We start from the raw sequence: 144,179 nt of genomic DNA, 5'->3' as shown, positions 1-144,179 counted from the left end.
GTGTTAATCACATAGCGATGTGAACTACATTATTGACACTAGTATACCCTTTGGGTGTTGGTCACATGACGATGTGAACTATTGGTGTTAAATCATATGGCGATGTGAATTAGATTATTGACTCTACTGCAAGTGGGAGACTGAAGGAAATATGCCCTAGAGGCAATAGTAAAGTTGTTATATTATATTTCCTTATTTCATGATAAATGTTTATTATTCATGCTAGAATTGTATTAACTGGAAACTTGATACATGTGTGGATACATAGAAAAAATACGGTGTCCCTAGTAAGCCTCTACTTGACTAGCTCGTTAATCAAAGATGGTTAAGTTTCCTAACCATAGACATGTGTTCTCATTTGATAAACAATATCACATCATTAGGAGAATGATGTGATGGACAAGACCCATCCGTTAGCTTAGCATAATGATTGTTCAGTTTTATTGTTATTGCTTTCTTCATGTCAAATACATATTCCTCCGACTATGAGATTATGCAACTCCCGGATACCGGAGGAATGCCTTGTGTGCTATGAAACATCACAACGTAAATGGGTGATTATAAGGATGCTCTACAGGTATCTCCGAAGGTGTTTGTTGGGTTGGCATAGATTGAGATTAGGATTTGTCACTCCGAGTATCGAAGAGGTATCTCTGGGCCCTCTCGGTAATGCACATCATAAGAAGTGTTGCAAGCAAAGTGACTAATGAGTTAGTTGTAGGATGATGCATTATAGAATGAGTAAAGAGACTTGCCGGTAACGAGATTGAACTAGGTATGAAGATACCGACGATCGAATCTCGGGCAAATAACATACCGATGACAAAGGAATACTGTATGTTGTCATAATGGTTCGACCGATAAAGATCTTCGTAGAATATTTGGGAGCCAATATGAGCATCCAGGTTCCGCTATTGGTTATTGACTGGAGAGGTGTCTCGATCATGTCTACATAGTTCTCGAACCCGTAGGGTCCGCACGCTTAACGTCTGATGACGATTTTGTATTATATGAGTTATATGATTTGGTGACCGAATGTTATCCAGAGTCCCGTATGAGATCATGGACATTACAAGGAGTCTCGGAATGGTCGAGAGGTAAAGACTGATATATAGGACGATACTATTCAGACATTGGAAGTGTTCCAGGGGTAACGGGTACGTATCGGGTCACCGGAAAGGGGTTCCGGACACCCTCGTCAAAGATATGGGCCTAATGGGCCAAGAGGGGAAATGCAGCATCCAGCATGGGCTGCTGCGCCCCCATATAGGCCGAACCTGGAGGCGAAGGAAAGAGAAGAAGAGATAAAGGAAGGGGAAGGATTCAGCGTCCCCCTTCCTTCCCTCCTCCCTCCTCCTTCCTTCCCCCTCCGGTAATTATGGTAAGGGGGGGGGGGCGAATAGGACGAGGGCCCCAAGTAGGACTCCTCCTACTTGGGCGCCTCCTTGGCTGCTTCTTCTCCCTCCCACCTATATATATGAAGGGGGGAGGCGCCTAGAACACACACACCAATGATTGTTAGCCGTGTGCGGCGCCCCCTTCCACAGTTTACGCCTCCGGTCATATTCACGTAGTGCTTAGGCGAAACCCTACGCGGATAACTTCACCATCGCTGTCACCGTGCCATCGTGTTGACGGAACTCTTCTACTTCCTTGACATTCTGCTAGATCAAGAGTTCGAGAGATGTCATCGAGTTGAACGTGTGCAGAACTCGGAGGTGCCGTACGTTCGGTACTTGATCGGTCGAAATGAGAAGAAGTTCGACTACATCAACCGCGTTGGCAAACGCTTCCGCTTTCGGTTTACGAGGATACGCGGTCACACTCTCCCCCTCTCATTGCTATGCATCTCCTAGATAGATCTTGCGTGAGCGTAGGATTTTTTTTGAAATTGCATGCTACGTTCCCCAACAACGCGGACACCGAAGATGTAACTCGACCGGCGCTCCGCTTTCAATGAAGGAGGCAGTGAGAGGTCGCATCCGCTCTGAGCCATCTTCAATGTTGAGTGCCGCGCTCTACAGTGGCATGAGTATGGGCAGGTGGCGCCAAACGGGAGCGCGAGCGGGAGGAGAAGGGGTTTTTGGTGGGCCAGGGCGGTCAGAAAACGGGCTTCAGATCGGTCCGGACTCCCGCAAACCTCCCCTATGTTTGTCTTTGGTTTGCGGGAGAAATCGCGGCCGAACTACTCCCGAACCGGTACATGTTGGCGTTGGATGGTTTCCGCGGTCCGGACAGCACGGTTCGAATGGTTGTTGGGAGGTTTATGGGTCTGCCTTGAAGATGCCCTAAGGACGAAGGAAATTTCACAAAGGTGGCAGAGCTGTTGGTTAACGATTTTTCAGAGGTAGTGGGGTTTGAGGGCTTAAACATGAAGTCAAGAGAGTAGTGTTGAAAGAACTAGTTCACTCAAGACAGGTTAGGTTTTCGAGAAGTTTGAAAGCAAATTTCACGTGGAGGCGGATGTTTTGGAGAGCCAAATTTTTTATAACAATCCCGACAGCCGGCTTGGGGTGCACACATTTTCCTACACATATTATACAAGATAATATTATAAACTAGTATATCTGACATCTTTTCTTCTCCTTTTTCTTTCTCAGTCCGTGTTACGTACATCTCTTGTTTTCCTCGTTCAGTCTTCGGTTCTTGCGTATGCAAAGTGTTCGCCCTTTTTCATATTTTTTAGAAAAGAAAATGGTATGCGCCCTGTTTTCGTTGTTGCACACGATTTGCTCGTTTCGCTGACGTACCGGTGCCAGATGATACGTCTCCCGCACATATGTGACAGAGTTAACATCTGATAGCCGACGAAAGCCGCGTCTCAAACGGGGAAAGCTGCATCGCTTTTCGTTTCTGCCGATAGAAGTCCAAGCACAATCTAAGCACCGCTCGAAAGCTCAAGAAAGATGAGTGGATTAAAGCTCATTGCAGTGTGGATTAAGTCACTAATACAACAACCAAAAGTACCGGCAACCTACCACCAACAATCGATGTTCAATGGTTACTTCAGAATCACGGGGCCAACAGCCAAGCATTAGCTGAAACCGGCAGAGGATTAGACGCCTGACTGTCAAAGGATAAGATTAGGGAGTGATTTCGCGCGTCCAGAAAAGGACCGGGCGGATTAATGCGGGCGGCAATAATCAAGAATCATCGGCGGCGTCAAACTCCAGGGCTGGTGGAAGTGGAACCGGAACGAACGGCGAACGCCGCCGCGCCGCACGTGCGCCCTCCGCCGCCACGTCGGAGCCGGGCCCTGCCGAGTAGACGCTGACCTATTCGTCAATGCTTCCACGTCGTTCCCATTTATCCGAGCAGTAAAGATCCACGGGTGCCGACAGCTACCTCCGCTTTCCTACCTGGCTCATGGGTCCCGGTTTAGCAGCCGGGGCCGACGCCGGCGGCGGCTTCGAATCCCCACCGCTGCGGGGAAGGTTCATACTGATACGGGTAATGGTCATCATTAAGAAAACGATTAATGCGTGTTTGAGCTTGGCTTTCACCGTCTCTGGTTCGTGCGGTGAGGTGCGGCTTCACCTTCCCTACATGGTGTAGAGCTGTTGACTTGATTACCATACATACGCGGTGACAGTCGGCTGCCTCCGTCGGCCGGAATTTGGAGGATGTCAACATCGTCACTAGGGAGAGGGTAGATTTATTTGATCACTCTGCCTTGTTTATCAACGTGGGCCACGGGATGCGTCTAGTGGTTTCGAGTCAATCATGTCTTGGTATAAGCCCTCAATCATGTAGAGTAAGAGTTAGGCAATATCTGATGTAGCCTGACAACATAGCCGAGGCGACAAACAGTTGGGTAGGAAGACTGAGATGCCGGAGATATTAATTGTTGAAGAGCTTTTTTTTTTATCTCGGCCCTTCCTAGTGGGAGGGCTTTGTTTTAAGTTGTTTCTTCGTGTTTTGTTAGGGTTTGCGTCATGCTCAAAAAGATGAGAAGATAGCGGCTCCCTGCAGATGGAATAAGTTTCTTCCGCCTAGCCCCGTTCCCAATGACGTGTCTTAGCATCATCGGTTGGCGTGTGAAGGTGTGTCTCCGGCAGATCTGTCCTTGATGGATTTGGTCGGATCTGATCATAGTTCGTCTACGTTCATGTGTTTTCAGGTTGGATCCTTCCTGTTAGAAGGGAGAGAGGGGTGTTACGGAATAGTTGATGTATTGCTTGAGCCTCATAGGCATATATATATAGGAGTACATGGTCAACTTGAAGTACAAGACAAGGCAGAACATATCCTAGTCTATCTCGTATTTCCTAACTAAACATAATACTCAACATCCCCCCGCAGTCACAACGGTAGCGACGCAGATGGTGAGACTGGAGAAGAATTCGAAGGCAAGCCGACGAACACCCCCCACAGTCGTAACAGTCAATGCATCGGGGAGTTGTGGCTGAGTGGAAACTGACGAGGCTTCTCAAGTAAGGCGGTAGCCCTTTGTGTCGATGTCGATATAGCCGAGAGCGTAGGGTGGTGTAGCCGTTGTTGAGGTAGCCGTGCGAGGGACGCCGTGGTCGATGTCGAGTTGGGGTGGCCGGTGTCGAGGTAGTCGCCGTGGACCGGGAAGAAGAGCGGCTGCGGCGGCCTGAGGAGGCGGCGGCGGCTAGGTCAGAAGCGCAGCGACGGTGCTTGAAGTAGGCGAGGAATAACCCGACAACGTGACTATGACCGGCGCGGACAATGGTGTTCCCGCGCCTAGGGAGGCGGCGCGATGCATACCACGTAAAAGTCGACGCGCGGGGACGGCAGAGTGGACCGCTCGCCGCGACGCTACAACCCGAAAGGGCGACGCAGCGGCAGCGCGCGGGTAGGGGCGACGGCGGGGAAGACCTCAGGCGGTTGCAGGGACCGCGTGCCACGCTCGCTACGGCCCGACGGGCGCGAGGGTCGGTGTAGCCTCGGGGACGGCCTGGAGCGGACGGTCTCGGGATGGCGGATGACCGCGGGTCGCAACACTACGGCCCCAAGGGGCGACGCAGCGGCAGCGCGTGAGTTGGTGCAACTACGGGGACGGTGCGGTCCGAAGGAACGACGCAACTGCAGCCCGTTGCTCGATCGGTGTAGAGACGTGTAAACTTGATGTTGATCTTCATGTATGCTGCAAAGTCCACATGAAACACAACAGGTGCAAACAGGATGTGACCCGCATGCACGGGCCATCATGTACACCGTGAGTCGGTGGAGCAGCGCAGCACACCACGCGGGCACGCGAGCGAACGTAAAGGTTCGCGCGGGACGTGAGTGCGGCCACAGGCCACACAGCTTGCGACGATGAGCCAGCGCAGGAAGGTGCGCCCGGCCGCCGCTCAAGCGTTGGACGTCGTGATGCAGCTGCCTCGATGCATGATGAAGATGTCGACGAAGTAGACACGTGTTGTAGAAGACGGGCGACGCAAATAGAACGTAGATCAGAAAATCAAAAAAGAACAACGATCAATCGATCGACAAGAGAGAAAATCCTAATCAACAGATCGGAAAAAAAGACTCTCTAGGGCAGCCGGTCAACACGACCGGCCGACGAACCCTAGGTACGGGCGGCGCGGCCCTGGTGGCGGTCATGGAGACCGACCGCCCCAAGAGCAGCGCGCGGTGACTAGGGTTGGATCGATCAGGGGCGGTTGCAGGGACCGCATGCCACGCTCTCTAAGGCCCGACGGGGCGATGCATCGGCAGCGAAAGGGTTGGTGCAGCCTCGGGACGGCCTGGAGCGGACGGCCTCGGGGCGGCGGTTGACCGTGGCCCGCGGCACTATGGTCTGAAGGCGACGCAACGACAGCGCGCGGATTTATGCAACCACAAGAACGGCCTCAGGGCGGTGGCGGGGACCACGTGCCGAGGCGCTACGGCTCGAAGGGGCGACGCAACGGCGGTGCAGACCGGTGCAGCCATTGGTAGAACCACAGGACGGCGGCGCTACGGCCCGACGGGACAATCACAGCGGCAGCCCGTTGCTCGATCGGTGAAAAAATGCGCGTACTCAGTGATGATCTTCATAGAATCCAACGCAGGCACGCACGTGCAGTTGATCAGACCAGACGGCATGCGTCAGGTAGCTAGACGTTGCAGGAGCGTGCAACCGAACATGGACACACATTGTGCATGGCAGCCGGCTAACACGCGCACAAGTGTCGTAGTTAACACAAAGTGCACGAGCACCCATCAATCCATCATGCACACAGCCACACGATCTGGATCCCTGGGCCAACGCGGGCGCTCAAGCAGTCACCACACCACGCGAGGCGCGTGAGTGGTCACGGGCCACACGGCGAGGGCAAGAGGGCTATCACAGGATTGAGCGACAACTGACGTATCAGCGACGCATGTGAAGCCAAGGGCGCCCTCCGCCGATCCACTCGAAGACAGTGAAGATGCTGATGGAGTAAACACAAGAGGACAAACGGACGAAGAGCGACTCAATCCGATCAGGGATCGGAAAATCAAAGAAGAATAACACCGATCAATCGATCAGGGAGAGAGAAAAACCCCAATCAACGGATCAAGAAAAAGACTCTAGGGTAGCCGATCAACGTGATCGGCGGGACGAACTCTAGGTACGGGCGGCGGTCATGGAGGTCGACCGTCCCGGGCGGAAGCGACGGGCGGCGGCTAGGATTTGGATCGGTTAGGCTGATACCATGTTCTAAGGGAAAGAGGGGTGTGACGGAATAGTTGATGTATTGCTTGAGCCTCGTGGGCATATATATAGGAGTACATGGTCAATTTGGAGTACAAGACAAGCCGGAACATATCCTAGTCTATCTCGTATTTCCTAATAAACATAATATTCAACACTTCCGATACACGCTACTCTTCATCAGCGGCGGTTGCTGTTCTGCTGCGCTGGTCCTATGGGGCCTTAGCACAACGATTTTCCCATTGTCTACTACAACAAATTTTGCTAGACTCCAGCAAGTAAAGGGCAATGACGGCGTCGCGCCTTCGGCTGGTTTCAGTGCTTGTAGACTTGTAGTCGTTGCTAGGTGGTCTAGAGATCGATTTTTATCCAAAAAGAGCACCTGCCGAATCAAATTGACAGAAAATACCATCTTCAGATGCAAACGACATAAGAGACTAGTTGCACTGTGACGACAGGTGTGCCAGCTGACACGTGGCACCTGCTGCCACAGGGTACGGCGGCAGGGCCTGCCGCCACGGGCTGCGGCGGGAGCCTTTGCTACACAGCTTTTCGGCCGTTGAAACGGAACGGGCGGGCCACGTGGCACCTGCCACCAAGCACTTTTCGGACTAATCTAATTCACGAGTAAAAGGTAAACATGGCAAATACGGTGTGCAACTCAAAGAGAAGGAACTTCGGTAACACATCCTCGTCTTCATCGGCTCCACTTGTGGTTATCATTTACCTTTACTTTGTGCAACTTTATTGTGTTGTATATATTGCTTGCTTGGTTGCTTGTGTTGTTGTTATTAGCATCATCTATGTTGTTCATCTAATTGCATATCTAGACAACCTATTTATTGCTGAACCTAATTTGTTAAGTAAAGCTAAAAATTGATAGTTGCCTATTCACCCTCCCCCTCTAGTCAATCATATTGATCCTTTTAGTGGTGACTCGCACTGGTGTTGTGACATGTTGTGTCCAGTGGGTACTATGAGTGTCAGCAGCGGCAACGCCAGGGGATATTGTGTCATGGAGGAAAGCAAAGACGCTCATGGCGTGTTTTCTTCTACTTTTTGTTGTTTGTCCGTGTGTGTGGTAGGTGGAGGCGAGGGAAAGATAACACTGTGGGGATGGAAGGGGGTTCCGATCGAACGCTCACGCAAAGTGAACGAGCGGTTGTGGAGGTGATCGATCGAGGGTTCAGATCGACCAACCGACGCAGAGTGATGCCCAAAAATTATGATTTCAACTAATGTGGGATTCAACATGCTATGACACATGACATCCCATTGGGGCAATTTTCCTCCCACATACCATTTTGAAATCCTGCAAGACTAAAGGAACTTCAAAGATATTGTAGTGCTCAAATGAATATTCTTCTCTTTTACATATACCCTTCAGTTTGGAGGAATGGATAATCAGAAATTCCGACGGATTGCTTTTGTATGCTCTAATTCATATGATTGTGTGACAAAGCTAGATATCTCAGATTTTTTATTGTTAAATTGATTTTTCTTTTATTTTAAAAACATATAAAAGTGAACTACTTTTAGGGACTTTATAAAATTAAAATAATGTATTTTTAGACTTGTAAATAATAAATAAGAAATGGGCGCATATTTTAATATGCATATACTCCCTCCGTTCCTAAATACAAGTCTTTTAAAGATTTCAATACATACTACTTACAGATGTATTTAGAGTCTAAATTAACTCATTTTGCTTCGCATTTAGTCCATATTGAAATCACTAAAAAGACTTAAAATCTTTAAAAGGACTTATATTTAAAAACTTAGGAGTATATTATAAGATGTACTATGTGCTTATGGCCAGCCCAGGTTGAAACATCAAGCGGGGCCCCAAATAATTCAAAAGGATGAGGTATATTAGTTGACAAATCACTAATTGAAGAACACTCCTTTCAAAAATCACTCGCACCTTCTTAGGTTATGACAAGTGGCACGCTGCCACTTGTCGCAACCTGGGAGTTTTCCCTTTTTTCGTAGATTCATTTATTTAAAACATTTTATCTTTTAAACCATGCGTCCAAATCTCAAACCATTTTCATCGTTGGATTCCTCATTGAGATCTTCAAAACTAAATCCCATCTTCATAGGTTTTGACGAATTTTTTTCACAAAAAAAATGTATGAAAAACCCAAACCGGGATCACGTTTTTTTCCTTTCCGAAAGCCGTTTCCGAGAGGCACGGCCGTGCCTCTCACGGAAGCAAATACGTGCCTCTCGTGGAAGCAAAACCGTGCCTCTCGCGAAAAAAAAGAAAACATGTTTTTTTTGTTTCCAAGAGGCATGGCCGTGCCTCTCATGGAAGCAAAACCGTGCTTCTCGCGAAAGGAAGAGAAATAAAAACGTGTTTTTTTTTCATTTTTGAGAGGCACTGCTCGCGAAAGTAAAATCATGCATACTGCGGAAGCAAAATCGTGCCTCCCATGATAGAAAAAAAAAAGAAAACCAGTTTTCTCGTGCAATTTTTTATGCTAAAAAGCTAAGAGAGACCGGTGAAAATCAGAAAAGAAAAAAAAACATCTAAAAAGCCGAAAACGCGTGCGAAAAAACCGGCGGGAGCGCCCAAGGCGCGACACATGGCGGATCGTCGCGACTTGCGAGGCTCTTGAAGGAGCGCTCGTCAACTAGTTGCTCCCACTAGTTGAACTCTTTCTTCCCAGCAAAAAGAACTCTTTTTGCTAAGAAAAAGCAAAATAAAACTCTTTCTTGTTTTAATAGTGTTTTTTTAATGTTTACGAAAATAGTTGAGTGGAAGGGTGAAAACCTTCGGTTACTAACAGAAGCAGCTTTCCCGAAGAAAAGCTAAGAATAACAGCTTTTCGTAAAAAAAAACTAACACAAGCAGCTGGATATACTCCCTCCGTTTATAAATATAGGTCTTTCTAGATATTTCAACAAGTGAATACATACGGGAAAATGAGTGAATCTACATTCTAAAAATATGTCTATATACATTCGTATATGATGGTCCATTTGAAATCTCTAAAAAGACTTATTTAGAACGGAGGGAGTAGATCCGAAGAATCACAAAATAAGAATAAAAATTCTGGGACTGAATTCCATCTTGCAAAGTGCAACATATATAAGCTGGTCGCGGCTATGTGCCGCTAGCCCGAGGCGCATGGCTGACTCGCCTACAGGCGCTGGTAGTGGGCCGGCCAAGTAGGACGTGGCTCCTCTGGCTGACGTCCTGCTGATGTCACATGTGTTTTTTTCTTATTTGTTTTTACTTCTGTTTATGTTTTAAATTAAATACGTATATTTCCAAGACTTAAATTTACTTAGAAAATTTAAAAACACGAATCTGAAAAAATGTTACATTGTATTAAAAAATTGTTAGCATAGTTTTAAAAATGTTGATAATTTTCGGAAATAAACATGACAATGAAAGAATGTTCCAACATTAAAAAAAATTGTAACTGAGTTATTATAAAGATGCTCTACAGGTGTCTCCGAAGGTGTTTGTTGGGTCGGCATAGATCGAGATTAGGATTTGTCACTCCGTGTATCGCAGAAGTATCTCTGGGCCCTCTTGGTAATGCACATCAATATAAGCCTTGCAAGCAATGTGACTAATGAGTTGGTTGCGGGATGATGCATTACAGAACGAGTAAAGAGACTTGCCGGTAACGAGATTGAACTAGGTATGATGATACCGACGATCGAATCTTGGGCAAGTAACATACCGATGACAAAGGGAACAACGTATGTTGTTATGCGGTTTGACCGATAAAGATCTTCGTAGAATATGTGGAAGCCAATATGAGCATCCAGGTTCCGCTATTGGTGTTTGACTGGAGATATGTCTCGGTCATGTCTACATAGTTCTCGAACCCATAGGGTCCGCACGCTTAACGTTCGATGACGATTTGTATTATGAGTTTATGTGATTTGATGACCGAAGCTTGTTCGGAGTCCCGGATGAGATCATGGACTTGAAGAGGATTCTCCAAATGGTCGAGAGGTAAAGATCGATATATTGAAAGGCTATATTCGGACATCGGAAAGGTTCCGAGTGATTCGGGTATTTTCGGAGTACCAGAGAGTTACGGGAATTCGCCGGGGAAGTAGTGGGCCTTAATGGGCCATACGGGAAAAGAGAGAAGGGCCTCAAGGGGTGGCCGCGCCCCGCCCCCCAATGGGCTGGTCCGAATTGGACTAGGAGGGCGCGGCGCCCCTGCTTCCTTCTCCCCTCTTCCTCCTTCCCTTCCTTCTCCTAGTTCGATGAATAGGAAAGGGGGGGCCGAATCCTACTTGGACCGGGAGTCCAAGTAGGACTCCCCCTTTTGGCACGCCCCCTCTAGGTCGGCCTCCTCTTCCTCCCTCCTTTATATACGTGGGCAGAGGACACCCCAAAGGCACTCCAAGATTTGTCTTAGCCGTGTGCGGGGCCCCCCTCCACAGTTACACACCTCAGTCATATCATCGTAGTGCTTAGGCGAAGCCCTGTGCCGGTAACTTCATCATCACCATCGCCATGCTGCCATGCTGACGAAACTCTCAATCGGCCTCAACTGGATCAAGAGTACAAGGGACATCATCGAGATGAGCGTGTGCTGAATGCGGAGTTGTCGTATGTTCCGTACTTGGATCAGTTGGATCGTGAAGATGTTTGACTACATCAACCGCGTTATTGAAACGCTTCCGTTTTTGGTCTATGAGGGTACGTGGAGACACTTTGCCTCTCATTGCTATGCATCACCTAGATAGATCTTGCGTGATCATAGGATTTTTTTTAAATTACTGCGTTCCCCAACAGTGACATCCGATCCAGGTCTATGCGTAGATGTTATATGCACAAGTAGAACACAAAGAGTTGTGGGTGTTAATAGTCATACTACTTACCACCAACGTCTTACTTTGATTCGGTGGTATTGTTGGATGAAGCGGCCCGGACCGACATTACATGGCTGCATTCATGACACTGGTTCTACCGACGTGCTTTTGCACAAAGGTGGCTGGCGGGTGTCTGTTTCTCCAACTTTAGTTGAATCAAGTTTGACTACAGCCGGTCCTTGTTGAAGGTTAAAACAACACACTTGACGAAAAGTCGTTGTGGTTTTGATGCATAGGTAAGAACGGTTCTTGCTAGAAGCCCGTAGCAGCCACGTAAAACTTGCAACAACAAAGTAGAGGACGTCTAACTTGTTTTTCCAGGGCTTGCTGTGATGTGATATGGTCAAGGCATGATGTGATATAAATTGTTGTATGAGATGGTCATGTTTTGTAATAAAGTTATCGGCAACTGGCAGGAGCCATATGGTTGTTGCTTTATTGTATGCAATGCAATCGCCATGTAATTGTTTTACTTTATCACTAACCGGTAGCGATAGTCGTAGTAACAATAGTTGGCGAGACGACAACGATGCTACGATGGAGATCAAGGTGTCGCGCCGGTGACGATGGAGATCATGATGATGCTTCGGTGATGGAGACCATGAGCACAAGATGATGATGGCCATATGATGTCACATATTTTGATTGCATGTGATGTTTATCTTTTATGCATCTTATTTTGCTTAGTACGGCGGTAGCATTATAAGATGATCCCTCACTAAATTTCAAGGTATAAGTGTTCTCTCTGAGTATGCTCCATTGCGGCAGTTCTTCGTGCCGAGACACCACGTGATGATCGGGTGTGATAAGATTTACGTTCACATACAACGGGTGCAAGCCAGTTTTGCACACGCTGAATACTCGGGTTAAACTTGACGAGCCAAGCATATGCAGATATGGCCTCGGAACACTAGAGACCGAAAGGTCGAGCGTGAATCATATACTCCCTCCGTTCACTTTTGTAAGTCATTTTAGACAACTCAAAATAGACTGTTTTGCACATTGTGTGAAATGTCTTCAAGGTCTTATAAAAGTGAACAGAGGGAGTAGTAGATATGATCAACATAGTGATGTTCACCACTGAAAACTACTCCATCTCACGTGATGATTGGACATGGTTTAGTTGATTTGGATCACGTGATCATTTAAATGACTAGAGGGATGTCTATCTAAGTGGGAGTTCTTAAGTAAAATGACTAATTGAACTTTAATTTATCATGAACTTAGTCTTGATAGTATTTTGCAAATTATGTTATAGATCAATAGCTTGCGTTATAGCTCCCCTATGTTTTTATATGTTACTAGAGAAAACTAAGTTGAAAGATGATAGTAGCAATGATGCAGATTGGGTCCGTGATTTGAGATGTATCCTCATTGCTGCACAGAAGAATTATGTCCTTGATGCACTGCTAGGTGATAGACCTATTGCAGGAGCAGATGCAGACGTTATGAATGTTTGGCTAGCTCAATATGATGACTACTTGATAGTTTAGTGCCATGCTTTACGGCTTAGAACCGGGACTTCAAAAACGTTTTTGAAACGTCACGGAGCATATGAGATGTTCCAAGAGATGAAATTGGTATTTCAGACTCCCGTGTCAAGAGGTATGAGACCTCTGAGAAGTACTTTGCCTAAAAGATGGAGGAGAATTGCTCAACTAGTGAGCATGTGCTTAGAATGTCTGGGTACTACAATCACTTGAATCAAGTGGGAGTTAATCTTCCAGATAACATAGTGATTGACAGAGTTCTCTAGTCACCATCACCAAGTTACTGGAACATCGTGATGAACTATAGTATGCAAGGGATGACAAAAACGATTCCCGAGCTCTTCATGATGCTGAAATCGACGAAGGTAGAAATCAAGAAAGAGCATCAAGTGTTGATGATTAAACAAGAGCACTAGTTTCAAGAAAAGGGCAAAGGGAAAGAAAGGGAACTTCAAGAAGAATGGCAAGCAAGTTGTCACTCCCGTGAAGAAGCCCAAAGCTGGACCTAAGCCTGAAACTAAGTGCTTCTACTGCAAAGGAAATGGTCACTAGAAGTGTAACTGCCCCAAATATTTGGCGAATAAGAAGGATGGCAAAGTGAACAAAGGTATATTTGATATACACATTATTGATGTGTACCTTACTAGTGCTCGTAGTAATCCCTGGGTATTTGATACTTGTTTGGTTGCTAAGATGTAATGCCCCGGATTCGATGCACCAGGTGTCCGCCAGTTATTCGCCGTAGTTGCCATGTCCTTTGCTTGCGTGTTGCATTTTGCCATGTCATCATCTGCATTTCATCTGCATGTTTTGCAAAACTTGCATCCGTTCGGGTTCTCCCAGTTCTCTCCGTTGTCCGTTCCGAGCCCAGACACACTCACACGCGCCCGCAGCACCTCCGAAATATTATTTTATATGTGGCATAAATGTTCTCGGAATGGGTTGAAAGTTGGTGGGCGTTCTTATTATAGTGTAGACAGAGCGCCTGTCAAGTTTCGTCGCATTCGGAGCTCGTTTGATAGCCCAACCGTTAAACATATAGCGGCATCGCTGCCGGTTTATTCGTTGGACGTTTTCGGTCTCCGAAAACCGTCGCCGGGCTGCCATCTCTTCTCTCCCCAAAGCCTAGCCCACCTACCTAACCCCCCTCCGTTCCGGACCGTCCGATCGAGATCGAACGGCTCCGAAACAACCTCAAACCCCCAACCCTAACCCCTCTTTCTATAAATAGCAGCCCCCCTTGCCATTCCCCTAACCTCCCTTGTTGGGGATATAACTATTTGTGTAAGCCGCCTAGGAGGGGCCGGGTTACGCAAAGAAGATTTACCAGAGAGAAGCCCAAGACCAAAGGTGAAGATGGCGGTTCATAGAGGGCTTAAAGCCCGCTGGCGACTTAAGGCCCGTTTTAATAAACCGCCATAGTAATATGACTTGTATCATAAGGTAGACTTAACTAGTCACCGAGCCGGACATTGTTTATAAGCCGGCCAGGACTCTGTAAGCCGCAGGGCATCGACCCGTGTATATAAGGGGACGACCCACTGGCGGCTTAGGGCAAGAAAAACAACTCATCGAGAATCGGGCATAGCGTATCTCGCTCCCTGGTCATCGAAACATCAATACCAACCCAACTAGACGTAGGCCTTCCCTTCACCGTAAGGGGCCGAACTAGTATAAACCCTCTCGTGTCCTTTGTCCCGATTAACCCCTTCAAGCTTCCGAGTTGCGATGGCTCCACAACTAAGTTCTTTCACGAGGACATCTGACGTGACTATTCCACGACATCCCTCCTTGATTTCCGCACCGTCCCAATCATCAGCCGCCGTCACCTCCCACCTTCTCCTTCGATTCCGACGCCATCCACCTCCACCATGACACTTGGTGCACCCCGATTGGCCCAGCCTCCACCATCCGGCGCCCCTGGCCACTCCCAAGCCTCCACATTGCCTCCCCCTCAGCCTCCGCCGCCGCGGCCCGCAGGGCCCGGATCTGGCCCGCCCCGGCCGAACCGGGCCCGAAGGAGCCCGCCGCCGTGCTCCGCAACCCTAGCGCCTCCCGTGCCCCGCGCCACGGAGCCGCCGCCGCCAGCCTCCTCCACCGCCGCCGTGCTCGTTCGTCGAAGCACGAGCTCCACTGCGCGCCCAGGAGCTCCTCTGCCGCTGCTCGCCCGCCGGGCTCCCGTGCGCCACCCCCCCAACGCGCCTCTGTTGCCATGGCGCAGCTCCGTGCCTCCCTGTCGCCGGAGACCTCGCCCCGCCTCTAGCCTCGTCGCGCCGCCCGAGCCCCGTCGTGCCCTGATCCGGTGCAACCATCAGATCCGGCAGGCCCGCGCCCGGATCCGCCTGCCCCGCCCCGCTGGGGTCGTCTTCCGTCGCCGCCCACCGGAGATCCGCCGTCGCGCTGCCGTCGAGGTCCTCCTCGACCCCGTCCCCGACCAGACGCGCGACCCGCGCTGTCGTTGACTGCGCCGGCTACGTGGGCCCCAGCGCCCCGGCCCAACGTGCTGGCCTCCTCGAGGCCCAGCCCAGCTCGCCAGCCGGCCCGTACCACCTCTCCTTCCTCTCTGGGCCTAAGCCCACTAGGTGAGCCTCTGACCGGCCCTATCCCTCGCCCTGCGCGGTATTTAGTTAAATCGCGCCCGCCTGTTTTTTTTCAAGAAAATCCGCCAAGTCCCTAAAACCATACATTCTGGTGCTACCTTTGACATGCCATAACTTGTTGCATACTGCTCCATTTTGCGTGCATAATATATGAAAATGTTCGTCATGAGATGCTCTACATTTTATTCCATTGTGCCATGTTCATTTGAGTTCATCTTGATGCCTAAATCATCGTTGCAAGAGTGATATATGATGTTAATCTGCTGAAACTGTTATAACTTGGTGATTTGTCATTGTTGTTGCATTTGATGTGTGTATCCTATGAGCATTAGCTCTACATGTGTTTTGAACTACATCATGCCATATTTACAGAGGTGCAATCCATGTATTTTTGGGAGTTGTATAGTGAGTGCATCAAGCTTGTTAAGTAGGGTACTTGCTGTTGCTGTTTTGCTAGGCTGAATCTTTTATTTTGTGATGCTATGTAAACCTGCTGCTACAAGTCATTCTATGCATAATCTGGAGATGTTATCTAAGGATGTTTTGTTACAAATGTCATGCTCTATCCATCCATGCCCCTGGTTGCATTTATAGCCCGCTGTAGCTTGTTATAATCGTGCTCCAAAGTTGCTAAATAATGTTGCTGTCAGCCTATTAACCGTAAGTTTAGTTTTGCCATGTGTTTTGCTAGTGATCCATGCACCCTATGAACTTGATCTTGACATGCTTAGCTTCATAAACATGTCTTCTTACTGTTGGTTGCCTTTCCATGCCATTTTTTTCTCTGTGGTGAGTGGTTCATGCTCACCAACATGCCTACCTATTGCTGTTTCTGCCATGTATGAATCTGTCATATAACTTGCTACGTTTATATGGGTGCCATCATATTTTCTGATCCTTTTTGGCTCATGGTCAGTAAAGGACTTTTGTTCTATGCATTTAGTAGTATCATGCCATGCCTTTGTTTGCCATGATAAGTTCCTATATCATGCTGTTTGATAGCTCTAAACATTGCAACCTGATGTTATTTCTGCAAAGTCTGAAACAGTTATTATTTGCAATCTTGCCATGTGTTTTTGAGCATGTTCTAGTGATTTCTGGGGATAGCTCAGTGTTCATGTTTTGTTATGCTTTACCTGTACATCATGTCCATGCCTTTTGTTCTCATGTTGGGTTGCTGTAGCATGTTGTTTTGATGCTTGCAATATGCCTAGTTGCTGTTTTGGACAGATTGTTGCTATAACTTGTATAGAGTGTATGTGTTGAACCGTTGCTCCGTTTTGAGTGTGCCCTATATGAACCTTGCGTAGTTTTGCATGTAGTTTCATATTATCATGTTGTGTCCTTGTTTTGAGTGTGTTTGCTTGATGTTTGTATGCATTTAGCATCAATGCCATGTTTAACTTGTTTTGTTCATATCTTCTAGGCCGTAGCTCCGAATTAAATGAACTTTATATGTAACTTGACTAGAATGTCGTGTAGATCATCTTGGTGCATCTTAACTTGCTGTTTAACAACTTGAACATAAGGTTATTCAGATCTGGACCAATTTCGAAATATGCATATGAGGACTTACCGGAATTGTTATATGTTGTTTCCGGTCTCATTTAAACTTGCCTTGACGTGTTGCTCTTGTATGCATCGTCTCTTGCCATGAGTAGGTTCATGTAGCCTTGTCATGCATCATACTTGGTTGAGCATCATGTCTTGTCTATGTGTGGTGTGTTTACCATGTTGTGTGCTTCTTCTCGATAGTTCCTGTTTCGTTGCGATCATGAGGATTCGTTCATCTACGCTTGGTTCGGCTTCATCCGTTCGTCTTCTTCATGGACTCGTTCTTCTTCCTTGCGAGATTTCAGGCAAGATGACCACTACCCTAGATCTCACTACTATCATTGCTATGCTAGTTGCTTCGTTCTATCGCTTTGCTGCGCTACCTATCACTTGCTCTTCAAGCCTCCCAAATTGCCATGTCAGCCTCTAACCTATTTCACCCTTCCTAGCTAACCATTGCTTGGCTATGTTACCGCTTTGCTCAACCCCTCTTATAGCATTGTTAGTTGCAGGTGAAGTTGAAGATTGCTCCATGATGGACAGGATTATGTTGGGATATCACAATATCTCTTATTTAATTAATGCATCTATATACTTGGTAAAGGGTGGAAGGCTCGGCCTTATGCCTGGTGCTTTGTTCCACTCTTGCCACCCTAGTTTCCGTCATATCGGTATTATGTTCCCGGATTTTGCGTCCCTAACGCGGTTGGGTGATTTATGGGACTCCCTTGACAGTTTGCTTTGAATAAAACTCCTCCAGCAAGGCCCAACATTGGTTTTATCATTTGCCTCACCACCACCTACTTTTCCCTTGGGAGTCGCTCTATCAAGGGTCATCTTTATTTTATCCCCCCCGGACCAGTGCTTCTCTAAGTGCTGGTCCGAACTAGAGCCCTTTGCAGCGCCCCCTCGGGGAAACTTGAGGTCTGGTTTTAGTTGTATGGATTGCTCATCTGGTGTTGCCCTGAGAACGAGATATGTGCAGCTCCTATCGGGATTGTCGGCGCATCGGGCGGTCTTGCTGGTCTTGTTTTACCATTGTCGAAATGTCTTGTAAACCGGGATTCCGAGTCTGATCGGGTCTTCCTGGGAGAAGGTATATCCTTCGTTGATCGCGAGAGCTTATCATGGGCTAAGTTCGGACACCCCTGCAGGGTTTAAACTTTTGAAAGTCGTGCCCGCGGTTATGTGGCAGATGGGAATTTGTTAATGTCCGGTTGTAGATAACTTGACACCAGATCCGAATTAAAACGCATCAACCGCGTGTGTAGCCGTGATGGTCTCTTTTCGGCGGAGTCCGGGAAGTGAACACGGTTTTGGGTTATGTTTGACGTAAGTAGGAGTTCAGGATCACTTCTTGATCATTGCTAGCTTCACGACCGTTCCGTTTGCTCTCTTCTCGCTCTTATTTGCGTATGTTAGCCACCATATATGCTTAGTCGCTGCTGCAACCTCACCACTTTACCCCTTCCTTTCCCTTTAAGCTTTGCTAGTCTTGATACCCATGGTAATGGGATTGCTGAGTCCTCGTGGCTCACAGATTACTACAACAACAGTTGCAGGTACAGATTTTGCGATGATCATGACGCGAGAGCGATGTTTGCTTGTTTTAAAGTTCTTCTTCTACTTCTTCTTCGATCAGGGGATAGGTTCCAGGTCGGCAGCCTGGGCTAGCAGGGTGGATGTCGTTTGAGTTTCTGTTTATGTTTCATCAGTAGTCGGATGTTGCTCTTATGTATTGTGATGTTGTATTCGTGTGGCATTGTATGCCTCTTGTATGTATCCCCATCTATTATGTAATGTTGATGTAATGATATCCACCTTGCAAAAGCGTTTCAATATGCGGTTCTATCCTTGGTGGGACCTTTGAGTCTCTTTAGGATAGTATCACATATTGGGCGTGACATAAGATTAGTAACTCGAAATAAGAGTTGTAGAATAAATAGAGACTAGTTGAGGATGAAGTGACGATGTGTGTTGGAAGTGGTTCCAAGATTGATATGATCATCATCAAGCACTCCCTATACTTTCGGGAGTAGTGTTGAACCTAAATAAATGTTATTTGGTGTTTGCATTGAGCATAAATATGATTAGATATGTTAATTGCACGATTATTCATTTAAGACAGAGAATAATTGTTATTCTGTTTACATAAATAAAACCTTCTATGGTCATACACCCAATGTTGATGGTTTATTGAATCTCGATCGTGGTAATACACATATTCATAGTATTGATGCCAAAAGATGCAAAGTTTATAATGATAGTGCAACTTATTTGTGGCACTGCCGTTTGGGTCATATCACCACTAGGGAAAACCCTAGCAGTAACGCGTGTTTGAAGCCTATCAGTAGCGCGGGGTACAGCGCTACTAGTAAGGCGCTACAGCTAAAGGTTAGCAGTAGCGTGGGCTGGACCACGCTATTGCTACATCGACTTAGTAGCAACGCTTTCTAAAATGGGCGCTACTGGTAATTAGTAGTAGCGCTTCTACTAGCATGCGCTACTACTATTATTCTGTATTTCTTTTTTATTTCATGTTGTATTCATGCACCTTTATACAAGTTTTCATACCGCATCAATTTAGAGAATGATTTTACATCATAATGAGTTATTACATCAGTGGGAGAAAGAATCGTGGACTAGTTTCAAGTGGATGGACATCCACTTGAAACTAATCCACGGTTCTTTCACCCAATGATATAATAAATATCATCACCATCATCATCATCATATCATTAACAACTTATCATAATACATCATTGTCATATAAAACCTCCTCATGATCATCGTTTTCATCAATGAGACATCACATACAAGTTGGTCATTAGACATAATCACAAATACTCATCATCATCAACTCTCATAAACATATTATACCTCATAACCTACTACATTCTCTTAGGACCTACTATATTTTCTTGGGTAAAATAGCATAAAACAAGATAGCCCCTGACTCTCCATTATGGAGAATGGAGATTATCATGTCTCCAATTCTTGCCTTTCGTGCAATGTTACTTCCAAGAACCTCCTTACGAATGCCCTTACATTTCTTCCATTCTTTGATTATCATGTGTTCACCGTTTTTAGAAACCCGGTATGCACAGGTGTGATTCATAGGACGACCTGGCTGTATGTTCAAAACATCCAGGCGACCATTCTGATACATCAAATGAGGCACACAATCCATCGGGATTTTCTGTTGAAAAACATAGTAATAACTTCGTGGTTAGCAATGTAGTTCAGTTTTAGAAGTATGCAAAAGATGCATGGATGTCGTAATAGTAAAAAATCTTACCAAGAAATCTCCATGGATGTTATCGTTGTTCAACACGTGCACTAGTGTCACGTATTCACCATAATTTGGAGGAGTTTGATAAAAGGCATTGTAATTCTCAATGTCAGTACAATATGCGACCAGATGATTTTTCTCTTGATAAGTTAACTCAAAGCCATAGGTGTAGTTGGTTTTGTCTACCATCTTCCGCACACTCTTCGAAACATGAAAATAAGCTATCAATGGAAATAAGTTGTCAACTATTTTGAAATAAACAATATAAATTACTTAACAACTATGTTTGAGGAACTCACATAGCCGTAGAATTGGAAGCGTATCAACAAGAACCGAAATGTCCAAATTATCTTGGTCGATGTCAGGATCACCAAGATCCATGGTGACAAACATACCCTCTTGAAAATCATACATCTTGCAAAGTGCTTCCCAACTCGGGCAACCAAAAATTGGATACACTCCCAGAATTGTATAGATTTACCTCAAAATTCATACCATGATGGGTCCTTAGGTTAATTTTCTTTGTTTCATTCCTCTCATGATCTTCAAAACCCATCCTATCCAAGATATAGTGCCTTACATGGCATGGGATAAGCTAGTCGAATTGTAAAAGACGAAAATTACACGTTGAAGTAGTAGAAGTCAAACTTAATTACAGAAAAACACTTAGCATCGTAGCGTACTGTTTCATAATCGAAGGCCTCCTCGAGCTTAATGCTGAAGCGCCGATCGTCGTCCAGGTGAGGCCTGTCACAGAAACCACGGTTGTCGCCGCACCAGGAGCACCCCCGGGACCTTCTTCGTCTGATGACATTTCCTATGTTCATAATTCAAAGATTAAACTTGTACAATTAAATATATGTACTACAAAAACTAAATTAGATCATTATTATTCATCACGGGTTGACTATGGGTCTGTCGAGTCTTTTCTTGAAAACTCTCAGCTCATGTGGTGTAGATATTCGACCGTCGGTGATGGTAGCTCCTCCTTTCATTCCCGAGTGCATTACACCAAATTGTCTAGCACATGGGAACGAAGGAGAAGCTACCCCCACGACAACAGTCGGGATTCTTCGTCCTCTCATATATGGTGGATACTCTCCCTCACTGATTCCTCTCTGACATTTGCTACCGTCGGTGATGGTCGTTGACTATGGGTCTGTCGAGTCTTTTCTTGAAAACTCTCAGCTCATGTGGTGTAGATATTAGACCGTCGGTGATGGTAGCTCCTCCTTTCATTCCCGAGTGCATTACACCAAATTGTCTAGCACATGGGAACGAAGGAGAAGCTACCCCCACGACAACAGTCAGGATTCTTCGTCCTCTCATATATGGTGGATACTCTCCCTCACTGATTCCTCTCTGACATTTGCTACCATCGGTGATGGTAGTTACTCCTCCTTCCCCTAGTGCATAACAAAGGTCTAGCACCCGGAGAAGAAGGAGAAACGACCCCCGCGACAACAGTCGGAATTCTTCGGCCCCAACAGTCTTAAAGTCAACCCGAAATATCCTGTAATTATATTTCTAGAAAATCCAGGCCACTCGATATTTCCTACATATTCTAGCACAAGTCAAGCCAAAATTCACAGAAAAATCCGGCATGGCCTTTGCTAAAACAGGACATATCGAGCGCCTGAAATTTGCCTGAACGGAAATAATCAACACTCCGGCAAAACATAGGCCACTCGGAGGTGTAACCTGCAAACATGACTGGCCACTTGAGCAACCACATATCCTATTTGAGCAACACAAGATATACATGTTTTTATCTACATCATATCTTATAAGACTCATATAGACATGGAGATTTGGCTGGTCTCACCTCGAGGTCGGAGGAGGTCGGTGACGGGGACGACGACGGGGATGATGGAGGGGCTCCTTGATTTCTGCAAAAACAAAAACCCTATAAGTTATCACTAATACATCCTGAATAGTATCATACATATAACATCACTAATTGCTTAAACATAAAAAATAACAACAAATGTGACATGTTCAACTAGTTCTATTAATTCAACTAGTTCTTACTAAAAATAAACTTACTATAAATAGAAATAAACTAGTTCTTTCTAAAAATAACTAGTTCAACTAGTTATATTAATTTTCTTACTAAAAATACATTAGTTCTATTAATTCTACCAATTCTTACTAAAACCAAATTAGTTCAACTAGTTTATTAATTTACTTACTAACTATTTTAAACACTTACTAAAAACAGTAAAAAAAACTACATTATACAATAGTAAAAAATAGAAGAAAAAAATATGGAGGGAGGAGGAAGAAGGAGAGAAGAGGAGGGGGAGGAGGCCGGTGGGATCAGAGGATGGAGGGGCAGGGGGAGGGGGAGGGGGCGGCCGGAGGAAGAGGAGGAGGAAGGGGGCGGAAGTGGAGGGGGAGGGGCGGCCAGAGGAGGAGGAGGAGGGAGGGGGCGGGGGGTGGAGGGGGAGGGGGCAACCGGAGGAGGAGGAGGAAGGGGGCGACCGGAGAAGGAGGAGGGAGGGGCGGTGGAAGAAGGGCGGTCCGAGGAGGAAGGATAGGAGGGAGTACCTCGGCGAGGAGCAGCGCGGCGGCGGTGGACGACGGGTTTGGCGTGACTCGGCGAGAGCGAGTGAGAGGGAGAGAGTGAGTGAGAGGAAATTGCACCGCTCTAGGATAAGGTAAGGAAGTAGTAGCGCATTTCAGAGAAAAGTGCTACTGCTAAGAGACGTAGCAGTAGCACTGGTGGGGCACACGCGCTACTGCTAAGTGTGTCTACCCAACTGCGCCCAGTACAAGTATAGCAGCAACATTCTTTAGCAGAACGCGCTACTGCTAAAGTAATAGCAGTAGCGCGGTTTATTTAAACTCGCTACTACTAAGTAGCAGTAGCGCCCTGTTTTGTCCAGCGCTACTTCTAAGATGCTGTGTATAAGGTTTTCCCTAGTAGTGTATCGGTGTAAAGCGCATAAAGAAACTCCATAAAGATGGACTTTTGGAATCACTTGATTATGAATCATTTGATGCTTGCGAACCGTGCCTTATGGGCAAGATGACTAAAAATCCGTTCTCCGGAACAATGGAACGAGATAGTGACTTATTGGAAATAATATATACCGATGTATGCGATCCAATGAGTGTTGATGCTCGTGGCAGGTATCGTTTGAAGGAAATATGCTCTAGAGGCAATAATAAATTTATTATTTATTTCCTTATTTCATGATAAATGCTTATTATTCATGCTAGAATCGTATTAACCGAAAACATAATACATATGTGAATACATAGACAAACATAGTGTCACTAGTATGCCTCTACTTGACTAGCTCGTTGAATCAAAGATGGTTAAGTTTCCTAGCCATAGACATGTGTTGTCATTTGATTAACGGGATCACATCATTAGGAGAATGATGTGATTGACTTGACCCATTCCGTTAGCTTAGCACTTGATCGTTTAGTATGTTGCTATTGCTTTCTTCATGACTTATACATGTACCTATGACTATGAGATTATGCAACTCCCGTTTACGAGAGGAACACTTTGTGTCTACCAAATGTCACAATGTAACTGGGTGATTATAAAGGAGCTCTACAGGTGTCTCCAAAGGTACATGTTGAGTTGGCGTATTTCGAGATTAGGATTTGTCACTCCGATTGTCGGAGAGGTATCTCTAGGCCCTCTTGGTAATGCACATCACTATAAGCCTTGCAAGAAAATGTAGCTAATGAGTTAGTTGCGGGATGATGCATTAAATAATGAGTAAAGAGACTTACCGGTAACGAGATTGAACTAGGTATTGAGATACCGACGATCGAATCTCGGGCAAGTAACATACCGATGACAAAGGGAACAAACGTATGTTGTTGTGCGGTTCGACCGATAAAGATCTTCGTAGAATATGTAGGATCCAATATGGGAATCCAGGTTCCGTTATTGGTTATTGAACAGAGAAATGTCTCGGTCATGTCTACATAGTTCTCGAATCCGTAGGGTTCGCACGCTTAACGTTCGTTGACGATATAGTATTATATGAGTTGTGTATGTTGGTGACCGAATATTGTTCGGAGTCCCGGATGAGATCACGTACATGACAAGGAACTCCGGAATGGTCCGGAGATGAAGTTTAATATATGGGATAATGTTGTTTGGTCTCCGGAAGGGTTCCGGAATTCACCGGAAGGGGTTCCGGATGTTTCCCGAAATGTTTGGGTACGAGAACACGTTATTTGGGCCAAAGGGGAAAGCCCACAAGGTTTTTTGGAAAGCGCAAAAGGAAGTTTTGCGGAGTCCAGGGGTCGGACGCCAGGGTCCCTGGCATCTGGGTCCAGACACAGGGAACCCTGGCGTCTGGCCCTGGAGTCCGAGAAGGACTCTTGCCTTTCGGGTGAAACCGACTTTGTGGAGGCTTTTACTCCAAGTTTCGACCCCAAGGCTCAATATATAGATAGAGGGGCATGGCTAGCACCAAAGACAGATCAATAAACACCAAGCCATGTGCCGGCAACCCCGTCCCCTCTAGTTTATCCTCCGTCATAGTTTCCGTAGTGCTTAGGCGAAGCCCTGCGGAAATTGTTCTTCACCAACACCGTCACCACGCCATCGTGCTGCTGGAACTCATCTACTACTTCGCCCGTCTTGCTGGATCGAGAAGGCGAGGACGTCATCGAGCTGAACGTGTGCCGAACGCGGAGGTGCCGTACATTCGGTACTTGATGAGGGCGGATCGTGAAGGTGTACGACAACATCAACCGCGTTGATAAACGCTTCCGCTTAGCGATCTTCAAGAGTATGAAGATACACTCTCCCCTCTCGTTGCTATGCATCACCATGATCTTGCGTGTGCGTAGGAATTTTTTTGAAATTCCTACGTTCCCCAACAGTGGCATCCGAGCCAGGTTTTATGCGTAGATGTTATATGCACGAGTAGAACACAAGTGAGTTGTGGGTGATAGAAGTCATACTGCTTACCAGCATGTCATACTTTGGTTTGGCGGTATTGTTGGATGAAGCGGACCAGACTGACATTACGCGTACGCTTATGTGAGACTGGTTCTACCGATGTGCTTTGCACATAGGTGGCTGGCGGGTGTCAGTTTCTCCACTTTAGTTGAACCAAGTGTGGCTATGCCCGGTCCTTGAGAAGGTTAAAACAACACTAACTTGACGAACTATTGTTGTGGTTTTGATGCGTAGGTAAGAACGGTTCTTGCTCAGCCCGTAGCAGCCACGTAAAACTTGCAACAACAAAGTAGAGGACGTCTAACTTGTTTTTGCAGGGCATGTTGTGATGTGATATGGTCAAGACGTGATGCTATATTTTATTGTATGAGATGATCATGTTTTGTAACTGAGTTATCGGCAACTGGCAGGAGCCATATGGTTGTCGCTTTATTATATGCAATGCAATCGCCCTGTAATTTCTTTACATTATCACTAAGCGGTAGCGATAGTCATAGAAGCAATAGGTGGCGAAACGACAATGATGCTACGATGGAGATCAAGGTGTCGCACCGGTGACGATGGTGATCATGACGGTGCTTCGGAGATGGAGATCACAAGCACAAGATGATGATGGCCATATCATATCACTTATATTGATTGCATGTGATGTTTATCCTTTATGCATCTTATTTTGCTTTGTTTGATGGTAGCATTATAAGATGATCTCTCACTAAATTTCAAGGTATAAGTGTTCTCCCTGAGTATGCACCGTTGCGAAAGTTCTTCGTGCTGAGACACTGATACGTCTTCAACGTATCTATAATTTTTTATTGTTCCATCCTATTATATTACCCCTTTTGGATGTTTATGGGCTTTATTTTACACATTATATCATTTTTTGGACTAGCCTACTAACCGGAGGCCCAGCCCGTATTACTATTTTTTTGCCTATTTCAGTGTTTCGAAGAAAAGGAATATCAAATAGAGTCCAAACGGAATGAAACCTTCGGGAGCGTGATTTTTGGAACGAACGTGATCCATAGGACTTGGAGTGCAAGTTAAGAAGCAGCCGAGGCCTCCACGAGATAGGAGGGCGTGCCCCCTGTCTCGTGGGCCCCTCGGGCGGCCACCGACGTACTTCTTCCTCCTATATAAGCCTACATACCCCAAAAACATCCAGGGAGCACCCGAAACACAATTTCCACTGCCGTAACCTTCTGTATCCGCGAGATCCCATCTTGGAGCCATCGCCAGCGTTCTGCCGGAGGGGGAATCCACCATGGAGGGCTTCTACATCAACACCATAGCCCTTTCGATGAGTTGTGAGTAGTTTACTACAGACCTTCGGGTCCATAGTTATTAGCTAGATGGCTTCTTCTCTCTTTTTGGATCTCAATACAATGTTCTCCCCCTCTCTTGTGGAGATTTATTCGATGTAATCTCTTTTTGCGGTGTGTTTGTCGAGATCCAATGAATTGTGGGTTTATGATCAAGTTTATCTATGAGAAATATTTGAATCTCCTCTGAATTCTTTTATGTATGATTGAGTTATCTTTGCAAGTCTCTTCGAATTATCAGTTTGGTTTGGCCTACTAGATTGATCTTTCTTGCCATGGGAGAAGTGCTTAGCTTTGGGTTCAATCTTGCGGTGTCCTTACCCAGTGACAGAAAGGGTTGCAAGGCAGGTATTGTATTGTTGCTATCGAGGATAAAAAGATGGGGTTTATATCATATTGCATGAGTTTATCCCTCTACATCATGTCATCTTGCTTAAGGTGTTACTCTGTTCTTATGAACTTAATACTCTAGATGCAGGCAGGAGTCGGTCGATGTGTGCAGTAATACTAGTAGATGCAGGCAGGAGTCGGTCTACTTGTTACAAACGTGATGCCTATATACATGATCATGCCTAGATAATCTCATAATATTCGCTTTTCTATCAATTGCTCGACAGTAATTTGTTCACCCGCCGTAATACTTATGCTATCTCGAGAGAAGCCTCTAGTGAAACCTATGGCCCCCGGGTCTATCTCTTATCATATTTGCTTCCAATCTACTTTTATTTGCATCTTTACTTTTTGCATCTATATTATAAAATACCAAAAATATATTTATCTTATCATACTTTCTCTATCAGATCTCACTTTCGCAAGTGGCCGTGAAGGGATTGACAACCCCTTTATTGCGTTGGTTGCGCATTCTTGGTTTGTTTGTGTAGGTGTGTGGGACTTTTGAGGAGCCTCCTACTGGATTGATACCTTGGTTCTCGAAAACTAAGGGAAATACTTACGCTACTATTGCTGCATCACCCTTTCCTCTTCAAGGAAAACCAATGCAAGCTCAAGACGTAGTAGACACCATGTGATGATCGGGTGTGATAGGCTCTACGTTCAAATACAACGAGTGCAAAACAGTTGCACACGCGGAATACTCAGGTTAAACTTGACGAGCCTAGCATATACAGATATGGCCTCGGAACACTGAGACCGAAAGGTCGAGCATGAATCATATAGTAGATATGATCAACATAGTGATGTTCACCATTAAAAACTACTCCATCTCATGTGATGATCGGACATGGTTTAGTTGATTTCGATCACGTGATCACTTAGATGATTAGAGGGATATCTATCTAAGTGGGAGTTCTTAAGTAATATGATTAATTGAACTTTAATTTATCATGAACTTAGTCCTAATAGTATTTTGCAAATAATGTTGGAGATCAATAGCTTGTGTTGTTGCTTCCCTATGTTTTTATTTTGATATGTTCCTAGAGAAAAACTATGTTGAAAGATGTTAGTAGCAATGATGTGGATTGGATCCGTGATCTGAGGATTATCCTCGTTGCTGCACAGAAGAATTATGTCATTGATGCACCACTAGGTGGCAGACCTATTGGAGGACCAGATGCAGATGTTATGAACGTTTGGCTAGCTTAATATGATGACTACTTGATAGTTTAGTGCACCATGCTTAACGGCTTAGAATCAGAACTTCAAAGATGTTTTGAACGTCATGGACCATATGAGATGTTCCAAGAGTTGAAGTTAATATTTCAAGCAAATACCTGAGTTGTGAGATATGAAGTCTCCAACAAATTCTATAGCTAAAAAGATGGAGGAGAATTGCTCAACTAGTGAGCATGTGCTCAGATTGTCTGGGTACTACAATCGCTTGAATCAAGTGAGAGTTAATCTTCCAGATAAAATAGTGATTGACAAAGTTCTCTAGTCACCATCACCAAGTTAGTAGAAATTCGTGATGAACTATAGTATGCAAGGGATGAAGAAAACGATTCCCGAGCTCTTCATGATGCTGAAATCGATGAAGGTAGAAATCAAGAAAGAGCATCAAGTGTTGATGATTGACAAGACCACTAGTTTCAAGAAAAGTGCAAAGGGAAAGAAAGGGAACTTCAAGTAGAATGGCAAGCAAGTTGTCACTCCCATGAAGAAGCCCAAAGCTGGACCAAAGCTTGAAACTGAGTGCTTCTACTGCAAAGGAAATGGTCACTGGAAGCAGAAATGCCCTGAATATTTGGTGGATAAGAAGGATGGCAAAGTAAACAAGGGTATATTGAATATACATGTTATTAATGTGTACCTTACTAGTTTTTATAGTAGCCCCTGGGTATTTGATACTTGTTCGATTGCTAAAAATTAGTAACTCAAAACAGGAGTTACAGAATAAACAGAGACTAGTTGAGGGTGAAGTGACTATGTATGTTGGAAGTGGTTCCAAGGTTGATATGATCATCATCGCACACTCCCTATACTTTCGGATTAGTGTTAAACCTAAATAAATGTTATTTGGCATTTGCGTTGAGCATGAATATGAGTTGATCATGTTTATTGCAATACGGTTATTCATCTAAAACAGAGAATAATTGTTGTTCTGTTTACATGAATAAAGCCTTCGATGGTCATACACCCAATGAAATAGTTTGTTGGATCTCGATCGTAGTGATACACATATTCATAATATTGATGCCAAAAGATGCAAAGTTGATAATGATAGTGCAACTTATTTGTGGCACTGTCATTTGGGTCATATCGGTGTAAAGCGAATGAAGAAACTTCATAAAGATGGATTTTTGGAATCATTTGGTTATGAATCATTTGATGCTTGCGAACCGTGCCTTTTGGGCAAGATGACTAAAACTCTATTCTCCGGAACAATGGAACGAGCTACTAACTTGTTTGAAATAATACATACTGATGTATGTGGTCCAATGAGTGTTGATGCTCGTGGCGGGTATCGTTATTTTCTGACCTTCACAGATGATTTGAGCAGATATGAGTATATCTACTTAATGAAGCACATGTCTGAAACATTTGAAAAGTTCAAAGAATTCCAGAGTGAAGTGGAGAATCATCGTAACAAAAAATTAAAGTTTCTACGATTTGATCACGGAGACAAATATTTGAGTTACGAGTTTGGTCTTCAATTAAAACAATGTGGAATAGTTTCACAAACTCATGCCACCTTGAACACCACAGCATAATGGTGTGTCCGAACGTCATAACCGCACTTTATTAGATATAGTGCGATCTATGATGTCTCTTACCGATTTACCACTATCGTTTTGGGGTTATGCATTAGAGACAGCTGCATTCACGTTAAAAAGGGCACCATCTAAATCCGTTGATACGACACCGTATGAACTATGGTTTAAGCAATAAACCTAAGTTGTCGTTTCTTAAAGTTTGGAGTTGCGATGCTTATGTGAAAAAGTTTCAACCTGATAAGCTCGAACGCAAATCGGAGAAATGTGTCTTCATAGGATACCCAAAGGAGACTGTTGGGTACACCTTCTAATCACATATCCGAAGGCAAAATATTTGTTGCTAATGGATCCTTTCTAGAGAAGGAGTTTCTCTCGAAAGAAGTGAGTGGGAAAAAAGTAGAACTTGATGAGGTAATAGTACCTTCTCCTGAATTGGAAAGTAGTTCATCACAGAAATCAGTTCCAGTGATTCCTACACCAATTAGTGAGGAAGCTAATGATGATGATCATGAAACTTCCGATTAAGTTACTACAGAACCTCGTAGGTCTTCCAAAGTACAGTCCGCACCAGAGTGGTACGGTAATCCTATTCTGGAAGTCATGTTACTAGACCATGATGAACCTACGAACTATGAGGAAGCAATGATGAGCCCAGATTCCGCGAAATGGCTTGAGGCCATGAAATCTGAGATGGGATCCATGTATGAGAACAAAGTGTGGACTTTGGTGGAGTTGCCTAATGATCGGCAAGCCATATTGTATAAATGGATCTTCAAGAGGAAGACGGACGCTGATAGTAGTGTTACTATCTACAAAGCTAGACTTGTCGAAAAAGGTTTTTGACAAAGTTCAAGATGTTGAATATGATGAGATTTTCTCACTCATATCGATGCTTAAGTCTGTCCGAATCATGTTAGCAATTGCACAATTTATGAAATTTGGCAAATGGATGACAAAACTGGATTCCTTAATGGATGTATTAAAGATGTTGTATTGATGATACCAGAAGGTTTTTTTGATCCAAAGGGTGCTAACAAAATGTGCAAGCTCTGGCGATCCATCAATGGACTGGAGCAAGCATCTCGGAGTTGGAATATACGCTTTGATGAGTTGATCAAAGCATATGATTTTTATACAGACTTTTGGAGAAGCCTGTATTTACAATAAAGTGGGTGGGAGCTCTGTAGCATTTCTAATACTATATGTAGATGACATATTGTTGGTTGGAAACGATATAGATATTCTGGATAGCATAAAAGGATACTTGAATAAGAGTTTTTCAAAGAAAGACCTCGGTGAAGCTGCTTACACATTGAGCATCAAGATCTATAGAGATAGATCAAGACACTTGATAAGATTTTTCAATGAGCACATACCTTGATAATATTTTGAAGTAGTTCAAAATGGAACAGTCAAAGAAGGAGTTATTTCCTGTGTTGCAAGGTGTGAACTTGAGTAAGACTCAAAACCCGACCATGGCAGAAAATAGAAAGAGAATGAAAAGTCATTCCCTATGACTCAGTCATAGGTTCTATAAAGTATGCTATGATGTGTACCAGACCTATTGTATACCTTGCTCTGAGTTTGGCAAGGGAGTACAATTTTGATCTAGGAGTGGATCATTGGACAGCGGTCAAGAATATCCTTAGTGAGGACTAAGGAAATATTTCTCGATTATGGAGGTGATAAAAGAGCCCATCGTAAAGAGTTACATCGGTGCAAGCTTTTACACCGATCCAGATGACTCTAAGTCTCAATCTGGATACATATTGAAAGTGGGAGCAATTAGCTACAGTAGCTCAGTGCAGAGCATTGTAGACATAGAATATTTTGCAAAATACATACGGCTCTGAATGTGACAGACCCGTTGACTAAACTTCTCTCACGTGCAAAACATGATCATACCTTAATACTCTCTGGGTGTTAATCACATAGCGATGTGAACTAGATTATTGACTCTAGTAAACCCTTTGGGTGTTGAACACATGACGATGTGAACTATGGGTATTAAGCACATACAGATGTGAATATTGGTGTTAAATCACATGGCGATGTGAACTAGATTATTAACTCTAGTGCAAGTGGGAGACTGAAGGAAATATGCCCTAGAGGCAATAATAAAGTTATTATTTATTTCCTTATTTCATGATAAATGTTTATTATTCATGCTATAATTGTATTAACCGGAAACATAATACATGTGTGAATACATGGACAAACATAGTGTCACTAGTATGCCTCTACTTGACTAGCTCGTTGAATCAAAGATGGTTAAGTTTCCTAGCCATTGACATGTGTTGTCATTTGATTAACAGGATCACATCATTAGGAGAATGATGTGATTGACTTGACCCATTCCGTTAGCTTAGCACTTGATTGTTTAGTATGTTGCTATTGCTTTCTTCATGACTTATACATGTTCCTATGACTATGAGATTATGCAACTCCCGTTTACCGGAGGAACACTTTGTGTGCTACCAAACGTCACAATGTAACTGGGTGATTATGAAGGAGCTCTAAAGGTGTCTCGAAAGGTACATGTTGAGTTGGCGTATTTCGAGATTAGGATTTGTCACTCTGATTCTCGGAGAGGTATCTCTGGGCCCTCTCGGTAATGCACGTCACTATAAGCCTTGCAAGCAAATGTAGCTAATGAGTTAGTTGCGGGATGATGCATTACATAACGAGTAAAGAGACTTACCGGTAACAATATTGAACTAGGTATTGAGATACCGACGATCGAATCTTGGGAAAGTAACATACCAATGACAAAGGGAACAAACGTATGTTGTTATGCGGTTCGACCGATAAAGATCTTCATAGAATATGTAGGAGCCAATATGGGCATCCAGGTTCCGCTATTGGTTATTGACCAAAGAAATGTCTCGGTCATGTCTACATAGTTCTCGAACCCGTAGGGTCCACACGCTTAACGTTCGTTGACGATATAGTATTATATGAGTTATGTATGTTGGTGACCAAATATTGTTCGGAGTCTCGGATGAGATCACGGACATGACAAGGAACTCCGGAATGGTCCGGATATGAAGTTTAATATATGGGATAATGTTGTTTGGTCTCCGGAAGGGTTCCGGAATTCACCGGAAGGGGTTCCGGATGTTTCCCGAAATGTTTGGGTACGAGAACACGTTATTTGGGCCAAAGGGGAAAGCCCACAAGGTTTTTTTGAAAGCGCAAAAGGAAGTTTTGCAGAGTCCAGGGGCTATACGCCAGGGTCCCTGGCGTCTGGCCCTGGAGTCCGAGAAGGACTCTTGCCTTTCGGGTGAAACCGACTTTGTGGAGGCTTTTACTCCAAGTTTCGACCCCAAGGCTCAACATATAAATAGAGGGGCGGGGCTAGCACCAAAGACAGATCAAGAAACACCCAGCCGTGTGCCGTCAACCCCGTCCCCTCTAGTTTATCCTCCTTCATAGTTTCCGGTGTGCTTAGGCGAAGCCCTACGGAAATTGTTCTTCACCAACACCATCACCACGCCGTCGTGCTGCCGGAACTCATCTACTACTTCGCCCGTCTTGCTGGATTGAAAAGGCGAGGACGTCATCGAGCTGAACGTGTGCTGAACGCGGAGGTGCCGTACGTTCGGTACTTGATCGGGGCGGATCGTGAAGGTGTACGACTACATCAACCGCGTTGATAAACGCTTCCGCTTAGCGATCTTCAAGAGTATGAAGATACACTCTCCCCTCTCGTTGCTATGCATCACCATGATCTTGCGTGTGCGTAGGAATTTTTTTGAAATTACTACGTTCCCCAACATCGTTATTTTCTGACCTTCACAGATGATTTGAGCAGATATGGGAATATCTACTTAATGAAACACTAGTCTGAAACATTTGAAAAGTTCAAAGAATTTTAGAGTGAAGTGGAGAATCATCGTAATAAGAAAATAAAAGTTTCTACGATCTGATCGTGGAGGAGAATATTTGAGTTACGAGTTTGGCCTTCATTTAAACAATGTGGAATAGTTTCACAACTCACGCCACCTGGAACACCAGAGCGTAATGGTGCGTCTGAACGTCGTAACCGCACTTTATTGAATATGGTGCGATCTATGATCTCTCTTACTGATTTACCACTATCATTTTGGGGTTATGCATTAGAGACAGCTGCATTCACTTTAAATAGGGCACCATCCAAATCCGTTGAGACGACGCCTTATGAACTGTGGTTTGGCAAGAAACCAAAGTTGTCATTTCTTAAAATTTGGGGCTGCGATGCTTATGTGAAAAAACTTCAACCTCATAAGTTCGAACCCAAATCGGAAACATGTGTCTTCATAGGATACCCAAAGGAAACTGTTGTGTACACCTTCTATCACAGATCCGAAGGCAAGATGATGTAGGGCGGAACCCTAGGTGGACGATCTTTCACGTTTGGAGTGGATCCTACGAGGAATCACGAAGAACACACGGAAGCACAAAGGGGAACACGGGGAAAACAAGGGAGAAATCACTAAACCAACAAGGAATCAATCACACGAGTGCTAGATCACCAAACACAAAGAGTAACATATGATCCACAATCAACAAAGGTAAGGATACAAAGGTAACCGATCTTCTCCGTGAGGAGGTCTTGAATCCGCGAGGGGATCTTCCCTTAGAGGGGTCTTGTATCCAAGTGGATCTTCTCTAAGGAGGCCGTGGTCTGTCACAAAGAGGAGATCCGATGGATGAGCGAGGCTCTATCTCTGATTTGAGCTAAATCAACGCTAACCCTAAAACGTACGGGAGGAGGGAGTATATATAGTCAGAGGGGCGAAGGGATACATGGGTCACTGCCCAAAGGAGCTGCGCGCAGGCAGGGGCGCCGGATGTCCGGGCGTCGGGCCGGATGTCCGGTGGTTCACGAGGGACCGGATGTCCGGGCTGGAGACGCCGGATGTCCGGTGCTTCTGGAGGGGCCGGATGTCCGGTGCTTAGGCCGGATGTCCGGGCTGTTGGGGTCGTCTTCAGTGTATTCGGGAATCCTGGGCCGGATATCCGGGCGGGAGGCCGGATTTCCGGTAGGAGGCCAGATGTCCGGGCTGGAGGCTGGATGTCCGGTTGCTGTAGTCTTGTTCTGCAGGGGCTGCCCATGTGGATCTCCAGGGGCCGGATGTCCGGGGCCTTGGCCGGATGTCTGGTGCCTGGAGGCTTCTTTTGCCTTCCCTTGGTTCCTTTCTTCCTTGGACTTGGGGTCTTGTTCATCTTCACGTGCATCCTCGGGAGGGTCCTCTTGGTACCTAATCATGCACAACATTCCGGATTGAGGTAGTAGCCATGTCTCGAGAGGATCATATGATATATCATTAAGGAGAGAAGTCACCTCGGTCTCGAGAGGTCGAGCTCGTGCTCTAGTCATGGGTCCTCGTGGTGCTTGGTGAGACAACGGAAGGTCCATGGGGATGACCGAAGGATGCTCTGCATCATTTCCCCCCCTCCCTTGTGAAAGATCTGACCTTGGATCGAAATCCTCATCACCATGGTACGGGGAGAGATCGGAGACGTTGAAGATGTCGCTCACGTTGTATTTGTCGCGTGGGAGATCGATCTTGTAAGCATTGTTGTTGTAGCGTGCTAGCACCTTGAAGGGTCCGTCGGCTCGAGGGAGAAGCTTGGACTTGCATTCGTTGGGGAAGCAGTCCTTGCGAAGGTGTAGCCACACGAGGTCTCCAATGTTGAATATCATGGGATGCTTGTTGACGTTGAGCTTGGTCGCTAGTCGTTGTACTTGGCGCTCGATGGTGTGCCTTGTATCTTCATGCATCTTCTTGATGTATCTTGCACGGGCACTTGCGTCAAGGTTGGTGCGCTATTGTAGAGGAAGAGGTAGAATGTCCAATGGGGACAACGGGTTGAAGCCGTAGACGACCTCGAAGGGGGACTTGCCGATCATCGAATCTCTTGCACGGTTGTAGGCGTACTCGGTGATGGGTAGACATTCCTCCCACTCCTTGATGTTCTTCTTGATCAACACGCGAAGTAGAGTGGAGAGTGTACGGTTCGTCACCTTTGTTTGGCCGTCGGTTTGAGGATGGTATGCCGAAGAGAACAATAGCTTGATTCTGAGCTTGGCCCATAGGGTCTTCCAAAAGTAACTCAAGAACTTGACGTCGCAGTCGGAGACGATTGTCTTTGGGACTCCATGGAGACGCAAGATTTCCCTACAAAAGAGATTTGCAACGTGTGAAGCATCGTCTATCTTGTTGCAAGGAATGAAATGTGCCATCTTAGAAAATCTATCCATGACAACAAACACGGAATCCTTTCCATTTTGAGTTCTAGGCAAACCAAGTATAAAATCCATGCTAATGTCTTCCCAAGGTTGATAAGGAATTGGAAGAGGCATGTAAAGACCATGGGATTGAGCTTTAGACTTAGCTTTGCGACATGTTGAGCAACGGTTGGTGAAGCGTGAGACGTCGCGGTACATCTTGGGCCAATTATAGTTCTTGGAGAGCGTAGCGAAAGTCTTGTTGCGTCCAAAGTGTCCCATGAGTCCGCCTCCATGAGCCTCTTGCAAAAGGAGCAAATGAAGAGAAGACTCGGGAATGCATAGTTTGTTAGCTCTCATAAGATATGCATTCTTGATATAATATTGTTCCCAAGACGTGTGTGTCAAACACTTATCATAAGGAGTAGCAAAATAAGGATCATGCTCATACAAGTCTTTTATATGCTCAAAACCAATAACATTCAACTCAAGTTGAGTGACAAGTGTGCATATGCGTGAAAGTGCATCTGCAACAACATTTTCCTTACCCTTAATGTACTTGATCACATAAGGCGAAGATTCGATAAATTCACTCCATTTGGCATGACGCTTGTTCAACTTAGTTTGACCTTTTAAGTACTTAAGCGTTTCATGGTCGGTGTGTATGACAAACTCATGAGGTCTAAGATAATGTTCCCAAACATGTAGCACACGCACTAAAGCATATAATTCTTTGTCATAGATGGGATAGTTAAGTTGAGCACCAGAGAGTTTTTCACTAAAATAAGCAATGGCTCGTTTTTCTTGCATCAAAACTCCGCCAATTCCGGTACCACTTGCATCACAATGAATCTCAAAAGTTTTCTCAAAGTTGGGCAAAGCAAGAATCGGAGCATGAGTAAGCAAAGACTTGAGCTCATCAAAAGCGGTGGATTGCAAAGATCCCCAAACAAAAGGAGCATTCTTCTTACTCAAGGCATGCAAAGGAGCGGCAATTGTGCTGAAGTTTTTGACAAAGCGACGGTAAAAACTTGTGAGACCAAGAAAACTACGCACTTGTTGCAAATTGGTGGGTTGGGGCCAAGTTTTAATTGTCTCAATCTTGGTTTCATCAACATGGACGCCCTTGGAGGAGACAACAAAACCCAAGAAAACCACTTTGTCAACACCAAACGTGCATTTTTTCAAGTTTGCATAAAGGCGTTCCTTGCGAAGGGTTTGCAAAACAGATTTAACATGATTAATATGCTCTTTCATGGTTTTGCTAAACACAACAATATCATCAAAGTAAACCACAACGAAGATTCCAATGTAAGGTCTAAGCACATGATGCATAATACGCACGAAAGTACCGGGAGCTTCCGATAAACCCATAGGCATGACTAACCACTCATATAAGCCAAATTTTGTTTTGAAAGTAGTTTTCCATTCATCACCCTCTTGTGTGCGTATTTGATCATAGCCACTTTTAAGATCAATTTTTGAGAAAAAGTTGGCTCCACTAAGCTCATCAAGCATATCATCTAAGCGAGGAATGGGATGCCTATAGCGAACGGTAATAGCGTTTATAGGTCTACAATCGGAACACAAGCGGAAACTTCCATCGGGTTTAGGCACAAGTATAACGGGAACGGCACAAGGGCTTAGGCTTTCACGTACATGACCGTTGTCGATGAGTTGTTATACTTGCCGTTTAATCTCCTTGGTTTCTTCGGGATTGACTCGGTATGGAGCTTTGTTTGGGAGAGGCGCTCCGGGGATGAGGTCGATTCGATGTTCAATGCCTCGTAGAGGAGGTAGACCCGGAGGTAGCTCATCGGGGAAAACATCTTGGAATTCCTGCAAAAGAGATTGAAACACTAATGGTAGCTCATGAGAGGTGTTAGTTGTTGGCTTTCCATCTTTGCACACGAGGACTAAGTGCATCACACTCGATGGGTTCTCACACACTTCTCTCATCTCACTTTTGGTGGCAAATAGGATGAGTTTTTTCTCTCTAGGCGAAGAGGCGCTCAAATTTGGCTTGTGGCTCTCACTCACGTTTGGGTGGATCACTTTCTCACTTTTCTCGCCATGATGGGTGGCTTGCTTGTCGGCTATCACTTGACTAGGAGACATAGGTCGTAGCACATATTCCTTCCCTTTCATTTTGAAGCTATAGTGATTGGTGCGCCCATTGTGGATGACACCACGGTCGAATTGCCATGGTCGACCAAGAAGGAGGTGGCAAACGGTCATTGGGACCACATCACACTCCAAAGTGTCTTCATATGCACCAATTTTGAAGGAGACTTGGACCGTATGCTCGACTCGTATAGTGCCGGAGTCACTTAGCCATTGAACCTTGTAGGGTTGCAGGTGCTTCCTCTAGACCAATTGAAGCTTGGAGCATAGTTCTTCACTTGCCAAGTTGTGAAAACTACCTCCATCGATGATGACCTTCACGGACCTTCCATTGATGTCGGCCTTAGTGTGGAAGATGTGGCATCGTTGGTCTTCTTCTTGTTGATGTTGAAGTGTCAAGACTTTGGAGACAACGAGAGCGGGGCTCGAATCCTCATCACAAAAGACTTGATCATCTTCATCCTCGTCCATGAGCCGGTGCATGGCCACTTGCTCAAGGGCTTCCATCTCCTCTTCACTCATGGAGTCATATGTGCCGTCGTCGTTGAGGATCATGGTGCGCTTGTTTATGCATTGAAAGGACTTGTGGCCTCGGCCGCCGCAAGTGAAACACTTGAAAGAGCTTGTTTTGACAGTCTCATCGGTCGGAGTAGAGGATGAAGCACACAGCTTGAAGGTGCTTGTAGTAGGAAGAAGACGACTTGAACTTGCCGAAGTTTTCTTGTAACTTGACTTGTCGTCATTGCTTGGAGAAGGCTTGGTTGATGTAGATGTTGGAGGAGTCGTTGAAGCTTGGATGTTGGAGAAGCCGTAGATCTTGGATGAGTACTTGGCATACTTGAGGTCATCTTGCACTTGACGTTCCGCCTTTGTAGCTTGACGCACGAGATCGATGAGGTTGGAGTAGGGTTGGAAGTCGGCGATCTTCTTGATGGGATGATTGAGTCCATTCAAGAATTCCATTGTTTGCTCATCATCTTCCGTGACATTGGCTCAAATCATGGCAATCTCCATTTCCTTGTAGTATTCTTCAACACTCTTTGTTCCTTGGTTGAGGAGTTGTAGCTTCTTGAAGAGATCGCGGTTGTAGTAGGTTGGCACAAAACATGCTCGCATGACTTCCTTCATTTGAGCCCAAGTGTTTATAGGTGGTTCACCTCTTGCTTCACGGCGCTCAAGGACTTGTTCCCACCATATGAGCACATAGTCTTGGAACTCAAGTGATGCCATAGCGATCTTCTTCTCTTCCTCATAGTTGTGCAAGCGGAAAATTTTGTCGACCTTCAATGCCCATGAGAGGTATTCTTCGGGATCATTGCTTCCACTGAACTTGGGCATTGTAAACTTGAGCTTGCCATAGCGTTGCTCTTCATTGTGTTGTTGGCGATGGTGATGATGACGTCCTTGACGTGGAGGATAGTCATCCTCATGTTTCTCTTGGCGCGGAGGAAGTCCATGATCAACTTGCTCTTGTTGAACTTGAGGTTGAGGTGGAGCTTGACGAGCTTGTGGAGGACCTTGTGGAGCTTGACGTTGCACACGCGGTTGGTAGTTCCTCTCTTGGATTTCTTCTCGAAGGGCTTCCTCTTGATTGCGCCGCTCGCGATTGCGGTTGGCAATGGCTCGGCTCGAATCTTGAAGGGCATGTTGCGCCTCAAGAGCTTGTGCTTCTCGTTGTTGTTGTTGAAGACGTTGAGCCTCGGCGTCTTGTTCCTCTTGGTGTAGGCGCGCTCGTTCTTTCTCTTGGCGCCGTAGTCATTGTCGTTCTTGAGCTTGAGCAAAAGCGACTTGGTTTGATTGAGGACGAGGGATTTGCTCATCGACTTGCTCTTGTGAATGCTTGTCATGTAGCGGGTTCCGAGATGCATGCCGGTCTTGACGCGCTGCTCGTCGAAGAGTGTTTGATGACGGTGTACTTGAGTCGGAGAAGGTGTCGTCGGAGTGTCGACTTGAGCGGCTCCATCTTGAGGATGAAGAAGTGGAAGGACGCCAGTTCCTCATGAAGTCGCGGATCTCATCCATTATTGCATCATTTTCTTGCTTTTGAGCGTCGAATTTGTTGTCGAAGTAGTCCCTCATTGCTTGTTGCTCTTGGTTCAATGCCTTTTGAGCTCCAAATAGGTGGTTCTTGGTGACGAATGATGACATGTCGTCGTCGTTATCGATGAGTGGTGGATTGGTAGAAGAACTTGGCCTATCCATCATTCCAAGCAAAATGTAAGTGGTAGAAGGAAAAGAACATGTACCAAATGTACCTTGACCGAAGTTGAAGATGAATCAAGTTCACTCAAATGCGGACAATGAAATAGCGCTGTTGGTACCAATTCTTGTCGGTTCTCACACCTACACACGTAAAAGCTTATGGTGGAACTTGGTTAGGATGGTGGCACAAAATTTGATGCAATAGTAAGTGAGCTTCAATAATGTTGGAGAAGGTTCACAATTTTGCAAATGCAACAAGTAGACCAAGCAAGTATGGGTACACGGAAACACACACACAAATAGATAAGTGGGATTGTGCAATCCAAAAGTGAGCCAAAATGTGGAAACCACAAAAATGCTCTTGTTGCACAATACTAGAGAGACGCTAGCATGATTGCACAATAGGCGGATACGCAAACTTGTGCACAACCTACTAGGAAAAAATGCAACTATCTCTATCCCAAGTATTCTATATGTTTGGTGTCTCGGTGCTATGATCCAAGATGATCGGATATGACAATCTTAATGTTGTATGATGCTATGGTTCTTGCTTATAAGCTCTTTGCTTAAAAGCTTGGGTGGCTCTTTCACTTTTGAGCTCTTTTCTTATGCAAACTTCACGAACCAAGATAGCAATTGTGTATGCTATGACAACTTTGTGACACACAAGTTGATCTCGAGATATGCACCACTATTGTATGGTATGTATGCTATGGAGTATGACCACTAATGTGCACAAGTCATGTTACCAGCAATACTCAATGGCTAGTCTCGATGGGAAAGCAACGCAAAAGATGGGCTATGATGGCTATCAATGCAATTGCAAAGTATGACAAAGATGTCGTCGAAGTTACCGTCCTTGGCGATGATGAATAGTCGATGGAGATGAGTGGTGGTGATGTTGAAGTCGAACCGTACCTAGATAGCCGAAACACAATAGGACACGGGAACCACAACTCAAACTCTCAAAGACCAAAACGTTTCAAAATTGACATAGGAGGTAGTGGTGATCGGTGGTGTTGTTTGTGGAAGGAGGTATGGATATGCAAAAATAGGCGTGGGTTTCGAGCAAAATTGGATGAGGATATGGTGGATGGTGGCACGGGGGTGGAGTTCTGCTGCCAGGGGCTGGATGTCCGGGCCAACTATCGGATGTCCGGTGCGCCGGATGTCCGGTGAACTCGGCGGATGCCCGGGCTCCTGGATCGGGGATGAACACGATGAACTCCACGGGAAAATTCGCAACTCCGGGGCAAAATTTGGACGAATTGGTGGATGGAAAAGGGTGGGGAGGGTGGGGAAAGCTAGATCCACACGCAGCAACACAAATCCATGGACCAAATCCAACAAAATCTCAACTCACCAACAAATCACAAAAAAAATTTGGGGCTATTTTTGGTGGGGAATTTTCGGATTTAGGACGAAAACAACAAAATCAAGCTAGAAAACACGGGGTAGGGGCTCCAAAAACGTGATCAACGTGGCTCATGATACCAAGATGATGTAGGGCGGAACCCTATGTGGACGATCTTTCACGTTTGGAGTGGAACCTACGGGGAATCACGAAGAACACACGGAAGCACAAAGGGGAACACGGGGAAAACGAGGGAGAAATCACTAAACCAACAAGGAATCAATCACACGAGTGCTAGATCACCGAACACAAAGAGTAACATATGATCCACAATCAACAAAGGTAAGGATACAAAGGTAACCGATCTTCTCCGTGAGGAGGTCTTGAATCCGCGAGGGGATCTTCCCTTAGAGGGGTCTTGTATCCAAGTGGATCTTCTCCGAGGAGGCCGCGGTCTCTCACGAAGAGGAGATCCGATGGATGAGCGAGGCTCTATCTCTGATTTGAGCTAAATCAACGCTAACCCTAAAACGTACGGGAGGAGGAAGTATATATAGTTAGAGGGGCGAAGGGATACATGGGTCACTGCCCAAAGGAGCTGCGCATAGGCAGGGGCGCCGGATGTCCGGGCATCGGGCCGGATGTTCGGTGGTTCACGAGGGACCGGATGTCCGGGCTGGAGGTGCCGGATGTCCGATGCTTCTGGAGGGGTCGGATGTCCGGTGCTTAGGCTGGATGTACGGGCTATTGGGGCCGTCTTCAATGTATTCGGGAAGCCTGGGCAGGATATCCGGGTGGGAGGCCGGATTTCCGGTAGGAGGCCGGATGTCCGGGCTGGAGGCCGGATGTCCGGTCGCTGTAGTCTTCTTCTGCAGGGGCTGGCCGTGTGGATCTCCAGGGGCCGGATGTCCGGGGCCTTGGCCGGATGTCCGGTGCCTGGAGGCTTCTTTTGCCTTCTTCCCTTGGTTCCTTTCTTCCTTGGACTTGGGGTCTTGTTCATCTTCATGTGCATCCTCGGGAGGGTCCTCTTGGTACCTAATCATGCACAACATTCCGGATTGAGGTAGTATCCATGTCTCGAGAGGATCATATGATATATCATTAAGGAGAGAAGTCACCTCGGTCTCGAGAGCTCGAGCTCGTGCTCTAGTCATGGGTCTTCTTGGTGCTTGGTGAGACGACGAAAGGTCCATGGGGATGACCGAAGGATGCTCCGCATCACAAGATCTTTGTTGCTAAAAATGGATCCTTTCTAGAGAAAGAGTTTCTCTCGAAAGAAGTGAGTGGGAGGAAAGTAGAACTTGATGAGGTAATTGTACCTTCTCCCTAATTGGAAAGTAGTTCATCACAGAAATCAGTTTCAGTGATTCCTACACCAATTAGTGAGGAAGCTAATGATGATGATCATGAAACTTCAGATCAAGTTACTACCGAACCTCGTAGGTCAACTAGAGTACGATCCGCACCAGAGTTGTACGGTAATCCTATTCTAAAAGTCATGTTACTAAACCATGATGAACCTACGAACTATGAGGAAGCGATGATGAGCCCAGATTCCGCGAAATGGCTTGAGGCCATGAAATCTGAGATGGGATCCATGTATGAGGACAAGGTGTAGACTTTGGTGGACTTGCCCAATCAACGGCAAGCCATTAAGAATAAATGGATCTTTAAGAGAAAGACGGATGCTAATAGTAGTGTTACTATCTACAAAGTTCAACTTGTTGCGAAAGGCTTTCGACAAGTTCAAGGAGTTGACTAGAGTAAATTACACAGAAGTACCACAATTGAGGCATTGGAAGCAGATTGGTACCAAGATTGGTAATTTTTACGTGTCAGTACCAACTTTGGGGCGAGGCGTTGCAAAAAAGGCTAAAACTGCTGTTTATACGTATTGACAGGGAATCTGACTGGTTGGGCCCGCCTGTTGGATGCAGACGTGGCAAGTTTTTTTTCAGAATACTCCCTTGCTTTGTGTGTAATCACGTAAATGGCCAATTATTTCGGGGGAAAGGCTCCTACGAGAGGCTTTTTTTCGTTCGTAATTTCCACCACGGATTCGGACTGGTTTGCAAATTTGCGTCAGTTTGAACAAGTAAATAAAACGAACAAAAATTGAATCCACGCAGGCTTTGAACCGGCGACCTGCGGTACAGCAGGGCAGCGCGCAAGCCACCCCGCCACGACAGCACTCGCGACAAGTTGCAGGCTGGACATTTTTTATACTAGACACGGGCACCCTGGGCCGGCCCACCGAGGCCTGCATTGTTTTTTTCCTTTCGCACTTACCTGGCGTGCGTGTTGGGGCTCATTCGTTGCCCAGATTTCTTTACGTTTCATTTCCCTTACTTATTATGCTTTATTTTTTTCCGGTTTTGGTTTATTTTTAGGTTTTCTTTCTTATTTTTACATTCACTAGGTTGGTTTTTCTCCTGGATTTTTAACATGTTTACTAAACATTTTTTATGATGGGTTTTAGTATATGATGAACGGTGAACTTTTATTTCATGTAATGAACTTTTGGTAATATACACTGAACATGTTTTCAATGCCAATTTAATATTTTTGTAATATATGTTGAATTTTTTTCTTAAGATATGATGACATTTTGCATAATGCGCGGTGAAATTTTCGTAATTTATGGTGAACATTTTCTTAATACACGATGAGTTTCAAGAATATTATGATTACACAATTTCTTAATTTATAGTGAACATTTTTAATACACGATGAACTTTTCTTACAAACAATGAACACTTTTCTAATAATATGAACGTTGAACATATTTTCAATGCAAATTGAATATTTTTGTAATATATGTTGAAATATTTTCTTAAGATATGATGAAAACTTATTGTGTAAATCATTCTTGCATTTCAAGAAACGCATCGATTTTTTTAATAAAATTTGAACAGTTTTAATGCATTTCGAAGATTTATTATGATTACAAATTTATTTTTAATACATGTTGTCAACTTTTTAATTAACAGTGCATTTAAAAAATAAAATATATATGTATTAATATCATGAATAAAAAAATATATGGGCCGTGCTTGTGTTCTAGTCTGGTGCTTGACACTTAATAATACTAATATGTAATCGCAAAATATATATGTATTAATATCATGATTAAAAAAACAGTAACCCAGCGCGCAGCCTCGCTGGGCCAACCGCCGGCCCAACGTCTTGAGGCTAGTATAAAATAATTCTCGCCTCTTCTAGATCGCGAGTCCTGTCGTGGCGGGCTGGCTAGCCCGTTGCGCTGCTGTACCGCAGGTCGACGGTTCGAATCCTGCGCGGGATTCAATTTTTGTACGTCTTATTTACTTGTTCAAACCGACGCAAATTTGTAAACAAGTCCGAATCTGTGGTGGAAATTTTCCCAAAATAATTGGGCATTTATGTGATTATGCACAAAGCAAGGGAGTTTTTTGCAAAATCTTGCCACGTCCGCACCCGACGGGCAGGCCCAACCAGTCAGTTTCTCTGTCAATACATATAAACAGCAGTTTTAGCCTCTTTTGCAACGCCTCGCCCAAAGTTGGTACTGACACGTAAATATTACCAATTTTGATATCAATCTGCTTCCAATGCCCCAATTGTGGTACTTCTGTGCAATTTACTCAGTTGACTACGATGAGACTTTCTCACCCGTAGCAACGCTTAAGTCTATCTGAATCATGTTAGCAATTGTCGCATTTTATGATTATGAAATTTGGCAGATGAATGTTAAAACTGCATTCCGGAATGGATTTCTGAAAGAAGAGTTGTATATGATGCAACCAGAAGGTTTGTCGATTCAAAGGGTGCTAACAAAGTGTGGAAGCTCCAGCAATCCATTTATGGACAGGTACAAGCCTCTCGGAGTTGGAATAAATGCTTTGATAGTGTGATCAAAGCATATGATTTTATACAGATTTTTGGAGAAGCATGTATTTATAAGAAAGTGGGTGGGAAATCTGTAGCATTTCTAATATTATATGTGGATGACATATTGTTGATTGGAAATGATATAGAATTTCTGGATAGCATAAAGGGATACTTGAATAAGAGTTTTTCGATGAAAGACCTCAGTGAAGCTGCTTAAATATTGGGCATCAAGATCTATAGAGATAGATCAAGACACTTGGTAAGATTTTTCAATGTGTAAATACCTTGACAAGTTTTTGAAAGAGTTCAAAATGGATCAGTCAAAGAAGAAGTTATTGTCTGTATTACAAGGTGTAAAGTTGAGTAAGACTCAAAGCCCAACCATGGCAAAAAATAGAAAGAGAATGAAAGTCCTTCCCTATGCCACAATCATAGGTTTTATAAAGTATGTTGTGCTGTGTACCAGACCTATTGTGTACCTTGTAGGGCTGGACCAAAAGCTCGTAGCTCGCGAGCTTAATGAGCGCTCGATAGTTCGGCTCGTTAAGCTTGTAGCTCGCTTCTTAATGAATAGAGCCAATCATTGATTTTAGCTCGTTAAGCTTAACGAGCTTAACGAGCGAGCTAACGAGTTTCACGAGTAGCTCGTTAAGCTCGTTAGTAACAACGCAACACATATTTTCATATTACGTGACAAACTTTTTGTAGCATCTCAGCCCATCTATTTAATCTAATCGACATATGAGGCAACAAACTACTTTATTTCTTTTTGTAGTCACCATATTTCATCTTGAAAAACATTCATCATGTATATCATAACACATTATAATCTATTAACGAGCACTCGCGAGCGCTCACGAGCTTAACGAGTTTCAAACGAGCCGAGCCGAGCAAGGTTTTCTGCTCGTTAATCTTAACGAGCTTAACGAGCCGAGCCTTAACGAGCACGAGCTTAACGAGTACGAGCTTAACGAGCCGAGCTACTCGTTAGTCCAGCCCTAGTACCTTGCCATGAGTTTTGGCAAGGGGGTACAATAGCGATCTAAGAGTACATCACTGGACAACGGTCAAAATTATCCTTAGTGAGGACTAAGGAAATATTTCTCGGTTATGGAGGTGATAAAGAGTTCGTCGTAAAGAGTTACGTCAATGCAAGCTTTAACACAGATATGGATGACTCTAAGTCTCGATCTGGATAAAAATTGAAAGTGGGAGCAATTAGCTAGAGTAGCTCCGTGCAGAGCATTATAGACATAGAAATTTGCAAAATACATATGGATCTGAATGTGGCAGACTCGTTGACTAAACTTCTCTCACAAGCAAAAAATGATCACACCTTAGTACTCTTTGAGTGTTAATCACATTGCGATGTGAACTAGATTATTGACTCTAGTAAACGCTTTGGGTGTTAGTCACATGGCGATGTGAACTAATCACATAAAGATGTGAATTATTGGTGTTAAATCACATGACAATATGAACTAGATTATTGACTCTAGTGCAAGTGGGAGACTGAAGAAATATGCCCTAGAGGCAATAATAAAGTTATTATTTATTTCCCTATTTCATGATAAATGTTTATTATTCATGCTACAATTATATTAACTGGAAACTTAGTACATGTGTGAATACATAGACAAAACAAAGTGTCCCTAGTATGCCTCTAATTGACTAGCTCGTTTATCAAAGATGATTATGTTTCCTAAACATAGACATGTGTTGTCATTTGATGAGTAGGATCACATTATTAGGAGAATAATGTGATGGACAAGACCCATTCGTTAGCTTAGCATTATGATCGTTACAGTTTCAATGCTACTGCTTTCTTCATGACTTGTACATGTTTCTCAGACTATGAGATTATGCAACTCCCGAATATCGGAGGAACACCTTGTGTGCTATCAAACGTCACAACGTAACTGGGTCACAACGTAACTGGGTGATTATAAAGATGCTTTACAGGTGCCCCCCTCCACAATTACACACCTCGGTGATATCGTCGTAGTGCTTAGGCGAAGCCCTGCGCCGGTAACTTCATCATCACCATTGCCACGCTGTCGTGCTGACGAAACTCTCCCTTGGTCTCAACTGGATCAAGAGTACGAAGGATGTCATCGAGCTGAACGTGTGCTAAACGCGGAGGTGCCGTACATTCGGTACTTGGATCGGTTGGATCGCGAAGACGTTCGACTACATCAACCGTGTTATTGAAACGCTTCCGCTTTCGGTCTACGAAGGTACGTGGACACACTCTCCCCTCTCGTTGTTATGCATCACCTAGATAGATATTGCGTGGTCGTAGAATTTTTTTTGAAATTACTGCGTTCCCCAACAATATTTGTCTTGAAACTTATTTTATTTTTTCTCAAGTATAAGTTTGGGAGAGAAAATAGTCGAAGCAACAGCAGCCACGCCTCCTCTTGGAGGCCGTGGTAGCGCCGAATGAATAAGAAGCGCAGATGGAGCTGATACTTTGATGCTCCCTCCTCCACGATAATGGTTCGGAGCTGCTTCTCCGTCGCGTGAAGGCGGAGCCTTATTCGCCTCCTTGCCAACCGGTGAAGGTGGAGCCTCCTCCTCCCCCCCCCCCGGTGCAACTGTGGCATTCAAATCAGACGAAACTCTCCCTCGGCCTTAACTGGATCAAGAGTACGAGGGACGTCATCGAGCTGAACATGTGCTGAACGCGGAGGTGCCGTACGTTCGATACTTGGATCGGTTGGATCGCGAAGACGTTCGACTACATCAACCGTGTTATTGAAACGCTTTCGCTTTTGGTCTACGAAGGTACATGGACACACTCTCCCCTCTCGTTGCTATGCATCACCTAGATAGATCTTGCATGGTCGTAGGAACTTTTTTGAAATTACTGCGTTCCCCAACAATATTTGTCTTGAAACTTGTTTTATTTTTTTCTCAAGTATAAGTTTGGGAGAGAAAATAGTCGAAGCAACAGCAGCCACGCCTCCTCTTGGAGGCCGTGGTAGCGTCGAAGGAATAAGAAGCGCAGATGGAGCTGATACTCCGATGCTCCCTCCACGATAACGGTTCGGAGCTGCTTCTCCGTCGCATGAAGGCGGAGCCGCATTCGCCTCCTTGCTGACCGGTGAAGGTGGAGCCTCCCCCCCCCTCGGTGCAACTGTAGCGTTCAAATCAGACGCCGCGTGAAAGAAGAGCGCATATCAGTCACCGCTACATGGCCTGAAGGAGGATATTTTGATTTATGTTTTTTCTTTGAGAATATTTTGGTGCAAAGAACATTTTGAAGAAAAAGTACAAGAGAACATTGGGTAATTTAACTTGGGGTATGTAAATGCAGTACATAATAAATTGGATGGTTTTTCTGAACAATTTATTAGAAAAATAATAATTGTCCTCATTCACAAAAAAACACAATTGTTGTTGTAAATAATATTTTGAAGATAACATTTAGCTTTATTGATTTACATAATTAGTTTGATGTTCTAGAGATCATTACTGAAACAATGTTGTTGTAAATAATGTTTGTAGAAAACATACGATTTGGATATTTGTCTTCAAAATTATTTTATTTTTCTCAAGTATATTTTTCAGAGAGAAAATACTAGTCGATGTAAAGAATATTTGAAGAAAACATACAAGTGTACCTTGGGAAATTTGACTAGAAACATAATCAATTGTATTGTTGTCCTAAACAATTTGTTTGGAAATACATAGTTGTTGCTCAAGATTGTTTTGAAGATAACATGGTGCTTTCATGATTTTTTTTTGGACATTGCTGAGAAGGGATGAGAGTGGTTTCGCGATGACATGATCCGAAAAAGATGAGGGAAGTGTTGGCTGTTGAGCGCAGAGGTAATAAAAGCAGGAGGTGACCCATAGCCGAGCTCGTCAGGGTATTATCCAGGCAAACATCCAAAAAATATGACAGCTGTGGGATTTGAACCCACGCCCTTTCGGACCAGAGCCTAAATCTGGCGCCTTAGACCACTCGGCCAAACTGTCTTAGTGAAATCTATTGTATTTATCTTGTAGTTGTTGAAAAGCTAGCAAAACTGACGATATGCTATTCACTTTGAGCAAACAAATCATACAGCGTTCGAAACGATACTACTCCACTACACAGCACCCTACATGTGCAAGACACCAAACCGTCGGACACGACACGAAAACTCTGGCACGATTTGGTCTAGCTATAAGCTAATGCACCTCCTCTTCCTTGTGGGTGTAGATGACGCAGTCCGCCCGGGGGTAGGCGACGCAGGTGAGCACGTACCCCTCGGCCATCTGCGCGTCGTCGAGGAACGATCCGTCCGACTGGTCCACCTCGCCGGACGCCAGCTTCCCCGCGCACGTCGAGCACGACCCGGCCCGGCACGAGTAGGGCAGCTCCACGCCGGCCTCCTCCGCCGCGTCCAGGATGTAGGCGTCCTCCGCCACCTCCAGCTCCGTCTCCTCGCCGTCGGGCCCGACGAGCTTCACCTTGTGCGTCGCGGCCGCCGTCCTGAACCTCGCCGACAGCCTCACGCCACCCGTCGTGGGTCGCTTCAGAGAGGCGGTGGGACGTGGGGCGGTCCTGATCGGCGCCGGCGCGGCAGCAAACGTCGGGATGCACCTGACGCCGGAGGCCGGGACGCACGCTGTTGCTGCGCCCAGAGTTGCCATGGTTCAAAAAGAAAGCAGAACTTCGCTTGCGAGTACTACCGTGCGATCACAACTTGAGAACGGCAGGGCACACGCACGCGCGCGGTATTAATAGACGGGCGTGGGATGTTGAGCGGCACCAGTAGCAGCCTCGCCAGGAGCGTTAGTGGCTGGTGTCCTTGGGAAATGGCCATTGGTGACGAGTGACGACACGAAGGTGCTAGTGCAATGTAGAAGCATCAGAACATATCCTACTTCATCGAGAGAAAGAAGCAGATCCCAGAGGGGTACAGCCGTACAGGTGTCGAGCTGTCGTGCAGGTGTAGACAGCAAACAATGCTTCGCGTGCTCTCCGTGGGACAGAGGAGTGCGTCTACATTATAACGCGGCCTCGCCCACGCGCCCTCCTAAGTTGGGCTGGCCCCAAGAAGTAGTGCTGTTTCTTTTCTTCAGTTCTCTTTTATATCACATTTTGTTCATTTTTCTATGTTCACACATATTAGTGTACTGTAGGTAAACATATGTTAATATTTTTCATGTAAGTCTAGGAAAAATTATTACTCCCTCCGATCAATATCAATTGTCGATGATTTAGTACAACTTTGTGCTAAATCAGCGACAATTAATATGGGTCGGAGGGAGTAATGTATTTTGGGTAAAATATCCTAATATTTTTCATGTAAGTTAACAAAAACTGTTCATGTATCTTAATAAATATTTATGTAAAGAAAACTGTCACATCAATTTTAAAATCTTCATGCAAATAGAAACTCCACTGGAATTTTTGAAACACGTCCAAGAAACTTAAATAAGCGTTCACAAATTTTTGAATCATAATTGAATTTATTAAATATTTGCACATTATCAGAAAAAAATTTATGTATTTTGAGAAGTGCTCAAGCCTTTTTTCTAAAAAAAATTATGTAAATTAAAATGTGTTTGTGCATTTCAATTTGTTTCATAATTTAAGTGGTATTCATCCATTTAAAAAATCATTCATGTAAGTTTGAAGACTGAGTGTTAAAAAATATTCATGCAATTTTTAAAAAGTAATAATGCAATAATAAAAATTGTTTAAAATTCGAAAATTCTTCATGTAAATTTATAGAAGTATATAATGTTTCAAATATTGTGTTTTTACATAATCTCAAACATCTATAAGAAATAACAGAATCAGTTACATATTTTTATATTTTCTAATACATGGGAAAATATAAAAACAAATTGAAAAAAGGAAATAAAATACAAAAAATGAATATATAATTGTTCCAGATAAACATGATAAATCAATAGAAAAGGAAACCCCTGAAAACAAACAAACAAACAACCCGAACAAAACCGCAGTTACTGGGCCACGACCTATGTTTCGGGCACGAGAGGCGAGCGTGGCTTATATCTCGCAAGTAAAATCCAGGAATATGCGACGCTCTTGGGCAAGCCTCGTGCGTCGTTTCCATGCCAATGTTCTCCCTGGTTTTAGAGGGGGATTTATTCTTTCGATTTTTCGCACGCCATGCCATGTCCGACTTTCATGTCTTATATCCTTTTCGTTTTTTTAATCTTTAACATAGAAAAATTCTATGAACCTTTAAATTCATAAAAATGTTTTAAAATTGACGACCACTTTCTTAATTTTGTGAACATTTTTATAAATCTGCTATTTTTCAAATGTCGCTCGAATTTTAAAAAATCATGCAGGTGATTCTCTATTGCCATATTTTTATCTTCATTTTATACTATTTTAAACTTTCATTTTTTTAAATGTATAAAAAATATTAAAAAAATCACAAATCTGCCATTATTCCGGCCCATTGCCTCGTGTGGTGCATGCCCGAGAATAAATGGGCTAGAGCCCGCAGGGAGTGCACACGCGTGTTACCTCATTGTTCCCCGTTTTGTGTAGGTGTAGGCTTTTAGCTGATTACCCTAGAATTGGATCCCTCCCCATCTGCTCCCAGAATCTTCAACCCCCATTCATTTGACAATCCTAACTAGTTGGAGTCAAATTAGCTATGATTGTCAGATGAATGAGGGTTCAAGATTCTTGGAGAAGATGGGAGGAGTCTGATTCTTGGAGAATTTGCCAAAAGAACTGTCCCCTAATGTCGAACTTTCCGGCGTATAACCTTTGCAGGGACGAAAATGTAGATTGGTCACATTTAACCTTTGAAGTCGAGTCGTATCAGCGATATGTGTGTGGGCTCTCGGGAAAACTCACATGTTGTGGGTTCCGAATATGTCGTGCGATGTGCTATACTCAAGCCATTCGGCTACTATGTGCCAGTGGGCACAAAACAATCAAAAAATCATTTGCAAGCAAATCTTATTTGTTGCTCATTGTGACAAAATGGACAACAATTCACACTGGATTGTGACCCATCGACTAGGCCTACTAGTGTTTTTTTGCTCTCAATTTTTTGTTTAGTTATTTTAGGTTTCGATTAGTTCTTTCCATCTTTTATTCCTCCAGTTTTCCTCTATAGTTTATAGTTTTCCTTTTTCTTATTTGATTTATATTTTTATATTTTGTAAATATATTTTATGTATTCTAAAAATATTCATCATGTATTGAAATTATTCATCATGTTAAATAAAAAAATCATAAGTTTAAACAATTTTCAGGAATGTAAAGAACTTCAAGAATAAAAAATTTACATGAATTTAGAAGGGTATTCTTGAAGTTTAAAAAGTTCACATTTTTTTAATTTATCATGTATTTTTATAAATAGTCATGCATACAATAATTAAAACAATGGGAAAATAATAGAAAAGGTAAAAGGAATAAAAATTAAAAATCTAAAGAAAAAACAGAAGAATAAAAGAACGCGGACAAAGATCAACACGACCAAAGCAAAATTTGACCGAAAAAGTAGTAAACAAATATATAAATGAGCATTATTGGACCGTGTATGTGACCAACCCAAATAACCAGTCTTCGTACGTTACCCGCGCTATACAACACATTTGCTTGGCCACAATACTATTTAATAGATGATACCCCACACGTTATTAAGGGAATGTTCTGCGATATACTTGAATGAAATTTGGTTGTATGGGACATGAATATATTAAAGTAATAATATGAGAAGTAAAGTTAAAACACATATGATGTATTGCGTTTGATTATTATTGCATAGTTATAAAATATCTAATTAAATAAAAATAGCATAATAGAATGGAAACTCTTAGGCATGTTTGCAAGTTAAGGTGGGCTATTGCATGATTGTATGTTGAGATGTGCCTCTTCTCTGTCATGTTACATGCTGAGGTGACATACTTGCATGTTGAAAAAAATAAACTATTGGGAGTTAGCTATTTAGACATGGATGATTTGAAATGCCAATTGTAAAGTTCATATGGAGTTTGTTTACAAAAAATAATGCTGAGAAAGAAATTGTGTTACAGGCCTCGAAAAGGACTTGATCATTTGAGTTCATCCTCTTTGTTGCCTCTTGATGGTTCTGAAACGGCAACTGGTGTTCTAGTGGGGTTAAGATCCTCTGCAGTACTGCACACAGTGCTATAGTGCAGATAACATATGGGGCCAGGTCCACACAACAACAATCGTACTGCACTGTATGCTACAACAGAGGATCCTAACCTGCTCTAGTGTAGTCATATTGTTCATTGACCCGCTATGCCACGGAAGACCGTTGCCGTCACAAATACAGTACTATATACATTGAAGTATTCAATTGGCTGACTGTAGCACAATCATTGTGGAATGGTAGTGTAGTATACGCAAAAGTATAAATAGAAATCTGGGATACACAAAATACAATCTCAAATCATGTCATACAATTCTGCTATCTTATTGTGCTTCTGGATAAGATACAACCTTTACACGGCAACATACGCAGTATTCCCACGTCGGCATGTTAATCTGGATATAAGGAATTTGATTATTATATGGTTATGGAATATTTATTGAATATGAGTAGCATGCATGGTGCATATTAAGGTGTGTCTTTTCCCCTGCATAATGGCATGTTGAAAGAATTAAATTTAATGGAGTATTATCCCTCAAAAATAATAATTTAATGGAGTATCCATGATGGCTGTTGAGTTGGTGTAGTTGCATATTAAGATAATTGAGTTAGTAGGGATAAACTATTTAGATATACTAGACGATGCCCTCGTGTTATTATGGAATTGGGCATATGGTTTCTAAATATTGCATAGAATACTAATTCGGTCCTTATGCTTTAAGCTATGTGAGAAATTTCTGTGCAAGTAAAAACTCTTAACATGAAAATTTATGCACACCACAATTTAAATGCAATGTGATTTAAATTCACTTAGAATGCACTACATGTTGCATGGTAGAGAATTTCCGTGTGTAGGACAAATGCAAGTAGATCAAACTAGTAAATCTAATGGCTCAAGAATTTTAATGATGTGAAAGCACGTATATTGAGATAATTAGAGGTATTTGAAATCATTCTCTTAGGTATATATAGGATATATTTCCTGCAAAAAAAAATGCCAATTGCAAAGTTCATATGGAGTTTGTTTGCAAAAAAAAAAAAAAATCCCCCCCAAAAAAATTGAGTTCCATGCCTTGAAAAGGACTTGAGCACTTGAGTTCATCATCTTTGTTGTCTCTTGATGGTTCTGAAACGGCAACTGGTTTTCTTCTGTAGCCATATTGTTCATTGACCCGCTATGTCCGGGCAAACAGTAGCACATCATTGAAGTATTCAACCAGTTGACTGTAGCACACTCATTCTGGAATAGTAGTGTTAGTGTAGTCAATGCAAAGGCATAATAGAGAGATATGGGATACCAAATACTTCGTGAAAATACTTGTCGGAGAAATAGATGTATCTAAACATATTTCAGTTTTACATACATCCATTTTGATCCATTTCTCCGACAAGTATTTCCGGACGGAGGCAAATTATGTCACACGTACAATCCTGCCATCTTATTGTGTTTCTGATAAGATACAATTTTACAGGGCAACATACTCTACGCAGTATTCGCACGTCGGCATGTTGATCAGACGTGCTCCTGACTGGCGCAGTTAACAATATCAGCTCACACGCTGGACTTCACCTTATCGCTGAACCCCGTCTGCCCATCGAAGAACCTCGACCACAGCATGATCCCGCCGTACTTCGGCGACTTCTGCACCACCGGCAGCACCTCGGACAGCAGGTCGCTCGGCTCCACGAACCCGCTGCCGGCGGCCGCGGGCGCCGCCGGCGGCCGCGGGCGCCGCCGGGAGCCCCAGGAACACCTGCCGCGCCGGTATCGACGCCCACTTCTGCCACGCGCTCGCCAGGTTGCCCGCCCCGCCGGCCTTGGTGTACTGGCACGGCGGGTTGTTGTAGAACTGCACCCACACGTAGTCGAAGAGCCCCGTGCCGAGCGCGCCGCCGAGCCCGCCGAGCATGGCGTCCGGGAACGGGCACTGCGGCGCCGCCGCCAGGTACACCGGCTTGTAGGCACTCCCCTTCCCCGAGTACTTCTTGAGCTCCCGCGCCAGGTCGTCCCAGTGCGCGCTGCCGCCGCTCTCGATGTCGAAGTCGACGCCGTCGAGCACCGCGTCGCCGAGGGGCCTCGACGCCGACGTGCCGCCGAGGTAGTTGTCCCAGAGGTAGTCGGCGACCTGCTTGGCGTCGGCGGCGGACGAGAGGCCGTAGCTGCCGACGCCGCCACCGATGGAGAGTAGGACCTTGATGCCGCGGCTCTGGCAGGACTTGACGTCGGCGCCCACGAAGGTGCACGAGCCGCTGGTCGCCGGGTCGCAGTGGCCGGCCAGGTTCAGCAGCGGCTTCTGGCCCCTGCCGAAGGTGAAGAGGAAGGCCACGTTGACGAACTTGTAGTTGCCGGTGGCGCACGCCTGCGCCAGCGTGCCCTCGTTGCCGTTCTGGCCCCAGTAGATCGCGATGCCCCCGGCGCGCGCTCCGGCGGCCAGCCCGGCCATTGTCACCGCGGTGAGCAGCAGCATTGCCGGAAACAGCTTGCTCGCCATCTTTGCTCTCTTGGAAGCTGGGAATGGAGCTGCTATTGCTGGAGAAGGTTCTTGGTCCATGTATATATAGATAGCCAGTAGAACTCGGCGAGTTGTGCGGAGGCAGCGGCGCCGTAGCTTCGTTGATTCGTTCCACGGCTCACCATTTGTTAGGCTGCTCAACGCCGTCGCAAGTTGACCGGGCATGCACCTCTGGATGAAGATAGGAGAATGAGTGGCGCGGGCATCCGGGGCTTAATTATCGTCGCAATCAGGGCCGTTGGCGATACGAGTATGGTATGATATTCGCGCCTGACGGTGCAAGCTGATCGCTGTCGGCAGTGGTTGACCTTTGACCCGTGTGAGCTGGTCGTCGAGAGCAGCATCCACCAATCTCGCGCCCAATTGCATCCATCTCTCGCGGTGCGATGACCATTCTTCCTGTTCTCCTATGAAGTTTCTTCGGTTCGTTTGAATCGTTCGGTGTGTGAGAGCGCTGTAATACTGCCGCAATGCCGCTGCATCTGCATCTTTCCACAATACGCGCGAGTATGACCAAATTTGCTACGTACTTATCTGCTTGGAAGTTTGACGTTCCAGAGGCGGCTCGCTGATAATACAACGAACAGTGCTCTCCTGTATCACGAGTAAGATGGTGGAACTGAGTGGACACCCATATCATTTCGTCTGAATCGTGTAGATCTCCTTCAGTCCTTGTCAGCTGTGCATTGTGACGCATAAGTGTCTATATTTATCAATTCAATGTGGTGGAACCCAAATGAACCGAAGAAAAACAACTCAATGGCCCTCAAAGTGTCTGCATTATCAATTCAATGCATTCAACCTGTAGTGCATAGTGGACAAGTCCGGGACTGCTCGTTGAACAAAACAACGGCATGTGACTCGCACATCTTCGAACTGCTCCGGAGGGTAGGCCGAAATCCCCCAAACTTTACGGCTAAACACGACGATGAACAACTTTCAGGGATGGCCCTAGCTAGATGACTGATAGAACATTTTAGTAACACCAATGGACTGTGAAATGGACAATATGCCGAATGGATTGGGTGGTTCTGTGTACTCATCCGAATCCCCAACCTGGCAATAACTTTATATTGGATAATGTAAGTGCACCGGCAACTGAATAGTTGGAGGGAAAAGGTTGATATCATAAAGGACATGATTGGAAGTTTTGGGCATTATCTACTATATCTAAATAGCTAGCCCCCACTACAAGGAATTCTTTGCCTTCTCCTTGAGCCACATCACCTAAATTAATTTAGCCATTGGATATGCTAGATCAGTCCACCATAGTCGTCCGAGCTACACTGAAGAACCACTGCATCAAATGCATGCAGTAACTGACGCCAAAAAAACATGCAAAAATAGAAGCAGTAATCGGTTACCATTTATTGTGCCATGCCCAACACTTTATTATGCAGCACATACATTGCCTTGCTGCTTGATTTGTCACGACATTGGTTGCCTTGATGTCGGACTACTTGGTGTAATAATTTAGTCATCCTTACGGTGCCAACTAATATGTGTCTGCAGAAGCAGTTTATTTATGCCCAAAAAAAATATAACAGTTTATTTCCACTGCACTTGATGATGTTTCTTTCTTGATCTCCCCGTTGTGTGCCATAGCGTCCTCTTCTTAACTGGAACAGTTAAGCGTAACTGATGTTTGTTGTGTATAGACGCCTAGTTACAACCGCATCATCATAAATTCATGCATACGGGCATGTGTAATAATTTCCATGACATGACAAGACTTACAGTTATCTATGCTTTTTTCTCAACAATATGGAGTAGTCTCTAGACATTAGTACTTATAATTGATGCCCGGTGAAATATATATTGCAGCTATTACACTTGCAATATCAACAAACTTTTTTCTTTCTTAATTCATCACGTCTCCTAAATTTCTAAAGAATTTCCGCGGCAACGCACGTGGTATCTTCTAGTATATGTATGAACAAGGAACGGCCGCACTGATAATATTTAGTGCCAAAGAGAGCCCCACTGCAATATGTCATTTGGACATGTGATCAATGCACAATACTACTAATTCATAATTAATGTCAGAGTGCTACTCACATGAACTAAAAAGCAGGAATTATAAGAAAATGCATTTTTTAGCAAATAGCTGGATTTATTGACTGAATAGGAACTCTATGATGGACCAAGCATACAAAACAAGCACACGCAATAGAGCCTTTAATGAAACAAATGTTGCAACAAAATACTCCAAAATAGTCGTCGCCTCACGCTCCGCCATCCGCATCTCAATATTCCTTAAAGTCTCGTATGGAGAGAATGTGAGAAATTGATTCTACATTAGATGGAATAACTTTCTCAAGTGTTTTCATGATCCACATGATACCTTATCTCAAGAGGTGCGAACCTAGTTCTGCTAAAGGCATTATGCCATGGGACTCACCCTTTGCAAGGTATAGTACTTTCATCGTTGGATTGCCAAGGAAGATGGCTAAAAGCACGAAAGGATGTGACCCGGGGGGACCATCGACCAAAACAAACTCAGTGCCACCATAAGATGGACACCACAATCACCAAGTAGAGTGAAAGCGTTTGAAGACAATGTTGGGAGTAATGAGCACGAGACCAAACACTACATAATAAAAATTATTTAGTAAGAACAAGGAAGGGCCACACTGATAATATTTAGTGCTAAAGGGAGCCCCACTGGAATATGTCATTTGGACACGTGATCAACGCACAATACTAATTCATAATCAATTTCAGAGTGCTACTTGCATGAAAAGAGATTTGGTAGTAAGAGTAAACATAGAAAATAAAATAAAGTTCGGAGCTTCACGTGCAGTTGTTCAGGAAAATTGGAAGAAACTAATAAGATTATAAAGAAGGTAGGAGTTATAAGAAAAGACATTTTTTAGCAAATAGCTGGGTTTATTGATTGAATAGGAATCTATGATTGACCAAGAATACAAAACATGCACAAAGCGATAGAGCCTTTGATGAAACAAATACTCCAAAATCTTCGTCGCCCCATGCTCCGCCATCTGCATCTCATATTCCTTCAGCTCTCATGTGAAGATATTGTAAGAAATTGATTCAAAATTGAATGGAATGATTTTCTCAAGGGTTTTGATGGTCCACATGAATCCCTTACCTCAAGAGGTGCGAAACTAATTCTGCTAAAGGCATTAAGCCATGGGACTCACCCTTTGCAAGGTATAGTGCTTTCATCGTTGGATTGCCAAGGAAGATGGCTCAAAGCACGAAAGGATGAGACTGGAGAACCACCGACCAACACAAAATCGACTCCACCATAAGATGGACACCGCGACTGAGGAGTAGATTGCAACGTTGTAAGACAATCCACCGAGCTGGGAGTTGTTGATCCATGAGACCAAACACCACATACTCCCGATATCAAACACATCAGCCACACACCTAAAGAGAAAGTGGAAGACTTTTATTGCGGCGGTGCTGCATCCAGCCAGGTTGTGTTTTGTCCAAGGGACGGGCTAGACTGGTTATGGGTATCCCCAACCAGCTGGGTAGGGATAGCCTTTTTTTTGTTTGGTTGGGTGGATAAGATTAGCCCTTAGGCCAACTCTAGCCGATCCCCTATCTGGCTATAGAGGAGTAAAATTTTGGTTTTGCTTCTTTGTGTCGCACCTAGCCAAACTCTTCTCAAGGGTTTTGATGGTCCACATGAATCCCTTACCTCAAGAGGTGCGAAACTAATTCTGCTAAAGGCATTAAGCCATGGGACTCACCCTTTGCAAGGTATAGTGCTCTCATCGTTGGATTGCCAAGGAAGATGGCTCAAAGCACGAAAGGACGAGACTGGAGAACCACCGACCAACACAAAATCGACTCCACCATAAGATGGACACCGCGACTGAGGAGTAGATTGCAACGTTGTGAGACAATCCACCGGGCTGGGAGTTGTTGATCCATGAGACCAAACACCACATACTCCCGATATCAAACACATCAGCCACACACCTAAAGAGAAAGTGGAAGACTTTTATTGTGGCGGTGCTGCATCCAGCCAGGTTGTGTTTTGTCCAAGGGACGGGCTAGACTGGTTATGGGTATCCCCAACCAGCTGGGTAGGGATAGCCTTTTTTTTGTTAGGTTGGGTGGGTAAGATTAGCCCTTAGGCCAACTCTAGCCGATCCCCTATCTAGCTATAGAGGAGTAAAATTTTGGTTTTGCTTCTTTGTGTCGCACCTAGCCAAACTCCTAAAACCTATAACGGAGGACAACTTTTACTTCCCCGCTGAAAATCCCCTCCAAGCCGCCTAAATATACTCAGCGTTTGCTCAGCCGAGTAAAAGTTGCCCACCTCTATCTGCCGCCCTCGCGACTCCACGATTCTCGCCGTTGCCACTCCCATGTGTCGCCTCGCCACCGATGACTAGCCCAATCGCCAGAATGGATTGCCAAGACGCTTTTGCCACCTCACCGGCCACCGCCGCTGGCTTGTTGCCGCCAGAAAACCACCCCGCACCACCGTCTTCGTTGAAAAAAATGTTGGGGATGAAAAAGCTCCACCGGCCACAAGCACCGACTCCAACTGTTGGGTCATTCATTTTGTTGTCGTAGTGTGGAGATGAACACAACCGATTTTTTAGCGTCTTTGGAGTCCTCGGCTATGATGGGCTATATAGTCTCAGTTATGATTCAATTTGGGATCATTCGGAGGCGGCCGAAGAAGAGGAGGTGGCTGACGGAGACGAAGTTGAGGAGGTGGCCGGAGCAAGCACGAGGTCGTCAAGGTCAGAAACTCACAACTATAATCTTGTCGAGGATGTTGCTCTATGCTATGCTTGGATGAACATCTTAATGGATGCAACGATTGGACCAAGGCTATGTTTTGGAAGAGAATTGCGGACTACTACAACAACTCTGTGGAGGTGACATCAATTTGAAACTCGTGATGATATATATGCTTGTCAACGGTTATGTTATGCATGTTTTAAATTGAATGTTTTATGGTATATATATTGTAAAGTGTTTGAAGTTCATGCAACTAGGACACAAAACATATGCAGTTTTTTTACCCCACTAAGTTCAAGGGATCGGCTAGGTGCACCTATAAACAGAAAATTGTTTTGCCCGCGACGTGGGAGTAGGGGTGGTTAGCGCCGATCGACAGTTTTTCACGATTGGGGATAACCTGTTTTTTGTGGAATATTCAAAGCATCTAACTGCCCCTGTCCCTCCTCGCCATTGAACCAAACGGGTGGCAACCACTGTAAAAATGGCTATCCCTATCCCGGGGAGGGATAGCCCTGCATCCAACCAAACACAATCTTAAAGTAGTATTTACAATAAAGATGAAAGTGTGTGCATCAATCGATAGAGGGGCCAACGAGTTTTCTCTTTTTGCAAAAAGGAAGAAAGAAAGAAGAGCCAGCCATAATAGTTTAGGAGAGAACATAAAACAACAACTTGCAAACTATTGCGTGATTTTTATTGTGTTGAAATACTGATACACACCGCTACCATCTAGTGCCAACTACACTGGGCTCTCCAGTAACAATTCCGAGACATCAACAAAGAATATGAACATAAAAAAATACAACCACAAACATGAAAAGGGCAAACAACATAGTACACAAATGCCCACATGCAACATCGCCGGGATGAACATATATAGCCACGAGAATCACACGTCACTCTTGATGGCGGAGCTGTAGCCCGTGCGGTCGTCATAGAACTTGGACCACAACATGACACCACCGTACTTTGGAGAACCCTTGATGAGTGGCAACACACGCGAAGTGAGCTCGCTGGCAGGGATGAACCCCGTGCCCGCCGCGTCCTTGGAGGCCGGAAGCCCCAGGAAGATCTTCCCCGCCGGCACCGACTCCCACTTCTTCCACGCGTCCATGAATGCCTTACGCCCCGCACTGAACTGACATTCCTCGTTATTGTAGAACTGCACCCAAACAAAGTCGAACAGCCCCGTGCTGATCGCACCGCCATCCCACTCGTCGGGGAATGGGCACTGCGGCGCCGCGCTCAGGAGCACCGTCTTGCCGCCGTTTTTGCCCAGGTCCTTGAGGTCCCTGTGTTCATGGCGCCAATATACATGAGCACGCACACATCGATACACGACGACAAGACTAGTTCGGACGGCGCGCGGGTTGAGCTAGTTGCTCCAGCTTACCTGGCGAGGTTGTTCCAGAACTTGGCGCTGCCGAGCTCGATGTCGAAGTCGATGCCGTCGAGCGCGACGTTGCCGAGGGGACCGGACGACGACGCGCCATCCAGGTAGTTATTCCAAAGGTACATGGCAACCTGCCGGGCGTCTCCAGGGGACGAGAGGCCGTAGCTCCCGTCGCCACCGCCGATGGAGAGCAGGACTTTCACGCCGCGTCGCTGACACGCTTTGATGTCCTTGCTCTGGGCTCTGCAGCCACCTGACGAAGGGTCACAGTGGCTGGCAAGGTTCAGCTCCGGGGTCTGGCCCTTGCCGAACTTGGGGAGGAAAGCGAGGATGACGAACTCGTAGTTCCCGGACGCGCACGTCTCGGCCAGCGACGCCTCGCCGTCGTTCTGGCCCCAGTACACGGCGATGCTGCCGGCGTGGCACGTGGCGAGGAGCGCCACGAAGAGGGTTGCAGTGAGCTGGAAGGGAGTGAGCGCTCGGCTTGCCATGGCTGGGTTCAAGGGCGTGCCTAGATGGTACAGGAACCAGTGGAGACTGGTGAGATAGCGAGGAGCTAGCTCTGTATCTTGAGTTGTGATGGCTATTGCGTATGGTGTCTGGGTTTTATAGTGGCCTTGATGGAGCGTCATGGATATTTTATAGTGGCTTCCGTGCCGTCGCACGTCCGCTCCTGCCATGTCTCAATTTACCGAGAGTGGCCGCGGTTAAGTAAAGCTGATATGCAGAAACATTTCGTTGCGGCCGATATGTTTCGATGCTTATATTAATTTACTTGGGAGTGTTCATCAAAGAGTAGTGAATGAGAGCGCGCCCAAGTCACAAACGCTCCACCGTACTCAACTGAAACTCAACAATGCGTGCGACAAAAACTGCGGCATCTCCTCTATTTTCTGTCCCAGCAATGTACCAGACAGAGCGCATGCATATTCAAAGCCTTAACAGACGGCACTTTAGTTTATGGACAACTCAAATCAACCTCAACGAAGCCAAGTAATTAGAGCATCTACAGCCGGACGCCCAGAACCCGCCTCAAACGTCCGGTGAACGGTTCGGTCACTAACTGTTCACAAAAATTCGACGCAGACGGGCGCCTCAAACGAGCCACGCCCAGGCTGACTGACACCCCTCATATCCAGCCCAAATATGGGGCGGATATGCGGGCGCCCGGACGCGTCCACCACGTTGGACCCGACCCACACTGACCCATCCGATCCCATATATATATTCCTTCCCATCCGTTCGCCGGATCAAACCCTAGCCACTTCACTCCACTAATCTCCGCTCCTTTCCGCCACCCAAACTCCTGTCCGGCGATCACCGGCATGACTGACAACGGATCCGAGTCCTTCACCTTCAGATCCGTCGACTCTGGGATCATCCCACGCGGTCCTAAGGAGGAGACGGCCGTCCGGCTTGTGCTCCGCCGCTCCCGAGAGGAGGTGTAAGTGCATCTAGTGCCACCCCAGTTGGTTTTGGAGTATTGACGACAAAGTTGGTTGAGGGACTAATGCGTTTGTGAGAATTACAGGATAACGCAGGTAGTGTCCCTCATTTATTTGGTTTACCTACCGGAGATGACCCCTAAAAATGTATGAAGACATTGAAGACAATGGTGGTATGAGAAGATATTCATATTGAAGACTATGACATGAGAAGACATTACGTGAAGACAATGGAGCGCGAAGACTGTGTGGTTTCGTCGTTTCCTTTCTTCTTTGTTGAGTCATAGGAACCACCGTACTGTTAAGTGGGGTCCAAGTGAACTAAGTCAGAGTGACTGAAGTGATGCTCAACCCAAATCCTATGTCTTCGAGCGAAGACAATGAGAGCAAATCTTATCCAGAGTTGGATGAGTCAGCTTTGCTTGTAGCCCAAGTAAAGTTGCCGTGTGTGTTTGAAATCTGACCGTTGGAACACGTGTCAGCTCCTTAGTGACCCAGGGTCATTTTGGACAAATCAGGTCGGGTTGCCTGGTGGCTATAAATAGCCCACCCCCTACACCATAAATTGGTGGCTGCTCAGAGTGTGTATACGGCTTTTGTCGTTTGAGAGCAACCCACCTCGAAGCATTTGAGAGAGAGAAATCCTTGCGAGGACAAAGCCCAAACACCCAGAGCCAAAGAGTGTTAGGCATCACTGAAGTCTTTCTGTCTTGTGACCTGAAGACTTATTACACTTGAGGACTGTGTATCCTCTAGCCGGTTAGGCGTCGCGTTCTGAGCATCCAAGAGTCATTGTGGATTGCGGAGTGAACAAAGTCTGTGAAGGTTTGGAAGTCTCCCTTGAAGACTTACCAGAGTGATTGGGCGAGGACTAAGTGACCTTAGCTCAAGGGGAATAAGGTGAAGACACGGTCTTCTGAGTTAAATCTCAGCCTCCCCAACCAGACGTACAGTTGTCACAGCAACTGGAACTGGTCCAACAAATCCTGTGTCCTCAACAAGCAACTGGTTCTATCTCTTCCCTTCTTTACTTTGAGTTTGTCTTCGTGAAGTCATTGCTTATTGTTTTATCCGATTGACTTCATTGCTTGACTACTATTGTTGATTGGCTTCATACTATCTTCCATCCTGATCCTACTACCTAGCTGCTATTAATCTTCAAACGTTAATGCTATTGCATACTTGATTATGGCTTGCTTGTTGTAGTGTATCTTCCGTTGCATATCAATTAGGTTGTTTCTATCGTTTGTCTTTGAAACTTCCATGTTTTGAAGAATTTCCTAAAAATCGCCTATTCACCCCCCTCTAGTCGATAACTAGCACTTTCAATTGGTATCAGAGCAAGGTACTCCCTTGTTCTGTGTGATTCGGTTTAACCACCTGGAGTTTCAGCTATGTCGACTGCAGGATTGAGGAATGTATCTTGCCCCACCTTTGACGGTCATGAGTATCCCCGATGGAAAGCCATGATGAAGAAGCGACTCATGGCTATGGACAGCAAACTGTGGACCGTCACCGAGATTGGTCTCACCGATCTATGCAAGATGGCGGAGGCTGATGACATTCGTAAGTACACTCTACTGAACCTCACTGCGAAGGATGTCATCTGCTCCTGCCTGTCCCGAAATCAGTTCAGGAACGTCATGCACCTCAATCACGCGAAGCTAATCTGGGACCGACTTGCTGAGGTCTATGACAGTCATCTTAATCGTCATGATCCTTGGCTTGATGACTACAAGGAGTCCCTTAAAGATATGACCTTTCCACCTGAATCGTCTTCATCTTCACCATGCCTCATGGCAGGGAGTGCTAAGGTAACTGAGTGCTATCTTTCTGAAACTAGTGATGATGAATCAGGTGATGAGTTTGGCCCCAGCTATGTCAAACTTGCTTCCCTTGCCACTAAACAACAAAGAATCTTGGAAAAGGTTCAAGACATGCTAAGTAAGACCGATGATATGTTGGGTGAAGAAATGGATCAGTCAAAAGCTTTGGCTGATAGTCTTCAGAGACTTCATGCTAAGTTTGATGCCCTTCAAGATCAACATAATGCTCTCTTGTATGATCATGAGAAGCTTTCTTCTGAATGTCTTCAAAGAAAGCTAGACCTTGAAAAGATAAGAGTGGATTATGAAGATCTTCAGAAAGAGCGAGATTCATTCCTTGCTCAACACATCAGCGTTACTCAGGATGGATTTGAACCACCATGTTTAAAATGTATTGAGCGTGATAACGCTACATCTGTTGCTGAATGTTCCACTGCTACTGCTGTTTCATTGTCTTCAACTACTGATGTGGTTACTAACCCCTCTACGGAGGATACCACTAGTATTGCTGATGAAAATGCTAGGTTGAAGACATTGCTTGAAATAGGGATATACAAAAGTTTGAAGGGACATCAGACTCTCTGCGATGTCCTCAAAAAGCAGATTCTGAACCGAAACCCTAGGAAAGAGGGTGTTGGGTTCGAGAGGAAAATGAATGCTGATGGTTCCTACTGGAAGCCTGAGCAGTATCCCAAAACCACATGGGTTGCTGCAAAGGAACCTTCAGTGGATCCATCCACTTTATCTGGATTTACATGTGCTAATCCTATTATTATTATTGATGAATCCTTTGATGCAAACTATAAACTGTTCAAAAATCAGAATGGTGAAGTGTTTGCCAGGTATATTGGTACTAACTGCAGGAATGGACCACCTATGAAGAAGATCTGGGTAACCAAAAGCTTCCTTGAGAATCTTCCAGTGAATGTCATCATGACACCACCAGTGAAGAAGACAAACCCCAGACCAATGGCATCATATGGTCCAACGGCTACTTGCAAACACAAGACTCACTTGAGTCACCCTAACGCCAATGTTTTGCAGGGAAATCATACTCAGACTCATGAATATGAGCGTGTGTCTTCAAATCGATATGTTTGTAGAACTAAGAACTTCTCTGCTTATTCACATGAGTATCATTCATCTCCTGCAAGGCTATTTGCTAGGGCTTCAAAGCCGAAATTCTCAGATGCTGCACTTAGACTCATTGCTTCTAAGCCACCCCTGAAAATGTGGGTGGTGAAGAAGAACTAACTCTCTTTTGCAGAATGTGGTCTCCAGCCAGCAATCAATGGCGTCCGACATAATTGCTGGGGACCTAAAACATAAAGGGACGCATGATAAAATGACTTACCATGAATTCCACATATGAATCTCTTATCTGTCATACTGTGTGCAAATCTTGATCTAAACTGTGATAATCCATGTGTGTGTAAAATGCTTATGCTTCACAACATACCTTGTGAAGCTTATCCTCCTAATTGCACTGTAGGGCATGTCACCAAAAGCTTCAGAATGGATTATTGACAGTGGATGCACTAATCATATGACTGGTGATCAAAGTCTTCTCATGGACTCAACCTTACGTCCATCCGACAAGAGTAAAATCACATTTGCTAACACTGGTAAAGGCAGAGTATTGGGTCTAGGTAGAGTTGCAATCTCAAGGGATCAACACATGGATAAAGTGATGCTTGTTGAATCGCTTGGATTCAACTTAATGTCTGTCTCAATGCTTTGTGACTTAAAGATGATTGTGATATTTGGAAAATATCGTTGCCTTGTACTAATGGAATCTGACAAATCTCTAGTCTTTGAAGGGTATAGGAAAGGTGATCTATACATGGTAGATTTCTCAGCAGGTCAAAACTTGCCGTATGTCTTCTTGCTAAAGCTTCAGAATGCTGGCTCTGGCATCAAAGGCTGGGGCACGCTGGCATGAGGAACTTGCATACTCTCGTCAAAAAGAAGCATGTCATAGGCATCGAAGGTGTCAAGTTCAAGAAAGATCATCTATGTGGTGCCTGCGAAGCTGGAAAGATGACAAGGGCCAAGCATCTCTCAAAGACAATCATGACAACATCTCAACCCTTCGAGCTGCTTCACATGGACTTATTTGGACCTACCCACTACTCCACCCTCACAACAACGGCGTGTCTCTATGGCTTCGTCATTGTTGATGACTACTCAAGATACACATGGGTGCACATAATTCTCTACAAGACTGAAGTACAAGATGTCTTCAGACGATTCGCCAATCGAGCAATGAACAACTATGGTGTCAAGATCAAGCATATCAGAAGTGATAACGGCACTGAATTCAAGAACACCGGGCTTGATCTTTATCTGGATACAATGGGAATCACTCATGAATTTTCTGCTCCATACACACCTCAGCAAAATGGCATTGTAGAGCGCAAGAACAGAACCCTCATCGAGATGGCTCGAACAATGCTTGACGAGTACAAGACACCAAGAAAGTTCTGGCATGAAGCCATTGATACGGCTTGTCACATCATCAACCGTGTCTACATCCATAAGCTTCTGGGCAAAACATCCTATGAGCTCCTCACTGGCAAGAAGCCAAATGTCAGCTACTTCAGAGTCTTTGGTGCTAGATGTTGGGTCAAGGATCCCCATCACAAGTCAAAATTTGAACCCAAAGCTCACGAAGGCTTCATGCTTGGCTATGGAAAGGATTCACACTCTTACAGAGTCTTCAACCTCTTCCACTACAAAATTGTTGAAACAGTGGATGTGCGATTTGATGAAACCAATGGTTCACAAAGAGAAATTCTGCCAAGTACACTTGATGAAGCTCCTTCCAGTGAATCTATCAAGTTGATGGGAACTGGTGAGATCATGCCCTCTGAAGCATAGCCTGAAGAGGAACTTATCATCTCTGCACCAAATCAACCTGAAGACAATGCTCAGACCGAAGACAATTCTCCCAATGATGACAATGATTAGCCAGAGCAGAATCTTCGTCCTGTTCATCCTCGTGTTGCAAATGAAGTTCAAATAGAGAAGATTATTGACAGCATCAATGCACCTGGTCCGCTCACTCGCTCAAGAGCAACATAGCTAGCAAATTTCTGTGGGCATTTTTCATTTGTGTCAATATCAAAACCCAAGAAAGTTGCTGAAGCTTTTATGGAACCTGAATGGATTCAAGCCATGCAAGAAGAACTTCCACAGTTCAAGCTGAATAATGTTTGGGAACTTGTCAAGCGACCTGACCCTCGCAAGCATAACATTATTGGAACAAAGTGGATATATCGAAACAAGCAAGATGAGCATGGTCAAGTTGTCAGAAACAAAGCTCGTCTTGTGGCTCAAGGATATACTCAAGTTGAAGGAATTGACTTCGATGAAACATTCGCTCCTGTTGCTAGGCTTGAAGCTATTCGCATACTGCTAGCCTATGCTAATCATCACAACATCTTGCTATATCAAATGGATGTAAAGAGTGCATTTCTAAATGGCAAGATTGAAGAAGAAGTATATGTTGCACAACCACCTGGCTTTGAAGATCCAAAACATCCTGATATCGTCTACAAACTGAACAAAGCACTGTATGGCCTCAAACAAGCTCCTCGTGCCTGGTATGATACAATCAAAGACTTCCTGAAGAGTAAAGGCTTCAAACCTGGATCTCTCGATCCCACACTCTTCACGAAGACATATGATGGTGAACTGTTTGTGTGCCAAATATATGTGGATGACATAATCTTCGGCTGCACCAACCAAAAGTACAGTGATGAGTTTGGGTACATGATGCAAGAGCAATATCAAATGTCCATGATGGGAGAGCTGAAGTTCTTCCTTGGTCTTCAAATACGTCAGCAACGAAATGGCATCTTCATATCTCAAGAAAAATACCTCAAAGATTGTCTGAAGAAGTTTGGAATGGAAGACTGCAAAGGCTACACGACGCCAATGCCAGCCAAGCACCATCTTGGTCCCGACGACAATGGTAAAGAGTTCGATCAAAAGGTATACCGCTCCATGATTGGTTCTTTGCTTTATTTATGTGCATCTAGGCCAGATATTATGCTTAGTGTTTGCATGTGTGCTCGATTCCAAGCGGCACCAAAGGAATCGCATCACTTAGCTATGAAGCGAATTCTTCGATATTTGGCTTACACCCCAACACTAGGATTATGGTATCCAAAGGGCTCAAGGTTTGATCTAGTTGGATTCTCGGATGCTGATTATGCTGGTGACAAAGTGGATCACAAGTCTACATCAGGCACATGTCATTTTCTCGGTCGATCACTTGTCTGTTGGTCTTCAAAGAAGCAGAACTGTGTGTCACTCTCAACTGCTGAATCTGAATACATTGCTGCTGGATCTTGTTGTGCTCAGCTTCTGTGGATGAAGCAAACTCTCAAGGACTATGGCATCGATCTGAAGCAAGTCCCTCTCTTCTGTGACAACGAAAGTGCCATCAAGATTGCCAACAATCCAGTCCAGCACTCGAAGACAAAGCACATTGAAATACGTCATCACTTTCTCAGAGATCATGTTATGAAGAAAGATATAGATATCATGCACGTCAACACTGAAGAGCAACTGGCAGATATCTTCACAAAGCCCTTGGACGAGAAAAAGTTTTGAAAGTTACGGTGTGAGCTAAATATCTTGGAATCCTCGAATGTCCTGTGATCAGGCACATATCCTAACACTTATGCATGTTGATGACTTAGATGTGCAACACACAAAGTAATGTATATCTTCAATCAATGAAGATTTACACTCTGAGTGTGAATACATCAACATGGAATTTGACTTCGGAGCGCCACGATAATTGTGTGCCGTGTCTGGGTCTAATACTTCCTATACGGTGGGTAACGCCACCACCAACTTTCTTTGTTTGAATTATTTCACTCATGGCGTTATTTATTTTGCAAAGACTTCGCATTTGGTTTGTCTTCAGTTTTAATTTATTTTCGTGATTTTCTGCGATATGATAATTTGATTGCATATATATATACTAATGTTCTGTCCTCTACAGCATTCACTTATAGCTATGTCTTCACTGTTGAATCTTTTGAACTAAGTGAATGTGATCGGACCCTAATCTCTCTATGCTTACTATCTCAAACTCTATCTGTCCAAATCATATGCATTCTATTGAAACTGTCGAATGTCTTCTCTGCATCCTTGTCAGCAGAAGACACAGAGACAAAACATCAAGTCCTATTTAAATGAATCATCTTAATTGTCGATATCCGGAGAAGCCGGAACGAACATCCGACATACCTGGCGGGCGTGGGAATGTGGGACAATTCTAAATGTGTTGCATGCTTGCCACGTACCCCACGGATGTGAACAGACAGGGGCACCTGCGTAATTGCGCTGTGCTGCACACCTACTTATAAATATGTGTCCCCTGCGGTAAAGAAATCTTTCTTCCACCTCTCCACCTCCGTCAAAACCCTAGCGCCACCGCTAGCTCGCGACGACGCCGGCGACGAAGCGCTTAGCTGCCGCAACTTCTCCGACGCTGTCCTCACGCCGGCCGCGGACATCTTTCTCTCCGCCGTCGCCGTAGGTGTCCTCCATCGCCAAGTTAGGGCACGGTGGGCTGAAATGCTCGGTCTCTCATTCTTCCCATCTAGCAGTTCTTCATGCGGTAATTATAACTCTATTTTTACCACCTTTTTGATCTTCATAGATTCATCCTACTTACCGAAAGTGGTTTCTGCCTACTAAATGTTAGATCTATTCTATCTGCATCTCATAATGCCTAGTCTATTCACTTAGATTTCCTATCTAGTTTGATTCCTCACTTGTACTTATTCACGGATTGGTACAAATCTGGAACCAACTCACCACACATAAGTGAATGTCTTCGCATCATGAGGTCAATGTCTTCAAACTGATTTATCTTCAAAATCTTCTGAGAATGCATATGACCTCTTCCCCTTCCCTCGCATCTCTAATGCTGTCACAGGTACATGTCCGTGGGAGAATCCCTTGGTTCTCATAGTCTGCATTCGTTTGCAGAATACTTACAGCATCATATCAATTCTCCTGAAGCCAGTTCCTGCTTGACCAGCAAGCGTAAATCTCTGAAGCCTCTGAACGTATTGAAGCCATTCAGCTTGAAGTTCATGGCTGCAGAAAAATCAGCAAGGAAGGGTGGCAGACAGCGCAGAGGAGGAACATCCAAAGATCTGCCTGATGACCTAGCAGAACTGTACAAGACAGACCCTGAAGAGACTTATCATCAGCGCAAGACACGAATCCAATGGATTCGACGCTATTGGGCTGAAGAATGGTTCAATTACAAGTTCGTCACCAAGGAATATGCAGAGAAAAATGCTATCAAGAGTCCTTGGGGCGATATTCTCTATCGAGGCCTTCAACCCAAGAACAGAGCTGAAGCCATTGCGCAAGAATTCTATCCTTGCATGGTCCGTGGGCCACAGCCTGAAGAAGCTGGCCCATCATCATTGCTCTGGTGTCGCGATGACAATCTCTTCAAGCGCAACTTCCAGTTTGCTGTGTCTTTAGCAAAGGAAAACAAGAAGTCATGGGGATTAGACTTCAATCCTGGTCCCTCTGCTCCCCGTGAGGATGGCACTCGTGAAGCTGAAGAAAATAGAATTGGCCCCTTTGCAAACCTTGATGGCCTCATCTCCTACATCTTGGTACAAGGTGCCAAAGTGGATCATTCTGACAATGAGGCTGATTCTGATGAAGCCCCAGCTCCTCCTTCGAAGCCACAGAAGCAAAAGAAGCTAAAGGCTTCTAATCCCGTACCACCAAAAGCTTCTCGTGCGAAGCCACTGGCCACTGCACCTCCTAAAACCAGTGTGCAGTCTGAAGATCAATCCCGTATCTCCAAGAGAACGGAGAAGAAAAAGCAACTTGTCAGGCATACTGCTCAAGCTCTGACTCCTGCTGCTATTCTGCGTGAAGAACCCATTGATCTATCAAGTGATCAAGATCTTGCGGATGATGCTCTTGAGCAGCTGATAAAGAGCAAGGAAGAAGCAGAAATCTTCAGCAATTTGCCTCTCTTTGATGTGGCCATCATCCACAATTTCATTGATGAGTGGTTCGACACCCCAAATGTCAGCTTTGAAGATTTACAGCTTCCAATTGGCCTCAGCGTCTCTTTCAATGGCGCCATTGCTTCTGAGCTGGCTCTCGCTCAGCGAATCGTTGAGCTCAAGCACAAGATAGATTATGAAAAGGCTCAATTCAAGAAGCATATGGCCAAGCTAAGTGTTCAAGACGTCAGAAACTTTAAGGTCATGTTGCATGAGCTTAAAGAAGCTTTTCTGAAGAAGCGCCAAGAAGCTCAAGGCTCTCGCGAGCGTATGAAGAGTTTGGCTGATAAGTGTGTGCTTGCCTACAATGAGGCTGAGAAGCGCAAGTCACTTGGCCGTCCTGGCATTGACCCCAGAATGGCTGCAAAGAAAAAGAAGAAGTTTCCTGCTGATCAGCCTGCGCCTTCAAGCCAAGAAGCTCCACGTATTATCTTCCCAACTAGCATGACTGGCTCGAAGCCAAAGGTCACCACAACCGCTTCTGAACAGAAGAAAACGAGGGCTGCAGAGGCAGAAGCTCGAAAGAGGAAGAATACCGAAGCCTCTGATGCCGCTCCCTCCAAGAAGAAGCACAAGACCAAGAAGAATCGGGCTGCTCCCACAGAGCCCCTTTTCGTTGAACCCCTCTCAGTGATTCATCCTACATCTACATCCCAAGAACTTCACATGACTGTGCATGTGCCTGCTTCCACAGAGGCTCCTGAAGCTGAAGATATTCCAGCAGCTGAACCCACCGCTGCTGAAGATATTGGTCATCATGACAATGTTGAAGATGATGAAGTTCTTCCTCATATCGAATACAATGTGGTATCATCGCCTGTTCGTACGAACAGCAAACTCATCAGCATTGGTCGTCCTCTGACGCCAATTGCACAGGATGATTCATGGGCTGATCGCCCGCAAGAACAAGACTCCCCCAGTACTCCCGTACAACAACAACAAGCTACCCCCAACGTGCAAGAAGAGGATGAAGACGTTCAGGCTCAGCCAACTCCATCTCCTAAAGTGAAGCCAGCTCTTCGCAGGCTTCGGAGAGGACAAAGGCCCGAATTCCCTCTGTTGAGCGTTCCAGAAGGAGAAGTGCAACATTCACCTGTTGCACGGCAAGTACTTTCTGAACCTGCTCCAACTGTGAATGTCTCCGAGTCTGAAGCACATGCTGCTGAAGACATTTCGGCTGCATCAGCCGAAGAAAGTCAAGAAGAAGTGCGTGTACCAACCCCCCCAGTGATTGAAGAAGAAGCAGTTCATGATCAGAACGTGTCTGTGCCCGACCCTCCTGTTTGTCAAGAGAAGGCTGAAAATGTTGAGGCTGCCACCACCAACGTCAATACAGCCAGTGACGTAGTCATGGATGATGCTAATGTGGAGCCTACACTAACTGTGCCTGAAGCAAATGTGGCTACTGAACCTGAAGTCAATGAGGATGCTGCACCTGAAGTCAATGAGGATGCTACACCCGAAGCCAATGAGGATGCTGCACCTGAAACAAACATGACAACTGCTCCCGAAGCACCTGTCGTGCAGCCTGCCTCCGATGTTGCCCCTGCTCCTGTTCCGCCTCCAAGGCCTCACACAATTGAGCAAGCATACAGTCATGGTCAGCTCACTACTGTCCGATGGCCCGTTCTGGTGCCTCCATCCTCTGCCTCAGGACCGCAATTTGACTATCATATTGAGCATAGGCCTCAAGTGCAGAAGCCAAAGCCCAGGTTGCCAAGGTTTCCAGGTACTGCCAACTCCCCCGGGTCCTTCAATTCTAATGGCTTCAAAGCCACAATACCTTTTTTGATAGCGCCAAGAACCCCTACTCCAAGCCAAGGATATCATCAGATAGGTTCTGGAGCTATCAACAGAGAAGCTATTACTCATGCATGTTATATGATCAAGGGCACATTTTCCCTCATATGCGCCTTGACACTGAAGCCATTGCTGGACTGCCGTGCTTAGAAGAAGCGCTTGATTGCTTTCGAGATGCTGGTCTGCTCCACTTTGTGACAGACAAAGAACATTGGAATGAAGAGCTATTGCTTCAATTCTATGCCACTCTGCACATTCACGGCTACAACAAAGACATCAAGACATGGTTCTCGAGTGGATGACTGGAAATGTTCATCATGAAGCCAAAGCTATGGACATCATCGAGCTTACAGGGCTAGCCACTCCCGGAGAACTGTATGAACCTGACTGTCAGCTACACCGCAATGCTGTAGAGAGCATCTTTCATAAGCCAGAACCCAATATGAGCCAGATGCTGAGCATGATGAAGCCTTTGCCATCTGACGCTGAATATCCCACACATTTCTTTGTTGAAGACCTTGAGTATCTGCCTCGAACCATATATCATATCATCAGGCGAACTCTATGGCCAGTCAAGGGACACTCATCAGCGGCCAAACTTGAAGGAACTATGAAGACTTTGGTCTTCTATATTCTCAATGGCATCAGCTTCAACACTCAGGACTTCTTCATAAGACAACTTGCTGCCTCCGGTTCTGATCTCTTTGGTCTGAAGTTTTATGCTCCATGGGTCATGCGCCTTATCAAGCGCCACTCTACTGTCAACTATCAACCCTCTGCTCGCAATCATATAATATTTCTACCAGAAGTTGATATGTCAGTTGAGGCTATATATTCTGCCCCTGCCAAGATGCCGCTTTGTCTTCAGAACATTGAGCACCAAAGCTTCACTCAGCCTATTGAAGGCGTTCAAGCAGCAACACGAATCTATCCATTTGCTGGTAACACTCGTCTGCCTCACAGAGCGCCCACTGAAGCCACTGGAAGCACCATTGCCCAAAGGCCTCGCAAGCGTTCTCGCGTTCTCAATGACCGAGAACTTCTTGTGGCCCTTCATCAGAAACAGGATAAACATCACTTTTGGATCAAGAGACAGATGCAAAGCATCTTGGTGGATGTCAATCGAATTCGCAACCTTGCCACCAAGAATGCCTTTGTTGCTCATGAAACTTGCCGGAGATCATGGAAGAGTTTGACCCTGCTTAGTGCTGAAGTAGATCTTCAAGACGATGGCTTCAATGAAAGATTTCAGTTTGACTCCACTCCTCCACGGAATGCTGTCTTACGAAGAACTCCATCTCTTGAAGACTCTGAATATTCCTCCTCCGCGGCAACAGTTAATGCCAGAGTGATCGATGATGAAGATGACGCTACTTCACCACCTCCAACTACTGCGCGCATCGACACTGCACCAAGTTCCTCTGCACCGCCACCCAACGACAACAACCCTGCTGCTTCACCTACTCATCAAGAAGACGAGTAGATGCTCTATGTCTTCAAACCTTTTTGGTCATTACTGACAAAAGGGGGAGAAGCGTATGAGCTGATAGTCTTCAAGCGGGTTCATATGGGCAGTTGCATTATATTTTGCTGCGTGCTTACAACTCTTGCATTTTGATACATTTGGTTCTTTGAGTTGTAACACCTAAACTTGATGGTCATCTGCTACTTCTGCTACGTGTTTGCTTTACTCTGATGCAATGATAACTTCCGCACTTAGATCATCCTGCAGACGTCCATTTTTCATTATGCATGTCATTCTACTTGTTATATCATTTCATGCATGATGAATTATCTTCATAAGTTGAAGTGGATCTCCATAAGTACAACCTGCCATGTACATTTGCAATCCAAAAGCAAATTATAAATATGCACATCTTCAGGGGGAGCCCTTGCTACTTATGAAGAGAATTCCTATCCTTACAATTTCACATACTTTATCCCCGTTGAAAACTTCAACCAGTTTGTCATCAATCACCAAAAAGGGGGAGATTGTAAGTGCATCTAGTGCCACCCCAGTTGGTTTTGGAGTATTGACGACAAAGTTGGTTGAGGGACTAATGCGTTTGTGAGAATTACAGGATAACGCAGGTAGTGTCCCTCATTGATTCGGTTTACCTACCGGAGATGACCCCTAAAAATGTATGAAGACATTGAAGACAATGGTGGTATGAGAAGATATTCATATTGAAGACTATGACATGAGAAGACATTACGTGAAGACAATGGAGTGCGAAGACTGTGTGGTTTCGTCGTTTCCTTTCTTCTTTGTTGAGTCATAGGAACCACCGTACTGTTAAGTGGGATCCAAGTGAACTAAGTTAGAGTGACTGAAGTGATGCTCAACCCAAATCCTAAGTCTTCGAGCGAAGACAATGAGAGCAAATCTTATCCAGAGTTGGATGAGTCAGCTTTGCTTGTAGCCCAAGTAAAGTTGCCGTGTGTGTTTGAAATCCGACCGTTGGAACACGTGTCAGCTCCTTAGTGACCCAGGGTCATTTTGAACAAATCAGGTCGGGTTGCCTGGTGGCTACAAATAGCCCACCCCCTACACCATAAATTGGTGGCTGCTTAGAGTGTGTATACGGCTTTTGTCGTTTGAGAGCAACCCACCTCGAAGCATTTGAGAGAGAGAAATCCTTGCGAGGACAAAGCCCAAACACCCAGAGCCAAAGAGTGTTAGGCATCACTGAAGTCTTTCTGTCTGTGTGACCTGAAGACTTATTACACTTGAGGACTGTGTATCCTCCAGCCGGTTAGGCGTCGCGTTCTGAGCATCCAAGAGTCATTGTGGATTGCCGAGTGAACGAAGTCTGTGAAGGTTTGGAAGTCTCCCTTGAAGACTTACCAGAGTGATTGGGCGAGGACTAAGTGACCTTAGCTCAAGGGGAATAAGGTGAAGACACGGTCTTCTGAGTTAAATCTCAGCCTCCCCAACCAGACGTACAGTTGTCACAGCAACTGGAACTGGTCCAACAAATCCTGTGTCCTCAACAAGCAACTGGTTCTATCTCTTCCCTCCTTTACTTTGAGTTTGTCTTCGTGAAGTCATTGCTTATTGTTTTATCTGATTGACTTCATTGCTTGACTACTATTGTTGATTGGCTTCATACTATCTTCCATCCTGATCCTACTACCTAGCTGCTATTAATCTTCAAACGTTAATGCTATTGCATACTTGATTATGGCTTGCTTGTTGTAGTCTATCTTCCGCTGCATATCAATTAGGTTGTTTCTATCGTTTGTCTTTGAAACTTCCATGTTTTGAAGACTTTCCTAAAAATCGCCTATTCACCCCCCTCTAGTCGATAACTAGCACTTTCAGGAGGCCCGTGCGAGGCAGCGCTCGGACTCCTTCCATCGAAATCCATCGCGTCCGCCCAAATGATGCATGGGTCCCGTGCTAGGTGTGACGTCGCTGTTGGAAATATGCTCTAGAGACAATAATATTATACTTTCATCAGTCATAGTTGAGAATTTATATTCCATGCTATAACTGCTATGATTCTGGAATATGTGATTCAGTGGAAAACTCATATGCACGCGTGGAATGATAAACGGTAAACAATAGGTTCCCGGTCTCGCCTCTAAGACCGACTCAAGTGTTGTTGGTGATCACGTTTTCCGGATCTTAGGATATCGTTAGGTGTAACGATAGTCCTAAAACAACATGGAGGGTATGACATTAGAAGAACGATCATATTGAATCGACCCAATACTTGTCTATTATACTATGTGATCATATCGTCTAAAATCATCTGTTATAACACAGAGTGTTAGCATGTGTTTTATTTCCTCAGACCATGAGAGTGTCTCGGTCACTTCCTACCGGACTGTGGGCTTTGGGGTTGCTCAAACGTCATCTGTAACAAGGTGATCATAATGACTACTTTCAGGCTCACCGGAAAGTTTGACAAGTGACCGGATAGCTCGAGAGTGGGATTTGCTCCTCCGACAATGGAGAGATATTCTTAGGGCCCTCTTGGTGTGACTTCATCCATCATCGTCTGGCCAGAGACAGATGACTACGTCACGGGGATGTTGGAACACGTCAATGAGAAAGAAGAACAAAACCGATAACTGGAGCAACCATATATTGAGCATGGTGATGACTCTGGAGGATACCGATGTACACCAGGTTTTGTGAAGTATCACGAAGTGAAGCGAACATCACATGATAACCAAACGTTCACTTGAATACCATTCATGTAATCAGAGAGACCGATATTAATGTCCACGGTTCTGCTATCAGTCATTGAACGAAGGGGTTTCGTTCATGTCTGGTTACCGAACCTATGGGGTCACAAGCTTAAGGTAATCACGATCTTCTGAGTGTTAGTAGGATGGGAGTGATGAGAATATATTTGTGGAATTTTTTCATTAATATCCGGAATAGTTCCGAGAGGTTCCGGAAGCATTTCGGGGTCACCGGAAGGGTTTCAGTGAATATCGGGTAATACCGGGTATTACCGATTAATATATATAGGTCAAAAATATTTCTAGGATGTTAAATTATATATACAATGCTCTAAAAATATTTAGAAAATATATATATTTCATTTAATATCAATGGGCCTAATAAGGCCAAGAGGTGGAAGGCAACTTGGGCCACAAGGGCCCAAGTGGAAGTGGCGCCTGTTGGAAATATGCCCTAGAGGCAATAATAAAAGGATTATTATTATATTTCCTTGTTCATGATAATTGTCTTTTATTCATTCTATAATTGTATTATCTGGAAATCGTAAATACACGTGTGAATACATAGACCACAACATGTCCCTAGTGAGCCTCTAGTTGACTAGCTCGTTGATCAACAGATAGTCATGGTTTCCTGACTATGGACATTGGATGTCATTGATAACGGGATCACATCATTAGGAGAATGATGTGATGGTCAAGACCCAATTCTAAGCATAGCACAAGATCGTGTAGTTCGTTTGCTAGAGCTTTTCCAATGTCAAGTATCCTTTCCTTAGACCATGAGATCGTGTAACTCCCGGATACCGTAGGAGTGCTTTGGGTGTACCAAACTTCACAACGTAACTGGGTGACTATAAAGGTGCACTATAGGTATCTCCGAAAGTGTCTGTTGGGTTGACACGGATCGAGACTGGGATTTGTCACTCCGTATGACAGAGAGGTATCTCTAGGCCCACTCGGTAATGCATCATCATAATGAGCTCAAAGTGACCAAGTGTCTGGTCACGGGATCATGCATTACGGTACGAGTAAAGTGACTTGCCGGTAACGAGATTGAACGAGGTATTGGGATACCGACGATTGAATCTCGGGCAAGTAACATACCGATTGACAAAGGGAATTGTATACGGGGTTGCTTGAATCCTTGACATCGTGGTTCATCCGATGAGATCATTGAGGAGCATGTGGGAGCCAACATGGGTATCCAGATCCCACTGTTGGTTATTGACCGGAGAGCCATCTCGGTCATGTCTACATGTCTCCCGAACCCGTAGGGTCTACACACTTAAGGTTCGGTGACGCTAGGGTTGTAGAGATATGAGTATGCAGCAAACCGAAAGTTGTTCGGAGTCCCGGATGAGATCCCGGACGTCACGAGGAGTTTCGTAATGGTCCGGAGGTAAAGAATTATATATGGGAAGTCGAGTTTCGGCCATCGGGAAAGTTTCGGGGTTCACCGGTATTGTACCGGGACCACCGGAAGGGTCCCGGGGGTCCATCGGGTGGGGCCACCTATCCCGGAGGGCCCCATGGGCTGAAGTGGGAGGGTAACCAGCCCCTGGTGGGCTGGTGCGCCCCCGTGGGCCCCCCTCTGCGCCTAGGGTTGGGAACCCTAGGGGAGGGGGCGCCTCCACTTGCCTTGGGGGGCAAGTTTCCCCCTTGGTCCCCCCTAGGAGATCCCATCTCCTAGGGCCGACGCCCCCCTTGGGGTCCCTATATAAAGAGGGGGGTGGGAGGGCAGCCGAACCCTGACACCTGGCGCCTCCCTTCCCCCCTTGCTACACCTCTCCATTCCGCAGACGCTTGGTGAAGCCCTGTCGGATCCCTGCTGCATCCACCACCACGCCGTCGTGCTGCTGGATCTTCATCAACCTCTCCTTCCCCCTTGCTGGATCAAGAAGGAGGAGACGTCACGCTGACCGTACTTGTGTTGAACGCGGAGGTGCCGTCCGTTCGGCGCTAGGATCTCCGGTGATTTGGATCACGACGAGTACGACTCCCTCAACCCCGTTCTCTTAAATGCTTCCGCTCGATCTACAAGGGTATGTAGATGCACTCCTCTCTCTCGTTGCTAGATGAACTCATAGATTGATCTTGGTGAACGTAGGAATTTTTTTGTTTTATGCAACGGTCTATGCGTAATTCTCTATTGCACGAGTAGAGCACAAATCTGTTGTGGGCGTAGATGTTGTCAACTTTCTTACCACTACTAGTCTTATTTTGCTTCAGCGGTATTGTGGGATGAAGCGGCCCGGACCGACCTTACACGTACGCTTACATGAGACAGGTTCCACCGACTGACATGCACTAGTTGCATAAGGTGGCTAGCGGGTGTGTGTCTCTCCCACTTTAGTTGGAGCGGATTCGATGAAAAGGGTCCTTATGAAGGGTAAATAGAAGTTGACAAATCACGTTGTGGTTATTCATAGGTAAGAAAACGTTCTTGCTAGAACCCTATTGCAGCCACGTAAAAGATGCAACAACAATTAGAGGACGTCTAACTTGTTTTTGCAGCAATTGCTTAGTGATGTGATATGGCCAAAAGTTGTGATGAATGATGAATGATATATTGTGATGTATGAGATCATGTTCTTGTAATAGGAATCACGACTTGCATGTCGATGAGTATGACAAGCGGAAGGAGCCATAGGAGTTGTCTTAATTATTGTATGACCTGCGTGTCAATGATTTAACACCATGTAATTACTTTACTTTATTACTAAACCGTTAGCCATAGTAGTAGAAGTAATAGTTGGCGAGCAACTTCATGAAGACACGATGATGGAGATCATGGTGTCATGCCGGTGACGAAGATGATCATGGAGCCCCAAAGATGGAGATCAAAGGAGCTATATGATATTGGCCATATCATGTCACTACTATTTAATTGCATGTGATGTTTATTATGTTTATGCATCTTGTTTACTTAGAACGACGGTAGTAAATAAGATGATCCCTCATAATAATTTCAAGAAAGTGTTCCCCCTAACTGTGCGCTGTTGCTAAAGTTCGTCGTTTCGAAGCACCACGTGATGATCGGGTGTGATAGATTCCTACGTTCACATACAACGGGTGTAAGACAGTTTTACACATGCAAAAACACTTAGGTTAACTTGACAAGCCTAGCATGTACAGACATGGCCTCGGAACACAGAGACCGAAAGGTCGAACATGAGTCGTATGGAAGATATGATCAACATGGAGATGTTCACCGATGATGACTAGTCCGTCTGACGTGATGATCGGACACGGCCTAGTCGACTCGGATCATGTAACACTTAGATGACTAGAGGGATGTCAAATCTGAGTGGGAGTTCATTAAATAATTTGATTAGATGAACTTAATTATCATGAACTTAGTCTAAAATCTTTGCAAAAATGTCTTGTAGATCAAATGGCCAACGCTCATGTCAACATGAACTTCAACGCGTTCCTAGAGAAAACCAAGCTGAAAGATGATGGCAGCAACTATACAGACTGGGTCCGGAACCTAAGGATCATCCTCAGAGCTGCCAAGAAAGCATATGTCCTAGAAGGACCGCTAGGTGAAGCACCCATCCCAGAGAACCAAGACGTTATGAACGCTTGGCAGTCACGTGCTGATGATTACTCCCTCGTTCAGTGCGGCATGCTTTACAGCTTAGAACTGGGGCTTCAAAAGCGTTTTGAGCAACACGGAGCATATGAGATGTTCGAGGAGCTGAAAATGGTTTTCCAAGCTCATGCCCGGGTCGAGAGATATGAAGTCTCCGACAAGTTCTATAGTTGTAAGATGGAAGAAAATAGTTCTGTCAGTGAGCACATACTCAAAATGTCTGGGTTGCACAACCGCCTGTCCCAGCTGGACATTAACCTCCCGGATGAGGCGGTCATTGACATAATCCTTCAGTCGCTCCCACCGAGCTACAAGAGCTTTGTGATGAACTACAATATGCAGGGTGTAACACCCCAAAAATTTAACCAGATTTTAAGTATTAAAATTTTGCCAAGAGTTGAAAATTCTTGCCTGCAAGTATATTTCTATTGATTTCAGAACCTGTCTGTTAATATCAAGGAGTCTTTCCCTAGTGGAGCTTTCCAAAATATATTGGACTTCTATGCTCTCTGTGTAACATTTTTCTTAATCAGTAGATTTATTTATTAAATTATTTCACCCTAAGCTTTATTCATTAAAATGACTTGTTTTAAGTTTTGGAGCTCTTTTTCAACTGCAACCAGTTGATAAATTTAACTAAAAATCCAACCAAAATTTGGAGATGTCATGTGATGTCTCTAAATCACTTTTGTGCAATTATATATTTATTTCATTGCATATTTTGAGTTCTACACATGTTTTTCTTCTCTGGTCCAGTGGTCAATTTTGCACTACAACCCATTTAAATATTTCCCTAGAGCCTCCACCAAAATTATGGGATGTCAGTGGTAACATGCCATCCAACTTTATGCAAAAACCTAGTGTTGTCCTTTGGAAAAATTGAGTGTAACAACCTCTTTTTCATTCTGGACCAGACTTGTGTTTTCTACTGCAACCCCATTCTTTCCTGCTCAAGTGACCTTGTGCTTTCTCATGCTTGTAGTCAACCCTGCAAAACCCCTAAGTCCAGGAGCATGCACTCTTTGAAACACTTTTGGTCCATGTAATGATGCCATCTACTCCCTGTCCAGAAGTATAGTTTTGCAAAACTTGCACTAGCAAGGTTCTCCTTTTTGCAAACCAACTTCACCACCCTCTCTTACATCCATAGAGACACTGATCTGGGGAATTTGGCCACTCCAAGAACTACCTAGGTGCCTTTGGCATTTTGTCGAACACCCTGAGTGCACAGCCAGATTTGGCATGACTTCAAGTTTACTTTGTGAACGTGAGCCCCTGACCAATCCACCATGTCCCTTGATCCCCTTGCTAACCCTAGACTAGCGCTGTTTCTTGCCAGCCTCAACCGCGACCTCTAGACTGCCCTGGCTTTTCGTCGAGCATGTCCCGGGCGTGCTCTGGGCGCGCCCAGAGCGTGCGTTTGGCACGCACGTGCGCCCGAGTCGCCGCGTCCCGCCCCGCACTCAATCCGGTCCGTGACCGACCGCAGCCAGCACGCCGTGTCCCCTTGCACCGCCACGCCACCCCGACCACCCTGGCACCCCACAACGCCACCGTCAGGACGGCCGTGGCGGCTAGCTGACGGCCGCATGCAGGCCCCGGCCGTGTCGGTGCCGCCCAAGCCGCCAACGCTTGCCACCTGCCTCCTGGAGCAGTGCGAGCTCATCTGCAAGCGTGTCCCCTAGCGCTCATCGCCGCCACGTCGCCCAAGCTACAGCATGGCGGTTCGCCGTCGTCCTTATCGCCGGCCGCCTCGGAACCAACCTCCATCACCTATATAAGGAGCCCCGAGCTTATCCCCGCACGCAGGCAGTCCCAAACCATCTCCCTAGGACCCCTTTTGGCAGCCAATCAACTCCGGGAGGTCTCCTTCCCCATCTCTGGCAACCACAGCCGCCGCCACTGCCCCGGCCATTCCAGCGCCACCAGGGCCTCCCCCTCTCCACTCTCTCCACCAGGAGCCTTCCCTTCCTCCCGTGAGCCCGCCCCCCTGCTCGATTTTGATCGGGAGCCACCGCAGCCCGAAAACCACTTTGCTCCCGAATGCCTCCTCCGCCGCGAAGCTCGCCGCCGGCAACTCCCTCCATCCCCATCACTCCCTCGACCACCGGAAGAACCGCCCCGGTCTTGCGGATCCATCCTGACCATCTGGAGGCCGCGAGGAGCCGCCGTTCGCCGGCGTTGATCGCCGTTGCCTCGCCGCTGTTCGGGCAGAGAAAGAGGAGGAAGAGTTGGACTGGTCAAACCTGACCAGTGGCCCCCCTGGACCCACTGCCAGTGACCCCGCCCCAGTCCACGTGGGTTAAGTGGAAACGTATTTCCAAAATGCGCCTTCGACGTGTACGTATATCCTCGAAACGTTTTTCTTTTCTGTTTTATTTTTAAATATCAGATTTTGACCAAACTTTGACCGGCTATACCCTATTAATTACAACTCCAAATAAATTAATTCTTTTTGCTACCCCTCTCAAATATTGTCTAGTTTATTTTAAGATTTATTTGAAAATTTTTCAAAACAACTTTTTGTGCTGTTTTTATTTTGTGTGTTAATTCATATATATTCTTTTAAATAGGATTTTTTGAAGATTTCAAGATGTTTTGGAATGCACCCTGCTTTCCCATGACCTGAAGGCAAGCATTCTGTACCCCGGTGAAATTTTCGTGTGTGTTGTTTGACTCGGTGACAACACCACCCCGTCACGTGCATACGTCATTTTATGTGAGGATGTGATCCTACTCATGAGTGCATATTAAAGTTTTCATGCAAATGGAGTTAATATGATTATGATGGAAATCACTGTCATATGCCTTTCATGCATACCGGAAGGGAGGCCGGGAAGGCCTCTATCTTGGGTAGACATGGTCTTGTCCCTAGTCCTCCGTCGAGACGGTCTTGTCTGGTATGGCATGAGGGGTATGTTGCGTGGTATTTCTATCTGTTGATTGAAGTATATGCATTGTTATGCTAATCTTGCAGAGAATATTTGAACCTCTTGAGTCGACCGTAGATCGAGTCTTGTTCCGGTAACCCCCATACTTGTTTCGTGCTGCCACTTGTCCCTGCCATGGGTAGGGTACGGTTCAGTAAGTTGTCAACCCCTTTCTTAGCACACACCGTACAGAGAGGCCATGGTGGAGATACTGGAGGCATCCGGTAGTCATGCCACCGGGTCCGGGAGCATGGGTGTTTCGGTTGTAGCCGAAGGGGGTAGCTCCCCAGTTTGCACGCGGTATAAAATTTTGTGATCCCATGTTACGTCGAGGTTGTAGCCTCCCCACTTAGAGTTTTGCTTGACAGGTGTCGTGGGTGATTCTAGACACATGTGAGTTAAGATGGTGTGTGCAAGTTAGGTGTGTTTCCAACTAAAAGACCGTAGACGGAATTAGTCTTGAGGACTAAAGGAATCCGTCACTCGTGGGTAAAGAGTACACCCTCTGCAGAGATTAAACCTATTCGAATAGCCGTGTCCATGGTTAAGGATTACAGTCTGGGATGGGTCAAGTGTCGGTCTTAGTGTCGGTCTTCGGAGGTGAAGCTGTTAAACCAGAACTGGAATCACGATTGTGACTTGTGATAATTATGATTATTATTTTTGTTGTGAACTAACCCATGATATTTTTGGTATTATCGAATATCCCTGGGATGGTTCTACCTCCGGAATATTCACTATGATTGTTTCTTTTAAAGCCCTTTATGTGGTGTTGCTCAGACGCCCGACTGTGGTATTTCTTTTAAAGCCCTTTATGTGGTGTCGCTCAGACGCCCGACTGTGGTATTTCTTTTAAAGCCCTTTATGTGGTGTCGCTCAGACGCCCGACTGTGGTATTTCTTTTAAAGCCCTTTAGGTGGTGTCGCTTAGACGCCCGACTGTGGTATTTCTTTTAAAGCCCTTTATGTGGTGTCGCTCAGACGCCCGACTGTGGTATTTCTTTTAAAGCCCTTTATGTGGTGTCGCTCAGACGCTCGACTGTGGTATTTCTTTTAAAGCCCTTTATGTGGTGTCGCTCCGACGCCCGACTGTGGTATTTCTTTAAAAGCCCTTTATGTGGTGTCACTCAGACGCCCGACTGTGGTATTTCTTTTAAAGCCCTTTATGTGGTGTTGCTCAGATGCCCGACTGTGGTATTTCTTTTGAAGCCCTTTATGTGGTGTCGCGCAGACGCCCGACTATGGCATGCTTGTTATTTATTTCTTAATTTTAAATATTACTATATTGTTGCATATTTATCAATAACATGCTTGCACGCATCAGAGTTTTATTTATCTTTTGTGACTGACGTCATGAGCATAAAAAATCTTCAGCACATCATTCTTACACTATACCCGTGTTCATAATGTTTGCGAGTACATTCAAAGTACTCACTGGCTTGTCCCTGGCTATTGTCTTGGCCAAATTTTCTTGCGCGGAGAGGAGTGACCGTGCCGATAGTCCCGGAACCTAAGCAACGATGATAGCAGCCTCACGAAGATAGGAGTTAACCTGGTCAGCTGTTCCCGTGGGAAATGGAGTTCCATAGACACTGATGACCCACAAACCGCTTCCGCCATCAACCACTAGAAACCATTTGTTGTCCTCACAGGCCAGGATGGTCTTGTACTACATATTTTGTTTTTTGCTTGGAATTTCTATATCAAGTTGGTGCCTCATCAGCTAACAGTTATCCTGGGGCTGGTGAGCACAAGGGCCATTTTCTGGAAATTTAATACCCAGAGAATCGGTCCCCACACAGGGGATGGTGAAAACTATTCCTGAAGTATTCTCAATGCTGAAGTCGGCAGAGGTAGAAATCAAGAAAGAACATCAAGTGTTGATGGTCAATAAAACCACCAAGTTCAAGAAAGGCAAGGGTAAGAAGAACTTCAAGAAGGACGGCAAGGATGTTGCTGCACCCGGTAAGCCAGTTGCCGGGAAGAAGTCAAAGAATGGACCCAAGCCTGAGACTGGGTGCTTTTATTGCAAAGGGAAGGGTCACTAGAAGCGGAACTGCCCCAAATACTTAGCGGACAAGAAGGCTGGCAACACTAAAGGTATATGTGATATACATGTAATTGATGTGTACCTTACCAGTACTCGTAGTAACTCCTGGGTATTTGATACCGGTGCCGTTGCTCATATTTGTAACTCATAGCAGGAGCTGCAGAATAAGCGGAGACTGGCGAAGGACAAGGTGACGATGCGCGTCGGGAATGGTTCCAAGGTTGATGTGATCACCGTCGGCACGCTGCCTCTACATTTGCCCACGGGATTAGTTTTAAACCTCAATAATTGTTATTTAGTGCCAAGTTTGAGCATGAACATTGTATCTGGATCTCGTTTAATGCAAGATGGCTACTCATTGAAATCCGAGAATAATGGTTGTTCTATTTATATGAGAGATATGTTTTATGGTCATGCCCCGATGGTTAATGGTTTATTCTTAATGAATCTCGAACATAATGTTACACATATTCATAGTGTGAATACCAAAAGATGTAAAGTTGATAACGATAGTCCCACATACTTGTGGCACTGCCGCCGTGGTCACATTGGTGTCAAGCGCATGAAGAAGCTCCATGCTGATGGACTTTTAGAGTCTTTCGATTATGAATCATTTGACACATGCGAACCATGCCTCATGGGCAAAATGACCAAGACTCCATTCTCCGGAACAATGGAGCGAGCAACCAACTTATTGGAAATTATACATACTGATGTGTGTGGTCCAATGAGCGTTGAGGCTTGCGGAGGATATCGTTATGTTCTCACTCTCACTGATGACTTAAGTAGATATGGGTATGTCTACTTGATGAAACACAAGTCTGTGACCTTTGAAAAGTTCAAGGAATTTCAGAATGAAGTAGAGAATCAACATGACCGAAAGATAAAATTCTGAACGATCAGATCGTGGAGGAGAATATTTAAGTCACAAATTTGGTACGCACTTAAGAAAATGTGGAATCGTTTCACAACTCACACCACCTGGAACACCTCAGTGTAATGGTGTGTCCGAACGTCGTAATCGCACTCTATTGGATATGGTGCGATCTGTGATGTCTCTGACCGATTTACCGCTATCATTTTGGGGATTCGCTCTAGAGACAGCTACATTCACTTTAAATAGGGCTCTGTCTAAATCCGTTGAGACGACACCGTATGAATTATGGTTTGGGAAGAAACCTAAGCTGTTGTTTCTAAAAGTTTGGGGATGCGATGCTTATGTCAAGAAACTTCAACCTGAAAAGCTCGAACCCAAGTCAGAAATATGCGTCTTCATAGGATACCCTAAGGAAACCATTGGGTATACCTTCTACCTTAGATCCGAAGGCAAGATCTTTGTTGCCAAGAACGGATCCTTTCTGGAAAAAGAGTTTCTCTCGAAAGGAGTAAGTGAGACGAAAGTAGAACTCGATGAAGTACTACCTCTTGAACCGGAAAGTAGTGCAGCTCAGGAAAATGTTCCTGTGGTGCCTACACCGACTGGAGAGGAAATTAATGACGATGATCAAGGTACTTCGGATCAAGTTGCTACTGAACTTCGTAGGTCCACAAGGACACGTTCCACACCAGAGTGGTATGGCAACCCTGTCCTGGAAATCATGTTGTTAGACAATGGTGAACCTTCGAACTATGAAGAAGTGATGGTGGGCCCAGATTCCAACAAATGGCTTGAAGCCATGCAATCCGAGATAGAATTCATGTATGAAAACAAAGTATGGACTTTGAAAGACTTGCCCGATGATCGGCGAGCGATAGAAAACAAATGGATCTTTAAGAAGAAGACGGACATAGATGGTAATATTACCATCTATAAAGCTCGACTTGTCGCTAAGGGTTATCGGCAAGTTCAAGGGGTTGACTACGATGAGACTTTCTCTCCCGTAGCGAAGCTGAAGTCCGTCCGAATCATGTTAGCGATTGCCGCATACTATGATTATGAGATATGGCAGATGGATGTCAAAACGGCATTCCTTAACGGCTATCTTAAGGAAGAACTATATATGATGCAGCCGGAGGGTTTTGTTGATCCTAAGAATGCTAATAAGGTATGCAAGCTCCAGCGATCCATTTATGGGCTGGTGCAAGCATCTCGGAGTTGGAACATTCGCTTTGATGAGATGATCAAAGCGTTTGGGTTTATGCGGACTTATGGAGAAGCCTGCGTTTACAAGAAAGTGAGTGGGAGCTCTGTAGCATTTCTCATATTATATGTAGATGACATACTTTTGATGGGAAATGATATAGAACTTTTGGACAGCATTAAGGCCTACTTGAATAAGTGTTTTTCAATGAAGGACCTTGGAGAAGATGCTTACATATTAGGCATCAAGATCTATAGGGATAGATCAAGACGCCTCATAGGTCTTTCACAAAGCACATACCTTGATAAGATATTGAAGAAGTTCAATATGGATCAGTCCAAGAAAGGGTTCTTGCCTGTGTTGCAAGGTGTGAGATTGAGCTCAGCTCAATGCCCGACCACGACAGAAGATAAAGAAGAGATGAGTGTCATCCCCTATGCCTCAGCCATAGGATCTATTATGTATGCCATGCTGTGTACCAGACCTGATGTAAACCTTGCCATAAGTTTGGTAGGAAGGTACCAAAGTAATCCCGGCAAGGAACACTGGACAACGGTCAAGAATATCCTGAAGTACCTGAAAAGGACAAAGGACATGTTTCTCGTCTATGGAGGTGACGAAGAGCTCGTCGTAAAGGGTTACGTCGACACTAGCTTCGACACAGATCTGGATGACTCTAAGTCACAAACCGGATACGTGTATATGTTGAATCGTGGAGCAGTAAGCTGGTGCAGTTGCAAGGAGAGCGTCATGGCGGGATCTACATGTGAAGCGGAGTACATAGCAGCCTCGGAGACAGCGCATGAAGCAATATGGATGAAGGAGTTCGTCACCGACCTAGGAGTCATACCCAATGCGTCGGGGCCAGTCACTCTCTTCTGTGACAACACTCGAGCTATTGCCCTTGCCAAGGAGCCTAGGTTTCACAAGAAGACCAGGCACATCAAGCATCGTTTCAACTCCATCCGTGAAAATGTTCAATGGAGACATAGATATTTGCCAAGTACATACGGATCTGAATGTCGCAGATCCGTTGACTAAACCTCTTCCGCAAGCAAAACATGATCAACACTAGAACTCTATGGGTGTTCGATTCATCACAATGTAACTAGATTATTGACTCTAGTGCAAGTGGGAGATTGTTGGAAATATGCCCTAGAGACAATAATAAAAGGATTATTATTATATTTCCTTGTTCATGATAATTGTCTTTTATTCATGCTATAATTGTATTATCCCGAAATCGTAAATACACGTGTGAATACATAGACCACAACATGTCCCTAGTGAGCCTCTAGTTGACTAGCTCGTTGATCAACAGATAGTCATGGTTTCCTGACTATGGACATTGGATGTCATTGATAACGGGATCACATCATTAGGAGAATGATGTGATGGACAAGACCCAATCCTAAGCATAGCACAAGATCGTGTAGTTCGTTTGCTAGAGCTTTTCCAATGTCAAGTATCCTTTCCTTAGACCATGAGATCCTGTAACTCCCGGATACCGTAGGAGTGCTTTGGGTGTACCAAACGTCACAACGTAACTGGGTGACTATAAGGGTGCACTATAGGTATCTCCGAAAGTGTCTGTTGGGTTGACACGGATCGAGACTGGGATTTGTCACTCCGTATGACGGAGAGGTATCTCTGGGCCCACTCGGTAATGCATCATCATAATGAGCTCAAAGTGACCAAGTGTCTGGTCACGGGATCATGCATTACGGTACGAGTAAAGTGACTTGCCGGTAACGAGATTGATCGAGGTATTGGGATACCGACGATCGAATCTCGGGCAAGTAACATACCGATTGACAAAGGGAATTGTATACGGGGTTGCTTGAATCCTCGAGATCGTGGTTCATCCGATGAGATCATCGAGGAGCATGTGGGAGCCAACATGGGTATCCAGATCCCGCTGTTGGTTATTGACCGGAGAGCCGTCTCGGTCATGTCTACGTGTCTCCTGAACCCGTAGGGTCTACACACTTAAGGTTCGGTGACGCTAGGGTTGTAGAGATATGAGTATGCAGCAAACCTAAAGTTGTTTGGAGTCCTGGATGAGATCCCGGACATCACGAGGAGTTCCAGAATGGTCCGGAGGTAAAGAATTATATATGGGAAGTCGAGTTTCGGCCATCGGGAAAGTTTCGAGGTTCACTGGTATTGTACCAGGACCACCGGAAGGGTCCCGGGGGTCCACAGGGTGGGGCCACCTATCCAGGAGGGCCCCATGGGATGAAGTGGGAGGGGAACCAGCCACTGGTGGGCTGGTGCACCCCCCTGCCCCCCCCTCTGCGCCTAGGGTTGGGAACCCTAGGGGAGGGAGCGCCTCCACTTGCCTTGGGGGGCAAGTTTCCCCCTTGGCCGGTGCCCCCCCTTGGGGTCCCTATATAAAGAGGGGGGGGGGGTGGGAGGGCAGCCGAACCCTGACACCTGGCGCCTCCCTTCCCCCCTTGCTACACGTCTCCCTTTCACAAATGCTTGGCGAAGCCCTGCCGGATCCCTACTGCATCCACCACCACGCCGTCGTGCTGTTGGATCTTCATCAACCTCTCCTTCCCCCTTACTGGATCAAGAAGGAGGAGACGTCACGCTGACCGTACATGTGTTGAACGCGGAGGTGCCGTCCGTTCGGCGCTAGGATCTCCGGTGATTTTGATCACGACGAGTACGACTCCCTCAACCCCGTTCTCTTGAACGCTTCCGCTCGATCTACAAGGGTATGTAGATGCACTCCTCTCTCTTGTTGCTAGATGAACTCATAGATTGATCTTGGTGAACGTAGGAATTTTTTTTATGCAACGTTCCCAGCAGCACCCCCCTTTCCTAGTTTGGGGGGGGGGGGCATCCTACTTGGGGAGGGTGTAGGACTCCCACCCAAGGTTGGCGCACCAAAGGAGCTCCTTCCCCTTTGGTGGCTGCCCTCTCCCTCCCCTCTAACCTATATATACTAGAGGATTTCCACCCTATGCAACACAAGTTTTGGAGCCTCCTCTAGTTGATCTAGTGCACGTTCTAGTTGGTCCTAGTTGACTAATTAGAGCGAGCCCTAACCACCTGTAATCGTCATAATTAGAAGTCCCGTGTGGTTCTAATATTCTCCCTCTAATTCTCCAGCGATGATTAGCTCTGGACGGTGAAGCGTTGCCGGATCGTGAAGACCGTATGCTTGCAACCAAGTAGAGAAGCCATGGTTTTGGGCTTCCATTTGAGGGATCATTCGTGGGTGGTTCGCGGGATCGTCATCAATGTTCGACGGACTTCAAGTATGATCTACACTGACTTGTCTACTTCTGTTGCACTCCCAGAGTTGGTAATGATCGTTGATCACAACCCGTTATGCATCTTCATATTGTTCTTGGGTGTTCGTAGGGTGTTTTTTTGTTTTCTACTATGTTTCCCAACAATCGCTGCCTCATCGAAGGCGGTGAGGGTCGTCTGGCGTCCGAATGCGGTGGCGGACATGCAACCCCTCCGTTGACACGCCGAGCCCATGGTCGCACCATGGTGTCGTCCGACGCGAACATGGCGCGGCATGCCCACCGTGTGAGGCAACGGGCATGGGAGGCGGCGACAACCCTTGCAGCGATAGACGTCAGCGAGGCGGAGTCGCAGTCTCTGGTGCCCCGTATGGTGCAACAGTCTGGGTGCCAGAACCGCATCGTGGTGGATGTTGCCAGCTCGTCCTAGGACAGACCCATCATCGATCTGACGTCCACTAGCAATGTTCGTGTTCTGGGCTCTAGCGAAGAAGAGTAGGGCATGGGAGACGGCGGTGCCTTCAGTCCCGTGAGCCGGCTCATGTCTCATGCCCTACTCTATCTTGTCGATGATCGAACCAACACTCTAGGGAGCGCAGTCGGCCGCCAAACATGGGCACGACGGAGTCGTACGAGCTCCGCTTAAAGATCAATTTACGTTGCATTGAATAATATGGATTTGAGGTTTCTAATTTTTGGTATCCAATTGTAGAATCAAATATTTGAGGCATGACCGGTCATTATCCGCGGATGCGCCTGGATGCGTTCGCGGGCATTTGAGGAGTCAGATTTGTCAAGTCTGGCTGTAGATGCTCTTAAGGGGCATTTGCAATTGGCGACACCAAACCGGACACCGCATCCATCTATGGACGATGGACCAGTCCACGGACACGGATGCGGGAGCCAACCATCCAAAGCTATGAGCATATTTCGGGTTACATTTCAGAAGAATTTTAAAGAAAGTGAACAAATTTGATGCATATTTAAACAAACCGAATGATATTTATTCACACTTGGATAACTTTTACATATGTCCGGGTGCTTTTCATCTAAAACGGAGCAAATTCATTGCATTTGGACATATTTCAACTAGCCCATTCTCTAAACTTAGTCTAAGTGACCGTCGGTGCCCGTTCCCCATGTCCAAAAGACCATAAGCCCCAGGAACGCCTCCACATCATGCAAGCGGCTAATCGGTGATGATATTGAGCTCGCCAAGCTTACCTTCAACGAAGGGGAGGAGTGGTGGCCTTCCTGGGACCCAAGCGTCGACGACCTCCCATTCTCTACTCTTCCTCGCTGTCGGCGGCACCCGCAGACGTGTTGGCTTTGTGGTCATGGCGGTGGAGCACGACCGTGGCAGAGTTGGTGACCTCAACCTCATCCTCATTCTTGTCGTACACTTCATCCGCCGCCTTGTCAATCTCCTTGAAGGCAACTTCTAAATTCGCCTAATGGAGGCGGTACCACCAGTGGGCGGAGCGATAGGAGTCGAGCAACTCCTCCTACTTGGGCACGTCCATGTCTGGTGTGATGGTTGTGCCGGCGGCGAGTTGCTCCTCTTGCTCATCGAGGAGGCGGTGGTTGTACTCCTGGTTAGCCTGCGCCTGCCCAAACGAGACCCGCCGCTCTTCCAACACCATCTTGGTGTAGTGAGCACAGGCCCCGCCGATGGTGATGCCAACATTGGCTGGCGAGGACAGGGGCGTCGGCTCATCGTCGACTGCCTCTTCCATTGGGGCATCCATAACACTGACCTCTGTCTGTCTACCGACTGCAATGGCGGCGATCTCCTATTTTTGCTCAGTCAAGAGGTTGTCCCATACAATTTTGGAGCTGAGGAGGCCATGGAGGGTGTGGTGCCGAGAGGAGAAAGAGAGCGAAGGAGATTGGATGTGGCTGTGGTCGGGCCTGGAGTTTAAATAGCCAGTGGATGGCAAGCCAACCGACGAGGTGGTTAATGGTGGGCGGCAAACGAACGGGCGGGTGACACCGAAGCAGGTTCCTTGGCATCCACGCATGTTTAATGCATGTAGGAGGATGGATGGGTTGTCGTTTAAATGCGGAGCAATTGAATGCACTGGGAAGCGACGCGGGTTCTTTCGGCCGGCACGCCACCTCAATGTCGGAGTGACATGAGAGGTCGCATCCGCTCTGAGCCAGCATGAAACGCGGCAGTGATGCTCCAGAGCACCACTAACCACTTCGGGCAGGAAAGGGCGCTGGCGAGAGAGAGTTTTGGGCGGGCCAAGTTTGTCAGATGTTTGCATGGCAGCGGTCCATACGACCACAAACCCCCTCTAGGTTTGATTCCAATTTGCGACAACAAAGACATTCGAACTGCCGAGCAGACCGATGCAGGACCGTGTTGGATGGGAAATATGTTCAAACTGCGTGGTCCGGAAGATTGTGAGCGGTGTGAGGGTCGATGTTGTAGATGCCCTAAGAACTGACTGCAGAGAACCACACAGAAAACATGATCTAATAGGTAGTGATTAGTTTTCCATTTTGATTGACTGAGGAAAGTGCAACTAACCCCGGGTGGTTTTGGTAATTCATAACAACATATAGCTTATTGAACTAATATCCATTCAAGATAAAATTTCAGGAAGTTCAATGAATGGCATGACATGGACTAGAGATGTGGACCCCTCAAAATGCAAATGACATATATTGGAAAAATCTCAAGACTCTTCATCTTTATTTTAGTGATTGATAACCCACAAGTATAGGGGATCGCAACAATTTTCGAGGGTAGAGTATTCAACCCAAATTTATTGATTCGACACAAGGGGAGCCAAAGAATATTCTCAAGTATTAGCAGCTGACTTTTAAATTCAACCACACCTGAAAGACTTAATATCTGAAGCAAAGTATTTAGTAAAAAAGTAGTATGGAAGTAACAGTAACAGTGGCAAAAGTAACAGTAGCAGTTTTGTAGCAATCATAACAGTGGCAACGGAAAAGTAACTTAGCAAAGATCAATATGAAACGAGCTCGTAGGCAATGGATCAATGATGGATAATTATGTCGGATGCAATTCATCATGACACAGAACTAGCTCCAGTTCATCAATATAATGTAGGCATGTATTCCGAATATAGTCATACGTGCTTATGGAAAAGAACTTGCATGACATCTTTTGTCCTACCCTCCCGTGGTAGAGGGGTCCTAATGGAAACTAAGAGATATAAGGCCTCCTTTTAATTCAGAACCGGACCAAAGCATTAGCACTTAGTGAATACATGAACTCCTCACCGGGAAGTGTCCTGACTATTGTCACTCTGGGTTTGCCGGATCATAACACGTAGTAGGTGACTATAACTTGCAAGATAGGATCAAGAACACTCATATATTCATGAAAACATAATAGGTCCAGATCTGAAATCATGGCACTTGGGCCCTAGTGACAAGCATTAAGCATGGCAAAGTCATAGCAACATCAATATTAGAACATAATGGATACTAGGGATCAAACCCTAACAAAACTAACTCGATTACATGGTAAATCTCATCCAACCCATCACCGTCCAGAAAGCCTACGATGAATTACTCACTCACGGCGGTGAGCATCATGAAATTGGTGATGGAAGATGGTTGATGATGACGTTGGCGATGGATTCCCCTCTCCGGAGCCCCGAACGGACTCCAGATCAGCCCTCCAGAGGAACAACAAGGCTTGGCGGTGGCTCCGTACCGTAAAACGCGATGAATCCTTCTCTCCAATTTTTTTGTCCCCGAACGTGAATATTTGGAGTTGGAGTTGAGGTCGGTGGAGGTCCAGGGGGCCCACGCGGCAGGGGGCACGCCCTAGGGGGGAGCGCCCTCCACCCTCGTGGACGGGGTGTGGCCCCCCTTCTGTTGATTCTTTCGCTAGTATTTTTTATTAATTCCAAAACGTGACTTCGTGTAGTTCAGGTCATTCCGAGAACTTTTATTTTTGCATAAAAAGAACACCATGGCAATTCTGCTGAAAAGAACGTCAGTCCGAGTTAGTCCCATTCAAATCATGCAAATTAGAGGTCAAAACAAGGGAAAAAGTGTTTGGAAAAGTAGATACGTTGGAGACGTATCAACTCCCCCAAGCTTAAACCTTTGCTTGTCCTCAAGCAATTCAGTTGACAAACTGAAAGTGATAAAGAAAAACTTTTACAAACTCTATTTGATCTTGTTGTTGCAAATATGTAATGCCAGCATTCAAGTTTTCAGCAAAGATCATGACTAACCATATTCACAATAACGTTTAGGTATCATGTTTACTCATATCAATGGCATAATCAACTAGCGAGTAATAATAATAAATATCGGATGACAACACTTTCTCAGAACAATCATGGTATGATATAACAAGATGGTATCCCGCTAGCCCTTTCTGAGACTGCAAAACATAAATGCAGAGCACCTCTGAAGATCAAGGACTGACTAGACATTGTAATTCATGGTGAAAGAGATCCAGTCACAGTCATACTCAATGTAAATTAATAAAAATGCATACAAATGATAGCGGTGCTCTCCAACTGGTGCTTTTTATAAGAGGATGATGACTCAACATAAAAGTAAATAGATAGGCCCTTCGCAGAGGGAAGCAGGGATTTGCAGAGGTGACAGAGCTCGAGTTTTGAAACAGAGATAAATAATATTTTGAGCAGCATACTTTCATTGTCAACATAACAACCAAGAGACTCGATATCTTCCATGCTACATACATTATAGGCGGTTCCCAAACAGAGTGGTAAAGTTTATACTCCCCCACCACCAACGAGCACATTCCACGGCTGGTCCGAAACAACGGGTACCGTGCAACTAACAACAATCCTGGGGGAGTTTTGTTTGCAACTATTTTGATTTGATTTGAGCATGGGACTGGGCATCCCGTTACCGGCCATTTTCTCATGAATGATGAGAGGAGTCCACTCATCATGAGAATAACCCACCTAGCATGGAAGATATAGACAACCCTAGTTGATACATGAGCCATTCGAGCATACAAATCAGAATTTTATTTGAAGGTTTAGAGTTTGGCACTTACAAATTTACTTGGAGTGGTAGGTAAATACTGCAAATAGGTAGGTATGGTGGACCCATATGGAACAACTTTGGGGTTTATGGAAGTGGATGCACAAGCAGTATTCCCACTTAGTACAAGTGAAGGCTAGAAAGAGACTGGGAAGCGACCAACTAGAGAGCGACACAGTCATAAACATGCATTAGGATTAACCAACAATGAGTGCAAGCACGAGTAGGATATAAATCACCATGAACATAATATCGTGGAGGCTGTGTTGATTTTGTTTCAACTACATGCGTGAACATGTGCCAACTCAAGCCACTCAAATCATTCAAAGGAGGATACCATCCTATCATACTACATCACAACAATTTTAATAGCATGTTGGCACGCAAGGTAAACCATTATAAACTCTCAGCTAATTAAGCATGTCATGAGAACTATAATCTCTAATTGTCATTGCAAACATGTTTCATTCATAATAGGCTGAATCAGGAATGATGAACTAATCATATTTACAAAAACAAGATAGGTCGAGTTCATACCAGCTTTTCTCATCTCAATCATTTCATCATATATCGTCATTATTGCCTTTCACTTGCACGATGGAACGGTGTGGATAATAATAATAGTGCGCATGCATTAGACTAAGCCGGGATATGCAAACATTTAATTCAAAGGAGAAGACAAGTTAATATGGTCTCTTTGTTAGATCAACAATAATGCATATGAGAGCCACTCATCATTTTCATCGTGGTCTTCTCTCTCGACCCCCAAAGAAAAGAAAATAATTTCAAAGAACGAGAAACATTATTTACACGGGAAAGCTCCCAACAAGCAAAAGAAGAACGAGAAATCTTTTTTTGGTTTTATTTAATACTACTACTACAAGCATGGAAAGTATACTAGCTAAAATCTACAACTGATTTTTTTGGTTTTTCTCAAAGTTTTGCAAACAACAAGAAGAAAGCAAGAAAAGAAATAAACTAGCATAGATAGTACAATGAAAAAGTATGAACACCGATAACCAGAATGAGTGTGTGAACATGAATGTAATGTCGGTGAGAGATACGTACTCCCCCAAGCTTAGGCTTTTGGCCTAAGTTGGTCTAATGCCACGGCTGGCCTGGCGGATATCCAAAGTTTTAGTCGGGGTTGTAGTAACATGCAGCAGCTACTGCGTGAAGAGGTGCAGCCTGGAGGCGAGCAGCCTCCGTCTTCCTCTCATATTCATTTGCCTCCTCTCTGGTTATAAAATATCCCCCATTTACCTGAAAGTTAAAGAAGGCAGGAGCAGGAAGGGTAATATGGACAGCACGCTGTCTGTTAAAGATTAGTCGGTGTTGGAGGGACTGTTCGTTCCTCTCAAGAAACTGATGTAACACCATAGTATTATAATCTAGGAAAGCAGGTGGCAACTCAATACCATTTTCTCCTATGGACACACCAAGATAATCAGCTAAACAAGTTGCATAAATCCCACCAAATAAATCTCCATCTTTAGCATTAAGATGTAGCCTCCGTGCAACAATGGCCCCCAAGTTATATGGTTTATCACCTAATACCGCACTCTTGAGGACACTAAGATCTGGGACACAAATCTGGCAAAGCTCATCCTTACCGTTAATGCATCTACCTATAAAGAGAGCAAAGTAATGTATAGAAGGGAAATGAATATTCCCTATGGTAGCTTGTGTGATATCTCTAGTTTCTCCCACAATGATATTAGCAAGAAAAATCATTATATTCAGATTTGCGAGGTTCACTAAAGATGCCCCACTGTGGGATTTTGCAAGCGGTGTTAAAATCTTAAAGGTCCATTGTATATGATTTATCATAGAGGTCAAATATAACAGTGTGAGTGTTGTGCTTAGATGAAAAGTTAAACCTCCGCACAAAGGAATCAATGAGGTGATAGTATTGGCGACACTTATCTGATACGAAGTTCTCAAGATCAGCATTACGCACATACTCATCAAATTCATCCTTGAAGCCAGCTTGGATCATAAATTCATCCGACGACCATTCGCAAGGCCACACTGGAGCTTCTCTTCGTGTTTCAAGGTCCGGCTCACGTATCACGAGCCTCGGTTCTTGCTTCCTTGACGAACCGCCTTGGTACATTTTCCTAAACATTTTTCTTCCTCTGAAAAATTTCTGAAATTTTTAGTGACTCAAAATAAAAGTGAACCAAACTCAACAAGATTGATAGCAACTACTCCCACAAGTGCCTAGAGGCTATATCATGCATTAAAACTACTTTGGACCATGTAAATTTGACATGCAAGCTCAAGAACAGATTCATCTCAGCAGCAAAAATTTGCAATAAATAAAGCACTAGAACAAAAACTAACTGGACCATTGGAGGAGTGACATACCAAAGAACAATCCCCAAAGCAGTTTTGTGAATGGAGCTTTGAGCAAGGAGATCGAAAATGGCAGCAAAACAAGCAAGAACACGGGTTTGAGCTACAAGATGATTTTTTCTAGAGGAAGACGAAGTGTGTGGGTACTGGAATAAGTGGAGGGGGGCCACATGGGTCCCACGAGGCAGGGGGCGCGCCCTCCACCCCCGTGACAAAATGGTGGGCCCCCCTGGTGTGTTCTAAGTGCTAGAAATTCTCAGATATTCTACAAAAAATCATATCCAGTTTTCAGGGCATTTGGAGAACTTCTATTTTTGGGGCATTTTTTATTGCACAGACAATTCAGAAAACAAGCAGAGAATACTATTTTTGCTTTATTTAAACTAAATGACAGAAAGTAAAAGGAGGGAACAGAAGGTTGTGCTTTCTAACTTCATCCATCTCATGCTCATCAAAAGGAATCCACTAACAAGGTTGATCAAGTCTTGTTAACAAACTTCTTCCGAATAACATGAAACCGAAGAATTTTCGAATAACACTAGGTTACCTCAACAGGGATATGCATGCTCCCAACCATAGGAATATCATATTTCTTTTTGACAGTAGGAAGAGGGAATTCAAAACCTCCAATAGTAATAGTTTAAAATTTTCCAATAGAATTTATACTATGAACTTGAGGTTGTTTCTTCGGAAAGTGTACCGTATGCTCATTACCATTAACATGAAAAGTGGCATTGCCTTTGTTGCAATTAATAACAGCCCCTGCAATATTTAAAAAGGGTCTACCAAGGATGATCGACATACTGTCGTCCTCAGCAATACAAAGAATAACAAAGTCTATTAAAATAGTAACATTTGCAACCACAACAGGCACATCCTCACAAATACCGATGGGTATAGCAGTTGATTTATCAGCCATTTGCAAAGAGATTTCAGTAGGTGTCAACTTATTCAAATCATGTCTATGATATAAAGAGAAAGGCATAACACTAACACCGGCTCCAAGATCACATAAATCAGTTTTAACATAGTTTCTTTTAATGGGGCATGGTATAGTTGGTACTCCTGGATCTCCTAGTTTCTTTGGTATTCCAACCTTAAAATTATAATTAGCAAGCCTGTTGGAAATTTTAGCTTCCGGTATCTTTCTTTTATTTGTGACAATATCTTTCATATACTTAGCATAGGGATTCATTTTAAGCATATTAGTCAAACGCATACGCAAAAAGATAGGTCTAATCATTTCAGCAAAGCACTCAAAATCCTCATCATCCTTTTTCTTGGATAACTTAGGAGGAAAAGGCATGGGTTTCTGAACCCATGGTTCTCTTTCTTTACCGTGCTTCCTAGAAACAAAGTATCTCTTGTCATAGCGTTGATTCTTTGATTGTGGGTTATCATGATCAACAACATGTTCAATCTCTACATCATTAATATTACTAGGTTGAGCATCAACATGAAAATCATTATTAACATTACCACTAGGTTAATGTTCATCACCAGATTGTGTTTCAGCATCAGAAATAGAAATATCATTGGGATTCTCAGGTGTGTCAATAACATGTTCGCTAGAAGCATGCAAAGTCCTATCATTTTTCCTTTTGTTTTTATTAGAAGGACTAGGTGCATCAGTGTTAATTCTGTGAGAATCTTGCTCAACTGTCTTAGGATGGCCCTCAGGATGCAAAGGTTCCTGGGTCATTTTACCACCTCTAGTCATAACTCTAACAGCATCATCATTATTCTTATTATTCAACTCATTGAGCAAATCATCTTGTGCCTTAAGCACCTGTTCTACTTGAGTGGTAACCATGGAAGCATGTTTACTAATAAGCTTAAGATCACTTTTAGCTCTAGACATATAATCACTCAAGTGTTCAACCATGTAAGCATTGCGTTTCAATTGTCTACCAAAATAAGAAGTGAACTCTTCTTGTTTAACAATAAAATTATCAAAATCATCCAAGCATTGACTAGAAAACTTAGTAGATGGGATTTCACACTTATCAAATATATAGAGAGAATTTACCTTTACTACCTGTATCGGGTTATCAAGACCATGTATTTCTTCAATAGGTGGTAAATTCCTAACATCTTCAGCTTTAGTACCTTTTTTTTTCATAGATTTCTTTGCCTCTTGCATATCTTCAAGACTGAGAAATAGAATACCCCTTTTTCTTCGGAGTGGGCTTAGGAGTTGGTTCATGAAGTGTCCAATCATTATCATTACTCAGTATATTATTCAATAGGAATTCAGCTTTTTCAATAGTTCTTTCCCTAAAAACACAACCAGCACAACTATCCAGGTGGTCTCTGGAAGCATCGATTAGTCCATTATAAAAGATATCAAGTATTTCATTTTTCTTGAGAGGATGATCTGGCAAAGCATTAAGTAATTGGAGAATCCTCCCCCAAGCTTGTGGGAGACTCTCTTCTTCAATTTGCACAAAATTAAATATTTCCCGCAAGGCAACTTGTTTCTTATGAGCAGGGAAATAAGTTGCAAAGAAATAATAAATCATATCCTGGGGACTACACACACAACCAGGAGCAAGGGAATTAAACCATATCTTATCATCAACCTTTAACGAGAAAGGAAACAATTTAAGAATATAGTAATAGCAATTTTTTCCTCATGAGTAAATAGGGTGGCTATATCATTCAATTTAGTAAGATGTGCACATCAGTTTCAGATTCATAGCCATGGAAAGGATCAGATTCAACCAAGTAATTAACTCAGGATCGACCGAGAATTCATAATCCTTATCAGTAATACAAATAGGTGAAGTAGCAAAGGTAGGGTCATATCTCATTCTAGCATTCAAAGATTTTTCTTTCAACTTAGTTAACAGTTTCTTAAGATCATATATATCATTGCAAGCAAGAAAATCTCTAGCAGTTTCTTCATCCATAACATAACCCTCGGGTACAATAGGCAATTCATATCTAGGGATAGAATCTTCATCATCACTTTCATTAATATCATCGGTTTCAGTAATTTCATTCTCTCTAACCCTAGCAAGTTTTTCATCAAGAAATTCACCTCGTGGCACATTATTATCAAGCAGAGAAGTAGTATCATCATAAGCATCGTGCATAGCAGAAGTGGCATCATCTATAACATGCGACATATCAGAATCAGTAGCAGGTGTAGGTGTCGCAAGTTTACTCAAAACAGAAGGTGAATCAAGTGCGGAGCTAGATGGCAGTTCCTTACCTCCCCTTGTAGTTGAGGGGAAAACCTTAGTTCTTTGATCTTTCAAATTCCTTATAGTGATCAACAGATATAAATCCCAAGTGACTTAGAGAATAGAGCTATGCTCCCCGACAACGACGCCAAAAAAAGGTCTTGATAACCCGCAAGAATAGGGTGTCACACCCTAGTTAGTCATGCATTAGAGTGTTGCATCATGTCTATTTTATTCAACAGAAATTTGAAATGGGGATGTCAGAACCCCCAGCCCCCTCTGAAACCAACTAGGGTTCACTAAAAATATTTTCAATGAACCTGAAATGCCCTTCTAAAATGTCCATCATTTTTGCCTTGGTTCAGAACCTCTGCCAAAAGTGGTGCTCAATTTTCTAGGTCATCCTAAGGTTTTTGAATTAAATCATAAGTATTTGAGTTTGGGCATTTAAATTATATAAATTATTTTAAATGCTCAAATAATCCCAAACTAAAATGTTCCATGCTGTATATATTCCAGTTAGTGGCCATGAACAGTTTGGGGAATTTTGGAGTTGTTTAGGTATTTTTAGTAAGTCCACAAAGTTACAGAATAATTAAAAAAGATAAATAAGAGAGAGAGAGAGTGAACTAACCTGGCAGCCCGCCTAGCCAGCCCACCAGCCGGCCCAGCCCAGCAGCCGCTCCAGCGAGCTGCTTGCCTTCGCCAGGCAGGCAGGCAGGTGCTCGACGGCGACGCCAGCGCGCGCCACGCAGCTGCCCGCCGCCCTGCTTCACCCCCTCGCCTCGCTGCTGGCCTGGATGAGCTCCACGTCGAGCCCCGAACCCCGTGGACACACCCATTCGCCCCCAGCTCCTCTCCCTCGCTCTCCCGCACCATGGCCGACGCCACCGCAGCCGCACCGTTGCCGTAGTCGCGCTCTCCGTCGTCCCCGCGCCGCGCCACCGTGTCCAGGAGCTCCGCCGCCCTCCTCTCCTTCGAGCTAGTCGAGCCCCGAGCGCTCGCGTGCCCCGAAGCCACTGCACCGACCTTGCCGACTCCATCGTCACCGGAGATCCCCTTCGCCGTCGCCGCCGCACCAGCTCGTCCCCGACCGCGCCGTCTGGTTCCTCGAGATCGCCGTGAGCCCAGCTACCTCTCCCCCTTTCCTCTCTCGTTCTCGTGCACCACAGCGAGCGCACGAAGCTTCACCGCACGCACCGCCGCCGAGCTCGTCGCCGACGTGTCTCCGGCCAACCACCGGCCACACCACCGTGTCCAACGCACTCACCGCACCCGCAGGAACCCGTAGCATCACTCCACGCGCCTCGCCGTGCCCCCTAGCGTCGAGTTCGACCTCACCCGAACTCCGGCGACCGCCAAAGTCGTCGCCGGCGACGTTTCCGGCCACCCCGAGCTCAACCACCACCACCAAGAGCTGCGGCTTGCTCCCAGCTACCCGTAGATGCCCTCCGCCGCTCATTTAGTCGCCGGAACACACAAAAGCACTCTCGCCGCCGCGTTCGGCCTCGCCGGCGGCTAAACGCCGGTGAGTTGACCCCGCTGACCCCTCGTTTGACCACGGGTGGGCCCAGTTTGACCCCCCTGGGTCAATGACAGGTGGGGCCCAGCCCTGTTAACTAATCAGGATTAGTTTTAATTAATATTTAGTTAAACTAATTACACTGACACACGGGACCCACTAGTCAGGGTTGACCTGGACTGTTCCGTTGACCGCTGACGTCATCCTGACGTAATGCTGACGCAGTAAGTTATTTACTGGAATTATTATTACACAGGAAATTCCAGAAAATACCCCAAACTTTAAAAAATCATAGAAATTAATCTGTAACTCCAAATGCAAAGTTTTATATATGAAAAATGATCAGAAAAATCCAATCTATCCATCTGTACTGGTTTCATGCATGTTTAAGCAAGCTAACCTGATGTTTAGAGCAGAACTAGATAAAGCACTTATAAGGGCCATGTATGAGTTTGAAACTTGAATCTTTGATTCAAAATGGTTCAAACCCATCTGGTTTTAGTTGCATTAGCCCAATACACTCATGTTTGCCATGTCTCATGCATGCATCATATTGTTGCATATTGTTTGGTGATGTTGTGTATCGGTGCTCTTTGCGGCAGGTTCTGCCTCCGAGGAGTACCACGATTACCCTAGCGAAGAACAATATCAGTGCATCGACCCATCAGGCAAGCAACCAACCATTTGATCATATCGATACAATCCCATGTTCTCGCTTCTGCTCTCTTTTACTGCATTAAGACAACGCGTTTCAAACTGCTGTGTGCTACGGTAGTTGAACCCATTTCCTCTGCATGACCTGTCATTGCCACAGTAACTAGATGAAACCCAATAGCATGTGTAGGAGTTGATTGAGCCATATGTATGTGTTGTTCCTACCTTGCTATGCCTGCTATGCTTAGAGTCGTGTCAGGTCTGGTTCATTTGGGTGATGGGCTAGAGTGAAATGATCATGCCGGTAATGAGAGTGATGTGGTGAACACGATTTGGTAAAGGTATCGATGAAAGGCCATGTAGGAGTACATGGTGGGTTGTTTCATTGAAGCCGACCTTAAGCACTGAGATCTGTATGTGTGATTTAAGATTCAGCTACTACCATGCATTGGGCCCTGAAATATGACCCCGCTCGACTTCTTATTCACCCTAGTCCTCTGTCCAGGAGTTGCAAGTAGTTTCTGGTGTTTGTAGTTTACTGGAGGCCGTGGGCAGCGCTGACCCGCGGGGTGGGCTGTGATGCGGTAGGTACGTGGCCGGGAATACCGGGCACCCGTTAGGTGTCTCGGAACCCTGTACACATCGTTCGGGGCCGTATGTGGAACCCCGGCCGGACTCCCTGCGGATGGAACCTGAATAGGCGATAAACCTGGACTAGAGACTTAGGTGTTTAGGTAGGTCGTGGTCTACACCCACGTCGGCTTTCGCTTGAAGTCTGCCGAGCACATGTCGTGTGCAGACGCTAAGTGGTGGAAACATGTATGAAGAAGTACACCCCTGCAGGGTTAACATGATCTATTCGAATAGCCGCGTCCGCGGTAAAGGACTACTTGGTTGCCTATACAGTTCATAGACAAGTAAATGGATACTACTAAAAATCTCAAGATAAGCGTGAGTGCCGAGGATGGCTCTTCCGTAGGATGACGGAGGTGGATCCTCGGTGGTGTATTGAACTGGTGTGTAGTGGACTCGTGTGCGCAAAACCATTTCAAGTTGGTGTCTCGTAGGATAGCTTAGCCAAGAGTCAAAGCTGGCTTGCTGCAATAACCCCACCAACCCTTCTTGATAATGTGCATGTATGTAGGATCTGATGTAAGTCTTGCTGAGTACCTTTGTACTCATGTTGCTTTAATTTACATTTTTCAGAAGACGCTGCAACCCCTTCTGATGGGTTCTTCGTAGACGTTGACATCGATGAGTAGACTGAGGCCCAGGTGGTGACCCTGAGCTTGTGAAGGACCACGTAGTATAGCCAGGCTTTCCCAAGCCTCTTTTATTTTACTAGTTGTCTGTACTCAGACAAGTTACTTCCGCTGTTGGCTTGTATGTCTGTATGACTTGAATGCTGGGTCGTGTGACCCGTACTTGTGTGTATGATATGTATGGCTCCCTGAGCCTTTAAATAAAATACTTGTGTTGTAGAGTCATGTTGTGATGCCTTGTTGTATTTGCACATATCGAGCATATTGTGTGTATGATTGAAATGCTTGGTATGTGTGGGATCTGACTATCTAGTTGTTTATTCTTAGTAGCCTCTCTTACCGGGAAATGTCTCCTAGTGTCTCCACTGAGCCTTGGTAGCTTGCTACTGCTCCGGAACACTTAGGCTGGCCGGCATGTGTCCTTCTTCGTTCCTGTGTCTGTCCCTTCGGGGAAATGTCACGCGATGGATACCGGAGTCCTGTTAGCCCGCTACAGCCCGGTTTACCGGAGTCCTGCTAGCCCAGTGCTACAGCCCGGATTCACTTGCTGATGACCGACACGTTCGATGCTGGGTCATGGATGCCTGTCCCTGTAAGTCTGTGCCACTTTGGGTTTACGACTAGCCATGTCAGCCCGGGCTCCTTACCATATGGATGCTAGCGACACTATCATATACGTGTGCCAAAAGGCGCAAACGGTCCCGGGCAAAGGTAAGACGACACCCGTGGGAATACCGTGCGTGAGGCCGCAAAGTGATATGAGGTGTTACATGCTAGATCGATGTGGCATCGAGTCGGGGTCCTGACAGCGTTGGCATCAGAGCCGGACTGCCTGTAGGTTCTCCAAGCCAAACTGGTCGATGTTGAGTCTAGAAATGCTTTAGTTATATGTAGGGGAATTGATTGTGGGATGGAACGTAAGGCTCTTTTTACTCCTTTATCTCATGACATTCTGATCTGAGTCAGTCTATTCTTCCACCGGGGGTTAAGGAATTAGGATCTCTTCTCTCTATCAGGTTCACGTGTTACTAATCAGTAGTACCTTATAGGTTGATGGATACAAGCCTAGTTCAGTTCTACTACCCCATTATGTTGCTAAGATGGACCCAGAACCTTGATATGATGTTGTTGAGTGTCTATGCTATTCTTTGCAAAATGCCTCAAAATCCTTTTGAGCATTTACAGCCGTTATGCTGTCCGATTTCTGCCAGGAATCTTAATGTTTTGTGTTTATCATGCTCCAGATGGCTTCCCGTCCTCAGAATCAAGTGGTTCGTTTGACTCGATGTCTAGATGTACCCGGCCATACTGCCATGTTGGTCAGGGTAATGACTGAGGCAGGGTACCGTTGGTATCCTGAGTACACGGTTGAAGAGCAATTCCGAGACTTTAATCAAAGTCAATATTTTTGCACTGTCAGGATATTTCCATCTTATCCTGGATCTACCGAGCCCCTCCACTGCTCCTATGGACTCGGGGTTACTATTGAGATGGCTGTGCAGGATGCTGCCTACTCTATGATGACCATCATGCGAGTCAGGACTGGCCTATTTCGGGACTCCGACTTCCGGTATATGCCAGCTTCACTCCCGGGAGCACAAGGGTATCTCCAGGCTATCTATGCTGACTCCACTCAGGAGGACTCACTGACCCGCATCACTGCACAGTTGCTTGAAGACAAGGACCGTGAAAATCGGGCCTTGAGACTAGAGCTTTTCAATACCCGTGCTGATCATTGGGCCACTTTGACTCGGTTTGCACCGGCTGTGCAAGCTGGATATATGGATATGCGAGATCTCTATCCTGTGAGATGTGCTCTGCCAGACATGATGGATTGGCGTGATGTAGGAGGCATCACCCCACCTCGTGGTCCCCGCAGGCCATCGTTTATTGGTCCAAGACCTCATCCTAGCCCCTATGGTCCACAAGCTCCACGGGACCGACTGTTTCTGGATGATCACGTTGAGCTTCCAGGCTATGGAGGTGACTTCTATGAAGACTACTACGGAGCTATCTGAGCTAGTAGTAGTATCACTAGTATCGTACTAGTTGTATCGTCCACCGTCCTGCGTGACTCGTGGGATATGACTTAGCTTGTACCGCCTTCCGGAGGTGTAGAAAATAATGTATAGGAGCTCGGAATGCCTCCGATGAGATGAAATCCTCTTTTCACCGTAGTAGTACTTTGTTTGGTTCTGTACTAAACCTTGTATGGTGTGTATGACGATGGAATAAAAGAAGCAGTTTCTGTATCTACCATGTCATATGGATGATCATCTTACATTCCAAGTTATCCATTACATTCTACATTTCTATGTCAGAATCCTATCATCCTGGACTAAACCATTGTTTTGTTTTCCTAGGATGGTTAACACCCGCACCAACCCTGCTCCCCCAGAGCAGGCCGAAGGCAGTAGAGTTGGGGGAACAAACCTGCCTCACCCTCCCTCTCTGGCCGAAGTTATGCTGGAAGCCGAGAGAAACAAGCGGGAGACCAACCGTTTGTTGGAGCGCATCGAGCAAAACACAGCACACCATCAGAGGAATAACTTGGTGTCACTCAGTGATTTCATCAAGTTACATCCACCCACCTTCCACCACTCCGTCGAGCCTCTCGACGCCGATGACTGGCTTCGCAGTATTACTCACAAACTGCGTTCTGCGCTAGTAGCTGAGGCTGATAAGGTCACCTTTGCTGCATATCATCTCGAAGGCCCCGCCAGTCTCTGGTGGGAGAACTATGAAGCTATGCGCCCAGCGGGCCATGTCACTACTTGGGCTGAATTCAGCGAGGCTTTCCGTGAACATCACATTCCGGAGGGTCTCATGGACCGTAAACGTGAGGAGTTCTGCAGTTTCACTCAAGGTCGACTCTCTGTGGATGCATACAGCAGGGAGTTCGGTAACCTAGCACGATATGCAACTGAGGAAGTCTCTACCGATGCCAAGAAGCAGGCAAGGTTCCGTAAGGGACTTAGCCCTGAGCTTCGCCGTGACCTCCGTCTGCATGAGTGCACCTCTTTTCAGAAGCTTGTTAACAAAGCCATTAGTGCTGAGTCTGGTCAGACTGATTATGAAACAACACGCAAGCATGGCCGTGACTTGGGTTCCTCATCCGGTGCTGGTCCTCAGAAGCGCCGGGTGTGGGTGCCTAACACTGCCCTGCCACCCAGGTTCACACCAAGGCCATCCTTTCAGGCGCCTCGCCCCGCTCAACAGTTTGCACCAGCCAAGCCCTATGGTGGTCCAACCAACAATGCTCCTCCACGCACCAGCTCCGTGACATGCTTCAAGTGTGGGGAATCGGGCCACTACCTGCGCGAGTGTCCCCAGACCAACCCCAACCAATCTGGAAAAGCTGTTGGCCGTGGCAAGCCGACAGGGAAAGCGTTCTACGCCAAGCCGGCCACCGCTGCACGTGGCCATGTCAACTGTATCTCTGCTGAAGAAGCTCAAGAGGATCCCAACGTCGTTCTCGGTACGCTCCTTGTTAATTGCCACCCGGCATCTGTTCTTTTCGATACTGGAGCATCTCATTCTTTCATATCCGAAAATTATGCTCGTTTGCATAACACCGCATTCTGTGACATGCCGTCCACTATGGAAATTTCTACTCCTGGTTCTAGATGGCAAACCTCTAGAGTAAGCCATGGAAATGAAATTCAAGTCGACAGACTTGTTTTTCTCGCATCTTTGATAGCTCTCAAATCTTCGGATATTAATATCATCTTGGGTATGGACTGGATGTCAGCCCATCATGCCAAGATTGATTGCTTCTCTAGGACTGTTCAACTCACCCATCCTTCGGGGAAGATAGTCAATGTCTTGACCCGAGTAGCCAAGCGACAGCTATTTTCTCTTAACGCCAGTCCTTTGCCAGACCTCGAAGACGTTCCGGTAGTCCGTGACTTTCCGGATGTCTTTCCAGAGGAATTGCCAGGTGTTCCACCTGACAGAGATGTCGAGTTCGTAATAGATCTCATTCCAGGAACTGTCCCAATTTCTAGAAGACCCTATAAAATGGCACCACTAGAACTAGCCGAGCTTAAGAAACAACTCGATGAGTCCTTGAAAAAGGGTTTCATCCGTCCTAGTTCGTCTCCATGGGCTTGTCCCGTCCTCTTCGTCAAGAAGAAGGATGGTACGGATCGGATGGTTGTAGATTATCGACCAGTTAACCTGGTCACGATCAAGAACAAGTATCCGCTCCCCAGGATCAACGACCTGTATGATCAGCTCGCTGGATCCTCAGTCTTCTCCAAAATGGATTTGAGGTTGGGCTACCATCAAATCAAAATCAGGAACGGGGACATTCCTAAAACGGCCTTTGTTACTCGTTATGGCCAATACGAGTACACCGTCATGTCCTTCGGTTTAACCAACGCTCCAGCCACTTTCTCTCGCTTAATGAACTCAATCTTCATGGAGTATTTGGATAAATTCGTCGTGGTTTACCTCGATGATATACTCATCTACTCCAAGAACGAGGAAGAACATGCCGAGCATTTAAGGCTAGTGTTGATGAAACTTCGAGAGCATCGCCTTTATGCCAAGTTCTCTAAATGCGAATTTTGGTTACCAGAAGTGACCTATCTAGGACATGTAATTTCTGGTAAGGGTATTGCTGTCAACCCCGAGCGAGTTCAAGCCGTCCTTAACTGGACTCCACCTGAATCGGTCAAGCAAGTTCGGAGTTTCCTTGGCTTAGCGAGCTATTGTCGCCGCTTTGTCGAGAACTTCTCCAAAGTTGCCAAACCTCTAACTGAACTCCTCAAGAAAGATAACAAGTTCGAGTGGACTCCACAATGTGAGCACAGCTTTCAGGAACTGAAAAGACGCCTGACATCTGCTCCCGTACTGGTACCACCAGATTTCTCTAAGGACTTTGTTATCTATTGCGACGCCTCGCGACAAGGACTAGGTTGCATTCTTATGCAAGATCGTCACGTAATTGCTTACGCTTCACGGCAATTGCACCCACATGAGGAGAATTATCCTACTCATGATCTAGAGCTTGCAGCTGTAGTCTATGCACTTAAAACCTGGCGACATTACCTCCTCGGTAATCGTTGCGAAATCTTCACCGATCACCAAAGTCTGAAGTACATCTTCACCCAACCGGATTTGAATCTCAGGCAAAGACGTTGGGTTGAGTTGATCACAGATTTCGACTTAGGGATAACTTACACCCCAGGAAAGGCCAACGTCATGGCTGATGCACTAAGTCGTAAATCTTATTGTAACAATCTGATGTTACAACAAAGTCAACCGCTTCTCCATGAGGAATTTCGGAAGCTTAACCTTCACATTGTTCCTCAAGGATTTCTTTCCACCTTGGTGGCGAAACCTACCCTTACGGATCAAATTATCGCTGCCCAAAAGCGAGATAAAGGGATATCTAGGATCAAGGAGAACATTGCTAGCGGAGGTGCTAGATGTTTCTCCACAAATGATCATGGTGTTGTGTACTTTGAGAACCGTTTAGTGGTTCCCAAGAACCAGCATCTACGGCAGTTGATCCTTAAGGAGGCTCATGAATCTCCTCTCACCATTCATCCCGGTAGTACCAAGATGTATCAGGACCTACGCCAGAGGTTCTGGTGGACTAGGATGAAGAGAGACATTGCTCAGTTTGTTGCTAGTTGCGACGTCTGTCGTCGTGTAAAAGCAGAGCATCAACGGCCTGCTGGCACCCTTCAACCTTTAGCTATTCCTGAATGGAAATGGGATAAAATTGGTATGGATTTCATCACCGGTTTTCCCAGGACCAGGAGAGGGAATAACGCTATCTTCGTCGTTGTCGATCGTCTTTCCAAAGTAGCCCATTTCTTGCCTGTTCGCGAGAGTATAACCGCTAGTCAACTAGCAGACTTGTACATCTCCCGAATAGTATCCCTCCATGGTGTTCCACTGGAAATTAACTCGGATCGAGGAAGTCTCTTCACCTCTCGATTTTGGGAAAGTTTCCAAAATGCTATGGGAACCCGCCTTTCCTTTAGCACTGCCTTTCACCCTCAATCAAGTGGTCAAGTAGAACGCGTCAATCAGATTCTAGAAGACATGCTTCGAGCTTCTGTTATCTCATTCGGAATGGATTGGGAGAAATGTCTTCCATTTGCCGAATTTGCTTATAACAACAGCTATCAATCTAGCTTGGGTAAAGCCCCTTTTGAAGTTCTCTATGGACGAAGGTGTCGAATGCCTCTTAACTGGTCAGAAACCGGGGAAAGACAATTCTTTGGGCCGGACATGATCCAGGAAGCAGAAGAGCAAGTTCGCATTGTTCGTGAAAAGTTGAAAACAGCCCAATCTCGTCAAAAGAGTCAATATGACCGAAAACATAAGGCTATGACTTTTGAGGTTGACGAGAAGGCTTACCTTCGGGTTACTCCTCTGAAGGGAACCCATCGTTTCGGTATCAAAGGCAAATTAGCTCCTCGCTACATTGGACCCTTTCGCATTCTTGCTAAACATGGAGAAGTTGCCTACCAATTGGAACTACCTCCGCATCTCTCCAGAGTCCATGATGTCTTCCACGTTTCCCAACTCAGGCGTTGCTTCTCGGATCCTATCCGTGGAGTGGACCACGAAACGCTTGATCTTCAAGATAATCTCACGTATCGAGAGTACCCCGTTCGTATCCTCGATCAAGCCGAGCGTACCACTCGACGTCATAATATCAAGTTTCTCAAGGTTCAATGGTCGCACCATTCTGAGAAGGAAGCAACTTGGGAAAGGGAGGATCGTCTTCGACTTGAGTACCCCGCCTTCTTTCTGGAGGAACCTAAATCTCGGGACGAGATTCTTTTGAGTGGGGGTGAGTTGTCACACCCTAGCTAGTTCATGCATTAGAGTGTTGCATCATGTCTATTTTTCTCAACAGAAACTTGAAATGGGGATGACAGAACCCCCAGCCCCCTCTGAAACCAACTAGGGTTTACTAAAAATATTTTCAATGAACCTGAAATGCCCTTCTAAAATGTCCATCATTTTTGTCTTGGTTCAGAACCTCTGCCAAAAGTGGTGCTCAATTTTCTAGGTCATCCTAAGGTTTTTGAATTAAATCATAAGTATTTGAGTTTGGGCATTTAAATTATATAAATTATTATAAATGCTCAAATAATCCCAAACTAAAATGTTCCATGCTGTATATATTCCAGTTAGTGGCCATGAACAGTTTGGGGAATTTTGGAGTTGTTTAGGTATTTTTAGTAAGTCCACAAAGTTACAGAATAATTAAAAAAGATAAATAAGAGAGAGAGAGAGTGAACTAACCTGGCAGCCCGCCTAGCCAGCCCACCAGCCGGCCCAGCCCAGCAGCCGCTCCAGCGAGCTGCTTGCCTTCGCCAGGCAGGCAGGCAGGTGCTTGACGGCGACGCCAGCGCGCGCCACGCAGCTGCCCGCCACCCTGCTTCACCCCCTCGCCTTGCTGCTGGCCTGGATGAACTCCACATCGTGCCCCGAACCCCGTGGACACACCCATTCGCCCCCAGCTCCTCTCCCTCGCTCTCCCGCACCATGGCCGACGCCACAGCAGCCGCACCATCGCCGTAGTCGCGCTCTCCCTCGTCCTCGCGCCGTGCCACCGTGTCCAGGAGCCCCGTCGCCCTCCTCTCCTTCGAGCTAGCTGAGCCCCGAGTGCTCGCGTGCCCCGAAGCCACTGCACCGACCTCGCCGACTCCTCCATCACCGGAGATCACTTTCGCCGTCGCCACCGCACCAGCTCGTCCCCGACCGCGCCGTCTGGTTCCTCGAGATCGCCGTGAGCCCAGCTACCTCCTCCCCCTTTCCTCTCTCGTTCCCATGCACCACAGCGAGCGCATGAAGCTTCACCGCACGCACCGCCGCCGAGCTCGTCGCCGACGTGTCTCTGGCCAACCACCGGCCACACCACTGTGTCCAACGCACCCACCGCACCCGCAGGAACCCGTAGCATCACTCCACGCGCCTCGCCGTGCCCCTTAGCGTCGAGTTCGACCTCACCCGAACTCCGGCGACCGCCAAAGTCATCGCCGTCGACGTTTCCGGCCACCCCGAGCTCAACCACCACCACCAAGAGCTGCGGCTTGCTCCCAGCTACCCGTAGATGCCCTCCGCCGCTCATTTAGTCACCGGAACATACAAAAGCACTCTCGCCGCCGCGTTCGGCCTCGCCGGCGGCTAAATGCCGGCGAGTTGACCCCGCTGACCCCTCGTTTGACCACAGGTGGGCCCAATTTGACCCCCCTGGGTCAATGACAGGTGGGGCCCAGCCCTGTTAACTAATCAGGGTTAGTTTTTATTAATAATTAGCTAAACTAGTTACACTGACACACGGGACCCACTAGTCAGGGTTGACCTGGACTGTTCCGTTGACCGCTGCCGTCATCTTGACGTAATGCTGACGCATTAATTTATTTACTGGAATTATTATTACACAGGAAATTCCAGTAAATACCACAAACTTAAAAAAATCATAGAAATTAATCTGTAACTCCAAATGCAAAGTTTTATATATGAAAAATGATCAGAAAAATCCAATCTATCCATCTGTACTGGTTTCATGCATGTTAAAGCAAGCTAACCTGATGTTTAGAGCAAAACTAGATAAAGCACTTATAAGGGCCATGTATGAGTTTGAAACTTGAATCTTTGATTCAAAATGGTTCAAACCCATCTGGTCTTAGTTGCATTAGCCCAATACACTCATGTTTGCCATGTCTCATGCATGCATCATATTGTTGCATATTGTTTGGTGATGTTGTGTATCGGTGCTCTTTGCGGCAGGTTCTGCCTCCGAGGAGTACCACGATTACCCTAACGAAGAACAATATCAGTGCATCGACCCTTCAGGCAAGCAACCAACCATTTGATCATATCGATACAATCCCATGTTCTCGCTTCTGCTCTCTTTTACTGCATTAAGACAACGCGTTTCAAACTGCTGTGTGCTACGGTAGTTGAACCCATTTCCTCTGCATGACCTGTCATTGCCACAGTAACTAGATGAAACCCACTAGCATGTGTAGGAGTTGATTGAGCCATGTGTATGTGTTGTTCCTACCTTGCTATGCCTGCTATGCTTAGAGTCGTGTCAGGTCTGGTTCATCTGGGTGATGGACTAGAGTGAAATGATCATGCCAGTAATGAGAGTGATGTGGTGAACACGATTTGGTAAAGGTATCGATGAAAGGCCATGTAGGAGTACATGGTGGGTTGTTTCATTGAAGCCGACCTTAAGCACTGAGATCTGTATGTGTGATTTAAGATACAGCTACTACCATGCATTGGGCCCTGAAATATGACCCCGCTCGACTTCTTATTCACTCTAGTCCTCTGTCCAGGAGTTGCAAGTAGTTTCTGGTGTTTGTAGTTTACTGGAGGCCGTGGGCAGCGCTGACCCGCGGGGTGGGCTGTGATGCGGTAGGTACGTGGCCGGGAATACCGGGCACCCGTTAGGTGTCTCGGAACCCTGTACACATCGTTCGGGGCCGTATGTGGAACCCCGGCCGGACTCCCTGCGGATGGAACCTGAATAGGCGATAAACCTGGACTAGAGACTTAGGTGTTTAGGTAGGTCGTGGTCTACACCCACGTCGGCTTTCGCTTGAAGTCTGCCGAGCACATGTCGTGTGCAGACGCTAAGTGGTGGAAACATGTATGAAGAAGTACACCCCTGCAGGGTTAACATGATCTATTCGAATAGCCGCGTCCGCGGTAAAGGACTACTTGGTTGCCTATACAGTTCATAGACAAGTAAATGGATACTACTAAAAATCTCAAGATAAGCGTGAGTGCCGAGGATGGCTCTTCCGTAGGATGACGGAGGTGGATCCTCGGTGGTGTATTGAACTGGTGTGTAGTGGACTCGTGTGCGCAAAACCATTTCAAGTTGGTGTCTCGTAGGATAGCTTAGCCAAGAGTCAAAGCTGGCTTGCTGCAATAACCCCACCAACCCTTCTTGATAATGTGCATGTATGTAGGATCTGATGTAAGTCTTGCTGAGTACCTTTGTACTCATGTTGCTTTAATTTACATTTTTCAGAAGACGCTGCAACCCCTTCTGATGGGTTCTTCGTAGACGTTGACATCGATGGGTAGACTGAGGCCCAGGTGGTGACCCTGAGCTTGTGAAGGACCACGTAGTATAGCCAGGCTTTCCCAAGCCTCTTTTATTTTACTAGTTGTCTGTACTCAGACAAGTTACTTCCGCTGTTGGCTTGTATGTCTGTATGACTTGAATGCTGGGTCGTGTGACCCGTACTTGTGTGTATGATATGTATGGCTCCCTGAGCCTTTAAATAAAATACTTGTGTTATAGAGTCATGTTGTGATGCCTTGTTGTATTTGCACATATCGAGCATATTGTGTGTATGATTGAAATGCTTGGTATGTGTGGGATCTGACTATCTAGTTGTTTATTCTTAGTAGCCTCTCTGACCGGTAAATGTCTCCTAGTGTCTCCACTGAGCCTTGGCAGCTTGCTACTGCTCCGGAACACTTAGGCTGGCCGACATGTGTCCTTCTTCGTTCCTGTGTCTGTCCCTTCGGGGAAATGTCACGCGATGGATACCGGAGTCCTGTTAGCCCGCTACAGCCCGGTTTACCGGAGTCCTGCTAGCCCAGTGCTACAGCCCGGATTCACTTGCTAATGACAGACACGTTCGATGCTGGGTCATGGATGCCTGTCCCTGTAAGTCTGTGCCACTTTGGGTTTACGACTAGCCATGTCAGCCCGGGCTCCTTACCATATGGATGCTAGCGACACTATCATATACGTGTGCCAAAAGGCGCAAACGGTCCCGGGCAAAGGTAAGACGACACCCGTGGGAATACCGTGCGTGAGGCTGCAAAGTGATATGAGGTGTTACATGCTAGATCGATGTGGCATCGAGTCTGGGTCCTGACATAGGGGAAGTTTTCGAGGGTAGAGTATTCAACCCAAATTTATTGATTCAACACAAGGGGAGCGAAAGAATATTCTCAAGTATTAGCAGCCGAGTTGTCAATTCAACCACACCTGAAAGACTTAATATCTGCAGCAAAGTATTTAGTAGCAAAGTAGTATGGAAGTAACGGTAACGGTGGCAAAAGTAACAGTAGCAGTTTTGTAGCAATCGTAATAGTGGCAACGGAAAAGTAACTTAGCAAAGCTCAATATGAAACGAGCTCGTAGGAAATGGATCAATGATGGATAATTATGTCGGATGCAATTAGTCATGCAATAGTTATAACACAGGGTGACACAGAACTAGCTCCAGTTCATCAATATAATGTAGGCATGTATTCCGAATATAGTCATACGTGCTTATGGAAAAGAACTTGCATGACATCTTTTGTCCTAACCTCCCGTGGCAGCGGGGTACTAATGGAAACTAAGGGATATTAAGGCCTCCTTTTAATAGAGAACTGGGCCAAAGCATTATCACTTAGTGAATACTTGAACTCCTCAAACTACGGTCCTCACCGGGAAGTTTCCCGACTATTGCCACTCCGGGGTTTGCCGGATCATAACACGTAGTAGGTGACTATAACTTGAAAGATAGGATCAAGAACACTCATATATTCATGAAAACATAATAGGTTCAGATCTGAAATCATGGCACTCGGGCCCTAGTGACAAGCATTAAGCATGGCAAAGTCATAGGAACATCAATCTTAGAACATAATGGATACTAGGGATCAAACCCTAACAAAACTAACTCGATTACATGCTAAATCTCATCAATCCATCACAGTCCAACAAGCCTACGATGGGATTACTCATGCACGACGGTGAGCATCATGAAATTGGTGATGGAGGATGGTTGATAATGGTGATGGCGACGGATTCCCCTCTCCGAAGCCCCGAACGGACTCCAGATCAGCCCTCGCGAGGAAGAACGGGGCTTGGTGGCGGCTCCGTATCGTAAAATGCGATGAATCCTTCTCTCCAATTTTTTTCTACCCGAATGTGAATATATGGAGTTGGAGTTGAGGTCGGTGGAGGTCCAGGGGCCATACGAGGCAAGGGGCGCGCCCTCCACCCTCGTGGACAGGGTGTGGGCCCCCTTTTGTTGATTCTTTCGCTAGTATTTTTTATTAATTCCAAAACATGACTCCGTGAAGTTTGAGGTCATTCCGAGAACTTTTATTTCTGCACAAAAATAACACCATGGCAATTCTAGTGAAAACAGCACCAGTCCAGGTTAGTTCCATTCAAACCATGCAAATTAGTGTCCAAAACAAGGGCAAAAGCGTTTGGAAAAGTGATACATTGGAGACGTATCAGTGATCCAAGATCACATTGAGTCCATAGGAAAGCCAATACTATTAAAAGGGTATGAGGTGTTGCTTAATGGCTTGCTTGCTCAAATGCTTACTGATATTGCTCCAAAACCCTCAACCACTTTCTCCATCCAAATATGTCAAAACCCTAAACTCCAATTTGGCCCCACTAATTCTATCTATCTGGTGCCACCGAGTTCATATGACATAGCCACAGATAGAAACCCTAACAATTCGGTCTCACTGATATGGATCTCATCTCACCAATATGTCCCTGCGAACACTCTGTGACTTGTTGCATTTACTTTGGTCTCACCGAGTTATGCGATCGGTCTCACTGAGTTGACTTGGCAGATTCTCTGTTACCCTATTGCTTCACTTCGGCTCACAGAGTTGATGCAATCGGTGCCACCGAGATGATGTTTTCCCTAAGCCCTAGCACATTGGTCTCACCGAGTTATTCCAGTCGGTCCCACCGAGATTACTAACGTTCACATTTTTGAACTAATCGGTGCCACCGAGTTTAATCATTCGGTCTCACCAAGATGGGTCAAATGTGTGTAACAGTTGGATTTTGTGTGGATGCTATATATACCACTCCACCCCCTTCTCCATTTGTGAGAGAGCCATCAGAACAAGCCTATACTTCCACTATACATTTTCTAAGAGAGAACCACGTACTCATGTGTTGAGATCAAGATATTCCAATCCTACGACAAGAATCTTGATTTCTAGCCTTCCCCAAGTTGCTTTCCACTCAAATCATCTTTCCACCATATCTAAATCTGTGTGATAGAGTTGAGTGTTGGGGAGACTATTATTTGAAGCACAGGAGCTAGGAGTTCATCACCAACACACCATCTGTTACCTTTTGGAGAGTGGTGTCTCCTAGATTGGTTAGGTGTCACTTGGGACCCTCCGACATGATATGGACTTGAACCAAGAAGTTTGTAAGGGCAAGGAGATCACCTACTTCATGAAGATCTACCCGAGTGAGGCAAGTCCTTTGTGGGCAATCGCCATGGTGGGATATACAAGGTTGCTTATTCATGGACCCTTTGTGGGTGGAGCCCTCCGTGGACTCGCGCATCCGTTACCCTTAGTGGGTTGAATTCTCCATCAATGTGGACATACGATAGCAGCACCTATCGGAACCACGCCAAAAATCTCAGTGTCTCCATTGCATTTGCCTTCTCCAAACCCTTCCCTTTACCTTAATATGCAATGTTTTACTTTCCGCTGCCACACTCTTAGAATTGCATGTGTAGGTTGATTACTTGACTTGTGCGAATTACTAAAATCTGCCCACAAATAAAATTGGGAAATGATAGATTTTTATTTCGTCAAGTAGTCTAATCACCCCCCTCTAGACATACTTTCGATTCTACAAGTGGTATCAGAGAATTGATCTCCATTTGCCTTGATTTCCATAGCTTTGGTGATCATAGCCTTGCACTACAAAAAAAGACACATCCATGACATTTTGGGCCAAACAAATTTTTTTCTGTCATACTTATGACACTTCTATGATGATAATTGTGAAAAAACCCAGTATCATCATAGATGTGGTGGGATCCTACTTCTATGACAAAAAAACATGACAGAAAATGGGATTTTCGTCCTGGGCGGGCCGGAGACGCAGCTGCATGACATTCTTTGGGACGTCCATGACGGAAAAAAAACCATGGTAGAAGCGAGGGTGAGGAAAATATCGGGGAGTTCCCGGTTACAGTGGGTGGTCGGGGGCCGAGCGATGCGTGTTTCTCTCATACCGTACGTGCATGGGTGCGAGGCATTGGGCTCTAACTGAACCCGAGCGAGGCGTCGCCTAACTGAACCCGTGCGATTGCACTACAGGCTACACGTTACTGAACCCGAGCGATCGAGCGATTCCTTCACTACTGCTGCTAACTGAAGCCGATCGATGCTGCCTCTGGATGAACAATGGGTGTTGCTGGGGTGTTTGGATGAACAGTGAGCATTGCTGGGGGGGTTTGGATGAACAGTTCCTAGTGGGGGTGGATGAACAGGACCCCGTGGTGTTGCCTTTGGATGAAATGGACCCCGATCGATCGAGCCGGTTGGGGCTGGATGAACAGGATACCGTGGAGGGCTGGATGAACAGGACGACCCCGTGGAGGGCTGGATGAACAGTAGCCCATGGAGTGGTGGTTGAACAGGAGCCCGTGGAGAGGGCTGGTTGAACAGTAGCCGATGGAGTAGCGCACGGTGGAGGCTGGATGAACAGGAGCCCGTGGATGAACAGTCACAGGTGGAGGCTGGAGGAGGTCGATGGTGGATGAACAGAAGCCCGTGGAGGCTGGAGGAGGTGGAGATGAACTGTATCCTGTGGAGTCCCGTTTTGCGGTACGCCACACCCCTCCTGATGAACAGGACCCCCGTTTCGACCGTAGCGCTCCAACACAAGTCCGTTTCCTCCGTTTTGCGGTACGCCACACCCCTCCCGATCAATAGGACCCCGTTTCGACCATAGGAGGTCCAACAAAAGTACGTTTCCTCCGTTTGCGGTACGCCAGACCCCTCCCGGTGAACAGGATCCCGTTTCGACCGTGTCCGGTCGAACACAAGGCCGTTTACTCCGTTCTGTGGTACGCCAGGCCTCGTTTTCATTGGTTGTTCCGTTCAAGCCCTCCCGATGAACAAAACGACGCATTCCATTCTGACCCAGCCAGTTGGCTCCCCATGAACACGATGACGACGCATTTTCTTCATTCTGACCCAGCCATCTACATGAGCCATGGCCGTACGTATGCGCGAGTAGGCGTTCGAGACCCCACCCGTATGTACGTACGTGGCCGTATTTACTTTCTTGCACCCTGGCCGTTGTACGCACGTGTACATGCTACGTGCGCACCTCTACTACGACACGTGTGCATCTACATCGACCAATATGTACGTACACGTTCGTGACCAGAATGACAACGCTACGTATGCTTCGACCAGGTGGGTCCCGACTGTCAGGCACTTCCTTGCGCGCGAAGATGTAGCTAGTGGGTCCCAGCAGTCAGGGGGGCGAATCATTTTTCTTGCCCGTAATATGGACGCACTTCCTTGCGTGCGAAGATGTTGCTGGTGGGTCCCAGCAGTCAGGGGGGAAATGTTTTTTTCATGAAATACAGTGGCCCGTCCGGTGGGTCCCTGCTGTCAGGTGGAGGAATAATTATTTTGCGCGTAATAAGGAGCCAATTCCTTGCGGTTGCCGTGGACCCAGCTATCAGCCTATCAACGTATAATACTCTTCCAATGGAAGTCGTTCCTTGACCACCTTGACCATGCCGTGCCGAGAGCACCAGGGCGGTGGACGACGGCGAGGCGTAGGAAGGGGACGACACAGAGCCGGGGAAGACGCGGCAGTGGATGCCCACGCGTAGAGGAGTATGAGGGTTCACTGGTTCGGCTATGGTGTGAGGCTGCCGTTGTAGCAAAATAACAGGGGGTGTGAGTGAGTATAGGGATGGCCTGGCCAGCGGTGGGAGTAGTAGGGGGCGGTGAGGCCTCTGCGGCATCACAACCGGCCACGGGAGGCAGGGGCACGCGGCACGACCGACGCTGGTTTGGGCGGCTGGAGCAAGAAGACCAGAGGTTGAAGAAGCACTATGACCGTTGGATGGACATCATACGGTCAGTGGAGCTAGAATCGTTCATATTGACTAAGTTGAAAAAGCCCTCCGTCCCCGTCAACTTAGTTGGCCCACAAGTCAGCCTCCCACTATGGCGGGTCCCAGCTAGCTGGGGGTATTCATTGTTTTGTGCGTAATAAGGAGGCACTTCCTTGCGTGCGAAGATATAGCTGGTGGGTCCGACCTGTCAGTGGGGGGAATGTTTTTTTTGTGAAATACAGAGGCCCTTCCAGTGGGTCCCAACTGTCAGGTGGAGGAATCATTATTTTGCGCGTAATAAGGATGCATTTCCTTGTGTGCGGCCGTGGACCCAGCTGTCAGCCTCTTCACGCATAGTCTACTTCTGATGGTGTTGTTCGTTGACCATGTTGAACACTCCGCGCCGAGCGCATCCAAGGTGGTGGACGACGGCGAGGCCCCGGACAACAACGAGTCGGAGATGGGAAGACGCGGGAGTAGAGTCACAGACAGAGAGGTGTACGAGGGTTAACTAGTTGTGGTGCGGTGTGGTTCGGCAGTCGGTGGAGAAGAACATGAGGTGTGGAGGGGTGGAGGGATGGCCTGGCCAACTGTGGAGTAGTGCTTCACAGTGAAGCATGCTAAGCAAAGCTGCTAGCAGCAGGAGGCGGGAGCAGGTGGTCCCAGTGGCGCTGGAGGAAGAAGATGAGAGATTGAAGATGGATGCCTATCGTTGGATGTAAATCCAACGGCTAACGATGTCAGAATCATTTGTTGACTAAGTTGACAACGACTTGCGTTGGCTTCGACCTATTGGCCCACATTTCAACCTCCAAAAATGTGGCACGTATTCAACCCATTTTTTTCCAGAATTTACAGTCTTTTTTTGCGGGGTAGAATTTATAGTCAATTTGATCTTTTTTTTGAATTACGGTCCATTAGCTGGGCTGGGTGAACAAATAATGTAGCGTCCATGCGGCTCAATTATTTTTTTCCTAAAAAATTACAGTCCATTTGCACTTTCTCGAAATACACAATTTTGCTAGGCTGATTCTAATTATAATGTTGGGTTGGACCAGCAATGTTATCAAAAATAAACAGGGGCTGAGCATTTTGTTATAAATATATTTAAATAATAAGTGATTTATTATTACGTTGGTCCTTAAATCTTACCAAGCTTTTGTACACAATCACTAGGATTTTCGTTGCCAAGAAAATCCAGGATGTTATTGTTAATAAATTATTTTTATAAGTTAATAAGATGTGGGATATTGTTTTCTTACATATGTAAGTATTTGTTAAATATATGATCACAATAACAATAATATATATTAACATATAAAATAATTTATATGTATATAATATAGTTAGAAGGGAAACATAAGTTGGACCAGGCATTCCTATTCTTATATAGAAAAATAGAACAAACCTCTGTGTTTTCTTAAAAAAATATATAAATTGGGCTGCCGATGTTTCAGGAAAAATAAAACCTCGGATGGTAGGTCCATAGGCCGGTCGATACATGACGACCCTCAAGAAAATACAAATCGGCATGTCGTGGTCTGTGCATGTTAAAAAAGAAAGCCTAGACGGGGTAGCCCAAAACCCAACTGATACTTGCTGCCCTAGTGATAATAAATGATACCTGCCAGCTCCCCGGCTTTGTTGTGAATTTATCTCCTATAGTAACTACGTTGAAGCACCTAAAAAATGTAACTATGTTGACAAACCTGTGGGCCCCAACATCAGTATAGCATTTTTTTCGATAAAGGGTGGATTTTATTAACTCAAAATGTAGTATCAAGAGGATACAAATACAATGAGCACACACCCGCCTCTGCATATCTAGGATGCACACAGCCAACACAAACTCACGCACACAAAAAAAGGCCAGCAATAGCAAAGTCATATAGGACCAAAGCTATGTATAGGCAATGAAAAAGAAAATGCCTCAAAGCGATCATATCCACGATGGGCACTTGCTTGCGTACGACCATTAGGAGGAAGTATTTTTTTCGATGAGGCACTTGCTTGCGTACGACCATAGACCTAGTGGGTCCCGACTGTCCACCTCTCCACGTACAATCCTCTCCAGATTCCTCTCGTTTGTTCAGCATGTTCACAACGGCAGAAAACGCCGTCGTGGAGAGCGCACAAAGGCAAAGAAGGAGATCTGTCCACCTGAGGAAGTGCCTTATTAGTAACGAAACTACTGAACTAGGCTAGTGGCCAAGTGACACTACCCGACAACTGTTCCGCCCGGGTTCGATTCCACCTGTGCAGGGAAAATATCTCCAATTTTTTTGCCTCTGCCTTTATTGACATGTGGGTCCACATTGTCATCTACGCACACCACGTCCAACACTTGACAAAACTTCGTCCCTTGTTTTCTCTATTTTTCGCACACTCGACATTGTATGTGCATTTTGAAAATAGCACATCTTTCTGACTGTGCATCATATGAAGATGTGCTATGCATGAATGTTGATCAGCATGATGTTAACTGGCTGGTCGTTCCATTTTCAACCATGAATAAAACTTCCAACATGATGCTTACCCTGTTTGAAAAGGCTGTGTTAATATAAATGCTCCGCCTCTGAAAGTTGCAGTTTCTTATCTGAAACTGAACTTGCAGTTTCTTCTCTGAGAATCACATTGTCCGCACTTTTATACTCCTATGAAACTACATTTTCTAAGTGCTAAAAATAGATCTCTAGAATTCATAAAATGCTTCATATGCTCAATACTGCAAATCTGAAATTCAAAAGACATTCATATCTGAAAGTACTCTCAAAATACACAACACAAAACACAATTCACAACCTACAAATACTTACAACCCTAAGCTCCTCCTGATAATTCACAACCTGCCCGACTATTGGGCTGGGGGGCAGTCCCCTCCTATTGCTCGGTGGCAAACAGCCGCCCCGTGAGATGATGTGAACAACGAGGGAGAGGATGGCGGGGAAGCATCGTCAGGCCAACTGCTTTTCTCCTCTTGCAGTTGGGTTCGGTCGACGAAGACTCCATTGGCTTGCTCTGGCACAACACCCTCAGAAACTGCACCCTGTAGATGCTCGATCCTTAAATCTTTGGTGGATGCTCCATCTGGGATCGATACTCCCACCACCGCTCCCTCATGACCGGATTCGGTGAATTTGTTTGCTCCATGGCCTAGAGGAGCAGCTCTATGTACTCCCGCGTGACTCCCTCCGGGAGTATCACCGCCTTTCGCTCTGTTGCAGATATTTGGCCATGGATGTCGCCGTCACCACTAGTTGGTCCTTGTTGTCAAACCAAGATTGTATCTCAAACATCCTAGCTAGCTTCACAGGGTCGCCGTCTACGGTCCTCATGTATCGGTTGTACTCCTCCATGGATCTACTTCTACACAGCACCTTCACTCGATGCCGGTGGTTTTTGAATGGAAGAGGAGAGGAGCAGCGCTGGTTTTGGATTAGAATGGGAGAGGAGCGACGCTGGTTTTGGATTGGAACGGGAGAGGAGGGGTGGTGGTTTTGAAATGGAAGAGGAGAGGAGCTACGCTGGATTTAGATTGGGACAGGAGAGGAGCGACGGTGGTTTAAGAGGAGAAGAGTGGAAGAGCAGCGCTGGTCTTGGAAGTATTTTTTTGTTTTGCATATTTTGGGTCAAAGTTTGACCACATACTGTATTTGACAAGAAAAATGTGAATGCATGTCACCAAAAATTGTATCGTTTGGTTCGTATCTGAATGTACTTTCAAATTATATTATTTTCGCAATGTATAACATATATTTTATTTGCGAAAATCATGGTCAATTATGACCCAGAATAAAAGGGACACTAGTTAATGTGGGGTCGCTTTCTTAACTGAAGGGTAAATTGATTTTTATTTTGATCCAGTCACAGTGCGCCGGCCCTCTCGTCCAATCCTAAATCGCTACCCCATGCTCCTCTCCCTCTTCTCCGTTGCAAAACCACCTCCTCGCCTCTCCATCATCTCCATTCCAAAACCACCGTTTCGCCTCTCCCTCTTCTCCATTGCAAAACCACCTCCTCTCCTCTCTATCATCTCCATTCCAAAACCACCTTCTCGCCTCTCCCTCTTCTCTATTGCAAGACCACCGTCGGTGTCAAAACCCACGGATCTCCGGTAGGGGGTCCCGAACTGTGCGTCTAGGCGGATGGTAACAGGAGACGAGGGACACGGTGTTTTTACCTAGGTTCGGGCCCTCTTGATGGAGGTAAAACCCTACGTCCTGCTTGATTAATATTGATGATGTGGGTTACAAGAGTAGATCTACCACGAGATCAAGGAGGCTAAACCCTAGAAGCTAGCCTATGGTATGATTGTTCTTCGTCCTATGGACTAAAGCCATCCGGTTTATATAGACACTGGAGAGGGCTAGGGTTACACAGAGTCGGTTACAATGGTAGGAGATCTACATATCCATATCGCCAAGCTTGCCTTCCACGCCAAGGAAAGTCCCATCCGGACATGGGATGAAGTCTTCAATCTTGTATCTTCATAGTCTTGGAGTCCGGCTGATGATGGTAGTTCGGCTATCCGGACACCCCCTAGTCCGGGACTCCCTCAGTAGCCCCCGAACCAGGCTTCAATAACGACGAATCCGGCGCGTATGTTGTCTTCGGCGTTTGCAAGGCGGGTTCTTCTTCATGCTCCATGTGTTTGCCGGATAGTGTCTGGTTGCTTCATAAATGCTGCGCTCCTTGGCTTCCGCGTCCACTAATGGTCTTCTTCCACGCGTCGCACGAATGCGAAAAGCCAGGGTATTTTTATGTTTTACCCCCTAGCTGTGCAAATAAGCTGCCTATAAGAGAGGTGAGGATCCAGATCCAAATCACATCATCCTCCTTCCACAAGCACTCATCGAGGCGCATCTGACACCAAACCCATTCCAACATGGACAGTCGACGCGGCTCCTTTTCTCGCGCTCCCAGCCCTAAGCCAGGAGATTGGAGGAGATGCTCAGTCCCGCACAGCGAGTTAGTGACGCTCCAAGCAGAGGGATATCTTCCCCGGCCTTCATGGTTATGGTTCGAGCCGGACTGGCCACCTACAAAGGTGGGAAGCAGGCGGAGAGCGCCCCCAATCCCTCCAAAGGAGAGCGGGTGTGCTTCATCTCCTACTTAATAAGGGGACTCGGATTTCCTATACATTCGTTTCTCCGGGGGCTCCTGGAGTTCTACGGACTCCAGCTTCATCACCTTACACCTGCCTCCATTTTGCACATCGCGGGCTTCGTAGCTCTGTGTGAGCTGTTCTTGGGCATTGAGCCCCATTTTGCGCTGTGGAAGAGGCTGTTTTGCCTCGTACCCCGCTCTCACGAGGGGTCGATATATCAAGTGGGAGGAGCCGAAATATGGCGCATCGCCGGGACCGGATACCTGTCCGGGACCCCGAAGAAGACGTCCGAAGATTGGTCTTCGGAGTGGTTTTATATGGAGGACGCTCCGCTGCTGGATCCAGTCCGGATTGGCCTTTCGGAGTTCAGCAACGCTCCCCTGAAGAAATGCCTAAGTTGGCGCCCACGGAGCCCTCGATGAGAAGATGATAGTAGCGTCCATTACTTGATGGGCTGGATACGGCTGCTAGCCCATTCCGGATTAACCATGAAAGGAGTCATGGCCACATGCATTATGCGTGGGGTGCAGCCGCTCCAATATAGGGGCCACCCCATGTGGGATTTCAACGGAGACGACGACGCCACCCGTCACGGCCGCAAGGGACCTGGCTCGGCCGACGATCTAGTGAAGATTCTGTCCGGCTTGTACAAGGGGGAGAAGGAGGACTTCCTCCGCACGAATCCTCTGAACGGATTTTCCATGAACAACCCTCGGAGCTGGGTAAGCGATCGCATGCATATCTGAACCGTGCCTTTAAAGGCAATTGTCTTATTGTATGATTTTGACACAGGAACTGCGTCGGGATGTGGAGGGCATAAAAAGCCCAGCCCCACAACCCGAAGACCCAGAAAGGTCCCTTGATCCGGCCTCCGAAGAGGATCCGGACTTAGCGGTGGAACTGATCGACGGGGTGTACCACCAGCTCAGCATAGATAATGCTTTAGTCGCCATTATGGCTGACTACCCCGGTTTGTGTCCGGCTTCCCCGGTGAGTACGACCGAAGTCCTGGCGCCGTTACTTCTTTAATGCTTAGTTCTGACCACCGTGCACCAATGGTGTTCGACAGGAAGCGCCTTTACGGCAGGAAGTCGAGCCCGCGGCGACCGGCCAACAAGGGTCAGTCCGGCCCAGCAGGCGGAAGAGGAGTGCGACGCGAACTGAAACGTCGCCGCAATGGTACGGAGCACCGCTATTTTTTAAGGGAAGGATTCCCAGGAGGTATATTAATGCTCATAACTATTCCAGAAAGAGCGCTCGCCGGACAGTGTCCGGAGAGGTTGCCAATCAAGCCTCCGCCAGCCATGCTCCAATGCATGGCTCGGAAGGGGAGGCGAATACAAGGCATGAGTCGGACGCTCCTCCGACGGAGGATGCCGACAGGCTGTCCGCCACCCGGTCTGAGGTGGAGAGCGCCATGAATCACAGGCGTCGCCAGATAGTTCTTCGTGACGCGTGTTTCTCCCCGAAGGCGTTAAATGCCGTCGATGCGGGGAACACGCACCTCCGTGCCGCTCAAGATGGGTTAACCAGAGCCACGGAGCAGTATGTGAAAGACATACGTGTAAGTAATTTTAATAGGTATATATGCCAGTAGCCCCCGAGACTTAAAATGGTTAAAATAACTGATTTAAGGATCAATTTTTATGCAGGATCTTACGGAGAAGAATACCCATCTGTCCCAGGAGCTCCAAGAGTGCAAGGCCCAACTTGAGGCCGCACTGGCCGCCACAGGGGGAGCCACAGAGACCCCCACTAGTAAGATGTACTTTGAAAAGATAATTAATTAACTAAGTGCGGCGTGAATCTGATAATAATATTGCAGAGGGCGCCGGATTAGATCCGGACAAGCAACAGCTACTGCGTCAGCTAAAGGCTGGCGAGAGGGTGCTTATGAAGGTTCAGCATGAGAGAAACAAGCTCCAAGATGCCCACACCCAGCTAGGAGAAGAGCTGAAAGGTGTTCGGGCCCAGCTGTCTGGCTCCTTGAAGGAGAATCAGCGACTTCGTCGCGGCATTTATAGTAAGTGCTTGAGCAAATTCCGTTGAAAAGAAGAATTCGGCGAGGAAGTCGTTTGACAGAAATATGTCTTTAGGTGTGCTCACAGGTCGCCCTGCGGAGGAAATGCCTGGGTCAACAGGTGACCAACTTCCCAAGCTGGCGCAATTGTTCGAACGTGTTCGGCAGGCAATGAGTGGCGTCGTTCAGGCTTTATGGCCCTCCGTCTCCATACCCGAGGGCCTTGGTGAGCTTGCTGAGAAGCTCCAGGGAGCACGGCGACGCCTCTGTTTGTGGAAGATATCGGCCTGCCGTCAGGGTGCCAGGGAGGCCTGGGCCATGGTGAAGACGCGCTACCCGAAGGCTGACCCAAACCATATAGCCGAGGTCGGACCTGCGGGGCCTGATGGGAAGGAGATCCCTGTGAGCTTGATGTATGGCCAAGTAGAACTGGCCGCGAAATATTCCCAACAGGACTATAAATTAGACAGCCTGTTAGATGGGATTGAGGAGGAGCACAATCAGTCGGGTTGACGATGTAATTTGAAATGACATGTAAGATGCCTTCTAGCCGGATTGTAGATCGTTTGTCTTTGCGGACCGTTTCGCTTCAACCTCGGGACCCAACAATCCGGAGTGTGTCCGAATACCCCTACGGTTATAAAAGAACCGGGGCATGCATGGAGACAAGGCGTCGGGGTCATAATTGCTTTATCAGACAAGTGCCCAACTAGCTATGTTATATTACATGGTTAGTAAGAAACATCTTCCAGGGAGAATAGTTCCGTTAAGGGTTCCTTTCCCTGGGAGGCATGCCCTAAGGTGCAATGCCGGACTGCGAAAATAGCAGAAAAAGCATCTGGGGGCTTATAAATAAGTAAGTAATAAATCATCTTTCAAGTCACCGACCGAATATTCTCTTAAGAACGCTAGCTTTCGGCTTCACCCAGTCTGAGGTACACATCCGGCTGACCCGGTAGTAACAATCGCAGAGGTGCTCCCTTTACCTCCTAGCCGAACAATCGGGAACGTAGGGGTAAGCACAGGAGCCAGGCAACCCAGCTTGGCCAAAACTTAAGTCATATCGATGCATATAATGGTGAATAAAAGGTACATGCGGAAGTATGACACATGTATTGGGCGTGAAGCCCATATTAATAAGCTTCTGGTAAAGAAGCCCCTAGGTATAATGAGTGCTAGGAGCACATCAAGTGTGTGCGAACAAAGCGCAAATCAGCCTATAAAAGGTATTGAAAAAAAGTGGGAAGAAGGAGGGGGACAAGAGACAGTAAAAAATATAAAAAGGTGGACGGGGGAGTGAGATGAACTCTGAGTCCGGTGTTTAGGCGTAGAATCTTCGGAGACGGGCTGCGTTCCATGGGTTCGGCTTGAGTCGGTTGTCAGATGCTTTACGTAGACGGTATGCTCCGCCGGTCAGGACTTGGTCGATGATGAAGGGACCTTCCCACTTGGGCTTAAGTTTGTCCTTTTTCTTGTCCGGCAGGCGTAGAACGAGTTCGCCGACATTGTAAGTTTTGGCCCGTACTTCTCTGCTTTGATATCTTCGAGCCTGCTGCTGATAGAATGCGGAACGAGCCTTTGCCACGTCCCGCTCCTCCTCTAAGGCGTCCAAACTGTCCTGCCGATCCAACTCGGCTCCTCTTTCTTCGTACATGCGCACACGAGGTGAGTCATGACTTATATCGCAAGGCAGAACTGCCTCTGCGCCATACACCATGAAAAATGGTGTGAATCCAGTAGTTCGGTTTGGCGTGGTCCACAGCCCCCAGAGTATGGAGTCGAGCTCCTCTACCCAGTGCGTGTTAGATTCCTTGAGGGACCGCACTAGTCTGGGTTTGATGCCGCTCATGATTAGACCATTTGCTCGCTCGACTTGACCGTTAGTTTGGGGGTGATAGACTGAAGCATAATCGAGCTTGATGCCCATGTTTTTGCACCAGAGTTTAACCTCGTCGGCAGTGAAGTTCGTGCCGTTATCAGTGATGATGCTGTGGGGGACGCCAAAACGGTGTACTACCCCGGATAGGAAGTCTATCACCGGTCCGGATTTTGCCGTTTTAACCGGCTTGGCCTCAATCCATTTGGTGAATTTGTACACCATGACCAATAAGTATTTGTGCTTGTGGGTTCCACCTTTAAGGGGTCCAACCATGTCAAGCCCCCAGACCGCGAACGACCAGGTAATGGGTATAGTTTTGAGGGCGGTGGGTGGCATGTGGCTCTGATTAGCAAAGAGCTAGCAACCGACACATCGTTGGACTAAGTCCTGAGCATCTGCCCGGGCTGTCGGCCAATAAAATCCTGTATGGAAGGCCTTGCCTACGAGTGCCCGGGCTGCAGCGTGGTGCCCGCCAAGTCCGGCGTGAATTTCAGCCAGGAGATTCCGCCCCTCCTCTTCGGAGATACACCTTTGAAGGACTCCGGTTGTGCTTTTCTTATAAAGTTCTCCCTCATGGACCTTGTAGGCTTTAGATTGCCGAACTATGCAGCGGGCCTCATTTTGGTCTTCGGGAAGTTCCTGCCGAATTAAGTAGGCTAGGAATGGTTCTATCCACGGGGCAATTACTGCCATTATTTCGTGAGCTGAAGGTGTTATTTCGTTGGCTGAGCCGCCGATTGTGTCAGAATGGTCCGAGTTCGGTGATGCAGCTGGCTCCGGATTGTTATTTCCGGACTCCTCTTCCCATAACATGGATGGCTTGAAGAGCCGTTCCAGGAAGATGTTTGGAGGGACGGCGTCTTGTTTCGCGCCAATGCGTGCTAACACGTCTGCTGCTGGTTATTATCCCGGGCTACATGGTGGAATTCGAGTCCTTCAAACCGAGCTGACATTTTTAGGACGGCGTTGCGGTAAGCTGCCATTTTTGGATCTTTGGCATCAAAGTCTCCATTTACTTGGGATATTGCGAGGTTTGAATCCCCACGCACTTCTAGGCGTTGAATGCCCATGGAGATTGCCATCCAGAGGCCATGTAGAAGGGCCTCGTATTCGGCTGCGTTATCGGAGTCCATGTACATTATTTGAAGTACGTATTGGATTGTGTCTCCAGTTGGGGATGTCAGGACGATGCCAGCCCCCAAGCCAGCCAACATTTTGGATCCGTCAAAATGCATGATCCAATTGGAGTATGCGCAGTACCTTGGTAAGGCGAAAGCCGTCCACTATCGGACTGAGGAGCAATGCGGCTGGTGCTGTAGCTGTTCGGAATTTAGGTTCGTCGCTGGCGTTGAAGGTGATAGCCGTGTCACTCCATGGATTTGCTGTTGCTACTTGGTAGACTTCGGCGAGGCCGCGGATTGTTCGTTTTCGCATGTTATTTGATGTGAAAGTCTCGAAGACTGTTAATACCGTACCGGCACTGCTGGGCTGTTTGCCCGGGGCTAAAAAGCCTTCGCCACTTTTGGCCACCTGCCGTACTATCCAACATGCTCGAAGGCTGTGTGTTGGAGTGGCGCCCTCCGTACTGTGGATTTTGCAGGGTCCGTTGAGCCAGCCCTCCAGTACGGTTCCATGCCCTTTAGGGGGTCTTTGCTTTTTGGTTTTTAACCCAGGTGCTTGAGTATGGCGCACCCTTTTACTTCGGACTAGGGTTGTGGTCAAGGCCGGACTGTCCCAAAACCTAGTTTCGGTGTTCCTGGCACTCTCTACCGCACAGTATTTTTGTACAGTAGTTGCTAGGTCGATGAAGCGTGTAACTTCGCGACGACTTATGGCGTTCATGATTCCCTTGTCCGTGCAACTGTTGCAGAAAATTGAAATCGCGCTTTCTTCGCAGCAGTCCTTTATCCTGTTCATAACCAGGAGGAATCTGGCCCAGTAATGATGCACTGTTTCATCGGGCTCTTGCCGTATTCGAGATAGATCACTTATGTTTGGGTGGGCGGGTGGAATCAAGTTCGGAACCCCGCCCGATCTGAGGCTCAAGGGCCAAGAAGTTTCTGGATTTGGAAGCTTGACTTGCTGGATGCTTTCCAACGAATCTAGTCCGATGCCTGACTCTAAGTTCAGTATTTGATTAGCGTCCGTCCCTTCGCGGGAATCCGGCTTGGAGGGATCGGGAATCCGGACATAGTTGGTTTTCAACGTAGAAGAAGGGTTGACTCATTGTTCCTCTACCACGACAACATGGTGGGTGGCCTGAGGAGAGTTAATCTCTCTCAGATCGGGTTTAAGCCCAATCTAATCGTAGTCTGTGGCGACTCCTAGGGCGGCGATGCGATCCAAGAGCTCGTTTACAGAGGAGAGCTCAATCGGATCTAACTGCTCGGCGAATTCTGGGCTGACGTGAAGATCGCTTTTGATGACCTGAGAGGTCATCGTCGGAGCGGTGGCCGAACAGGCGGTCATAAGAAAACCACCTAGCCGGACAGTTTGGCCGGCGGCCAAAGGTCTCTTGATGACGGTGCCGTCTTTAAAGACGGGAGAAGGCATCCTTCCTGATCGCGACGACACAGAGGGACTCTCAATGAAAGCACCAATGTCGGTGTCAAAACCGGCGGATCTCGGGTAGGGGGTCCCGAACTGTGCGTCTAGGCGGATGGTAACAGGAGACGAGGGACACGGTGTTTTTACCCAGGTCCAGGCCCTCTTGATGGAGGTAAAACCCTACGTCCTGCTTGATTAATATTGATGATGTGGGTTACAAGAGTAGATCTACTACGAGATCAAGGAGGCTAAACCCTAGAAGCTAGCCTATGGTATGATTGTTGTTCGTCCTATGGACTAAAGCCATCCGGTTTATATAGACACCGGAGAGGGCTAGGGTTACACAGAGTCGGTTACAATGGTAGGAGATCTACATATCCGTATCGCCAAGCTTGCCGTCCATGCCAAGGAAAGTCCCATCCGGACACGGGATGAAGTCTTCAATATTGTATCTTCATAGTCTTGGAGTCCGGCCGATGATGGTAGTTCGGCTATCAGGACACCCCCTAGTCCAGGACTCCCTCAACCACCGTCTCTCCTCCCATCTTCCAAAGCTAGCACCGGACCACTCAGAAGGACATCTATGGAGAGGATGCAATAGAGAATCAGGAAGATCACCGGCAGCGACCAAGCAAAGTTAGCCAGGTTAAAGGAGATCCTTACTTGGTTTGACAATGAGTGGGAGATTTCGAGGACGGTGAGGGCCATGTGGCAATGTATGCAAAAGAGTGAGACGACGGCGATGTACATGTACTCCTCGGCGGCAACCACGCCGCAGTCCTCCGAGTTCATCGAGTATCTCCTCTGGTGATGGAGCAGACAGATTCACCCAAGGTGACAGTCAGGCGGAGGTGGTGGGCGTACAGGTCGAAAGTCGAGCACCCAGAGGATAACGAATCGATCGAGTATGGTGTGCCGTTCCTGAGGGTGCAGAGCCAGCCGGAGCCACAGGAGAATTCGTTCTCCCACTGCAAGAGGAGGCCGGATGGCGCGACGTCGCTTCCCCGCCATTCTCCACGGTTCCCTCGATGCTCGCCTCGTTTCAACAACGGCGGTAGGGTTTCAGGTAAGCTTCGCACTAACCTAACCTTCCATGTACTCATGCTTACAATCAGTGTGACAGCTAATGAAAATCATCCTTAAAATCAGTCTCTGAGTACTACGTCAATCACCCTAAAATAGATCTGGACCTTTGGGTCAAAGTTGTGACACTGTGTAGAAATAAAGAAAAATAGATTGGTGCTTCTTTTAGAAAAGAGTACTCCCTAGAAAACTGCCAATATAAGCTACTGGTATTTGGTTAGAGGATTTACTACCGAGAAAGATCCGTCCACAAAGAGCGCCATACATCCCACTGGTGGTGGTGGATGCCAATGTGTGCATGGAGCATGGTTGGTGTCGGTAATTTTTACTTGGCACACCTTGCACTCTGCATATATGCCGGTTCCATACGTACATTTGTGCAGTTCCAGCAAAATGCATTTGAATAACCCTGTTTGCATAGATAATGAAAAAGCGTGATACATTAAGTGGCACTAGTTGATGAAACACACAAAATAAATAGAAGAAAATATTGTGATAGTATCATAGTATGCCATGCTGCGAGGGCGAGATGGGCCCTGCGATGCCTCATACGGTACGCCTGATACTGGAAATCATCCCAAGTCTACCAGATACACCTTCTGCCAGTGATGAACATCAATGTACAACGGTAGTACAAGGAGGGGCCTTGAGACATTCAAATCTCTATTTTTGTGCAGATCAACTAAAATTAAGCACCCCAGTTTGCAGAAACACTTAAACATTAACAATGGGACTAGTTGATGAAACATACATTAATAAAGAGAAGCACTTTCTTTATCTACATTGGAAATGAAATGATAGAGAGTACACTTGCTCTATTTTAACTGTATTATTGCTTCATTTTATCAGTGACACTAGGGTCGAGCAGGTGGCAAATGAGATGTACCGTGTGTCGCAAGGATGAAGGCCGGGGGTGCTTAGACTGGGATGCTAAAGTTGTGTCTTTCAGTCCCTATCTTTCCCTTGATGTTTCTGTGGTAGCATTTGGGTTGTAACCCAAACTTGGTCGAGCTGGTGCTGCGTCCCCCTACCTGCCTAGCTTATGTGGCGAACTTGTCTCCTTCTAGTACTCAGTCCGTTCTAGTAGTAGTTTCATAACTGCCCGTTTACACTGAGATGTTGTCAGATAATGGTTCTCTATGGTTGGATTTCTTTAATGAAATCGAAGGGAACCCCCTCTTTCGATATATAAAAAACAGTGGCACTAGTGGTGCCAAAACATTGCCTCAAATTAATAGTGCCACTAGATTAAGGTGCAAAATAATAACATTACTGCTTTATCATGGCAGTGCCAAAACAGTAGCACAAGAGCAGGATTAACATGCAGGATCTTTGGCAAACGGTCAGACGGAAAAGGAACATACCTCGTGATGGGAACCATATCTGCAGTCAACGCCATCGTAGAAGGGATGGCACCAGTCACCAACATGGATGATTCAATTCATGGGACCTTTTGGTGCAGTTCACCTAAAATGAAGCAATGTCCCATGAGCTAGCTTCTTCTTCTTCTTCTTCTTTTAAGAAAAGGGCTCCAGCCCCGGTTACATTCCCATCAGAAAACGAAACCCACAGAGCTTCTTCTTCATTAGTTGCAATAAAATTGAGCAACATCAAGGTTGGTTGTGAAGCTCCTGGAATGTTCAACTATAATTTGGATATCATTTGTGTAGTTCAACTAAGATCGAGCCTGAAATGTATATCTTTGTTTGCACAAAAAAGGTGGAAAGGAGGGTGACTAACAAGTGATGAAACATGCATCAAATGAAAAGAAGTATATTCTTTATCTGAATGGCAATCCTACAAGGATAGTAGCAATTTCTAAAGCCGCAACATTGCTAGATATTAGTGTGGGCATTAGGATTAACTATGACAACCGTTAAATACGACATTATTTTAATGGTGCCATTGCTTCATTTTACTAGCAACATTACATTAACAGCTGCTACAGAGTCGGTATTTGGGCACGGGAGAGTAAGCGAACAAGGATAGTTGCATTTCTAATGAAAATAAGCAACTTATCTCAATGGGAAATTTAGCATGACTTGAAAAAAGGGCCATTGATTCATATTACTGGAGGCATTACATTGAAAACAACATTGGTTTAACGTGTCTTACTTTTAACAGTGCGACTGCTACATTTTACTAGTGGCATTACATAAGAGTGGCCTGGGGCAACAAACATCAGAGCATGATATCTAGGTTGGTCCCATTTTTGTTTGGTATAACCACCTTATACTATGTGAGGCTAGCAAATCTAGTGCTGGACTTACTCTGTTGACTTGTCCCCCAGTCCCCACTTTCTTTCCTTTTTCAACCAATAGACCGGGTTTATATTGAGTTTGTACTGCGTTTCCCTTTATTTCCTTATTAGACCTAGAGACCAGTTGGGCAGCCAGCCTCTGCTACTTTTCGCCCCCATTATTTCCTCTTTTGACCAAGTCCTAGATTCAGGTAACAAATCTTCCCCACCCCACCCCATTTCTTCCTTGTTTGAACCAAGTAGTACTAGATTCGAGTGCATGAACTAATTTTACCTCTTAACCGTAAAAATTTAGGTGGTTTTCGAATAGCCAATCGATCCTATCTATGAGGGGGCCTGAGAAATAGTAACAGATACAAATGCAGTGATGTCAGGAGTTCGTAAAGTAGAGCAAGGCCGGTTTGGAAGGAAGTTGTACCTGAGGGTCACCGGGATGTCGCTAGGTGGGTGGCGGGAGGCTGGATCTGCCCACACTATGGCAGTGAGGAAGAAGGGGTTGGCGGCCCTCCCTCACGAGCGGTGCTTGGGAGAGAACGGCAAGGCATGCTGATCGGGACGCGCCGGCAGTGGGTAAGAGCCGTCGCCGAGGAAGACCTCATGAACGTTGCACCTTCTCACCTTCCCCGACGCTCACCTTCCCGGAGGAGAGGATCCGGCTGGATCTGTGACCAGCGGTGAGCAGAGAGAGAGAGAGAGCACTACAAAAAAAGACACATCCGTGACATTCTGGGCCGAACGAATTTTTTTTCTGTCATACATATGCCACTTCTATGACGATAATTGTGGCAAAACCCGGTATCATCATAGATGTGGTGGGCTCCTACTTCTATGACAAAAAATCATGACATAAAATGGGCTTTTCATCCTGGGCGGGCCGGAGACATAGCTGCATGACATTCTTTGGGCTGTCCATGACGAAAAAAACCATGGTAGAAGCAAGGGGGAGGAAAATTTCAGGGAGTTGCCGGTTATGGTGGGAGGTCGGGGGCCGAGCGATGCACATTTCTCTCGTACACGTACGCGTGTGTGTGCGAGGCGTTGGCTCTAACTAAACCCGAGCGAGGCGTTGGGCTCTAACTGAACCTGAGCAATTGCACTGCAGGCTACGTGTTACTGAACCCGAGCGATCAATTGATGGCTGTTAACTGAACCCGATGGAGCGATTCCTTCGCTACTGCTGCTAAATGAAGCCAATCGATTGGATGAATAGTGAGTGTTGCGGGGGGGGGGGGTTGGATGAACAGTGAGCAGTGGCGTTGCCTCTGGATGAACAGGACCCCGTGGTGTGGAGGGCTGGATGAACAGTAGACGGTGGAGGGGTGGCCGTGGAGGGGTGGTTGAACAGGCCCCCGTGGTGTGGAGGACTGGATGAACAGTAGACGGTGGAGGGCTAGATGAACAGTAGACGGTGGAGGGGTGGTTGAACAGTAGCCAGTGTAGTAGCGCACGGTGGAGGCTAGATGAACAGGAGCCCGTGGAGGCTGGAGGAGGTCGACGGTAGCCCGTGGAGGGTGGAGGAGGTCGACGGTGGAGATGAACAGTATCCCGTGGAGTCCCGTTTTGCGGTACGCCACACCCCTCCCGATGAACAGGACCCCCGTTTCGACCGTAGCGCTCCGACACAAGTCCGTTTCATCCGTTTTGCGGTACGCCACACCCCTCCCGATGAACAGGACCGCCGTTTCGACCGTAGTGCTCCAACACAAGTCCGTTTCGACCGTTTTGCGGTACGCCACACCCCTCGCGATCAACAGGACCCCCGTTTTGACCATAGGAGGTCCGTTTCCTCCGTTTTGAGGTACGCCACACCCCTCCCGATCAACAGGACCCCGTTCCGAACGTCGGAGGTCCGTTTCCTCCGTTGTGCGGTACGCCAGGCCTCGTTTCCATCGCTTGTTCCGTCCAAGCCCTCCTGATGAACACGACCACGCATTCCGTTCCGACCCAGCTGGTTGGCTCCCCATGAACACGTCGACGACGCTGTTTCTCCGTTCCGACCCAGCCATGTACACGAGCCCTCGCCGTACGTATGCGCGAGTAGGCGTTCGAGACCCCGCCCGTATGTACAAATACGTGGCCGGATTTTCTTTCTTGCACCCTGGCCGCTGTACGTACGTGTACATGCTACGTGCGTGCCTCTACTACGACACGTGCGCGCCTCTACAACGACCAGTATGTACGTACACGTTCGTGACCAGAATGACAACGCTACGTACGCTTCGACCAGGTGGGTCCCGACTTTCAGGCACTTCCTTGTGTGCGAAAATGTAGCTGGTGGGTCCCAGCAGTCAAAGGGGCGAATCATTTTTTTCCTAGACGCACTTCCTTGCGTGCGAAGATGTAGCTGGTGGGTCCCAGCAGTCAGGGGGGCGAATCATTTTTTTCCTGGACGCACTTCCTTGCGTGCGAAGATTTAGCTGGTGGGTCCCAGCAGTCAGGGGGAAACATTTTTTTCGCGAAATACGGTGGCCCGTCCGGTGGGTCCCTGCTGTTAGGTGGAGGAATAATTATTTTGCACGTAATAAGGAGGCACTTCCTTGCTGCGGCCGTGGACCCAGCTGTCAGCCTCTCCACGTACAGTCCACGTCCAATGGAAGCCGTTCCTTGACCACGTTGACCATGCCGCGTCGAGAGCACCAGGGCAGTGGACAACAGCGAGGCCAATGAAGGGGACGACGCGGAGCCGGGGAAGATGCGACAGTGGATGCCCACACGTAGAGGAGTACAAGGGTTCACTGGTTCGCTGCGGTGTGAGGCTGCCATCACCGCAGAATAACAGGGGGTGTGGGTGAGTAGAGGGATGGCCTGGCCAGCGGTGGGAGTAGTAGGGGGCGGTGACGCCTCTGCCGCATCGCATACGGCCACGGGAGGCAGGAGCATGAAGCACGACCGGCGCTGGTTTGGGCGACCGAAGCAAGAAGACCAGAGGTTGATGAAGCACTACGGCCGTTGGATGGACATCGTACGGTCACTGGAGCTAGAATCGTGCATATTGACTAAGTTGACAAATCCCTCCGTCCCCGTCAACTTAGTAGGCCCACAAGTCAGCTTGCCACTATACTGGGTCCTAGCTAACAGGGGGAGTATTCATTTTTTTGTGCGTAATAAGGAGGCACTTCCTTGCCTACGAAGATATAGCTGGTGGGTCCGAGCTGTCAGCGGCGGTAACATTTTTTTCGCGAAATACAGAGGCCCTTTCGGTAGGTCCCCGATGTCAGGGGGAGGAATCTTTATTTTGCGCGTAATAAGGAGGCATTTCCTTGTGTGCGGCCGTGGACCCAACTGTCAGCCTCTCCACGTACAGTCCACTTCAGATGCATGTTGGTTGTTGACCACGTTGACCAGGCCATGCCGGGAGCACCAGGGCGGTGGACGACGGCGAGGCCTAGGAAGGGAACGACACGGAGGCAGGGAAGACTCGGCAGTTGTTTCCCACACGGAGGGGAGTACGACTGTACGAGGGTTTACTGGTTCCTCTGCCGTCGCCGGAGAATAACAGCAGGTGTGGGTTGTTGGAAATATGCCCTAGAGGCAATAATAAAAGGATTATTATTATATTTCCTTGTTCATGATAATTGTCTTTTATTCATGCTATAATTGTATTATCCGGAAATCGTAATACACGTGTGAATAAATAGACCACAATACGTCCCTAGTAAGCCTCTAGTTAACTAGCTCGTTGGTCAACAGATAGTCATGGTTTCCTGACTATGGACATTAGATGTCGTTGACAACGGGATCACATCATTAGGAGAATGATGTGATGGACAAGACCCAATCCTAAGCATAGCACAAGATCGTGTAGTTCGTTTTGCTAGAGCTTTTCCAATGTTAAGTATCTCTTCCTTAGACCATGAGATCGTGTAACTCCCGGATACCGTAGAAGTGCTTTGGGTGTACCAAATGTCACAACGTAACTGGGTGACTATAAAGGTGCACTATAGGTATCTCTGAAAGTGTCTGTTGGGTTGACATGGATCGAGACTGGGATTTGTCACTCAGTATTACGGAGAGGTATCACTGGGCCCACTCGGTAGTGCATCATCATAATGAGCTCAAAGTGACCAAGTGTCTGGTCACGGGATCATGCATTATGATACGAGTAAAGTGACTTACTGGTAACGAGATTGAACGAGGTATTGGGATACCGACGATCGAATCTCGGGCAAGTAACATACCGTCTGACAAAGGGAATAGCATACGGGGTTGCTTGAATCCTCGACATCATGGTTCATCCGATGAGATCATCGAGGAGTATGTGGGAGCCAACATGGGTATCCAGATCCCGCTGTTGGTTATTGACCGGAGAGCCATCTCGGTCATGTCTGCATGTCTCCCGAACCCGTAGGGTCTACACACTTAAGGTTCGGTGATGCTAGGGTTGTATGAATATGAGTATGCAGCAAAACGAATGTTGTTCAGAGTCTCGGATGAGATCCCGGATGTCACGAGGAGTTCCGGAATGGTCCGGAGGTAAAGAATTATATATAAGGAGTGCTGTTTTGGCCATCGGGAAAGTTTTGGGGTCACCCGGTATTGTACCGGGACCACCGGAAGGGTCCCGGGGGTCCACCGGGTGGGGCCACCTATCCCGGAGGGCCCCGTGGGCTGAAGTGAGAGGGGAACCAGCCCCTAGTGGGCTAGTGTGCCCCCCCTTGGGCCCCCCTGCGCCTAGGGTTGGAAACCCTAGGTGGGGGGGGGGGCGCACCACTTGCCTTGGGGGGCACTCCACCCCCTTGGCCGCCGCCCCCCTTGGGAGATTGCATCTCCCAGGGCCGGCGCCCCCCCTGGGGGCCTATATAAAGGAGGGCAAGGGGGAGGGCAGCCGTACCCTTGTGTCTTGGCGCCTCCCTCCCCCTGCTACACCTCGTCCTCCTCCCCTAGCAGCTTGGCGAAGCCCTGCCGAAGTTCTGCTACATCCACCACCACGCCGTTGTGCTGCTGGATCATCATCAACCTCTCCTTTCCCCTTGCTGGATCAAGAAGGAGAAGACATCATCCGCTCCATACGTGTGTTGAACGCGGAGGTGCTGTCCGTTCGGCACTTGGTCATCGACGATTTGGATCACGGCGAGTACGACTCCATCATCACCGTTCTCTTGAACGCTTCCGCACGCGATCTACAAAGTGGTATGTAGATGCAATCTCTCTCCCATGACTCGTTGCTTAGATGAAGTCATAAATGGATCTTGGTGAAACCGTAGGAAAAATTTTAATTTTCTGCAACGTTCCCCAACAGTGGCATCATGAGCTAGGTCTATGCGTAGTTCTCTATTGCACGAGTAGAACACAATTTTGTTGTGGGCGTAGATCTTGTCAACTTGCTTGCCGCTACTAGTCTTTTCTTGCTTCAGCGGTATTGTGGGATGAAGCGGCCCGGACCGACCTTAGATGATGCAGCTACTAGTCTTTTCTTGCTTACGTGAGACAGGTTCCACCGACTGACATGCACTAGTTGCATAAGGTGGCTAGCGGGTGTCTGTCTCTCCTACTTTAGTTGGAGCGGATTAGATGAAAAGGGTCCTTATGAAGGGTAAATAGAAGTTGAAAAAATCACGTTGTGGTTATGCGTAGGTAAGAAAACGTTCTTGCTAGAACTCAATTGCAGCCACATAAAAGATGCAACAACAATTAGAGGACGTCTAACTTGTTTTTGCAGCAATTGTCATGTGATGTGATATGGCCAGAAGTTGTGATGAATGATGAATGATATATTGTGATGTATGAGATCATGTTCTTGTAATAGGAATCATGACTTGCATGTCGATGAGTATGACAACCGGCACGAGCCATAGGAGTTGTCTTTATTTTTTGTATGACCTGCGTGTCATTGAAGAACGCCATGTAAATTACTTTACTTTATTGCTAAACGTGTTAGCCATAGAAGTAGAAGTAGTCGTTGGCGTGACAATTTCATGAAGACACGATGATGGAGATCATGATGATGGAGATCATGGTGTCATGCTGGTGACGAAGTTGATCAGGGAGCCCCGAAGATGGAGATCGAAGGAGCTATATGATATTGGCCATATCATGTCACTACTTTATATAATTGCGTGTGATGTTTATTATGTTTATGCATCTTGTTTACTTAGAACGACGGTAGTAAATAAGATGATCCCTTATAAAAATTTCAAGAAAGTGTTCCCCCTAACTGTGCGCCATTGCTAAAGTTCGTCGTTTCGAAGCACCACGTGATGATCGGGTGTGATAGATCCTTACGTTCACATACAACGGGTGTAAGAAAGTTTTACACATGCATAAACACTTAGGGTTAACTTGATGAGCCTAGGATGTACAGACATGGCCTCGGAACACAAGAGACCGAAAGGTCGAACATGAGTCGTATGGAAGATACGATCAACATGGAGATGTTCACCGATGATGACTAGTCCGTCTCACGTGATGATCGGACACGACCTAGTCGACTCGGATCGTGTAACACTTAGATGACTAGAGGGATGTCTAATCTGAGTGGGAGTTCATTAAATAATTTGATTAGATGAACTTAATTATCATGAACTTAGTCTAAAACCTTTGCAAAATATGTCTTGTAGATCAAACGGCCAACGCTCATGTCAACATGAACTTCAACGCGTTCCTAGAGAAAACCAAGCTGAAAGATGATGGCATCAACTATTTGGACTGGGTCCGGAACCTGAGGATCATCCTCATAGCAGCCAACAAAGATTATGTCCTAGAAGCACCGCTAGGTGAAGCACCCATCCCAGAGAACCAAGATGTTATGAACGCTTGGCAGTCACGTGCTGATGATTACTCCCTCGTTC

The 144,179-nt window shown here is 46.1% G+C and overlaps 2 protein-coding genes, 1 non-coding gene and 1 pseudogene across 3 annotated transcripts; all 4 read right to left on the bottom strand.

The window, feature by feature from the left end:
- Positions 1-49,526: 49,526 nt before the first annotated feature.
- Positions 49,527-49,606, bottom strand: TRNAL-UAG (transfer RNA leucine (anticodon UAG)). Its single transcript has one exon. It is a non-coding gene; the product is annotated as a tRNA-Leu (tRNA).
- A 38-nt stretch (positions 49,607-49,644) lies between these two features.
- LOC123065974 (ferredoxin, root R-B1-like) lies at positions 49,645-50,396 on the bottom strand. Its single transcript, XM_044489153.1, has one exon. The coding sequence runs from the start codon at positions 50,264-50,266 to the stop codon at positions 49,802-49,804; it is 465 nt and encodes a 154-aa protein (XP_044345088.1). The 5' UTR covers positions 50,267-50,396; the 3' UTR covers positions 49,645-49,801.
- A 4,754-nt stretch (positions 50,397-55,150) lies between these two features.
- Positions 55,151-56,443, bottom strand: LOC123071501 (acidic endochitinase-like; annotated as a pseudogene).
- A 5,292-nt stretch (positions 56,444-61,735) lies between these two features.
- LOC123065973 (acidic endochitinase-like) lies at positions 61,736-62,874 on the bottom strand. Its single transcript, XM_044489152.1, has 2 exons — positions 62,377-62,874; positions 61,736-62,275 (listed from the first exon to the last, which is right to left on the bottom strand). The coding sequence occupies exons 1-2, from the start codon at positions 62,865-62,867 to the stop codon at positions 61,873-61,875; spliced, it is 894 nt and encodes a 297-aa protein (XP_044345087.1). The 5' UTR covers positions 62,868-62,874; the 3' UTR covers positions 61,736-61,872.
- Between the last annotated feature and the right edge of the window lie 81,305 nt (positions 62,875-144,179).

Source organism: Triticum aestivum, chromosome 3B (genome assembly GCF_018294505.1).
Source record: "Triticum aestivum cultivar Chinese Spring chromosome 3B, IWGSC CS RefSeq v2.1, whole genome shotgun sequence".
Classification (NCBI taxonomy): Eukaryota; Viridiplantae; Streptophyta; class Magnoliopsida; order Poales; family Poaceae; genus Triticum; species Triticum aestivum.
The sequence above is the reverse complement of the archived record's forward strand: the minus strand, read 5'-3'. Positions and strand labels throughout refer to the sequence as shown.

Excerpts from the sequence above, each read along its gene's own strand:
- LOC123065974 (XM_044489153.1), bottom strand. The coding sequence starts at position 50,266 with ATGGCAACTCTGGGCGCAGCAACAGCGTGCGTCCCGGCCTCCGGCGTC.
- LOC123065973 (XM_044489152.1), bottom strand. The coding sequence starts at position 62,867 with ATGGCAAGCCGAGCGCTCACTCCCTTCCAGCTCACTGCAACCCTCTTC. Across the intron at positions 62,276-62,376 it reads TTCTGGAACAACCTCGCCAG|GGACCTCAAGGACCTGGGCA; the intron begins GTAAGCTGGAGC and ends CCATGAACACAG.